The following is a 142,686-nucleotide window of genomic DNA, read 5'->3' as shown; positions in this document are numbered from 1 at the left end:
ATTGATTCAGGGAGGTTGCCACATGCTTGCCCCCACCTCCCAATTTGTTCCCAAAGGAGCAAGGTGGAAGCATTTTTATTATCCTAACATCTGGCTTTGGAGTTGCCCTTTGGAAGGAGTGACGGCTGGATGCCCCAGGGTGGAAGCAGGGTCCCAAGGGCCTGAGTGAAGACAGAATGTTCTGAGGCAACTGCAGAGCAGGGGAGGGTCAGGGCTGGGGCCTTGGGGATGCACACTACCAGTCTCACAGGAACAGGGAGCTGGGAGGCCTGGGGTGGGGGTTGGGACAGGAGTGCACAGTGCACAGCTAGTGCCTCAGGTTCAAGCCCCAGCCTGTCTGTACTATCCACTGTGTTGGGGATGTCGTGTGAGGGTTTGTGGAGCAGAGGGGCTGCAGTTCACATCCGGACATTTATAGGCAGCAGAGTCAAATCTGGGCTGACAGCAGAGGGGGCCCATGGAACATGAGCCCCAGGGCCTCGTGAATGCCTCAGGGTCAGTAACAGGCTTCCAGCGATCCCAGGCCATTTCTCCAGGTGTCTGGCATGGGCTCTGGGCGCCGCTGAGCAGGGTGAGTCCTCCCAGAACCATGTCCACAGGGCCTGTGCTCTGACATGGGGTTCTGGAGCCTGCAGAGGCTGGACCCCACTTCCTTTGGGCTCAAAATTGTTACCCTGGCTGCTGAGGCTCCACCCAGGAATCACACTCAACACCCCACACCCAAGCCTGTCCCCCAAAATTCCTAGGGTCTGTCCAGTTGATCTGCAAAGTGAGTCAATCTCCACCAGGCCTGGGATGGTACATGGACTGCTCCTCTGCCAGACCAGGGTCCCCGCCGCTGCCTACCATGGTTGCTCAGACACTCACAGGCTGACTTGCTCTGGCACCTGTTCTTCTCGCCAGAGCCTGGTTCTAGTGGGCAGGCCCCACTGGACCCCTTTATCCTCCTTTGGCCCCAGCACGTCTCTCGTCTCTGCAGTCTCCCTCTACCACCTTGGTGTCAGTGACTTTATCCCATTTTTTTTTTCAGACCAGCCAAAAACTACCAAATCAATGCCAGCAAGCCTGGAGGCCAGGCCATTTGTAGGCAGAATTCACTGTACATGAACTATCTGTTCATGAAATGGCCAGACCACACAAGCTGCTTTGGATACATGTGTATTCTCGCCCAACACGAATGCAAACTGCTTCTGATCCCCTTTTCTGCAAGGATGGAAAAGAGGATGTTCTCGGATGGATGCCTGGCGCCACACCCCAAACACTACTCTACCCCAGAGGCGGCATTCGACACAGCCCACTACTTGGTGAGGCTTGTAGAGCCTGCTCAGGCTGCCATGACAGAAGGGCGCTAGCTCGTTGACTTACATGACACACTTATTTTCTCACACTCTGAAGACAGGAGCCCGCCAAATCAAGGTGCTGTCGGAATTGGTTTCTGGTGAGATCTCTTTGGGTTGCACATGACTGTCTTCTTACTGTCCTCATGTGCACACAAGTGGAGACAGAGAAATCTCTGCCGTCTCTTCCTCTTCTGAGAAGGACACCAGTTTTATGGGACCAGAGTCCCACCCTCATGACCTCATTTGACCTCTATCTCTTTCCAAAACGGATGTCCAAATACAGTCAGCTTGAGAGTTAGGGCTTTGACCTCAGAAGTTGGGAGTGGGGAGAGCGGGGATGGAGGACACAATTCCATCCATACACCCACTATAATCTGTCATCATATTTCATTTTTGTAGGATCCAGACTTGTGAACTAAATAAGGATATGACAGAGACCACCGCTCCTGAATTACTGGGTTTTTTGACTGTGGCACTAATCTCTGCCATCCCTTTGGCGTGGAACTATTTTAATATAGCTTGGCTGGTTGGGTGGGGGCAATTTCAGAGGATTTCACTTAGCCCTCACCACGCTGGTAGTTCTTACCCCATAGGTTAAGGAACCATGTGGGGGTTCTGCTCACTGCCAAGAAGCTGCATCCCAATGATCCAATCTGGAAGTGGGGAAATGACCCAGTGGGCCACATGGCACCTGTCCTGAGAACTGGTCCTACCTATTTCTCCCCCACCGCCGTGGTGACTCCCTGGTCATCACTCATCAATAACAATTCAGACCCTGTGTTCAAGAATCCTGAAAAGTCCCGGTGACCCCCGTTCTCATACACATGATCGCCCAAGTGAAAGGCTAGGATTCTGCTGGGAGAAGCCAAGAGGAGTCCCTACTGCACACACCTGCCATGAAGTTCAAGACCTTCTGCACAGAACTGGCTTCTCTCTCGGTCTGGATTCTGGATCTGATAACTGACTCAGGGACAGAAAACAGCCAAGACACCATGATTTGGCTGTTGTCCGCCATCTGATCAATCATCATTAGTATTATTTATTGCACAGATTAAGCAGTACCTTACCATAGTATTGACCATCCAGCTTACCTCAAGAGATGCCATGTCCTAGAACCATCTCCTAGGCTATCTGTACAACAGGGCCCCCAGTTGCTGTTCCATCTTGCCACTTACTAAGAAATGCATCCACCTTGCTTCTAATGGTTAAGCCCTGCTATCTGTCCTCTATTCCTTTGTGACCCTGTTGTCCACATTGCTAACATAGCAACCCCCACTGTCAGCCCTGACCTGCAGAGGTCACCAGCACTGAGCTGCTCAGCAATGCCTCATGTCCCCTCAACAGCACTCTCTTTGTCATGTTGGTAAATGCGGGGGGGGGGGGGGGGGGTCCTTCCACCCCTCCTGGGTTTTCTGGCCTTATTCTGAGCCTTTGGTTCCATCCACACGGTTCTGGTATATGTCTGCACACACTGTGAGCCATCACATGTTAGCAGTGGTTCCTAGGTTTCCTTTTTTTTTTTTCATTTTTATTTATTTATGATAGTCACACACACACACACACACACAGAGAGAGAGAGAGAGAGAGAGAGAGAGAGGCAGAGACATAGGCAGAGGGAGAAGCAGGCTCCATGCACCGGGAGCCCGACGTGGGATTCGATCCCCGGTCTCCAGGATTGCGCCCTGGGGCGAAGGCAGGCACCAGACAGCTGCGCCACACCCAGGGATCCGGTTCCTAGGATTCTTGCCAGGGCGTGAAGTTCCATAATCTAGAGATTGATGGGCTCCCCCTCTTCCCATGTTCTGCCCTCCTTGCTCCTGCACCCTCAGAAACCAGTTCCAGGTACCTTCTATATAGGCCTGCCAGGTTCAGCCTGGGCCTGCAGCTCCTTTGGCATAAACCCCCTCCTCTCCCATTCTGATCCCTGCTACAATGTGGGTGAAGCCTGAGGGCATGATGCTCAGTGAAATAAACCAGACACAGAAGGGCAAATACAAATAGCCTGATCTCACTTACATGAGGCACTAGAGTAGTCGAATTTATAGAGTCAGAAAGTAGAATGAGGGTTGCCAGGGCCTGGGAAGAGGGGATAATGGGGAGTTAGCATTTAATGGGTGCAGAATTTCAGCTTTGCAAGCTGAAGAGTGTTCTGGAGGTGACGGGAGTGATGGTTGTACAACAATATGAATGTACTTATGCCACTGAACTCTGCACTTAAAAATGGTTAAGATGGTAGCTTTTATGTTTTGTGTGTTTTACCATAATAAAAACAAAACAAAACAAAACTCAATAAAAAAAATGCCTCTCCTTCACACCTCCCCAGTTGGGCTGTAGTGGGATTTAACCCTGCCAGTCAGGCTGCCCAGAGGGAGTGTGGAAGTGGATTCTGAAGGAGCAAGCACTGTCTTGTTGGACACCTACCAAGCTTGGGTCCATTGTGTGATCTCCCAGCAGATGGGAATGGGGGCGGGGCACTTCTGCAGGCTCACGTGTTCACAGGTATCTGAAGTTGCAAGTTCTCATCTGAACCTAACGCAGACCTCCCCACCCCAGGTCTCAGGATCCCGTGGCCATGACCTTGCAAAGGACACCCATCAAGGTCAAGGTTGAGAATTCCACCACTCCTACAAGAAACTTCTGAGCCTCATCTTCTGCACTGTCCATCCCCTCCTCTATCCCTTTGACAGAAGCTAAAGTCCCCCAGAATGCTCCAGGGAGGCCCTCTGGCTTTCACATTTGGGGTAGAATTGTCCTGTCATTGTCTCTTCTACAACCAGTGGTATTCAGAGCAGCCTGCCCCTCCCAGACCCATATTCCTATATCTTGTTTTTCTTTCTCTCTTTTTTAAAAAATATTTTCTTTGGGGGCACCTGGGTGGCTCAGTGGTTGAGCACCTGCCTTCGGCTCAGGGCGTGATCCCGCATCGGGCTCCCTGGATGGAGCCTGCTTCTCCCTCCGCCTGTGTCTCTGCCTCTCTCTCTGTGTCTCATGAATAAATAAATAAAATCTTTTAAAAATATTTTTTCTTTTGCATAGAATATAAATCCAAATTAGATTTTCAACTTCTTGAAGACATAGACTTGGAGAGAGATATACATCTATATACAAGTATATAATTTTAAATAATACATCAGCAGCAAAAATTGTTGGCAATTACTAAGTGCTTAGATACTCAAGTAATCTTCCATGTATGCATTCTCCCTCATGTTTACTGTCATAGCACAACCTGTTACTCCTGGGGGAAAATATTCATCATTTATCTATAAAATCACATTTTCAGTACTTTCTCATAGTTTTTCTATGTGTTAGAATAATTATTACTGAAGAAATAATTTATATTTATAAATCTATTGTTTCCATAAGATGATAATGTATTGACAACAGGTAGGTCACTGTTCCAAGATTAGTAAGGATGGACAATTTTTCATAATGTATAGTTATTAGTTTACCAGAGTAAAGTTTTTTTTAATTCAAGTATAATTAACATACAGTTATATCAGTTTCAAGTGTACAATATAGTGATTCAACATTTCCATACATCACTCATTACAACAGGTGCCCTCCTTAATCTCCATCACTTATTTTACCCATCTTCCCGCCCACTCCCCTCTGGTGACCATCAGTGCATTCCCTGTAGTTAAGAGTCTGTTTTTTTGTTTGTCTCTATTTTCTTTCTTCATTTTGTTTCTTAAATTCTACATATAAGTGAAATCAGATGATATTTGTGGTTCTCTGACTTTTTTTTTAAAGATTTTATTTATTTATTTATGAGACACACACACAGAGAGAGAGACAGAGAGACAGAGAGACAGAGAGAGACACAGAGAGAGGCAGAGACACAAGGCAGAGGGAGAAGCAGGCTCCATTCAGGGAGTCTGACATGGGGCTCGATCCCGGGTCTCCAGGATCACGCCCTAGGCGGAAGGCAGGCACTAAACTGCTGAGCCACCCAGGGATCCCCTCTCTGACTGATTTATTTCACTTAGTATTATACCTCTAGATTCATCCATGTTGTCACAAATGGCAATATTTCATTCTTTTTTATGACTAAGTAATATTTCATTGTATATCTATATCACATCTTCTTTATCCATTCATCTATTGATGGACACTTGGGTTGCTTCCATATCTTGGTTATTGCAAATAATGCTGCAATAAACATAGAGGTGCAAATATCTTTTCGAATTAGTGTTTTCATTTTCTTTGGGTAAATACCCAGCAGTAGAATTGCTGGATCATATGGGAATTCTATTTTTAATTTTTTTTAATATTTATTTATTTACTTATGATAGACAGAGAGAGAGAGAGAGGAGGAGGGAGAAGCAGGCTCCATGCCAGGAGCCCGACATGGGACTCGATCCTGGGGTTCCAGGATTGCGCCCTGGGCCAAAGGCAGGCGCCAAACTGCTAAGCCACCCAGGGATCCCCTATTTTTAATTTTTTGTGGTACTTCCATACTGGTTCCCACAGTGGTTGTACCAATTTGCATTCCCACCAACAGTGCAAAAGGGTTCCTTTTTCTCCACATCCTTGCCAACACCTCTTGTTTCTTGTGTTGTTGATTTTAGCCATTCTGACAGGTGTGATGTGATAGCTCACTGTGGTTCTGATTTGTATCTCCCTGATGATGAATGATGTTGAGCACCTTTTCATGTGTCTATTGACCATCTTTATGTCTTGCTTAGAAAAATGTCTGTTCCTGGCTTCATCCATTTTTTAATTGGATCATTTGGGTTTATTAGGGGGATTTTTGGTGTTGAAATATATAAGAACTTTATATATTTTGGATTATTAACTCCTGATCAGATACAGCATTTGCAAATATCTTCTCCCATTTAATAGATTGTCTTTTTGTTCTGTTGATTGTTTCCTTTGCTGTGCAAAAGCTTTTTATTTTGGTGTAGTCCCAATAGTTTAATTTTGCATTTGTTTCCCTCCCTCAGGAGACATACCTATAAATATGTTTCTATTGTGATATCAAAGAGATTACTATGTTTTCTTACCCTTAGCTCTCTTACACCAGCTGGCAGGTCCTATTCCTTAAAATGCCTCAGCTCCCCATCCCCATGAAAAGGCGAACCCCCCCTTGGCTACAACATGCTCTATCTACTACTTGTGATCCTTGGTGCCAGCTGTTGGCAAGTGATCCCATTTGGGATCTTCTTCCTCAGAGATATACCAGGTAAGTGTAAGGAAACAAGGAGAGCAGGACTGGGCAGAGGGGGAGAAGGACCCAGGATGCCATTGCGCCCAAGGCCTCAGCAGATCCTGCAGGAGTCCTGCAGCCTCCAGTGCTGTCCCCAATGGAGGACGGGGATTGACCTCTGTACCAGTGGCACAGGTAGTCATTGGCTCCTGAAGGCATCATCTTAGGTAAAGACAATGCCCATGGAAGGGCTTGGCTGTGAACCGTGAGTGGTCTTGTTCCCCCAGCTGGGAGTGGGCTTTGAAGAAGGGATCTGGTCTTCACAGAGCACCTCATCCTCCATTCTGGTTTTCAGTTCAACACTGCTTTCCTTCTGCCTCTCATTCTGATTCTTGGCACTGGTGTGGCAGCTTCAGGCTAGAGGGGTGAAGGCTTGACCCAGACCGTCCAGTTCTGTAATAGTACTGCAGGCAGAATCCCCAGCACTTTATTGGCCTTAGAAAGGTGGGAGAAAGGCCCTTGCAGGCTCAGCCAGTTCCAGGTGCAAGCCACAAGTACACAAGCCTGGTGCTCAGAAAGGGGGAATCATGCTTGAGGTTCAAGGTTCTGTGGTCACCACCCAAAATTCTTTTTTTTTTTTTTTTTTAAGATTTTACTTATTTATTTGAGAAAGAGAGAGAGAGAGAGAGCACGAGTGGAGGGAGGGGCAGAGGCAGAAGCAGACTACTCACTAAGCAGGGAGTTCGATGCAGAACTTAAACCCAGGACCCCGTGATCATGACCTGAGCCAAAGGCAGGCACTTAACCAACTGAGCCACCCAGGTCCCGCCACCACCTAAAATTCTTAACAGTTTTATTCTTGAATGTGTGTTTTGTAAGTAAAGTCAGTAGAACAGTGGAGCGTGTGTAGGAGTGGGGGGGTTTGCCTCCAGCTGCCTCTCCAAAAAGGGTTCTCAACCTCCCGCTCCCCTGCCCAGTGCTCAGTGACCTGAGCCACATGGTAGAGGACACAGGTCAGGTGCGAGGAAGGTCAGGCATATGCAGTGATGTGTAGGACAGAGCCCTGGGATTGTGTGCGGGTCTGTATTCCCCACACAAGTATCCTGGAGCCCAATGGAGCGCAGTATTAAATAGAAAATCTCATAAATTATGACAAGTTAAGAGACAGACTATGGAAGAAAGGAAAGCACTTTCCCCTGCTTTTTTTTAATTTTTTTTATTTTTTATGATAGGCACACAGTGAGAGAGAGAGAGAAAGAGAGAGGCCGAGACACAGGCAGAGGGAGAACCAGGCTCCATGCACCGGGAGCCCGACGTGGGATTCGATCCCGGGTCTCCAGGATCGCGCCCTGGGCCAAAGGCAGGCGCTAAACCGCTGAGCCACCCAGCGATCCCATTTTCCCCTGCTTTTTGAACAAAGGGCCTGCCTTGCACTTTTATTTAGGGCAGGGCCTGCAAATCCTGCTGCCTGCCCTCAGATCTGCCCTCCCAGTCTGCAGGCTTTTTCTCACTACCATAAACCTGAGCATGGTGGCCAGCATGTTCCCGACACTTGGCTAGCGTATCACACCTTATTAACTTCCACTAAATTATTTCATCAGGATAAAGTGCCCCAACCTACAAATGACTTCAGGACCTGGTCCTGTTCACTTGGGGAGGGTGGTGGGTTAACCTGAGCTAACCAAGGATGTCTGGGATTTTTCCAAGATACCAAGTATGAGTGATTTGGGAAACCTTGCAGGGAATTCAGCTGCATCTCAACCCCCAGCTCTGTTTCTGCAGTTCCAACCGTGACCAGATTGGCACCAATACCCCCGTGCAATTCCCACGGTGGTGGCCTAGACATGCTGTCATGGCCTTGGGTGTCAGCTCAGAAGAGGTCTAACTGTCATCTGTTCCCCGCTCACAGAACTGCATATTTGCAGTTCATCTGGTGTGCTTTTTCTCCCCCTCGGGGTGTGACAAATGAGTCCGAGGCCCTGAGCACCAGAAATCTACACAGGGTTGGGCAGTGTCTCCCTTGTGCCTGGAGCTCAGGGAGTCTCTAGGATGTCCCCTACTCCTTTCTCCATATACTCACTCACCACAGCACATGGAAGCCTGAAGGCCCCTGGGGACCACTGGCACTGTTTGTTTGGGTGAGAGCTTTATATTTATAGAGGCCTCGCACCAGCTCTCAGCAGAGAGAAGGTGGTGCCAAGTGGGTATCCAGCAACAGCTGGGCACTCTCTCCAGATCATGCATGCCAAGGTGGGGGCAGGGAGGCAGCCCTTCTCCGAATCTTGGGGGAGCTACCTCCCCTATAGTCCCTCCCTCGGCTCCCCTGGGGAGGGGTGGGAGAACACAGGGCGATTGTCACAGATCATGTGCTGGAGGTTGGGGGAAAGGGGGCGATGAAAACAGCCCTTTGTCCAGAGCCTCATTTGCTACACACTGGGCTTGTGTTTCTTGCTTTATGACAATTGGGTGAAACATTAGACTGCGGCATCAATTATTCAGATTTCACTGCGAGGTCAGAACACAGCAGCCCGTCCTGCCCCCACTCGGAGAACCCAGAAGGAGAGAACTGAGGTAGCCAGTTCCAGGAGGGAGGCCATGGAGATTGAGACAGATTCTGGGGCTGGGTGTCAGAGCCCCTGCACCTCCAGAACTCAGCTGCCCATCTCCCCTCAGGTCTCACCTCTCTCTCCCAGAGCCAGCAAACTGCTGTTCAGGATTCTCTGGGCATTTGGGTAGCAGTGAGCATCAGAAAGCATTATTCCATTTTCAGGCAGAAACTACAGTCGAGGGAATTGTACTGGAGGTGGAGGAGCTCAGGCCTCCAACCCCACTCTCCCATCAGGCACTGACTTACTTCTCTGACTCCCTTTGTTTGCTCAGGACCTGATGCCTGATCCCTTACTATGTCCCACTGCCTCCCTCAAATGTGGCCTCAGCGCGCCTCAAACACAGCTCTTACCTACCTTTCTCCTTCCCCTACAAGCACTTAAAGCAGTATATTTCCCCCCAAACTCTAACTGTATCCTGAGGTTTTTGATAGGGTTATGTTTTCACAGTCATGCCATTCGAAAGACTCTTTAACTCTCCTCATTATTTTTTCTTTGATCCATGGAATTTCTAGGAGGATTTTGTTTGACTTCCAAATACTTGGGAAATATCCAGACATCTTTAATTCCACCATGGTCTGAAGATATTCCTTGTAGTATGTCCAACCCTTTTAAATGTATTGAGATCTGTTTTATGATCTAGCATATGCTCCGCTTTGGTGAATGCCCCATGTAAAACTAATGCGCTGCTTGCAGTTGTGGGATTAAATGTCCATTAGGTCAAGTCGGTTGATAGTGTTGTTCAAGTTTTCCATATCCTTGCTGATTTCCTAGGTATTGTGTGATGAAATGTCCCACTCTAATAATGGGTTTGTCTACCTCTCTTTCCAGTTCTGTTTTTGCCTTGTTTATTTTGAAGCTTTCTTATTATGCACATGTGCATTTAAGATGGTGTCTTAGTCTGTTCTGGCTGCCCTAACAAATAACCATAGACTGGGTGGATTTAGCAATAGAAATTGATTATGAAGGCTAGAAAGTCCAAGATCAAGGTCCAACAGGGTTTGGTTTCTGGAGAAGCCTCTCTCCTTGACTTGATGGCTGCCTTCTGACTATGTTCTCCCATAGTCTTCCTCTGCACACAAGAAGAAAGAGAGTGGGAATGCTGCATGGTCTCTTCTTCTTCTTAGAAGATCCTATTGCATTAGGACCCCACCTTTATGGCCTCATTTAAACTTAATTGCCTTTTGAAGATCCTATCCAGATACGATCACCACTGGGTGGGGCCTAGGAGTTCAACATCTGAATTTTGGGGACACATAATTGAGTTCACGGCAGTTGGTGGTCTTTTTGATGAATGGATGCATTTGTTAATATTTAATGCTACTGTGCTTGCTTTGGCAGCATATATAACATGAAGTGCTTCTTCTTACCTCTAGTAAGATTCCTCTATCTGAAGTCTACTTTAGCTGTTATTGATGAATCAATTCATATTATCTATAATTAGTGTTTACATGTTACATATTTTTTCCATCCTTTCACTGTTTATCTTTCTGGGGTTTATATTAAAAGTGTACCTTTTATAAATAACATATTATTTGGATGTTTTTAAAATTCAGTACAATGTTGTCTGCTTTTCATTTAGTTCCTTACTTTTTTAAGATTATCAATAAGGCTGGCTTAAAATGTGCCATCTTGCTATTTATATTCTTTTTATCTATTTGTTCTTTTTTTTCCTTTCCTGCCTTTTTTAGGGTTGTATATTTTTAAATATTCCGTTTTTATCTTCTCTTTTAGTTTACAAGCTATTATCTGTTATCTTTACCCTTTTACTACTAGGTGCTTTAGATTCACAAATCCATAATTAACTCAACAAATAATTACTTGCTTACATAAATGTAAACCTTACAACTGCATATTTTTATTTTCTCCTCTATTCCTTTTTATCTTGTTATTTTTCCACTCTATTGTAATGAGATATATGACTTTCACATAAGTAGCAAATCCATGATACTGTTGTTATAAACAGCCAATTTTCTTCTGAGGAAATATTTTGAATGCCAAAATGTGAAAAGCTCCCTTTTTCCAGCACTTTAAGGACACCTTTTAGTTGTCTTCTGCCCTGCATTGTTTCCAATGGTCATTATTATCTTTGTTCTTCATATAGAATATGTCTTTTATTGCTTGCTGATTTTAAGATGTTCTCTTCAACACCAATTTTTAGTGATTTGAATAAAATGATCTTTGCTGTGATTGTCTTTGTGCTGATTCTTCTTAGGTCTCATTGCACTCTTCAGATTTATGTGTTTATGTTTTTCATGATATTTGAAATGCGTTTAGCCTTTCTTCATATATTTTATCTGCCTATGCCCTTTTTGAGGACTTCAGTTAGAGCTAAGTTTCACCCCTGAGATATTGTTCCACAGGTGAGGGAGGGCATGTATTCATTCTCTTCAGTCATTTTCCTCTCTGTGCCTTAGTCTGGATCCTTCGAGTACCTTCTGTTCATGTTAACTGCCTTTACTTCTGCTGTATCTCATCTTCTGTTAAGCCCATTCAGTATTTATTTTTCAGATTTATAGTGTTTTTTTAAATTAACACACACTAAAAAGGCCTTTTCTTTCTTTGGCGTACAGTCCTATGAGTTTTAAAATATGTGTAGGTTCACGTAACCACCACCTCAATCAGAATAAAGAACAGTGCCATCTTCCCCCTACCCCCGCCAAACTCCCTTATGCTGCTTTTTGTAGCAATACTCTCCCCCCACCTCAGCCCACCCCACCAACACCTAACTCTGGGAAATCCTTGATCTGTTCTCTTTATCCATAGTTTTGTCATTTCTAGAATGCCATACACATAGAATCACAATATGTAACATGTCACATTGGTTTCTTTTACCTAGCATAATGCTTTTGAGGTTCAATAATGTTGTTGCATGAATCAGTAATTCTACCTTTTTATTGTTGAGAAGTATTCCATTGTACAGATGCCTACCCATTCATGGACATTGGGTTGCTTCCAGTTTTGGGTAACTATAAAACATGCTACATACATTTGCATACAGGTGTAAATATAAGTGTTTCTTCTTTAGGGAAAATACCTACAAGTGGGATTGCTGGGTCATATGGTAAATGTAAAAGGCTTACATTTATATAAATATACTAGACTGTTTTTCACAGTGGTTGTCCAATTTTACATTCCCACTAGCAATAAATGAGAGCTTCTGTTGCTCTGCATCCTCTCCAATGCTTGGAATTGCCAATTTTTAAAAATTGGGATATTGGTTTCTTAATGTTGAGTTTTGAGTCTTCTTTATATATTCCGGATATATGTCAGATATATCAATTGCAATATCTTCTATCATTAGGTAGCTTGTCTTTTCGTTCTTTTAGTAATGCCTTCTAGTATTCCATTGCATGTCTTCTAAGACCTCCAAAGAAACTGGGACAACTCGAGACTTTCTGCATAGGCATAGCCTGGAGGTGGCAATTGGTTGGAAGTGGACACTGGGGAAATTGTCTTGAAGCTGGTTGAGAATATAAGAACTTATTTTTATTTAGGCTGTGTATTTATCTATGGTGGCTTGGGGAAGTCCTCTCAAGCCACTGTTTGGCTCAGCGACCGAGTGGAGTAGAAAAAAATGACACACAAGTTGGAGAACAAATTGTGAGCTTACAATAAAGTTCTAAATTGAATAGATTCAATGATTGGAATTCCTGATGCAGAAAGGACTGAGGATGGTTTAGAAAGGACAATTTTTTAAGTGCTTTATATAAAGTAAAATTTATAAATTTTGGTGAACTCCAATTTCTGGATTTTTTTAATGTATTATGTTTTAGTGTCAAGTCTTTCTTTCTGCTTAATTTCTTTCTGCTTAAATGACAGGTCATGCAGATATTCTCCTTTGTTTATACCTAAAATGTTTACAGTACTGTAGTTTACATTTAGATTCATGTTAAATATTCAATACATTTTGATTACATATAAGGATTAGGTTCAGGTTTATTTTTGTGTATATGAATGTCTAGTTGTTACATCACCATTTGTTGAAACAACTATCCTTTCCTCATTGAATTGCCTTTGCATACCTGTCAAAAAAATATTTGGAAGAAAATTTGATAAGATCACAAATATATGGAAACAAAACAAAATACTCCTAAGTATCCAAAGTGTCAGACATCAAAAAGAATATTAAAAAATGCCCAGAGATCAATCAAATGAAAGCAAATGATACCTAAACTTATAGATGCAATGAAACCAGAGTTGAGAGGGAAATTTATAGCTATAAATACTTATATTTAAGAAGAAAGATCTCGAGTTAGAAAACCCAAACTTCCACCTTATGAAAGTAGGAAAAGAAGAGAAAACTAAGGGCAGCCCCGGTGGCGCAGCGGTTTAGCGCCTCCTGCAGACCAGAGCCTGATCCTGGAGACCCGGGATCAAGTCCCACGGTCGGGCTCCCTGCATGGAGCCTGCTTCTCTCTCTGCCTGTGTCTCTGCCTCTCTCTCTCTCTCTCTGAATAAATAAATAAAAAATCTTAAAAAAAAAAAAAAAAAAAAAAAGAGAAGAGAAAACTAAACACAAATCAAGCAGAGGAAGGAAATAATGAACCCTCAGTTACTTGAGGGTCCAACTCTTGGTTTCTGCTCAGGTCATGATCTTATGGGTCCTGAGATGGAGCCCCACATCCGGTTTGTGTTCAGTGGGGAGTCTGCTTGAAGATTCTCTCCCTCTGTTCGTCCCCACCTCTCAAATAAATAAGTTTAAAAAAAAAAAAAAAACCCACAGCTAACATCACAGTTAATGATGAAAGACTGGATGCTTACTTCCTAATATAAGGAAGAAAACAAGGATATGTACTCTGATCCCTTGTCTCCAACATTATAATCTGGGTTCTAGCCAGGGAAATGAAGCAAGAAAAAGAAACAAAAGACAAGGCATCCAGATTAAAAATAAAGTTAAACTATCTCTATTTGCATATGATGTGATATAGAGAAAATCATAAGGAATTCACTTAAGAACTATTACAACTAATAATAAGCTCAGCAAGTTTGTAGGAGACAAGATCAATATACAAAATCAATTGCATTCTTGCACACTACCAAAAAGAAAGTTCATAAAATAATTCAACTTATAATCATATAAAAAATACTTAGGAAAAAAAAAATACTTAGGAATAATTTTAATGATAAAAGTGCAATATTTCTTCATTGAAAACTACAAAACTTCATTGAGAGAAATTAAAGGAGATCTAAATAAGTGGGAAGATATCACACATTCATTGGTTGGAAGACTTGACATTACTAAGATGACCATATTCTCCAGATTGACCTGCAGATTCATCAAAACCTTATCAAAATCCCAGCTAGTCTTTCTGCAAAAAATTGATAAGCTGGTCCTAAAATTCATAGGGAAATACAACAAACCCAAAATAAATAAAATAATCTTCATAAAGAAGAACAAAGTTGAGGGAATTTACAGTTTCCAATTCTAAAACTTACTATAAAGCCAGTAACCAACATTATGTAAGTCTGGAACAGTGATAGATACATAGATTAATGTAATAGAATTGATAGTCAAGAAATAAACCTACACACTTATGAGCAATTTATTTTAAACAAAGATTCCAAGACAACTTAGTGGGGAAATAATATTTTTTTCAATAAATGTACTGAGACAGTTGAATACTCATATGCACAAGAATGAATTTGTATCCCTATCTCATACCATTTACAAAGATTAACTAAAAACGTATCAAAGATCTAAATGTCATGGCTTAAATTATAAAGCTCTTGGAAGAAAACATAGTTGCATATCTCTATCACCTTGGATTAGACAATGGTTTCTTCTATACAAAACATGTAAAGCACAAGCAATGAAAGAAAATAGATAAATTAGACCTTATCAAAATTGAGAACTTTTGTGTTTCATATGACAATATCACAAAGTGAAAAGATAGCCCACAGAATTGGAGAAAGGTAAAAAAAAAAAAAAAAAAAAAGAATTGAAGAAAAGTTTGTACATCATATATTTGATAGATGTCAACTATCCAGAGTATGTATAGCATATACTCTTACAATGCAATGACAAAAAAAAAAAAAAAACAATTAATTAAACTATGGGCAAAGGATTTGAGCATTTTCTCAAATATACAAATATATGAAATAAATGCAAATGATCAATAAAACCAAGGAAAAAATACTCAACATTATTAGTCAGCAGGGACCTGTAAATCAAAACCACAATGAGTTACCACTTCAAGCCCACTAGGGTGGCCATAATCAAATATCCCAGACAAATAAGAACAAAAGATGGCAAGGATGTTGAGATATTAGAGCATTCATACACTGCTACTGGGAGTGATAAATGGCACAGATGCTTTAGAAAACTATTTGGCAGTTCCTCAAACAGTTAAATATATAGTCACCATATAATCCAGCAATTCCACTTATAAATATAGCCCCAAGAAAAATGAAAACATATGTGCACACAAAAACTTGTACACTGGGAAGCCCGGGTGGCTCAGTGGTTTAGCGCCGCCTTCAGTCCAGGGTATGATCCTGGAGACCCAGGATTGAGTCCCATGCAGGCTCCCTGCATGGAGCCTGCTTCTCCCTCTGCCTATGTCTGTGCCTGTGCCTCTCTCTCTCTCTGTGTCTCTCATGCATAAATAAATAAAATCTTAAAACAAAAAAACTCGTACACTAATGTTTATAGCTGAATTATTCAAATAGCCTAAGTAGAAACAACCCAAATGTCCACCAGCTGATGAATGAATACACAAAATGTGGTATATCTATACAATGGATTATTATTTGACCATAAAAAGGAATTAAGTACTGATACATGTGACAACATGAATTAATCTTTAAAAAAATTTAGCTAAGTGAAAGAAACCAGACTAAAAAAAGTCTAGTTTATGTATTATCTATTATGTTTTCCTTTATATGAAATGTCCAGCATAGGCAAATCCATAGAGACATAAAGGAAATTTGTGGTTTCCAGGGACTGGTGGATGGAGGAATGAGGAGTCACTGATAAGGGGTACAGGTTTTTTTAGGGATGATGAAAATATTCTGGAACAAGATAGTGATGATGTTTGCACAACCTTGTTAATACATTTTTAAAATTTTTAAATTTTAAATTAAAAAATTTTTTAAATGACACTTTAAAATGGTGGGTGGCTCAGTTGTTTAAGCATCTGACTCTTGATTTCAGCTTAGGTCATGATCTCAGGGTTGTGAAATTGAGCCCTGCATCTGGCTCTGCACTCAGCATGAAGTCTGCCTGTCTCTCTCCCTCTGCATCTCCTCCCTGCTCACTTGCTCTCTCTCAAATAAATAAATAAAATATTCTAAAAAAATAAAATGATAGATTTTATGGTATATGAATTAAATCTCAATTCAATTGGTCAAGTTTATGTAGGTTTATTTCTAGAGTCCCTAATCTATTCCATTGATCTGTATATCCCTTCACCAGTAACATGCTGTCTTGACTGCTATATCTATATAGGAAGTCTCAAAACCAAGTAGTGTGGATCCTTGAATTTTATTCTTATTTTTCAAAATTCTTTTGGGTATTCTAGCTTCTTTTACTTTACATATAAATTTTAGAATTGTCTTGTCTACATATACAAAAATAAAGACTTGCTGAGATTTTTATAGGAATAGTATTGAATCTAAAGGTCAATTCTGGGAAAATTGACATAGAGACTATATTATTGAGTATATCCTTATATATCTATATATAGATATGTTTTATTTCTTTCATCAATATTTTATAGTTATCAGCATATAAATATGAATATACATTGTTATATTTATAGCACATATTTCATTTTTGGAGCTACAATATATGGTTTTTTAAAAAATTGCTTGTTAATTGTTCATTACTACTATGTAAAAAATGCAATTGATTTTTACATGTTGGTCTCTTATCCTGAAACCCTGAAAAACTAATTTATTAATAATTTACTAAATCTAGGATCTTTTTTTGCATATTCCTTAGAATTATGTCTGTAGATAAACATGCTGCCAGTGAAAAGGACAGTTTTATATCTTCTTATAAAATCTGTAAGACTTCATTTCTTTTTCTTGCCTCATTGCACTGGCTACTACTTCCAATACAATGTTGAATAGAAGTGGTAAGAGCAGATATCTTGGTCCTGTTCCTGACGGTAGGGGGATACATTCAGTCTTTTATAATTAAATATGATGTTAACTGTAGTTTTTTTTTTAATAAGTGTCCTTTATCAAATTAGGGAAGTTCTTCCTAGTGCTACTTTGTGGAAAAATTTTTAATCATAAATGGCTGTTAGAAATTTTAAAATATTTTCTGCATAAATTGATATGGTCATATAGTGTTTCTTTTTTAATATGTTAGTATGGTAAATTATATGGATTGATTTTCGAGTATTGAACCAGCCTTGTACTCCTGGGACAAACACCTCTTAGGCATGAGGTAATTTAAAAAATATACTTCTGAATTCTATTTGTCAATATTTTCTTGAGATTATTTGCATCTATTTTTGTGAGGCATTGCAGTCTGTAGTTTGCTTTTCCTGTATTATTGTTTGGTTTTAGTATCAAGATAATACTGGCCTTATAAATTGGGTTGAGAAATTTCTCCTCCTATTTTATTCTTTTAGTATAAAGAATTAGAGTAAAGTATAAAGGGATTGTGTAACACTTGTTATTTCTTCTCTAAATGGTTAGTAGAAGCTATCAATGAAACTTTTTGGATCAGAAGATTTCTTTTCCAAAAAAAATTTTGTTTTAACTGAAAATTAAATTTCTCCAAAAGACTTAGAACTATTCAGGTTGTCTGTTTCTCCTTGGGTGTATTTGATAGTTCATAGCTTTCAAAGAGTTGGTTCATTTTGTTTAAACTATCATATTTATTTGCATAGAGCTATTCATAGAATTCCCTCATAATATCTGTGGAGAGTGTAGTGATACTGCCTTTTTAAGTATTGATATAAGTTATTTGTTCTCTCTCACTCTTTGTGTGTGTGTGTGTGTGTGTGTGTGTATGAGAGAGAAAGAGAAAGTTTGGCTATAAGCTAATGAATTTTATTGACCTTTTAAAAGGATCATCTTTCTGTTCATTGATTTTCTCTATTACTTTTCTGTTTTCAGTTTCACTGATTTCTCCTCTTTCTTTGCTTCTGCTTGCTTTTCATGTGTTTTCCTCTGCTTTGTCACTTTACTAAGGTAGAAACTTAGATTTTTGATGTGAATGTTTTTCTTTTCTAATAAAAGCATTAAGTGCTATAAGATTTCCTCTAACCAGTGCTTTAAGTGTATCTTCCAAATTTGAACATATTGTATTTTCAATTTCTTTAAAAAATATTTTTCTAATTTCCCTTGAGACATTTTCTTGTCACCTGGATTATTTAGAAGTGTTAATTTATAAGTGTTTGTTGATTTTCCAGTTATATTTTTGTTACTGATTTCCATTTTAATTCCATTTTTGTCAGAGAATATGCTTTGAATTATTTAAATTCTTCTAAATTTGTTAAGGTTATCTTATGACACAGGACATGCCCTATTTTGGTGAATGTTCCAAGTGCACATAAAAATAAGAATTTATGTTCTGATATTGCTGGAGTATTCTATAAATATCATTTAGATATCTTTGCTAAATAGTGGTGTTTAATTCTTCTAAATGCTTACTGATTTTCTGTTCTTCTTGTTCTATTGATTATTGAGAAAGGAGTGTTGAAATCTCAAATTATAATTGTGTATGGCCATTTCTTCAGTTTTATCAATTTTCACTTCATTTATTCAAAGTTCTCTTGTTAGATGCATACATAGTTAAGACTCATATTTTCTTGCTGTAATGACCTTTTATCATTGTTATGATGTCTACTTTTCTGATATTTGTATATCCACTCCAATTTTATTATTAGCATTTGCATGGTAGATCATTTTGCATCCATTTACTTTTATCTTACTATAGTATCATATTTAAAGAGGGTTTCTTATTGGCAGCATATGGTTCTTTTTTTTATTCCATTCTTATAATCTCTTAATTTATGCGTTTAGACCATTTACATTTAATGGAATTTTGATAAGCTTATATTTAGGCCTACTATTTCATTATTTATTTTATGTTGTTCCTTTTTTTGGTATTTCTCCTTTTCTACTTTCATTTGGATTATTTGAATGTATTTTAGTATTTAATATTTCATTTTAATTGAGTTTTTTACTCCATCTCTTTGAACTTTTATATAGTGGTTTGCACTATGTATTACAATGTGCATTCTTAAACTTTTCAACATATAAATAGAATTAATATTTTATCAATTGAGTGGAATTTTAAAATCTTACCATCATGTAGGTTCTTTACCTTTCTCCTTAATACTATAGTTACCATATGTATTACATCTACCTACTTAAAAACCTCATAAGACAGTGTTACATCCTATATGCTCAGTGGTTATGCATGTTTTAAAGAATTTAAAGACATCAAACTAGTCTTTTATATTTACTCAGATATTTGCTGCTTCTCTGTTTTTCCTTAATTCCCTATCCTTCAAGTGTTCCCCAGCATCATTCCCCAGTCCCATTTAAAAATTTTCCTTCAGAATTTTTTCTTTTTTAAAGGCAGGTCTATTGGTAACAAATGTTCTTAGTCTTCCTTTACTTTGCAATGTTTTTATTTCACTTTTGTTCTTGAAGGATATTTTCATTAGATATAGAATTCTGGGTGAACAGTTTTTTTTTTTCAGTACTGTACCACATCCTTCTATTCTCTGTGGTTTCTTTTTTTTTTAAGATTTTATTTACTTATTCATGAGAGAAAGAGAGAGGCAGAGACATAGGCAGAGGGAGAAACAGGCTCCACGTAGAGAGCCTGTAAGAGCTTTTTTAAAATTACTGACTGCTGGGAAGCCTGGATGGCTCAGTCAGTTAAGTATCTGCCTTCAGCTCAGGTCATGATCCCAGGGTCCTGAGATCAAGCCCCACATCAGGCTCCCTGTTCAGTGGAAAGCCTTTTTCTCCCTCTCTCTCTACTGTTCACCCTAGTTATGTACTTGTGCACTCTCTCTCTGTGTCAAATAAATAAATAAAATCTTAAAAAAAAACCTCTGACTGCTAATTCTATCATCTCTGTTATTTCTTAGTCTGTTACTATTGAATCATTTTTCTTTTGGTTACAGATTATATTTCCCCAAGTTTTTGCATGTCTAATAAATTTTATTTAATGGTAGACTTGAGATTATTATATTGTTTAATGTCTGGATTTTGTCATCTTCCTTTATATAGCATTGCATTTTGTTTTGATAAGCATTTAGTTCCTTTGTATACCAACTTGAATCTTTTAAGACTTGTTTTTAAACTTTGCTAAGCCTTTACCCAGGGTTATTTCTGCTGTATTCTTAAGATGTGGCCTTTCTGGGGTTTCTATTGAATAATTTGGTGTTCAGTTAAAGACTCCCCACTCTTAACTGGACAGAACTGAAGTGCCTCCCAACTCTGTGTGAGCTCTGGCAACTGTACCTGTACTTCCTCTCTGTTAGTCCTATTCACCTTTGCAGGTCATACTGGTGTTCATCCAAAAACTTTCCTGCTTGGATCCCTCCTACCAAGTTTTCTACCCCCACAAAGTCTAGCTTCCTCAGCCTCCAAAACCACAATTTTGTTTCCTCAGCTCAATGAGACTGCTATTCTCTGCTGGGGTTCCCTCTCTGCACTAGGGTCCAGTAAATGTCTGCAGGCAGGAAGCCAGGTAGATTACAGGGCTCATGTTATTTATTTAGCTTCTCTGTGAGATCACATTGCTACATTGCCTGTTGTCCAATATCTGCAAATAGTCATTTCATTTTTTTTCTCTGGTTTTCAGCATGTTTACAGCAGGAGGTCTCGGCTACTGCCTGTTGCTCTGTCATATCAGGAAGTGCAAGCCTGGTTATTTCCATTGGGATTATTGAATTATCTGACTGCTTTGACATCATGTAAACAAAGCTTTAGCCAGTTTTTAAAAATGGGACCCGATAAAGGAGACAGTCTCAGAAACTTGACTATAGTAATTTTTGTGTAGTTGGATTGCATTTTAAGATAGATTTCTGGCATATCCATGTGAAAGTGTTTTATGAAGGTACAGCAAAACTTTTGATTAGAAAAAAGCTACCATACGCTAAGAAACTGCTCTATGATAGTATTTGCAAAGGGGATTAAAAGTAAACTTGTAGGGATCCCTGGGTGGCGCAGCGGTTTGGCGCCTGCCTTTGGCCCAGGGTGCGATCCTGGAGACCCGGGATCGAATCCCACGTCGGGCTCCCGGTGCATGGAGCCTGCTTCTCCCTCTGCCTATGTCTCTGCCTCTCTCTCTCTCTCTGTATGACTATCATAAATAAATAATAAAAAAAAAATTTAAAAAAAAGTAAACTTGTATTTCTATTGTTATTACAAATGTAATACTCATCATGAAAATTTAGAATATAACGACAAGTAAAAAAAAGTCATCCATAATCCTCATCATTTAGCAATTGTCTTCATTATTATTGTAGTAAGTAAGCACATGTATTTTATTATGTATATATTTGTACAAATAATTTTATATGAAAATTGACTCCTAATGTATGACTTGTGCAAACATTACTTTTGAGTTTCCCTAGGAGGATGAATCTGATGGGAGTATTCAGAAGAAGCTTGTCAACAATGCAAATCTACAATGAGCTATCTGCTGCACTGATCTGAGGGGGCTGTCCTTGCATCTGGATGGTGGCTGGATGTATGTCAAGAGTGAATGGATTGACTGAGAAGCCACCAAGGATGGAGGTCATCGGGGATGGCAGGGAGGTGTCTGTTGTCTGCCCTGGGCATGTGGTGAGGCATAGAGAGAATCCATAATCATGTCAGCCCCATCCCCATCCATATCCCTCAGAGGCAGGAAGGCAGACAGGGACATTAGGGACCATCTGTCCCATTAGTCCACAGAATCCTCTGGATTCACTCATTTGCAATAAATTTATATTCATTTCACCTTAAAAATAATAAGGTGAAGCCAGCTAAAATAAAAGACACAAATTCAATAAAGCTATATTGCTCAGATAATTTTTTTAAAGACAAGTTATAAAAGGACAGAATAACTATACTAAGAAATTTTAGACAAAAACTAGTTGCTGTAAATAAGTTTAATTATTTCAATTTGACTTTCTTGGCAGCCAGGGCAAAAAAGGAAAATAAGGTATATTGCAAAGCTCTTGCTTTCTAACACAGTCCCATGATTCCTTATCAGAAGGCCTGAGGGGAGGATGTTTTCCTGAATTCAGAATATTTGAATTTTAGGCCATTAGTAATGTGTATATACTGTATATTAAGTAATATTCTAACAGGATTGGCGGCAGCAAACCACTACCAACCATATTCATTTTTCTGTGGTGAAATATATAAATATTCACTCTGAGATTTTAATTATTCTTATATCTGCCTGGGTCAGGTTTTTACCACCAAATGACTTTGTCACTAACTTACGGAAAAAGACTTGGTTTTCAGAAATATTTAGATTTCTGGAATCGTGCATAAGAGACTGTAAGCCTGTAATAGAAGCTGTTAATTAATCTCAAGAGGGAGAGAAATGTTTTCCTAGTTCAGAAATCTAATACCTCATGGACCTTAAGGATATTGCACAACAAAACAGGCAGGTTCACCCATGGATGTTTTATAAGAAATGCATTGTTTCAGCCAACTCTGTTGAACACTCTGGATATATCTGGTCTGCAGCCAGCACATGGGGGCAGGGGGCAGGGGGAGCATGGCACTGGGTAAGAGATAACCCTCACCCTCCAGGGATACATGGTCGGGTGCTGAGTGTAACATGGTAGACTGACCCTGGTAGGGCCTGGGGGAACTCTGCAGGGGGTGAGAGGTGCACTTGGCTGTGAGTGGCAAAGACCCAAGGCTCAAGCAGCACGGAGCAGCTGGAACAGAGCAGCTCATGACAGAAAGTACAGGGAGAAGCAAGGGTCACAGCAAGTGCCATATGCCCTGCACAGCCCTCCTCAGGTTGTGGCTTCACCCTCACCTGGTAAAAGATGTGACCTCCTGACGGCAAAGTTCAGCAAGAGCTGGTGCTAGAGCATTTCTTTCTGTGGGTCTATTTTATCAGGGAGGAAGTCTTACCCAGGGACTCCCAAGAGATTTTTGTTCACCTTTCATTAGCAAGACAGGTCACCAGCCCCTGGCAAGGGAGGTGAGGGTAGAATGGCTGGACTGATCCCTGAGTCCTTGGTGAGAGGAGGAGGAGGAGGACCTAAATCAAAATAGACATCAAACAGCAAGGAAAGAGCAAATGTCAAGGGGTGAGCAACCTATTCTGCTCTCCAGAGGTGGGGAGAAGGGAGAGGTGGGGACAAAGAGAGGAGGTCCCTTCTCAAACCTGGAGGAAGTGGGGGAGTGTAAGGGCACAAGGTGAGGACCACCAAGAGAAATTAATGTGCCTTGCAAATAAGGGGAACAACACAAGGAGGGTTCAGGAGATGGGAGCCAGTTCCTGAGGTTCCTCACTGGAGCTGATCTGTCACCAGGCACACAGAACCTCAGACAAGCAGCAGGGCCTGACCTCCACGTTAGCACAAGTAGAAGGAGGCAGGGAGACTCATGGCCCCCAGCTCAGGCAGTAATGCCAGTGGAGGGGACAGATCTGAAATCTATGGGGCTAGAGTACCCTTCAGGCCTGCAGAGTGGAGCATCAGGAAGCATTTACCCCTCTGCATCCTCATGGGGGAAAGTGATGAGTCAAGCTGGACACTTTGCTGATGAAACACTTCTATCTATTCACTGTGACTCCCTCACATCTTCAGTCACCCTGGACCCAGGCTCAGATGGAGCATCCTACACTCTCCTGTAAGCCCAAGGAAGTAACCCTGGCCCAGGCCCCGCCTGCTCCCTTCGCTCCCACTCCCCACCACAGAGAAGAGGTGTGCGGTGTGCAGAGGCCCAGGAAGGCACAGGAAGCAGGTGGGGGCATTTGGCAGGGAACTGTCCCATACCTAGTGCCACAAGGCCTAGAAGGGGCAGAGGCTCTGAATGAGTGTGTGAGTGTGTCCCCTGGACCTACAGACCACTAGCCAGTGGGGAGGGCCACAGGAGTTTGGGAAGGAGAGGAACACAATGACGGGCATACACACCAGGTCTGGGGCAGAGCCTCTGCTTTCTTGTTTGAATATTTTTTGTTGTTTTGTTTTTTTAGTTTGTGAGGGTCTTCTAGCAGGTCTGTGGGCTCCGGGAAGGAGTCCGTGGACATGGGTAGAGCCTTCTTGCTCTTTTCTGTTTTGTGTAAAAGCCGCACGCTTGATACTCACCTGTGGGTGGCTAAACTCAGGAGTTCAGGGGCTCCCCTTCCTCCTTGCAGCCAGGCAGGCCCAGGCTGGAAGCCGGATGTCAGAACCTTCTTGTGGACTGGGAAGGAAAGGGGAGTGTGTGGGGGCAGGCCCTGGTGGCTCTGTGGGTATCTCTAGCACCTTAGCTAGAGAGAGCCAAAGCTCCTCTCTGTGCCTTCAGGCCAAGGCTCTGTGAATGCTGGGCTCAGAGGCCATCTCGGGGAGAAGAGGCCAGTGACAGGGATAAAAGTTGGGGTCTAGGTGCCAGGCAGACCCCAGAAGGAGCCCAGTTCGAGCATGCTGGGTGGACAAGAGACCTTCGCTTGTTTTATAACTCTGTTTTCTTCTGTTTCCATGATCCCCCAAACCCTGGCTGGCCAGGCTCCAGCTGCATGGAGCCTGATGTGAGGATGCAGAGTCCCGATCAGAAGGAAGGCGTTGGGGCACACCCTCCGCTGTCACATGCTTGTCTGCCGGGCAGAGGTCCACAAGGCAGCTCTGTGCAGTAGCTGGCTCGGCACACCCGCGTGCATCTGGGGCAGGCCTGGCCAGCCAGCCATGCTGGCCATGGAGGCCAGAGATGCTTGAGACAGACGATGCACCCTGAACAGCCCCCAGAGCCCCAGAGCCAGGGGCTCTCCAAGAAACACCTAGGCTGGCCCGGCTGCTTCTGATGAAACCTGGGACTGGGAACAAGAGACTGGCAGCCAGACCCCCCTCACTAGTAGGGCCTGCAGGGTGCCCTGGCATCACTAGGCCTCTCTGCTGCCTGACCAACCCAGCCTGCCTCTGGGGCCCCTCACAGAGCCCCTGATGTCCATAAAATAAGAAGCCAAGGGCAGCCTGGTCAATTTTTATGAAGCTGAATGTATTCGTTTTTTTTAATATAAGGCTTTTTTTCAGACATAAAAACATCTCTCTCTTTTTTTTAAATGAAATGATGATAGTAGATAGAGGTTGTTTGGGGGCTACACCCTCAATTGACAAAATGAAATATGGGTGACCCTATTTTCATCCCTTTTCAAAATAAAGTTTGGTTTGTGGAGCCCCACATCCTGACATTACAGCACTGGCTGGGGCTGGCGGGGGCCTCGCCAAAGAGCAGGTGGTCAGCAGTCAGGCCCTTGTCATGTGAGATGCTCCAGAGTTTCCAGAAGCTGGCACTGGAGAAGGGGTTTGCCTTCACCCAGGGCCATCTTCCTTCTGGGCCAGGGAAGCATTGCCCGTGGCGGCTCCTTCCTATGACCGAATCACTGAGCAAGGTACAGATGAAATGTGTGCCCAGGAGGGAAGATGCATGTCCTACCTCTCACCCTTACCCCTGGCAGCCTCCAGAACACAGGCCTTCTGCACAGCCTGCTCCCCTTCAGCCCCTGTGAGGCAGAACATGGGGGTTGGGCCAGAGTTGGGAGCCAGGATTTGTTGCAACCCTGGGCAGGGCGACCCTCCTCAGTTCTTCCCTTGGAGGATGAGGTGCTGGGGGACACCTGTGATCACAGTTGCCTGAGCATCCTCTTCAAGTAGAGCACTGGGGGCGAAGGGAGATGCTTCTCCTCTGAGTAACTTGGCCTGATCAGCGAGAAGCAGAGGCCCCTCAGCCCGAAGGAACCGACCATCCCCTGCCTGGTGGGGGTCGCCACATTGCGTAGACAGGAGGGGACAGCCCATCTGCTGCCAGCGCCCAGCTGCACAATTCTTCTGGGACCTTGCAGCCGGAGACCCTGCACTCACATGGTCCGTAGGGACTTGACTGACCTCCAAACCCACCAGGAGATGCTATCAGGCCTTCAGCTGGTCCCTACCAGATGAGGCCATTTGGAGGGAACATCCAGAGCCTGGGGTTATCCATGAAAAGGCCTAGTAGGAGCATTGCTTTCATTCACTCAAGTATTCAAGAAACAAATCCTGAGGGATGTCTGTTTTGCTTCTTTTTGATTGACACAGCAATTTAATTAATTAATTTAGGGAAAAATACTCTCAGATAAGTTTGTTTTCTTTTTGAGTTGGATTTATATTAAACTGTTAAAGAAAAAAATGGCAAAAGGCCTTTTTAACCGGGCCTGATCCTCCCAAGACTTTTTTTTTTTTTTTTTTTTAAGATTTTACTTATTTATTCATGAGAGACACAGAGAGAGAGGCAGAGACATAGGCAGAGGGAGAAGCAGGCTCCCTGTGGGGAGCCCGATGTGGGACTCAATCCCAGGACCTTGGGATCATGACCTCAGCCAAAGGCAGCCGCTCAATCACTGAGCCACCCAGGTGCCCCTGAATCTCCCAAGATTTTAACCCGTTTCAGTTCTGTGGATGAGTGGGTGGGAATCATGGCTGAGGTGGACTTGCCTAGAGTGCTGCAGAAAGGCCTCCACCCAGCTCTGAGGGCTCCTGACACTCAGCCTCTTATCACAGCTCCACAGGAACTCTCGGGGCTACCTCCCTATTCTCAGGGAAAGGTAAGTGAGGAATAGCTTCTGGGCTTGGAAATCATCTCCCCACCCCTACCTCCTCCCCACTGCCTGGTCTGGGTCTTTCTATGGGCTTGATGGGAGGGTGGGGGGCACCGTGGGGCAGAGGCAGTGGGCAGACCCTCACCAGATGCTGTGAGCTCTCTGCTGGGTCTCTTGTGCCCAGTGTGGCTCCCAAGAAGTCCATAGCCTTAATAGGAAGCTGGTTGGGCAAATGAATAAAAACAGCTCTGCAGGACTGCACAGGTTGCTGGGAGACCAGGAAGGCCAAGCAAGCACCCAGGAAAGAAAAATGATGTCCAGGGGGTGTGTCATGGGCCCAGGCCAGGGAACAGGGTGTGTGAAGGCTGGGAGAAGTGGTACATCATGCCAAGTGCAACATGCAGTCTCACTGGAGGGTCACTCAATGATCCTGAACCCAGCCTTGAGTCCAGCTCACCAGGAATGAGTTCTGCAGAGCAGGACACCGTGACTCTTCCCCAGAGAAGGGAAGTTATGGTATCAAGTGAGGTCACTTGAGTACCTGGAGGCCGGAGGAAAGGTTGGAGTCAACAGCAGGGAAATGGCCAGGGGAGCCACCTGTCACCTCTCTGGGCCACTGTCCTTTCTCATCTGTCCAGCGGAGGCTGCTGGGGGAGAAAAGCAGGGTCATGCACAAAGCACTCAAGGTGCAGAGCTCCCTATGCCAGTGGAGTCACTGGCTCTTCTCTAGGAGTGTGAGGCAGCCTGGCCACCCACCAGGAGGAGGTGGTGGTGTGCTGGACACTGAGTGGGCAGGGGAGCAGTGGCAGGACAGGCTCTTGAGCAGCCTCAAAGTGGCCAGGCCATGCGTGCCAGGGTGGCCATAGCTTCCTCAGCCCAGTTCAGAGTTGGTATTCCTGCCTGGTCCCTGGCGCAGAGGTGAGATGGAGCACACTCATTTCTGGGCCCTGTTGCTGTGGGGTCCCAGGGATTTCTCTGTCAGATGCGAGTGGAGAAGCTTCTGGCACCTTGTTCCCTCTACAATGCCCACTGTCAAGGTAAAATCAGAAGGCCTAGAGCATCATTAGCCCTAGGACCCAGGTGAGAGACAGAACCTGGGGGTGGAGGAAAGACATCAAGAAATGGAGGAAATTCTCCAAGGCTAGTTGGGCATATGGAGCTGGAAGCATCTAGCTGAGCAGGGGTCTCAGCCTGTTCCCTTGGATCTCACACAAGGCCACCGAAACCTGGTTGCACATTTGTCCCAAAAGCTTCAAAGTGCCCGCAGGAGAACAGTGAGAGGGGACACTGAGGATGAAAGAAACATAATCCTTAAACAGGTTCAACCTAAAAATAGAATTGATATCTAAATGACAGAGGCTTAATTTCTCACAATATTTCTGTCATTAGGCCAGGCCAGATATTCTTGGTTTGCTCAAGACCACAGGGGATATATTTGGGATTACTATACAGCATAGAGAGGCCATACCCCTAACATACCCCTAACATAACATAATTTGGGATTACTATACAGCATAGAGAGGCCATACCCCTAACATGACTGTGGGCAGCCCCTAAGTCAGGTCCACAGGAATCACTGTGCCAAGGGCTGGCTTATGCCAGGGCCCCAGGGCCCAGCACCTTGCCCAGACCCATCTGGCTGGAAGAGGGGCTTTAGAGAATAAGTAGGGGACCTCAGGCTCCTCCAGAGCCTCCCCACTCAAAACTACTCTGCCCAACCCTGAAACCCCTTGGCAGAAGACAAAAGTATGTCTGCGGTGCCTGGGGATCATGTGCTAGCACAGGTGTTTGTGCTTGGGGATGCCAATTCACACTATGGGGTCCCGGGATCTCAGACTTTTCCCCAAACCCACCACCCTCCAAATACCTGAGAGCAAATAAGATCCAAGAGGGAATCCTGCCAACCCACCTGCATAAGGTTCATTTACCTAGAATGTCACATGGGTTTTCTATGCTATTCATCATCCTCTTGTACTTAACCGTTTTTTAAAGGTGCTTTAAAGTAGTGACTGCTGCATACTGAGTGCAGCTCACCCTCCCTGCCCTCCTGCTCCCAGTCTGAGAACTAAGCTGCTGACCACCGGAGCCAGCTTGTCCTAACTGCAGCCCCTAGCACTTGCAGGAGCGCAGCAAGGCGGAGAGAGTGGGGTCTTGAGGGGAAGTGGGGACAGGCCTGATGAGTAAGTTGAGGGGTGTTGGTGAGATTGTGGTAAGGAAGGGGGTGTCGGGGACCACCACCTGGAGTCAGCCTGGCCTGCCCCCTGCCAGACAGCAAATGAGGAGGAAGCATAGACAGAGGCCCTTCTGGGCTCCTCCCCTCCACAAAGCTCGCCACCATCCCTGCCTGCTCTTGCTCCCTGTATCCATTTGTAGGCCAGTCTCAACAGGGAAAAAGGAGCCTTGTGCATCCTAGACAGGGGACATGGGGAGGGATGGGGGGTGGAGGCCCGCTGGGCTGGGATTGCCACACATAGATGTCAGGGATCACTTGCTGCCCCTCCTGGCATGGTCAAGTCTGGATGGTGCTGAGCCCACCCAGCGCAGCCACAGATGGCCCTTGGGAGCTTGGTTTCACACCCTGAGGCAAGGCCAGTGGTCTGGGAGGTGCCTTCCTGGGGGAGACAGGGGTGGTAGGATGACTGCAGTTTCTGGAAGGGCTGGGGGAGGGGAGCAGGGGCAAGAAGCTTGGAAAGCAGGGGACTCGCACCTGTGTTCTTAAAGAGGACCCCCTGGGCCGCTTTCCTGCCCAAAGGAAACACAATCTGCCTTCTTCCTCTTCTGTAGTCATTATTTATTTATCTGGAAGATACTTTGGTGGTAGAAATTCAGAGCTGCACACAGCTGACTCTAACGAGGGCAATGGTGAACAGAGAGGGGACAGAGCTGTCTCTCTGGGCCTGCGTGAGAGGCTAACAGCCTTTGCATCAGTAGAGCCCACAGCCTTTGCATCAGTAGAGCCCTGGGCCCACACTAGAGTGTGCTGTGCTCCTACCCAGCCTTTTACTCTTTCTCTCCTCCCAGGCATAGAAGTGCAGGTGTGTCTTCATTTTACAGATGGGGAAACTGAGGCCCAGGACTCAAGGGATGGGGCCAAGGACACTCCCAGGGCTACAGAGCTCTGGCCCCAAGGCAGCCCTGCAGGGGGCCTGTAGTTTTTCCCTGGTGTGCTAGTGTGCTAGGTGCAGCCGCCTTCTGCAAATTACAACTGCTGCTTGTTGCTATGGTGACTGGTTGTGTTACTCCAGCACTGCTGAGCTGTGTAAACCACCTCCCTCTAAGCTGGGTTCGTTTTTTTTTTTTTTTTTGCAAGAGTGAATGTCTGCCTCCAGGTGTGTGTGTATGTGTGCATAACTGCCACCACCTGGGGCCCTGCACACCACTCTTCCTGGCACACCTGCCTCTTCCCTGGGCCCAGTGCAGCCGGGGCTCCTGCTCCACTCAACCCCACTCCTTTCCTAGGGTGCTGCTGTGCAGGTTGCCTGGTCCACCCCTCCCAGGCCCTGTGCAGTCCCCAGGGTCAGTACATGGGAGCACCCACATTTGTGTTTAAGCTGAAGAGGACTCTGTTATATGCATGGACCATACAACCAACCCTTGCAAATGGACAGTTGGGCTGTTTCTAACCTCTGGCTGCTACAAACAAATCTTTGAAGAATAAGCTTGAACATATGTCATTTTGCACACGGGAGAATATTTGTAGAATAAATCCCTAGAAATAGCATTATTGGGAAATGAGTGTGTGAGTTTATAAGCTTGGTAAATGTTGCCAAACTGCTGTCCATCATCATTACCCATTGCATGCCTATAATGTGCTGGCCCTGACCTGATATCGTGTCTGGATTATCTTGTTTGTCTCTCCACAACCCTGTGCGGGAGGTTATTACTCTCTTCCTTCTGATGAAGTTTTGGAATAAAGGTGAGGTTTGGTGGCGTGAGGTCCGGAGCTGAGCCGACGACCAAGAAAGAATTCTTGAGACACATTTGATGCAAAATCATGGTTTTATTAAAGCCCCGGGACAGGACCCATGGGTAGGAAAACCTGCTGCTCTGGGCCTGTGAGGGGTGGCTGATTATATACCTGGGAGTTGGGAGGGGTTTGGGGATAGCTTACTCTCTAAGTAATTTTGGAAGCAAGGTTTCCAGGACCTTGAGGGGGCTAGCTATTGTTGGGAAAAGGTCACTTATTACCGGCTAATAAAACCTGAGTCATGAGACCCTTCAGATGTATATCGGTGGGCCATGTGCTTGGGGGATGATTGCCAACATGGATCTTGGTGGGTAGAGATAAAGGAAATTTCTAAAGGAATTGTTATACATTAAAGTAGGCTTACAGGATCCTGGGGGTGGGGCTAAGATTGCCTTTTGCCCTCAGCAAAGTATTAACATCCAGGCAGTTGAGTCCATAGAGTAATGTTACTCTGCCTGTTTCAAGGACTTGTCAATGTGCTTTGTCCTCAGCTAGTCCTCTGTTCCCCCTTCACTTCTATGCATGAAGAAACTGAGGCTTGGAGAAATTTGGAAATCTGCCAAATCACTGTAGCATCTGTCTTTTGGGCAGGCAGGTGCAGCCCTGGAACCCCCTTCAAGCTCTGGGTGCCCGTGAACTCAGGGATGGGCCCTCCTCACACCAGCCAGCCTGCCCCTGGAACCAGGGGACCCACAGTCCCTCTGCCACCAAGTCTGTCCAGTCCAGACACTGTCCCCAGCTTGGCCAGCTCAGCCTGAGCGGCGCCTGCTCAGAGGGGCCTCTCCCAGCTGCCTGGTCTCATTCTTCCCGGCTGGTTGCACAAATTGAGGTAATGTCCTTCTGCCTCTGCTTCTTTTCTTTGGTCCTGTCACCTCCTGGCTGGACTGAGAGTCCCCATGAGAGCTGAGTCCAGGCCCACACAGCCCAGGCAGGCTCACCCAGCCTCACTGGGGAGGTTGGTGGGGAGGAGCAGGAAGAGTTCTGGGAGGGCGGGTGGGGGCCTGGAGACCTTACTTCATCTGCATCACAAACAGCAGAGTCGAGGTGGGGGGGGGCAGATTGCTGGGAACCTCCTCCTTTGTTTGCATAACAAAAGCAATTGCCCCGAGCCTCTCTGCAGCAGCTACCGGCTGCTTTGTTGAGCACTCTCAGCCGCGCTTGGCGAGTCCCAGGAATTGTCCCTAGCACCGATCCTTCCCGGGCTCCACTGCCACCCGGGCTGACAAAAGCCACATTGTGGGGCGAGCAGCAGCTGCCGGCATCTGCTCCCCGTGCCGCCGCCCAGGGGCCTTGAGGCTGCTCGGTGCAAATGCTGCCCTTGCTGGGGCCACAGCCAGAGTCACGGTCAGACTCGGATTCCCTGGGGTCTCATGCGGAGGAGAGGGCTGACCTTACCTGATGAAATGAGGTCTCCAGGTCACCTGGTGACTAACGGCGACCCCAGATTTGAAGGACGGAAGATAACTGCCATGGTATGCGCACCTGCCGCGTGGCAGATGCCATACCCACATGGAAATAGCACATTATCTGATGCTCCGCTCACAGCAGGTGTTTTTGCGCTGTTTAGATGGGGAAGCAGCCTCAGAGAGCATGAGATTGCCTAGCATCACACAGCAGAGCCTGGGCTTGAAGGATCCATCCCCTTAAGGTGTGTTTCTCTAGGCCATCCCTGAGGTTCCTCCCACCCCTCACTCCTTTTCCCCTTGCCCTTTCTGAGCATCTCAACCTTCTTTCTCCCTCCTGTGCCCCCTCTGCACCAGGGTCAGCACATCTAGCTGCCTGGGTCAGCACACCGACTCCCCTGGGAGCCCTCCACTCAGGCTCTTGCCTTTGCACCTGTGGCCAACGTAACAAAACTGTCTGCCCTTGCCCCACTTGGGACCCATGCCATCAGCAAGCATCAGGTGGGTCCTAGACCACCATCCTCCACCTGGGAGCACACCTTGCTGACCTTGGGCTGCCTCTCCTATCACACCTGAATTCCCTCTGTCCCCAAGGGGACCCACAAACTCCCACTAACCCTACAAACTCAGCCTTGGACACACCTCAGCTTCCCTGAATGCCCCTTCATGCTCTTCCAAATTTTGCTGTCTTCTGTCTGCACAGGGTTTGGCATTCCAGCCATGAGTTCCTTCTGCATTTTGGCCCCCTGGGTACTTAGCCCAGAAGCACAATCAACCAACCTCCATGCCTACAATCAACCAACACTCCTGGACCTAAATTAACTTTATGACTGTACTGCACAGGAGAACACTGCAGCTTCTCTGGCTTTCAGGAGAGATGTTCAACTCTGTATGTGTCTCCAGCTAACCTGAAGGGATCTGGGTTACACTGGTCACAAAGGCAAAGGTGCCCACATGCCCACAGGGAGTGGCTGGTGAGGCCTTGATGTGATATGAGCAGCGTAGGGAAGCCACAAGGTAAACCAACAGGACAGTAAAAGCACATGAGGAGCCGGGTGTGCGGGGCTGTGCCTTGAACCAGGAAATAACTATGTACAAAGAGCTTCCCTCCAAGTGATGGCCTGCTTTAGGGTGATCCTATGCAGGACCATTCATCTTAGTGGGATAAGCTAGAAGCATAGGGCATAGCTGGAGGGAGGACCAGAGGGTATTCTCCCTTAAGATCCAGGGGATCCCCTGTCTGCCCTGTAAGAAGGCTCTGTGGGGTTACAGCTGCCTCATCCAAGCTCATGGTAAACTTGACAATCCCGGGTCCCCAACAGCTCTCTTACGAATAAGCCAGCAACCCTCATCAAGAAAACCCTGGAAATAAGGGAGAAGAAATGGGTAGGAAATATCAGAAAGGGAGACAGAACATGAAGACTCCTAACTCTGGGAAACGAACTAGGGGTGGTGGAAGGAGAGGAGGGCGGGGAGTGGGGGTGAATGGGTGTCGGGCACTGAGGGGGGCACTTGACAGGATGAGCACTGGGTGTTATTCTGTATGTTGGCAAATTGAACACCAATAAAAAATAAATTTATTTAAAAAAAAAAAAAAAGAAAACCCTGGAAATCTGGAGGAGGGCAGAGGTGGGGATTTGGGAACATTTCATTCTCTACCCCTTCCCACTAGGAAAATAAGCACCCACATATCAGAGCATGCTCATTTGTTAGGTATCCAATTAAACCTCGCAGAGGATGGCAAATTTGAATGAGCTCCCCCGACTGTCCCAAGTTGGCAAACACTCTGAATCAGAAAACAGGATCTGTAACAAGAGGCTGGGGGTGGCTGACGCTGGGCATCCTGGGCCCCTGTCCCAGGCTGCCTCCTGCCACAAGAACAGGGAAGTCAGAGACTTGCTTCCTTAGTCTCCCCTATTGTTGACGCGGGCTGAGTAAAGTGAAGCGGAAGTCTTCTGGGAAAGTTGCTACACAGAGAAAACGAGTCCTGTGCTCCCAACACCCTCCCCGGGCTTCTAGCCCTAACTGCGGACCTGAAGCTGTAGCTATTGTCTCTACAGCAGAACACCAACGTTAAAGGAGGGCAGACGGTCAGGGAGAAGGAGCTGGGCCCTTGTCAGCACCCTTGAGCGGCTTCTCCCAGCCCTGGGAAAGCCAACCTTCTGGCATCTTGTTGTAGGAGACCTCTATTCTATGTGACTGTTGGCTGGGTTTTGTTACTTGCAGCCTAAGGCATTTCTAACTTTATAAACTGGTCTTGGAATCTGAACAGGGCTCTAACCTAGGCCCTGGATGTGGCCTTCGTGTGGCCGACTATACCTCTCAGAGATGCCTTCCCCCTGTGCGATGGGACAATGATTCCAGCATCACAGGGAATCTCAGGCAGCTCTGACTGCTTATAACCAAATACCATCAACTGGGTGGTTCAAACAACAGACCTTTATTTCTCACTGTTCTGGAAGCTGGAAGTCCGAGATCTAGGTGTTGGTGTCTCATGAGAATTCTCTTCCTGGCTTATAGATGGCCACCTTCTTGCTGTGGTAGTCAGAGTCAAAAAGAACTCTCTCTGATTTCTTCCTCTTCTTCTAAGAGCACTAACCCAACTATAGTCCTTCCCCAGGACTTGCCTCCCACCCCCACCCAGGCCTCCCAAGGGTTCTGCTTCCAAGGGTCCAGGAATCACACTGGAGTGAGTCTGTGTGTCCCAGAAAACTCAACTCAGACTGCTTCAGGAAGAGAAGAGCTCCAATTCCTCTCATAAAAGCAGCTCAGAAGTAAGTAGATATGGGGGCTCCTCAAGCCTTTAGCAGATTCTAAAGAAGGCGACAAGGGTTCACCTGTCCCTGTGTGGGGGTTTCTTGGCCATGGTAGTTCTCTCCATGGGTCCTAAGATCCCATTGGTCCCAATGGAGTCATGAGGCATGCCCAGCACCAGGGGAGGCTGGGAAAGTCAGAGATTTTAGGATTCTTCCCCCCACCTCTGCATCAGAGGCCCTTGGGGTACATTTCCAGGGGGAGCAAGACTCTGAGTGGGGGTCACTTTCAGCACCTCCCTCGGGAAGGGCCATGCAATCTTAGGAGCCAATTCTTCAACCACAGCAATCCCTCCCCTGATGGGCCCAGTTCCACACAGCCCATGTTCTGTAGGGGAAGCATATCTCACCTTGGCACTTGTAAAATTACAGCTTATCTTGAAAAAGAACAAAAATATCCCTTTTTCAAAAAGAACTTTGGTTTCCTGAAAGGAAGGAAGGGGATTGAGCCATGGCATTTCAGGCCTCTCCCATGTCCTGTGAACTGTGGTAGAATGAGATACCTTCCAATTTTAGCAGTGAAGGGCCTCAGGCACACATACTCTCTGTGGTGGGTTGTACTTCCTAAAGAATGCCATGGTAATGTCTCCCATTCCATGTGTTCTTCTAGAACCTTTCTACTTCCCCATCAATAAGTGGAGTCCATGTCTCCTCCTCTTGAATCTGAGTAGGCCTTCTGATTACCCCAATCCATGGACTCTGGTTGGGAAGTATTGCTGTCTGATTCTGGATGCCAGGTCATAAAAATGAAGGTGACTTGGTTTGTTGAATAAAGTGAGGGTCCTGTGGGGGCGGACCTGGACCTCTGACATGGTGGCAGATTCAGAGCTCCCCTGGTGCAGCCTCTCTCTCCCACAATGGAGCACAGCCACTTCCCATTCCCCGAAGCCCTCCTCCCTAGGCAGAAATCAGCACATTGTTACCTATTCCCAGAGGCCACAGGTGAGTAGATCAGGAGAGGGCCCAGACTTCAAACTTCCCCATCCTTAGGTGACCTATGGCTTAGTCTGACATGAGAGGCTGTGCCTAAATGGATTATTTTGATTATCTGAATCAATCAGTTCCTTCAGCAACTTAACTTACAGATACCAAGAAGGCCACCCAATTTGCAGAAGAACATGTAAGAGGAGGGCCCAGAAATACAATGATGAGTCCTATGCAAGCCAGGCTTGAAGAAAGAACAATAATGAATTTATTGGTTATGGTCTGTGTTCATCTGTTAGTAAACCTGGCATAAATATCCAGAACTGCTAGTTCCCCTCCCTATAAAATAAGTTCAGCATTAGACAATTTGAGTAAATTATGGGAGGTTCCATGATTGTCACTAGGGACTCAAGTTCCATTTAGTTTTCTCTTTGATTTGTAACATATGCCTTCCAGCGTTGGGGTTGGCTCATATTCATAAAATGGCTGCTAGAGCACAAACCATCACATTTACATCCCCAGCAGTCAGCAGGAGGAAGAGGCATAGGGCAAATGCCATCTGTTTCTTCCTATTCTTACGAAACTTTTGGCAAGTCTCACCCAACAACTTCTGCTTCCATCTAACTAATCTCCATTCGCTTCAGGGGAGGGTCAGAAATGCCCTCTTTTAGCCAGTTATCTTGCTGCTTAGCATAAAATTGCAGGATGTCCTCAAATTTTTGGACATTTCTCCCTTCAAAAGATAGAGCTTAATCTCCACCACCCCTACCCCTCTCCCTTTGACTCTGGGCCCAACATAGCAAGTCTCAGAAGAGCCAATGATCTGGAGGTGGCAGAAGGGACTTCAGACAAAGGCTAGCTGTCACTTGGCTCTCATTCTAGACCCCATGCTCCAGGTTGGGGAAGCTGGCTGCCATGTTGTCAGGACACTCTGGCAGCCCATGGAAAGGACCAAGTGGGAAGGAACAGACAACTGTTACCGACGTGCCAGCCATGTGGGCGAACCACTATGAGGCAGATTCTCCAGCCCCAGTCAGGTCTTCAGATGACCGCGGTCCCAACGTTGTGACTACAGTCTCATGAGAGAGACCCCCCGCCAGAACCTCCCAGCTTAGCCATTCCCAAATCCACAGAAACCATGAATCATAGCAAATGTTCATTGTTATACTGAGCCACCAAGTTTGGGGCTACCTTGTTTCACAGCAAGAGCTGATCAATGCAGTAAATAATTAGCAACAGCTGTCACAATAAGTAAATAGAGAAAACCTGTCTGTAGAGGCAAGCATTGGCAGAAGAGCAAAGAAATGGTTCTTTTCCTGGAGAGAATATCAATAATCAGCTTTTTGGTGTTTTTCAAATCAAATAATGTTATAAGAGGGAAGCTGTGGAAGCATGGAATTTTGGAAAATGTGTCAGAGAGGCCAGGCCTAGGAAGGTCATACTCCCAGTCATTCAGGAGGAGGCTGGACCTCAAGGATCCTAAATGACTCAAGTTCCAGATCGAAGGGTGGCATGGAAACAAGCATCCAGAACAATGGCCTGCACCCATTTTGTCAGGGGAGGCTCTGAGGAGGCAAAGAACTCACCGCTTGGGGTCCCTGAATGCACCCACTAGGCAGCTGTGAGCACCAGGCAAGTCTCAAGTGAGCCCCTCAAATGTGGAATAAGTCCCCTTTTACCATGGAAAACCCTTTACCCTTTACCCTTACCCATAGTCCAGACCTCAGACCTAAGGCTACCATCATTGGTTTCCTCTTTCCCAGGATTGAAAGAGATCATTTTTCTTTGGGCACTAGGTGAGTCATTTCTTAGGTTAAAGAAACCATGCTTGTTCCAGTTACTATTGCTGTGTGACAAACAACCCCCAACATAATGCTCTAAAGCAACAACCATTGCTTTTGTGGGTAAGAATTTTGATGGGTCCTGGAAGGGATGGTTTCTGCTTCACCAATGTTTGGGGTCTTGGCTGGAAGGTCTGGAAGGTTAGAGGACCTGGGGGTCAGCTGCCAAGATACTTCTTCACTGACATGTCTGGCACTGTGGTGGGAATCACCCACAGGTCAGGGCAGATGGATTTCTTCATGGAAGCTGAGGGCTCTAAGAGGGAACATAGGAAAGTCTTCTTCAAGAGAGCCAAGGTAGAAGCTGACTGGCTTTTATATCTGGCATCAGAAGACACAAAGCTTCCCTTCCACCCTATTCTATGCATTAAAGTAGTCAAAAGCTGGCCAGATCCAATGATAGGGGTGTCAAAAACTTTGAGGCCATTAAAAAAAAAAAAACCACAACTACACTCTTGTTGCAACAATATTTAAAACAGCTTTGCAATACTGCAACAATTTCTGCTTTCAAGTGTCAGCTGCCTTTAGCTTGGCTCTGTCCTGGAGGCTCAGGGCATCCCTGGTCCCTCCTGGCTGGCACTGTAGGCCTCTGCAAGAGCAGAGGCAGCTCTTGCACCACGTGGACCTTTGTGTCACCAGCATGCAGTACAGGTGCTGTGGGTAGAAGTGTGTGTGCATCTCTGGAATGGGTCTGCAAATGGGCTGCCTCTCCCACTCTTGGCCAGCCTGGGAGTATGGACTGCAGCGCTAGAGCCCAGATTTCTCAGTCCCACAGTTACTGCCTCCCAATGGCATTGAGGCAGATAAAGGTCATTAAGGGGGGACTTCAAGGCAACAACAGAACGTGGATGAGGAACCCCTGGGCACCTGTTTCCTGAAGGGCTGTACACCTGAGTACTGGGCATAGAGAGGAAGTAAAGTAGACTACTGTTCAGGGCCATTTTCCTCTGCTTGGAAGGGAGCCTTCAAGGGGCCTACCTCATGGTCACCCACCAAACCCAAGGCACGCTCCTCAAAAGGGCTTAGGCAGCAGATCTCAGTGGAAACTATTTCTGGATTTCCAGGAAGTGACTTCTGGTCAGAGATGGCAGCCTCTTGGCTGCTCTCAAGTTACCTTAATGAGATTAAAACAAATTCATCTTCAACTTCTCCTTTCCTTTTCTGCGGGGCGGGGGGCGGGGGGGGGGGCGCTGGGGGAAGAGCGGGGAGATACATTTCTTTCTTCCTGAAACAGCAATAGCCCTAGTTGCACAGCTATCTGTTTTACCTGTGAAAGAAGATACATACCAAATACCAAATTAGGAAGCTCAAAGAGGCTCACACAGAAAGAACCAACTCATGCTACAGTTGGAAGACATTTGAAATCAACTAATTTAATCTAAAACCAGGTATAAAAGCTACCGACCTTCTTGATATACTATCCTACCTAGGAAACCCAGAGCCTAGAAAAAAACCAGTAGAACATATGGCAGGTGTGGATGATGGATGGATATTCCCTGTCCCCTCAGAAGGTGACAACAGACCCATGTGTCCCAAGAGCTCACCTGTGAATCAGGTGGGCATGACCCAGCAGATTGTCTCCAGCCCCCTTTTCTGTGATTTTATGATGCCTAAGCAATATCTAGAGTACTAGCATAAAAGAATACTGCTTCATTTTGTATACTGTCAGCTAAACCTTACCACCCTTCTGTTCTTTACTAAGTCCTACATGCAAACAGCCAAGAATTAAAGAAAGCCTTATCCTATATTGTCTATTGCAAATCCTCCCAATCCCATTAACGAGAATACTCATTAGACAGGATTTCCATGAGAGCCTAGAATGGACCAGCCCTGCTCTAATTTAATTGATTTGATAAATCCCCACATTAATTAGCTAGCTTCCCATAGGCTGGGAGCACCAACTTGTGCTGACACTCTAGGCTGTGCATCTTGCTACACATGTCCTGGAGGATGTCTCTCAAGCTGACAGAGGCTCAGTTTTCTCCCCTGTGAAATAGGAAGGAATGACACTTTCCTTGTAGCATTTCCATGTGTGTCAATGTGTCAGGGGAGTTCTGAAGTGTTCCCAAAGTTTGGGGCTTCTTGTTACTGGCTGGGGCTCGGCAGAAACATCAGACTCATGCCCAAAGGATGAAATGAAGCATTTGACCCTGAACACCCACCCAGGGAGAGGATCACAGATTATGAACAGTAGACGACCAAGGGGCGAGACTGGGAGGGGACATACAGAATAGGCAATTATCATGGCAACAGAGATCTTCCCAGATTATCAGGAAGGAAAGTGGAATCCCATGTCGGTTGCCACGTTTACGAGTGGGAGCCATCTGTTCCAGCAAGCCTGGAAGGGACCATCCATCATTTTAACATGCTTTCCTCCTACATTTGTTGCAGACACTGTAAATATCTCTTCGGTCTTTCAATGGCTGGTCTCAGAAGCATTTCTGGTTTTAATCTTCTGCTGTGTAAGCATGCACCAGATGTGAAGCCAGCTTTCATCATTTAGGACCTGATGAATTATTTTGTACTCAAGGACCACTGGGAGATGGGACATGAAAACAGCTTTCTACCCCTCCCCCATGTCATACAACAGAGAATGGCTTGTTCTCCTTTTCATGCAACAAGCCATCAACGACTATGATGAGGTTTGGGTCAGAAGTTTCTCATCCATCCAACCATCTGATTCTGAAATGGTCAAACTTGAGTACTGCGATGGCTCAGGGTGAAAGTCTCTCTGGAGCAAGAATTCTTTATGATACTGTGGCTAAGTCAGGCGATAGGAGCAGGTGGGAGTCTACGAGTGACCCCTGGGCTGCATGAAGAGGATACTGCTTGCTTTCTATGGGTGGAGGGCCTTAGCATCAGGAAATCACGAGGCGATCCTGGATAAATCCCAGCCACCCTCAGCCCAGCTCTGGGCCATGGCTTGTGAGTAGATGCAGGACTTAGAGGCAGTGGCTGCCCTGGGAAGAAGTAGGGAAGATGATGGATGCCCAGACTTGGCAACCCACAGCCTGGCTGCCACCAAGAAACCAATCCTAGAGAATAACACTGCAGAACAAAGCACAGCCCTCGCTTTGCCTGGCATCAAACCCCTTCTTCCTATACCTTGTTTTATTGTTTTTGTTTCACTTCCCTCCTCTCACTTCCACTTTTATATTAGTTAGGGCAAGCTCAGCCCCAGTAATAGGTAGGCCCCAAACTGTGGCTCAAATTCAGTCACCATTCAGGAGAGCACTGCTGGTCAGGTTTCTAGGTCCCAATCTCTTCTCTTTGGTGGCTCCGTCATCCCCAAGGACTTTGTTGTCGTAATCACCCAGTTGGCAGAAGGGGAAAGAGAACATGCAGGACAGAACCCATCCTCTTAAAGGCCCCAGTGCAGAAGCAGCTCACTGCCCCTCCACTCCTATTCCCTCCCTCAGAACTTGGTCATGAGGTCACATGTAACTGCACAGGAGAGTGAGGAGTGTGGTCAGTCACTGCTGTAGAAATTGGGGATAGATTTTATGGGTGTTTTAGTCCATCTGAGCTGCTGTAACAGAATACCATAGACTTGGTGGTTTATAACAACAGATATTTATTTCTCAAAGTTTTGGAGGCTGGAAGTCCCAGATCAAAGTGCCAAGGATTTTGTGTCTTGTGATAACCCACTTCCGGGTTCATAGATACGAACCTCACATAGCACTGGGTCTTCACAACACAGAAGGGGCAAAGGAGCTCTCTGGGGTCTCTTCATGAGGGTACTAGGCCCATTTATGGGGAGGGGGGCTCCACCCTCATAACCCAATCACCTCCCCAAAGCCCCAACCCTTAATACCTTCACCTGAGGGGTTAGGTTTCAACCTATGAATTTGGTGCGGAGGGACACAAGCATTCAGTCTACAGAAACTGGTGGCTGAGTGCTCTCGTAGTCTAACACATCTTTTAATTGGGATTATTCCTTACATTAAAGTTATATATGCAGATACCTTATAGGCTCAAGGTTTGTTATGAAACAGTAACCCCTCAACTTCCCTTTCTTCCCCTTCCCCAGAAATAATCCCTCTTGCCTCTTTCCCCTATTTCTGTAACTCAAATAGGGCATGCATAAATTTTCTTTTGTGTAGCAGATTACCACAGGTTTAGCAGCTTGAATCATCCATTTATGATCTGGCAGTTCTGTAGGTCAAAAGTCCAGGAATGGGGCAGCTGGGTTTTCTGCTCAGCTTCTAATGAGGCCAAAATCAAAGTACCACCCAGGTCATGTTCTGTACTAGAGCCCAGGGCCCTCTTCCAATCCAATGACTGTGGTTGAAGTTTGTTCTCGGCAGTCATAAGGCTGAGGTCCCAGTTTCAATTGGGCGTCATCTGGAGGCCATTCTGAGACACCCATGTTTCCGGCCATGTTGTTTCTCCTCCATCTTCAAAGCCAGCAATGTAAAACTTCTCCCACTTCAAATCCCAATTGAATCCCAATTTGAATCCCATGCTTCCAATCTCTTTGATCTCCCATCTCTGACCCCTAGACCCAGATAAATTGGCTCATGTAATTGGGTCAGGCCTACTAGATAACCTCTCCATCTTAAGGTCAACTGATTTGGGCCTTAATCATATCTGTAAAATGCCTTTACAGAAACACCTGCATTAGCGTTTGATAATGGGGAGAAGTATATGTAGACTGGGGACTAGAATGTTGGGGCCATCTTAGAACTTTGTCTGCCACAGCATGATCATATTGCTACCTCTTGGGCTTTCAGTTTGGGGTGCTGTCAGTTATTGCCCCATATGTAGTTGTGGACTTAGTTTCCTTTCCTCTTGCTTCCTCTGCCCGTGTGCACTCCTCAAAAACTTCCATTAGAGGGACACCGGGTGGCTCAGTGGCTGAGTGTCTGCCTTTGGCTCAGGGAGTGATCCGGGATCAAGTCCCACACTGGGCTGCTTGCTTCTCCCTCTGTCTATTGTCTCTGCCTCTCTGTGTGTGTAAAAAAAAAAAAAAGGGGGCCCATTAAAGTGACATAGAACAGTTCATTAGAGCAATGCTCCATGTTTTTAAATCTCATGAAAATACCCTCTGTAACTGAGCCAAGTGGTCAACTACAATGGACTCCTTTTGTTTTCTTTGGAGCTCTTGATTGCTTTCTTTTTTGTTTCCATGTACTTACCATTAATTCAACCCCCAAACTCTTTTCCAGTTTTCTTAGTATCCTCAGAAGTCACATTTTGTGGAAGTCACAGGTTTTGTGGCAACTGTTAATGCTTCACTGAATAGCTCTCAGCTCCTTGTCTTCTGGGGACATCTTGGGTCTGCACCTGGCTCCCTGTGGGCCAGCAGTCCTTGTGACCATTATGAACACAAGTGACTGTCAGTATTCCAGGGCATGGCTGTCCCATTGATCTGAATGCTGGGGTGAGACTGATCATAACCCAGAGCAGTCCCCCAGATAACTCTTGATGTACTGAGAATTAAACGTTTGGTATTTGAAGCCACAGAGTTTTTGGAATCATTTGTTACTATACCATAACTTAGCTGCTCTAGACTGAGAGAATAGTAACCACGTGTGGGGTGTTGCTGCAAAGAAAATAAGATTTGTGGCATTGGCTTAAGTTTTAATGAGTAGGCAGTGAGACAGTGGAGGCTAGAAGGATGGCCATCATGTGTCCAGGGGTAGAATGTTTGGGAAATCATCACCTGGGAGAACTTGGAAGAATCAGAGAAAAGAGACTTAAGGGTATTACTTAATACCATCAAAGATCAAGAGGCTCAAAGAACTTGCAATTAAGTTTAGAGAGAATAGCATTTACCAAAATGCACCGGAAACTGGCTATTGACAATGTAGCTGACTGGAATCAAACAGATTAGGTAAGAAGTCAATTATATTTTAATTTAATCAGTTAATATTATTTAAAATGAGAATACTTTATCTTAAAAAAAAATCAATGAGTTTCAGCCTTTTGATGTGGGTCAGAATGGTATACCATCAGTGGCAAAGCCCCAGCAGTCAGGCCACTAAATGTACCCAAGTGTTGACCCGGGGTGTCTAAATAGCAGAGGAAAGCTACCAGAAGGATTGTCCAGAAGAGTCATGAGATACACCACAGAGAAGGAGGACACAGAAGGAAGAAATACAAATTAAAATATGCACAAGTTAGTGAACTGACATTTCCAGACCTGTGACTTTGTAAGTTGATATTGTCCCTCTGTATGTTTGGTGTTCTCAAGTTTGAAGGCATTAAAAAAACCTTTAAGTATATATCTAATGCTGTATAATTACACTATAGCTACTGTTTTACTGTCATTGCAGAATATTTTATAATTCTTCCTTGGTTATAATATTTTCACCAAAGGGTCATGTAGCAGTGAACATCGAAATGTGCATTTCATTGTGTTCTTATATGGTTGGAAATGGTTAAAACTTACTGTTTGCTCTAGAGCCTATGTCTCTTAAGGAATCATATTTAAAATGCCTCTCATATCTGTCCTGGTTTTAAATGAGAGGCATGGACTGTATTTATTGTCTTCCCTGTGTTTATATCAATGTTCTTTTTTTTTTTTTAAGATTTTATTTATTCATGAGAGACACATAAAGAGAGGCAGATATAGGCAGAGGGAGAAGCAGGCTCCCCATGGAGAGCCTGATGTGGGACTTGACCTGGAACCCCAGGATCACACCTTGAGCCCAAGGCAGATGCTCAACCACTGAGCCACCCAGGTGCCCCTGTGTGTATGTGTGTTTTAAGATTTTATTTGAAAGAGAGAGAGAGAGAGAGAGAGAGAGAGTGCACAAATGAGGAGAAGGAGACAGAGAAGATGAAGGTGAAGAACTCCTTAGGGTGAAGTGAGAGTCCAAAGAAAAATGCACTGGCCAGGCTTTCCTCGATTGCATGGATTCAAATGACTCCAGGAATACCCTCACTTCTGGGTGGGGGAAAATACCTGTCTGGCACAATTTTAGGTTTGCTATGGACACTGTTTACAGGGACTCTTCCACTCCTCCACTTTCTGAATCAGAGTGTTTGTTGTGTTTTTCTGTCCCTTTCTACCCCCTGTGCATTGGGATTGTGTATTGGGGCTAGGAGTGCTATGCGGGAGTGTGGAACGGACAATTTATCTTTAGGTCATAGGTTTCTAGATTAAAAAGAACTGTATGAGCCAGCCACACATGAACCACACACATGCAAGGACCACTGAGCTTCCTTCAGAGGTCCTGGACCTGGAACTGGACACTGCAGAATCCCCCCCGCCTCAAATCCCTGTCACCCTTCAGGCTCAGATTTCCATGTCACTGGCCTCTAGGTCCAGATTTAAAAGGCTCCTGAAAGTGGGTCAGGCCCACTTGGGGAGGGGGAAGGTAGATTTTATGTGAGTGACACCTCTGGGTCAGTGCTCTCACTGTCCCTCTGCCACGATGACCACCATGTTCTAGACAGTGGCTGCCCCATCAACCTCCCTGTCCCTGGGTGCCTCACTATGGACTCGTAGCGTGGCCAGAAATAAACCTTTGAGATTTGCAAGTTGTTTGTACTGCAGCATGGCCCAGCCTCTTCTGAGTTATATAGGGATTCTACCTATTTCACCTGGTGGAGAGGTGTCCCCAGGGCGTCTGACTTACCCCAGCTTGGTCTGTTCGCCCTCTGTGCTTCTCTCCCTCCTGTGTGGAAGGCTTCCTGGACCACATGCCTCCCTCTTTGTTAACTGAATTCTTCATTTTGGAAGCATTATCTCTGGTAGCTTCCTACCACGAGAAAGGATGTATGGAAGGCCTATTTATTATTATTTATTTATTATTTATTATTTATTTATTTATTTATTATTTATTTATTTATTATTTATTATTATTTATTTATTATTTATTATTTATTATTTATTTATTTATTTATTTATTTATTTATTTAGAAGGCGAATTTTCTGAGACCTCCCGCATCTAAAAATATTCGGTTTGTACTATCTGGGTAAACATGGAAAGCAATTTTACTTTAGATTTCCCAAGGCTTTGCCCCTTGCCTGGTCTACTTGTTGCTGTGGGAAAGCCCAGAACCATTCTGACTCCTGACAATCTCTATGTGACCTGCTTCTTTTGTCAGGACGCTTCTTGTCTCCATTATTCTGAACTTCATCAGCAATCTCCTTGAGGGTAGGACTATTTTTTCCCAATGAGCTGGGCTCCCTGAGGGCCCTTTCAACACACATTCTTCGGTAGTGGAGACTTTTCTTGGATTAATTCATTGATGACTCCACCCACCCCCTGTGTTTTCTCTGATCATTCATTCCGGGTTCCTGTTATTTCATCAGTGGACTTCCTGGATGCTCCTCTAATTTTTTCTCTATTTCCCATTTCTGGCATTCTTTTTTGTTCTACTTTCTTTGTTTTTTTTTTTTTTTTTAAGATTTTATCTATTTTAGAGAGAGAAAAAGAACACCAACAGGGGATGGGTAGAGAGAAAGGGACAAAAAGACTCCGTCCTGAGCATGGACCGAGATCACGACCTCAGCTGAAATCAGGAGCCAGGTGCTCAACTGACTGACCCACCCAGGCACCCCTTGTTCTACTTTCATAGGAATTTCCTCAACTTTATCTTGTTCCCCCTTCCTGAATCCTTTCTGCTATCTTATGTTAAATTTTGTTTGTTCTCTGAATGTTTCTTTATAGGTGTCCTGCCTTCATGGGTGGCAGTATCTTAATTTCTCTGATGACGTTATTAGTAGTTTATGTTGACATATACTTCTCTCTGTATAGTCTGTTTCTTCCAAGTTGCTTTTTAAAAAGCCATTGGGAAAAAAATAAAAATAAAAAAAAATAAAAAATAAAAAAATAAAAAGCCATTGGGGCTCTAGATTTCATGCTCCCCCCCTCCCCTGCCCCAGTTTCCTGAGATGCCAGGTCAGCTGTGGCTTCCTGTGAAAGACTGATTAGAAGCTCTGTACACATGTGTGGGGCTCATTATCAGTGGCCTCTCCTTGGGGTGATCTGACTTAGCTGGGCAACCACAGATGCCAGAAAATTGAAGTATTTCCCTTGGCCCGGTCTGATGCTCCAGAAAAGACCCTTTGTCTCCTGGCCCCTGCAATCTGAAATGCCAAGAGGGGTGCAGGGGCTAGTCTCAGTATCCAATATCTTTAAGTTCATTTAATCCCCCTGTTCAGCAGTGGTTATGGCACCACTGCTGTCAATTGTGCCTGGTGTCTCCCAACCCAAGATGCTTCCTTTTACTTTCTTTAGGCTCCAGAAGTTTCAGGAGGCTCCAGAAGTTCACCACCTTTACCAGAAACCCTAGCTACCTTTTCAGTCTTGAACCTCTTTACTCCCAGACACATCTCCATCTCCATCTACTTGTTCTCATCTGATCTTCCCTACTCTGTTTTTGTATATTCTGTTCCTCCCATCTGACACTTGATCCCCACCCACCCTCGTTTATACATAAGCTACCTCTGCCGGAATACCACATAAGAAGAAAAACACGGACTACTCACAGCTCTGGGGAGGAGAAATGCATCTCTCGATACTGGAACATACTTCTACATGGTAAAGGCTGCAGGGTCTGAGGCTTTCAGTGAACGATCATCAAATGCTTGAGAAACCAACCAGGGAACTGAGTTTTGCATCCAGAATGCCACAGGGCACAGCTGAAACCCTTAGGGAGACTGCACTCAGCACCCCAGAGGCCTAAGGACAGCTTTGGGCTGTGGATGGGGGTGGGGTGCGTGGCAGTGCAGAGGACCTCGACCCAGGCCAGCCTCCCCTCACCCAGAGCAGGTGTCTTGCCCATGGCTGTGGCCCAGTGCCTAGAATAGTGCATGCTTGTAGGAGGACAGCCAGTGTGTGTGTGCAGGCTGGGGTACTGCAGCAGGAGAGGAACAGGCAGGGGATGGATGCCGGTAAGTCCGGGAAGGGCCAGCTCCAACTTTAACCAAGTGACTGTGGCATGTGGCAGGACTACGGGAATATTCTGAATCATTCTTTGGTCAGAACACAAACCTCTTAAATGTCATCAACACAATCTGCCTGGCAGAACGACTCCTTCCTGTCAGGAGACCCTCCTGGAGGGATGTGACCCAGATGGCCCTTACGGAGCCCAGCCCAGGGAAGCACTCCTGCGGACTTCCCAGAGGGCACCGGCTCCATCAGGGAGAGGTAAGCGTAGGGTGTCGGTTACCAACACGGAGGGCGCTCGCTCTTCACCGTGACACAGAGAACCTCTCTCTCAGTTCCTTCTTCGTTACCTGGAAAAACGTTTTTTTCTCACCAGGCCTCATATTAATTCGGTGGGAAATGGCCGGTCCTAATTTTGCGCGCAGGATAACGCTGCCTACCCTCCACCCCACCCAGGTCCACGCGGTTCCAGCGTCTCGAGCGTCTCGGCTGCTGCCACCCAGCAGGTTCCCCGCGCGGTCCGTCGGCTGACACGTGCGATCCGTCCACTAAGGCAAACCGCCCAGGGGCTGCAGTCCCAGGCGCTGCCTTCCAGTCCAGGGGCTGCCGGCGAGGGTCCGGGAAGGAGCTTGCTGCGCTCATTCCGAGGCAGCGGGAAGCTGTACACTGGTTCCTCCCACGAGGGCTAGGCCTGTAGAAGGATGGTGGGGCCGAGGGGGTGAAGGCGGGGCGCCGGTGACGGTCGGGGCCAGTTGGAAGGGCCAGGGCCACGAGGACGCGGACTGGACGGCCCGGAGTATTCGCTCCGCCAGGCCCAGATGGCGCGTGGGTGGGGCGCGGTGGGCGGGGGCCTCGCAGCTGGTGGCGTTTGAAGCCTTCCCACCGCGGTGGGAGGAGGCGGCCGAGAGGAATTGGCAGCAGGCCTGGGGCGAGAAGGAAGGGGCCCCGCGTTCCCTGAACAGCGGCGCCGGTGCGCCCGCACGTAGTTCACTCCTGCAAGCACGAGAGGCGGTGGGCACGTCACCCACGCTGCCAGGTTATCCACCTGCCCGGGGCCAGTCGTCAGGCTCCGCCGGAGCCCGGCTCCCCACCAGCGCGATCCCCTCCGGGTGCCCGGCCGCCCGGGACCAGACCGGGACGCTGTCAGTCCTTCCCGCGGGAGCGGCCCCGCCCCAGCCGTGACCTCGCTCCCAGCCGGGCCGCCCCGAGGCCGGGAGCTCAGCAGAGGAAGAGCAAGGAGGGGGCGAGCGCCCGCGTCTCGAGGCGCTGCCACCTCGAAACCCTGCCGCGGCGGGGGGGCACGGAGTGGTTCCGCCCCCGGGCCAGGCCGGCAGCCCCGCGCCCAGCCGAGCGGACACGCCTCCTCGCCGCGCAAACGTCGCCGTGGTAGGAAAGAGAGAAGGGGAGGCGAGCCCCGCCGAGGCGCACCCATCCCTGGCGCCCCTCACAGGCGGGGATGGAGGGACAAAGGGGCGCCCTCCCGAGCGCTCGCTTCCACTCCCGGGCTCGAGGATGTCACCGTAGGGAAGCCCGGCAGGAAAACGTCCCGCGGTCTCCCGGCTGTTGGGGGCAGGGGGAGAGCGGTCCCTGCGCAGCCACGCCCCGGCCCGCCGCCCTCGGACGTCCTGCGTCAGCGTGCCCGGCTCCCGGCTCAAATTTCCGCTCCTCCTCCCGCGGGCCACGCGGGCGCGCCCATTGGCGCGCGCAGGCCCCGAGGCGGGCCGGCCCCTCTCGCCGCTGGGGTTGGTCCGGCCGCCCACCGACGAGCCAATGGCGTCCGCCCGTGCTGCCCTAGGCCACGCCCCCTCCCAGAGCGTGGGCGCGCGGGCGCTCGCTCCCGACGACGCGCGCTCTGGGGGTCCCGCCCCCTCCGCGCGCGCCGTTCCCCGCGGCCGCCGCCGCCTGTAACCTGCGCCGCCAGGATGTGGCTGGGGGCTGACGTCGGGTCCAGATGTGGCCCCGGCCCCGCCCACCCCCGGGGCCGGGCCGCCCACACCGAGCCGCGGCGCGCACGGCGGCCGTCCCGCCTGCCACAATGCGCGGCGAGGCTGCGGCCGCGACTCGGCGAGGGAGTCCCTGACGTCGCCGCTCGGCATCCTTAGGACCGGCCGCCCCTGACGCCGCGCGGGGATCCCACTGGCCCGCGCCCCCCATGCGCTCGCTCCTCGGTGCCCGGCCGGGCCGGCGCCTCGCGGACGCGGAGCCGCGCGGGTGACGGCAGAGGCGGCTGCGCGCCCAGCCCAGCCCGCGGAGAGGGCGCGCCGCGCCCCCGCCCCCGCACCCCGCCCGCCGCCCGCTCTCCGGAGGCCGTGGGTGCGGATGCGCCGCTGACGACTCGCCGCGACCAGCAGTGCCGCCGGGCCGCCGGCCGGATCCCGCAGCATGGCAGCCGCCGCCTATGTGGACCACTTCGCCGCCGAGTGCCTCGTGTCCATGTCGAGCCGCGCGGTCGTGCACGGGCCGCGGGAGGGGCCGCAGGCCGGACCCGAGGGCGCGGCCGCCGCTGTCGCCGCCTCGCTGCCCCGCGTCGAGGAGCGCCGCGACGGCAAGGACAGCGCCTCGCTCTTCGTGGTGGCGCGGATCCTGGCGGACCTCAACCAGCAAGCGCCGGCGCCCTCCCCGGCGGAGCGCAGAGAGGGCGCCGCGGCCCGGAAGGCGAGGACCCCCTGCCGCCTGCCGCCCGCGCCGCCGCCCGCCCGCGAGCCCGCCTCCCCCGGCGGCGGAGGTGCGGCGGCCGCGCCCCTCAGCCCCGCGTGGAGCGAGCCCGAGGCCGAGCTCGAGGCGGGGCTGGAGCCCGAGCGGGAGCCGGGGCCCGCGGGGAGCGGCGAACCCGGCCTCAGACAAAGAGGCCGGCGGGGCCGAAGCCGCGCCGACCTCGAGTCCCCGCAGAGAAAGCACAAGTGCCACTACGCGGGCTGCGAGAAAGTTTACGGCAAGTCCTCGCACCTCAAGGCGCACCTGAGAACTCACACAGGTCAGTAGGGCCGCCCGGGCGCCCCGAGCGCGCGGACGGGGACGGCGCCGGCCACCGGGCCACGCCCCCGGGCCGCCGGCGGGGCTCGAGGGACGGCGGGGCCGGGGCGGCCGGGGGGGCCGGGGGGGGCGGGGCGGCAGGGGCCTCGCCCCTTCTCCCGCCACGGGGTCCTGCCGGCTGCCCCGCGCGCCGGGCGAGGCGGCCCCGGGAGCCGGGAGCCGGGAGCCGGGAGCTGGGAGCCGGGAGCCGGGAGTCGGCGCCCGCCCGGCGACCGCGCCCCCGCCGGGCACGCCCCCTCCCCGGGCGCTCTCGGGCGGGGCCGCGGGGGCGGATGTCGTCATCCGGGCTGCGGGCGTGGACCCCGCGGGGGCTGGGGGACGGCGCGGGCAGGTGTGGGCGCGCTGAGCGGGGGCCGCACGTGCTGCTCCGGGGAGGCGGGCGGCGGGGGCGCCTGGGGGCCGCGCGGGCGGGGGTGCCTCGCCCCGGCCCCTCCCCCGCGGGCGGGCGCGCGCTGGGGAGGGCGGGGAGGGGAGGGAGGGGAGGGAGGGGAGGGAGGGGAGGGGCCCGCCCGGCCAGGCTCGGCTCGGCTCGGCTCGGCCCGGCCCGGGCGAGCGGCGGGCGAAGTTCACGCGGGGACAGGGCTCCCTCCAGCCACTCGGCACATTCTTCGCTCTCCTCTTCCTGTAATTTTTCCAGCGCTCTGAGGTTTAACTTGTCGAAGCCGGAGCCAGCAGTGGCCGACGCGGGGGGCGGTCCGGGTTCTCCGCCGGAGGCTCTTTGTGGGAGCCCCGCCCATCCGGCCGGCGGGGGCGCGCCCAACCCACGGGGGCTCCTCGGCCTCGGGGCGCTTTCCCCGGAAAGGAGCGCCCCTTGGTCCGCCCGGGCCTGCGCTCCGCCCTCTTCTCCGCCCTGCTCTCACCTGCCGGCGTCGGGTGCGCGCGGGCGGCCCCAGCGCGCCGTCGCCCGGCCTCCGACCCCGGGGCAGCCCTCCCCCTTCGCACGGGCCCGGAACCTCGTCTTTGGGGTTTCTCGTTGTTGTTGTTGTTGTTGTTTTAAGCACAAACGTGGGAGCTGTGCTTTAATGGATGGCATGCCTTTCTCTCCTAGTTTGGTTTGAAAGAAATGTGTCTTTCCTCAGGGCTCGCGCTGACTCTTGTTACACTTGATTTTTCCACATTTGGACCAGGTTAAAAACCCGAGTGCAGTTACTTTGTTACCAATGACTTAGGTTTTACATTTATAAAACAGTAAAGAAGTGGACTAAAAGCCTGACTCAAAAATCGCAGTCCTAAGACCCTGGAGCTGAAAGACCCCCTTCTTTTGGCGAGTTCGGAACGGAGCTGTCCCGAGGTCTGCAAGTGTCAAGCCGGCGGATTTCAGACCAGCCTTTACCTCGGAGGCTGCCGCCGCGGTTCTGGTCCTTGCCGTGGCCGCCCCGAATCGCGTGGCTGGCGGTGGTGGGGGCGTCGAGGGTGAATGGCGGGGCCTTTTCTGCCCTTTGTGAGTACGAATTAAGGGTGTGTGGACCGAGATAGGGGGTGGGGTTAGTGTAGGCATATTGGTTCTGCTTGGGAACTGTAGTGCAAGGGTGGGTGTGGCGGTGAAGGAGGGGCCAAGCTAGGCTAGGATCCCGGAGCTGCCAGATTACGGAGGCGGGGGCAGTGCGTGGGGCGTGGCTTGAGGGCCGCCCTGGGGGCCGAGGCCCGTATTGGACGGGTAATTGAGTGATCGGACGCTCCTCCAGCCCGTTTCCCAGTGGATCCTCCGCAGGGCTGCGGTGTTGGAGAACCACGGAGGGGCTGGCCGAGGGCGGGGCTCGCTGTCGGGGGCGGGGCAGGCTTGGACGGGGCCTGAGCTGGAGGGTAGCCTCTGGGTTGGCTCGCCCCCCTGGTTCAGGCTCTAGTGTTCCTGAGCAGGTCTAGGCCAGAGGATTGGGCAGAGGCAATGGGAACCCGGGCCTCCCCCAGTGGGGTGGAACCCAGTCTCTCTGGGGTGCTTTGAAACCTGAAGCAACAGGAGAGGATGGAAACCAACACCGACTGCAGTGTGCTGTCCTTGTGCTGTGAGCAAGGAGCCGGCCTCACCCTCCAGGTGTGCAGAAACTCAAGGCCCTACCTCCAGAGCAGATGTAGACCTCCGAGTCAGGAGTGTACAGGTTTCTTTGGGAGCCCTTGCAGATGTAGATTTCCAGTTCCAGATACTGACCATCCGCCCAACATACAGTTTAAATGGTGCCCCAGGTGAATCTGATTATGAACCATGAACCTGCCTCTGAGGGGTGTCTGGTTCAGCCTCTGCTGGAGGGCTCTTCTAGGGAGCCTGTGCCAGGTGTGCAGAACATAATTAGCTGGTGGTCATAGAGGATACTAGGGTAGCCCACAGGCCACAGTGGGGGACTGAGAGGCCAGGCTACCCTGGGAGAACCTGAGCAGCAGACTTTGGTTCTGAGGTAGCCCTGGTTTGGTTTGTGGGCTCCCAGCAGCTTTTTTTGGGGGGGGGGTGTCTCATGCGAGGCCTTCTACTCCACTGGGAACCTCCATCACCACCATCCCACCCACCCATACTGATCTCATGGCAGGGGGGGGGTGAATATCAAAACCACTTTAGTCAAAAAGGCAATTCACAGCCTTCTCTGTCTAGCCTTGTGGCCAAGGACGGGCCCCCAGACCTCCCTGCAGCTTGGTGATGTCTCCCCTGGCCACTTGGAAGATCTGTGGGAAACGAGGCTGTGAGTTTCAGAATGCTTTGGGAAGTACAAAACTCAACCTTGATTCTGGGGGAGACTTGGCCTTCCCTGACTCTGCTGCAATCTCCCACACCCACTCCCTGAATGCAAAAGAGTGCCAGTGACTTGGGGACTGATTACTCTGTCGCATATAGGTAATTGTTGATGTTATAGAAAACTCGATGAAACAAAGACTTAACATTTTTGCATTTCAACCCACTTTTTTTTTTTTAAGCCACTTATTATTTGGCTAATCAGAACTTCCCAACCCAGATCTGGAAATTTGAATTTATGACTCCTTGGGGAGTCATAAGACCAGGAACCTATTTCCTTGGTGGCTGAAGGGCTTTGATGTGGACATTCAGAACTTTCAGAAAGAAAGGCATAGGGCCTTCTGAGGGCAGATCATTCACCTAGAGATTCTTGCTTGTTGTCTGGTGTGGTGGGGCTTGGTGGGCCACCAGCAGAATGGCCCACTCAGTCTTTCTTGGCAGAGATGCCTTGAATACATTCCTACCTATTTGTTCTCACAAAGAATTGTTTTCAGAATGCCTCTGTGCTCTGTTTTCCCTGTAGCCCCTCGAGCTAAAACATCCAATTGTGTGCTTCCTGGGCTGGGCCCATTTTAGCAGCTCTGGGGGACCTGACTGGATAGGGAGCCACTGTGCTGTGCACGGCCCCTCCTTCCTGCAGGCCTCAAAAGAGACATATCCCTGGTCACCTAGCCCTCTTTGGGGTTGGGGTGGAAGTCGAGTAACATTGCATTCAGCCATTTCCTGTAATAATTCGGGTGGGGTTAGTGAAGTTTATCTTGAGCCACAGAACAAGGGATTTGATCATCAGTGAGATATTGGGGCCTGGTATTTAGGCTCCCTCCCCCAACACAGACTCTGATTGTAGAGCCTGGTTTCAACCACACTGCTTGCCACCTGGACCCCTCCCAGGTGCTCCCCAGTGCAGCTGCCTTGGACCAGCAGCCTATCGAGTGAAGAGTGAGCTGAGCGACTGGTATCTCCTTTACCCAGGGTAAAGCCAGGTTGGCAGGGAGCCAGCACTTTGTTCAGGATACATTCAGCCCTACTCCCTGCTCCCTCACAGCCCCAGGCTGCCAGTAGGGCCTAGTTGTGAAACTCCTCAAGCAGTGCACAAGTATGTAGACAGAATGTGCCAGCCTTCCCTTCCTCTGGCGAACCACTGTCACCTCAAGTTGGCACGTCTCTTCCCAGACCCTCTTAATAGACTTGCATGTATGCTTGCATGTGCATCTTCACAGACATGTGAAAAATACATATGTAGGATCATAGCAAATACATCCTACCACAGGCTTTTGTTCCAGGCAGGGGTTTAATTGAGGCACCTTCGTTCTTTCTCCTGGCTGTGTGGTACTCTAAGGTGTGGCTGTGTGGCTGTAGCATACACAACTTGTTGAGCCTCTGATCTGAGATGAGAGCTACATTGCCTCCCCCCACCTTTTTTTTTTTTTTTTTTTTTTTTAATGCCTGCAGCAGTGCACTCTGGTGTGTGTCTTGGTGCAGAGCAGCTGGCATTTCCATAAGCTCGAGACCTGGCAGTGTTACTGATGGTCCTGTAGACAGCGTTTAAATGCCCTGGGAAGTTACTGTATTGACTTAAAAGGCATGTTACGTTTTTAAAGGAAATAGATGAAGGCCTTGGTCTCCCCAGTACTGAGGTTCCTGCTGTGTTGCTGTTTGTTTGTTTGTTTGTTTGTTTGTTTGTTTAAACTTCTCCCAGTTCTCCTTTTATACATCATCATATTGGGAACATTTAAAACAACACTAAGAAAATCACCAGTACTCTCTCACACGTCATGCCCAGCTCTCCTGCTAGCCTTCCATGGCTTACCCTCTACCCTAGCCTGGGTGAGGGCTCAGCCCCTGCAACAGTTAGATGTGCCCACCCTGCCTGCCACCCTTGTGCCTAATGGCTGTTGGCACTGGGAGGGAAGCTGGTGTGATGCCATTTGAAACCCTCCCTCCCCTGGCTAAAAGAGGGCTGGAGCCCCCTCTGTGTGGACAGGCTGATAGGACCACACATCTCAGCCAGAGGCTCTGTGTGTAGGGGTTCAAATCTGAAACTCAGAGGAGGTGCTGTGAGAGTCCTCTCACTGAAACCAGCTCACGACAGCCCAGACACTGTGAGGGCCTGTCTGCCCTGACCTCACTCTGAATCAAGTTGGTCGTTGGGTTCCTAGATGTAGCAAATCGAAAGGGGAAGGGAGAGATGTGTTGATAGTGGCTTACAGGCAAGGAAGGAAAGAAACCAACAAGTTATTAATATTGTATGCATGTGTATATGCCTGTGTATTTAAATATATAACTCAAGAAACCCAACAAAACCAAACAGCACTGAAACAAATGTGGGACTGTTTGTGGATGGGTGTGTCGTCCCCCCCCCCAATAGTCCTTGAGGCCTGCATTCTGTAACTGCCCTTTATACCAGCGATCTTGAGGTATCACGGCACTGTTAAAGTATGTCTGGTTTATACTTTGAGAAAGCACTTAAACTGCTTTTCAAAGTGAAAACTTCTAGAATGATAAACTCAGCTCTCATTGTTGTATCTAATACTTGCAGACTGCTTGCTAGGGACAGGCATTGTTCTGTTTGCATTAATTTCCAGTAAGCTATTTAATCTTCACAGGACCCGATGAGATAGGCACTATTATTATTACTAGTCTTCAAAAAAGGATGCCAAGATTCAGATGGGTTAAGAAATATGCCTAAGGTCACACCGCACATGAGAGGGAAACTGAAATTTAGTGCCTGGGCAGCCCCACTTCTGAGTTCAGGTATACCCACTGCTGCTGGTCTGACTGCTACTCCTGTCTGGACCTGTGTTCTAGGGCATGACAGGTGAGCAGTGCCTCATGGTATTAGAAATATGTGTGTCCCAGCACACAAATTCTTATTAGCTCTTCCCCCCCGCCACACACACAGAGATTCTTATTCTGAAATACAGTGAATGCTCATACATTCTCCTAGACTCATCAGTTAAATATTCTGTCACTTTTTTCTATCCTTTTTTCCCTTCCTCCTTTTTTTTTTCAAGTATCGTATTTTCTCCCTTCCCTGTCTCTCCTCCTTTAAATAGTATGTATTATGTAAGTGTACAGTCCATAATCAATTTCCCTAATGATCCACAAAATGTCCCTTATAGGATCCAGGGTCCAGTTAATGACACATTGCAGTGGGTTGGCCTGTCCCTTTAGTTTCCTTTAGTCTGGAATATCTTGTGGCCTTTTGTTGCATTAGCATTTTAGAGATCCAGACCAGTTGTCTTGTAGAGCATCACACAATCTGGGATTTGTCTGGTTGCTTCCCCCTGATTAGGTCCAACTGAAACATTTTGGTGACACAGGGAATGTTGGTCATTTCCATACACGATAGTGGGAGCACCTGATGTCAGGTTGTCTGGTTGCTGGATCACGTATGTGGTTAAGGTGGTGTCTGCCAGGTTTCTTCACTATAAAGATAGGACATTCTCCTCTTGATAATAAGTAACCGATCCGGTGACACTTTGAGGCTGGGTTTTTGGAGGGCTAGGGTGCTCCTGGTCCTGTATGTATAGCCAGGTGCCTGGCTGGTGCAGGTGTGGTGTCTGTTCACCTTTATTCAACCCCCTTTGATCTGGTCCACCTGATATGTTTCCGTTTCATCTTCCATTGACTGGACAAGCACTGGGATTTCTGGGTCCTGCTTTAAAGTCCTTTTAAAGTCCAAGGATAGCTCAGCCAAGTCTTAGGTGCACCTTTCCCAAACAAACGACATACCCTAATTTTACTTTGAATTAAACTGTTTCCAGATAGTATTTATAGCCTGGTTTTGTTTGTTTTAGTTAGCCCAATGGCATCCACCCTGGGTGTATGGCCCCAGATGACCCATCCTCCAGACTTGGGTGGGGCCTGCAGCCAGTGATACCGTCAAGGACCTGGTGCATCTCTGCTTGCTTTCCAGAAAAAAAACAATACTGATCTAAGCGCACACACCTGAGCCTGTTTTACTTCCCTTTCATAGCCCCAAGTGGGATTATTTTCTTGATAAGTCAGCTTCCCATTAAAATGGAAAGAAACTTTGGAGTGCTCTCTCCAGCTTAGCAGTTTTGAAGAAGCTGCTGTGGTGGGTCTGGGATGGGAGGGTGTTGGGGGTTTGGCTGCCAAGGCCTGCAGGGTGGGACCCTGAGCTCAGGAGGCCCTCTCCCCTGCTCTAAGTCAATCTAATGGAGACCCAGATGCTAACTTTCTACTCTGTTGGCAGTGATTTGGTGCTAGGCACAGGATGTAACACAGAAATCCTCACGCAACCAGAAGCTCTGCCGTTTGGCTGCACATAAACACATGCATACATGCAAACGTGCTCTCCTGTTTGTTTTGTGTCTAAATCTGGAACATGTTTATGTGAGACCTGTGATTCTGGTTCATTTATTCAGTTTGATCTTAGAGTCCACCCTCAACCCCATCTTCCAGCATTTGTGGATCAGCTGGGTGCAAGTCAGGCTTCTTGGAGACATGTAGTCCCTCAGCTGTAGCTAGGCCACGGCAAAGAGACTGGTCATCTCCCTGGCCACCTGCCTTGCCCCTGTTAATGCCCTAGCCCACGTGCGCCTTCTACCCAGTTCCCGTTCCCCTCCTGACCCATGACCTGGGTGTTGGCACTGTTTGCTGTTGGGTGTTGTGTGCATGGTGGGAGCAAGCAGCCTTGACCAGTCCATGGTTTTGACTAACATTCTACACAAACAGAATGTTTGGTTTTTTTGGGGGGTTGTGGGGGAGGCTATGTTGGGGGGTTATCTGTTTATTGTTCTTCTTTTTTGAAGTTCATCACACAAAAACACTTGCTAACCAGGAACTTGGCCACACTCCATGGCGATTGGCCAGTCTGTCCCAAGGTGACCTGTTTGGAAGAGTGCTGAGGCCTGATGCCTCAGATTAAATGTCCCTGTGCTGCTGCCACAGGGGCGTGGCTTTCCCTGAATGGGTGAGTGACCCATGGTCTCTGAGCACAGGGTACAAACTCATCTCCTTGGAACTAGAGCCCAGGGTACATCATGAAAGAGCTTTGCAGGGAATGGGGCGGGGGGGGGGGGGCAAATTAAAAATCATTCACCAGGGAGCACGTGGCTCAGTGTCTGCCTTGGGCTTCTATCCCAGGAGCTTCTGAGAGTGGAGTTCTGGCACATGCCTGTCTCCTACAAACATGGGCCAATTGGAAGGAAGCTTGGGAATGGGGAGAGGAGGGAGTGGGCTCAGAGGAGCTCAGGAGGCTTCTTGCCCCCCACCCAGGACCACCGTAGAGGCATCATCAGCAAGGCGATGGCCAGGCAGCTTGGCTGGTGGTCAAGGACCCCTTTGTGGCCTCCTGACGCTTTTGCGTTAAGTCAACCTGAGGTCATTATCCTTAAGTATGTGTAGCCTATATTTGTGATATAGCCAGGAATTTCCACCCTTGTAAACTCCTCTGAGCTTTTACTGTCTTTTATGGTATAAATACCCACACACAAGGGATAAAGGGAACTTGGTTTGAGGCTAGAGATAGAAGTTAGTAAATGGCAGATCAAGAATAGAGGTTTCTGCAAGGAAGTGTTGGGAAAGAGGAAACAGAAGAGGCGTAAGTGAGTTTAGAGCTCCGCCCTTAGGGGAAAGGAGCAGGGCCCAGGTACCCCGGAGTATCCTTAGTACCCCGTGATATTCTGCTTGGGCCATCGCCTGGGCTGCTTGTTCAAAACCGTGTCTGGGATCAGGGGAAGGCTCTGGAAACAAGGCATTGGCACCATGGGTGCACCTTGAATATCTTATCAGTATCAAACTCCAGCATATTCTCCTTGGAAGAGAAATAATACATGTGAGCTAATTACATAGTTGCCATTGTAACAAGTGATGGGAAGTCCTGCTACTTCGCAGTCACTCTGTTGTCTTGGTTTACACTCTGCACTGCCTGTTGTCCTCGTTCCCCCGACCGACCGGCCACCTTTGGTCTGTCTGCTAGTCATTGGTTACCCCATGTCTCCATCTGTGGTCATCTTCTGGCAGGTGTGCCAACTGGCCTTGGTAGGGTAGGGCCCCAGAGATCTTGCCTGGTTCTCCTGAGGACCTCACTCCCTGGTGCTTGTTCGTCAGTTGCCATCTGAATGGTGTGGTGTGGTGTGGTGGGGGGAGACGGCCCCTCACAGCAGCGCAGGGACCTACCAGGGACTTCTGGCTCCTTGCAGCCCTGTGTGCTAAGTAAGGGCAGTTTCCTAAGGCTTCCTTGTCTTTTCCAGAGTGCTCCTTTTTGGCTGCTTGCATGGCATGTCCTGCTTTCTAAGATCACCTTGCTGCTTGGCCTTATGCATCAGGGGATTGATTATCAGGAGGGTCCGAGGGGCTTTGCAGGATGCTGTCTTTTATCATGATATGTATTCTTAGTATTTTATGCCATGCCTTCCTTGTGGGTGGTCAGTGGTCCAACTGACCAGCATCTGCTGTCACAGCTATTCTGTTGCCCTGTTGGTGAGCACAAAAGTGGTTGTGTTGAGTTACTGTCAGGCCTTTGGGTCTTGCAAGAAATTCAGCTTCCTCGGCTTCTTCTAGGTTCTGATTTGAAGCTGTCCTTCCCTATTGATTAGTGGGTGTTACGTGTTAGCATTTTGCTTTGGACAGGTTGTCTCATTTTAAAGTATGCTAACTTTAAACTTTGAAAAACTTCCACTTTCATTTCCCTTTCCCTGATCTCACTTGTCTCCCTGAATCTGAGCTGAGCATTTAAACTCCTTCCCATACTCAAGCCCTCCCGTCCTACATTCAGCACTGCATGTGGCCTCGGAAGACAGATACTTTTGTGTGTGTGTGTGTGTGTGTGTGTACACGCACGCATGAGCGTGTGCATTGTCAGCCATCTGCCAAAGCTCAAGAGATTGTTCCTTTGGAAGTAAGCCAGTCACAAGGCATCTGGCCAGGTGGCACAAAAGCCATCCCAGGTGTAGCAGGGATGGCTTTTTCTCCATGACCCACAGTGGGGCTGTTTCACATTGAGGCCAGTGTCTTGCAAGAGCATAGAAGAAAGGAGCAGTGGGTGCCGGGCAGGTCCGTCTTTTTTTTTTTTTTTTTTTTTTTTAATTTTTATTTATTTACGATAGTCACAGAGAGATAGAGAGAGAGGCAGAGACACAGGCAGAGGGAGAAGCAGGCTCCATGCACCGGGAGCCCGACGTGGGATTCGATCCCGGGTCTCCAGGATCGCGCCCTGGGCCAAAGGCAGGCGCCAAACCGCTGCGCCACCCAGGGATCCCCAGGTCCGTCTTTTAGGTAGAGTGGGGACTCTGGTGCCAGGCTGGAGGGTGTGCATTCCTGGTGGAGTCTTCCTTCTCAAGCCATTGTGCCCTTGACCTTTTGCACGGGGGCAGATAGCTTGGGATGGCCGCCTGGCTAAAGCCAGGGGAATGGAAGCCATTTAGCTAGCCAGCGAAGTGTGCAGCCTGGTGTGCCCTCACTTCTCATACTCTCCTCCTCCTCCCCTCTTCCTCCTCCCCCTCCTCCTCCCTCTCCCTGCTCCTCCTCCTCCTTTCCCTCTCCTTTCCCTTTCTCCCCTCCCTTCCTCCCCATTCTCTTGCCCCTCCCCCTTCCCTAGTCTTCCTCTCCCCATCCCCCTTCTGCTCTTTTCCCCTTCATTTTCTCCCTTCTCTTCTCCTCCTCCTCCTGTCCCTCCTTCCCCTTCTCCTGTCCTCCTCCCCCTCCCTTTCCCCTTCTCCTTTTCCCTACTTCTCTCCTTTCCCCCTCCTCCTGTCCCTCCTCCCCTTCTCTTGTCCTCCTCCCCCTCCCTTTCCCCTACTTCTCTCCTTTCCTCTCTGCTCCTCTCCTTCCTCCTCCTTTTTCTCCCCCCTCCTCTGTCTCTCCTTTCTTTCCCCTTCTACTTCCTCTCCCCTCCCCTCCCCCTGTTCCCCCTTCTCCTCTCCCTTCTGCATCCTAGGATCTAAGCATATCTTTCACCTGTCCTCAGGGGTTTCTAGCCCCCAGGACTAAGGCAGGAGGTGTGCTGGGGGTAGGGCCGCAGGGGCTAGAGAGCCGGTGAAGATACCTCTCCCTGGTGTTCTAGCCCTGGCTCAGCCTGGAGAGCCCGTGGGGTGGCCTTGGCTTCCTCCTCACACCCCTGGGGATGCCCTGGCAGCCTTTCACAGCAAGGTTGCCTGCTGGGCTGTTCTGCTCAGTCAGCCGCCTCCTACAGGATGGGAGGTAAACACTGGGTCACCTTGGCAACTGGCAGAGCTGGGGCAGTGCTTGTGGCAAGAAAAGTTCTCAAGGTCTCAAGTTTCTGGGATGCTGTTCTGTTTTGATTTTTTTCTTTAATTAGCTGGAGTGACTAAGATACCAAAATGCCTGACCCGGTTCCTATAATTTCTTAATAAACATTTATATTCCATTTACAGGAGGAATGTTTCTTCCAGTGTGATTCATTGACTTTTTCTTTTAAGCTGCAGAAAGGCAGGGCGGGGGTGGCACAGAGGGCCCCCACTGCAGACAGCTGGTCTGCCCTGGGGGACAGGGAGGGGAGCACTGGCACTGGTCCAGGAAGGGGAGCTCTTATGTAAATGCCACATGGGGATATCCTCTTGGCTTTGAGGTTGATTGAATTCCATGGAAAATTTGGTGGAGATGCTTGTCTTATCTCCGGGTGTTCAATCCCCATAACTGGATCTCTGGAAGTTATCTGACAGTCCTGTAAGTCTTTCTGAGCCCAAGCGCGGCTCTCTCTGCCCAGTGCCAGATTCTCCTGGGAGGCCAAGGTGTGAACTAGTTTTATGCCTTGGTACAAGGTAACACTTTGGTGTTTGCTGTTAAACAGTAACTGCCATGTAGGTTGGGCTGGATGTGCTAGGTCAGGGCCTCCTGCCACCCTGCTGGCTGTCTCCACGCATGCTGGCCAGGCGGGCCCCTGGGGGGTGGTATGTCCTTTAAGTCGCCCCACAGTTAGCACCCAGTCCTGTATCCAGGGTCCTTTTTTCATTGGGGGTGCATAGGGCCACTTGGTTCCCCTCTCTCTACATAGACAGGCTGAATTCTTGCTGGGTTGGGCAAGGCTGCCCTGCAGCCCCTCCCTCCTCTGGCTTCCAGGCTTCCATGTCAACACTTGTTGTGATCACCACGGGCGGGGGGTGGGGGGTGGGGGTCCCCGGGGGGAGTCCCCCCAACCCCAAACTGAAGGGAATATCTTTATTTGTTGCACTTATTTTGTGGTGAGCTACTTGTTCATGCACTGTGCCTCTCAGCTTTTCCAGATTCTCAGTGAGGTGCTGGAGAGCCTTCCTCCCTGGGCACCGAGAAGCCTTCTTGTCATCCTTTCCTCCTTTGTAAGGAACCATTTTCAAGGATGCAGAATTTGATTTTTGTGTGTGTGAAGAATTTACTTTTTTTTTATAATGTTGGAGAAAAGACACAAATTAAAGGTATTAAAATGCATCAAAATGCATCAAATGCAATGTTGGAAGTCCAGAGCCCTAATCTGGGAGTTCTGTCAAAAACCCAGTGCCTCTGTGCCCTCTGTAAGCTGTAACTAACAATTTGGGCTTTGGCCCCGGAGCCCCACCCCATGGTCCTTCTCTCCTCCCAGCCCTGTTGAAGTTTATGCTGTGTTCCAAGCAGCTCCTTCTGGGGCCTCTCAGTGTTTTTAGCAGACAAAGTCCTTTTTGCCTGATACGCTTTGTGTGTCATTCAGACAGAGAGACAAAATGGAATGTTGTTGAGGAGTGAGGGCTTTGGAGTGAGAACAGATTGAGCCAGTCACTGTTCTGCCTAGAGCAGGTTGGGGCGTGCTTGACCTTGGAGGAGAGGAGGCAAGTGAGTGCATGGGGTGGGGTAGGAGGTGCAGGAGTGGTGTGGTCTGTGCAGTGTGTGAATGTGTCCTGTGCTGTATACATCTGGGTTGTATGGGGGTGGGCTTTGTACGCGTATGCGCGCGTGCGTGTGTGTATGTATGTGTGTGTGTGTGGTGTGTGTCTGTGTGTTGAACCTACCGGAGCAGAGCTTCACCCACTGCGGTGATGCTCACGGGGACCTGAATGAACATTTTTGTTGCCTTCTCTTTTGGGGAAGAAAAAAAACCCAACAACAGATCATTTAGAGCTACTTTTTTTTTTTTTTAAGATTTTATTTATTTATTCATGCGAGACACAGAGAGGCAGAGATACAGATACAGGCAGAGGGAGAAGCAGGCTCCCTGCAGGGAGCCCAATGTGGGACTCGATCCCAGGACTCCGGGATCACACCCTGAGCCAAAGGCAAACGCTCAACTGCTGAGCTACCCAGGCATCCCTAGAACTACTTTTTTGAAGCAGGTGCCAGCTCATGCTCCCATGCTCTGATACCACATGTGGGGTGAGCCTCCCCAACAGCATGGCCCCAGCCGTGCCCCAGCCTCCACTCCCCCATCCCTAAACTGTCCATGTTGGGTTGTGGGAGGAAGAAGTGGAGCTGCAGAACTGGTCACTGCAGAAGGTGAGGTTCCTGGAGCATCTTGTTGCTATGGAGATCTGCAGCTTGGGATAGCTGTGCTCAGCCTGGGGAGTGGCGGCCCCATTGCAGGTGAGCCTCCTCTGTTGCCAGGTAACGGAGCCTTCCCTGGTCCCAGCCAGCTGTACCTAATGGTTTTTTTTAAAGTGCAGAAGCAGCTGAACTAGAACCTTGAGGTGAAAGACCTTATCCCTGGGCACCAAAGCAGGTCTGGATGGCACAGGGCTAGCAGCTTCTCCCCTCCGCAGTGTCAGACAGTATCACGGTGACCAGGGCTATGCCAGTCCTGCCGCGTGACTCCACCTCAAGGGAAGGACTTTCTGAGTGCAGGTGTGTGCTCTCGGTGAGACTTCCAGAAGCCTGAAGTCTTTGGGGAGGCCCTAGTGCCATGATGTGAAGGAGTTGGGTAGCTGACAGCCCGGGTGTACAGCCTGAAGACAGCAGAAATCCTGCTTGCAAGGAGACTATCCTCACCCCATGTTCCTGGCAGCTCCTTCGAGTAGAGGGTGCTGGGCTCTGGTGTCACAGTGGCTTAGGTGCACACAGCCTGGGAATCCCACTCAGGACTCATATTTGCTATTTTTGTAACTTTCCTGGGCTTCTCTGGTTTCAGCATTCTTCTTCTTGTTTGCGGGAGTAATTGCTTTCATGAGCTTCGGGCAATCTGTGGATTTTTTTCCCCCTTTCTTTTTCTTTTTTTCTGGGGGGGAGGCAGCAATCCTATGTTTGCAGATATTAGAATTGTTTCCTAGAGGAAAGCATGAAAGCATTCTTGAGGCTGGCTTTTCGGCTTGTGTGAGTTTCATACCCCTTTCCTGCTTGCTTTTCATCTTGTGTGAGTGTGTTTGGCATCAAGATGCTTCCTGTGTGGTCTGAGGTGAATATTTTGAATGAATATAAGGGCCGAGGGCATCTATTCTGAGATAACACTTGGACACCAGCGTGGCCTTCCTTACTCTCTTCTGGCATCTCCTTGTTCCAGAGAGTATTTGTGAATGGTGTGGGGGGCGGGGAGGCTCCTGGGTCTCCCATGGACCAGGGCTTCTGCTCAGACAGGAGAGGCCACTGGGGGCTCTTCCTGTGCTGTTTCTGTGCTCTGCTCATGTGGTGGGCTGTGGTGAGACCCCTCACAGGACCTGCTGGCTCAGGTGTATCAGGTGTAGCTGCTATAGGTGTCCACTCGATGTCACCCTGAGAAACAGTGCCAGGTCTGTGGTGGCCACGTTCAGATGTCCTTCAAAGTGCAGAGACAGGCTGGCGCCCTGCCCTTCTCACAGGGATGGAGGGGAAAAAGCCAGGGCTGTCTGTGCAGAAAGTCTGGACAGGCTCTGCCTCTAGAAGAGATTCCTGCAGACCTGGTGTTGGTAACCTGTGCTATCCCAAACAGCATCCTGAATGGGAGGGTGGGGGGGTGCCTGTAGGCTGCTCCCTAGTGTGGAAAGGCATCCAGCCTTCTTTGGGGTCCAGAATGGGGAGGCACTTGAACCACTGGGTGACCTGAGCACCCATGAACTCTCGCAGGGCCGCTTGCCCACCTGTGCTAGCTGCATCCTGGACCACAGTAGGATGAACGGGGTTTCATGTGTTAAGGAAATTTCCAACCACAAGGAAATGACCTGGGTAACTTTCCTGCTTACACTGCCCCTGATGGAGAGTGGCCAGCCCTGGGTGCCAAGTGTGCGCTCTGGGTTTTAGATGTTCTGACTCTTGACTGAAGTGACTCCATGGAAGACAGAGCCTTGCAAAGGACTGACAAAAAAACCCAAGGACACCTTGGGCTCCCAAGCACAGAATTGGTGTCTTCTGGTTCCTGAATCAGCTTGGGAAGGGCCTTAGGATCTGCCTTCTCAGTTTTTCTGTATGGCAGAGTCGCCCTTGGGGGCCCTGGGCCCTCCGGGGTGCTCCGGGCAGTTATCCTGCCTTAATGTCTCTTCGTTGGGGAGATACCTTGCACTATACTCTCTGCACCTCCTTTTCTTGCTGCATTTTTGTGTAATAATGTCTCCCTCCTCTTAGTGAAACAGGTCACACTAGGCAGACCAATTGGCTCATTCCTGGTTCAGTAACTTGTGGCACAAATGACTGGCTCTCAGGGATGACATTGACCATTGGAGATTCTCCCTGCTATTGTTTGAATGTTTGTGTCTTCCAGGATTCTCAGGTTGAAACTCTAATGCCCTATGTGTTGATATTTGGAGGTGGGTCTTTGGGGAGGTGATTAGGTCATAAGCCCTCATGACTTTATAAGTGCCCTTATAAAAGAGGCCCTGGAGAGCTCCCTTGTCCCTTACTCCTTGTAAGGACACAGTGAGAAGGCACCAGCTAGGAACCAAGGAGAGGGCCTTCCCAGAACCTGACCATGCTGGAGTCTTGATCTTGGACTTCCTGTCCTAGAACTGTGAGAAATACATTTCTGCTCTTTGTAAGATACCCTGCTGGTGTTATTTGGTGACAGAATGAACAAAGACACTCCCCAAGCCTTTTGGGCAAATACCCAGCAACACTTCCCTGACTACCTCAGGTTACCTTGCCGTCCCGAGCCCTCCCTTTGGCTCCAAGGCAGGACTTACCCTCCTAGCCCTGCTCATGCAGATGGGAGCACCTCCAAATTGGTCCTGCTGGCAGCCTATACCTGGTGGCCAACTGGCACCTGGTCTCACCCCTCAGTTAAGGGCTGGGGTGTCAGCAGAGTGGTCTCCTGAGTGTCTTTATCATTGCCTTCACCTGAATTCTCAGGCCATTGCCACCTGAGATGGGCCATGGCTCAGAATTTTCCATGCATCCAGTCCATGGAGGGGGTTGGGGATGTTGGGAACAAGCAGGCCAGGAAATAGCAGCCGCCCAGGTACTCATCAGACGTGGTTCCTTAGTGCCCTAGCTGGTGACCTTTGCCTCTTAGGGTAGGATGCTCTCGCCCCACCATCATGAGCTGGACCCATGGTAGGGTGATGAGGTTGCCCCCTTCTCAGGAGCCTGGTCTGAGGGGTCTGTTGCCACTAGTGAGAAGGGAAAGTCTTGGAGGACTGGGCTTTCATTCCACATTCTTCCCCAGGGCCAAACTTGGTGGTCACAGGATTTGTCCTAAGAATGTGGGGAATGAGTCCTGGTCCTTGAGTTTACAGGGTTTTTTTGTTTGTTTGTTTTTTGTTTTTTCCCTGAAAGCAGTAGAATCTTTCCTTCATCCTAATCCCATGGATTCCAGTGCAGAACAGAGCTGGGGAGGATTGCTGGTAGGGGTTGGAGGGGTTTGAGCTATGGCACCTTTTATCACTGAGCCCTCCTGGGTACAGTCCACACACCCTGAAGACAGTCCCCAGTGAGATTGGCTGTGTTGTCCCCATCCCCGCACAGGCTGGCATAGGTCCTGCCTCTGTACTTCAGTGACTTGGAGGGGGAAGGAAGCATCATGAATGGGGTTAAGCCCCCAAGGCAGAGGCTGGGTTCAGGTTAACCTTTGGGGCTGGGCCAGGGAGTTGGGGCCTCTGGGGTCTGTAGTCAGAGTCCTTTTGCCTTTCAGAGGGTTGCCACCCTACCTGCCCAGGCTTTAATCGAGGGTGATTGGGTGAGGGCTCCATGAGTCCAGCAAGCAGAGGTAGTAATGAGACCCTGGCCAGAGCAAGGGGCAGAGTGGGGGGCAGATAACAGGCACATCAGGTCACAAGACAGTGGGCACCAGGGTCTTAACCCACCCTTCAGACTGGCTGAGAAGCACTGGGCTATCAAGAGGGGAGAGAGAAGGTGGCCAGGGGTCAAAGCGATGGGTTGGCAGGTATGGGAGTTGGGTTGGCCCAGCCAGTGGCACACACTGGACTGGTGTGTAAAGCTGTATTTGTGGGGTGTCAGGGGATAGTGTTGGGGTGGAGGATGTGGGGCGTGGGGTTTTGTCACTCATTCCCTGAGTGCCACATGAGTCCTGCTCTGGCTGGTCCTTCTGCCCCTTGAAGGGAAGACTTGGGAATCTGTAAGGCCAGTGCCACGTGGCCCCATCCCCATATGCTTCTCTTGGCCTGGGTTGGGGAGATCTGCTTTCCTCACTCCAACCTCCTCTTCACCTTTGGTCCACCCACTCCACTCGACCAGGTCTTTCCCTCCTTCAGACACCTTCTCAAAGTACTCGGGGTGGGGGCAGATCCAGGCCCAGGTGACCACTGTGTGCCTAGCAGTGTGTGACGAGGGGGCACACAGGAAGTGAAAGGAAACACTTTAGTGAGTGTGAGGAGAGTCAGAGAGGTGAGCTGCTTCTGTGGCTGCCTTTCACCAGTGACTGGCTGTACCCCGATGTCCCCAGATGGGCAGCATCCCATTTGGCTGGTGTGTTGGGCCACCCACAGCCCGAGGCAGCTGTGCTCAGATGTGCCAGCACCCTATCTCTGTGACTGGGGGTGGGTGGGAATGTCTCTGTCATAGGACTGACCACAGCAGTACTGGACCAGAGCCCAGTTCCACCCCAGGATGTCTGCTCAGCCAACCTGGTGGAAGGTCTTCAAATGTTTTTAGCCACATGAAATTCTACTCACACCACCCATTTATAATGGGCCAGCTTCCTTGGGGTCTCCAGCTCTCCCCACCCTGCTCCCACCAGCTCATCACTTGGGCTGCCCTATGGGTAAAGTTTTCCTCCGCTGACAGTAATAACACTGATAAACATGCTCTGATCCCAGTTCTAAAGGGAATAACAGAGGGCAGACATTTCTCATGACATCCCCAGAGCTCAGATGGAGCTTGTGTGCAGAGAGGATATGACACCAGAGTGCCCGTGTGTGCCCAGCATGAGCCCCAACCCTGACCCATGTCCCCACTGCCCAGTGCCCCTCATGGGTCTCCAGTCTGTCCCCATGGGAATCCAGACCTGTTCTGCACAGAACAGCGAGTCGATGATCTTGACTGTTGTTTCTGGGAAGATCACCCATCTGTGGTTCTGGTAAGCTCCCTGTTCCTTTTTCTGACTCTTGGACCTTTCTCTCCCCACCCCAAGTTAAGAGCCGAGCTGTCCTCCCTCCCTTAGGGGGCCTGGCCTCTCTCTTGAGGCTGTGGGAGACCTGCACACCTGGCCCTGCTCTGGCCTTCCCCAAGTCAGTGTGGCTCTGTGTGGTGTCCCCCAGGCGCTGTGCTGGGTGTTCCCATACCTCTGTCCTGTTGCTGCTGATGCCACAGCTACCTTTCCTTTCTCTTCTTTTTCCTCATGTCCTACGTGGTCCCCTGGCCTCTCAGGGTCTTGGCGGCTTCCAGGATGGGGGCTCAAAGCCTCCCATGGCCTCCCCCACAACCACAGCCTCTGCTCTGGGATAGGCCTCCCATGAGGCAGTGGCCTGCTCTGTCACAGTGGTTTACTTCCATACCTCCTTTTCTCTTTCAAAGACATCATCTTCAACTGGAAGAAGAAATGAAAACACCACCTGCACCTCAAAACCATTCAGTTTCTAGACAGGGACATGCCAAGCGCTCGGTAGTTGGGCCTGGCTCACCTTTGCCCCCTGCTCTGCACCCCGGCCCCATGCAGTCAGAGTTGGGAGTCAGCAGCCAGGTCAGGGAGGTGCAGATTGGATTGGTGGTCTGGGTGGGTGACCTGGGGTGGGGGGCAAGCAAAGGAGGGGCTCTGGGTAGGAATCTCATGTCCCCTGCCATTGGCCTTTAGCTGGGGCTGTGGTGGGGTCAGGTCTGTGTCAGGTTGCCAGGCTCAGTAGGTAGGAGTATTTGTGGGCATAAGAAACTAGGTTAGTTAGGCAAGGAGGTGGGGCTTGAATACCCTTCTGGGTATCAGCAGGTGTCCCTGGGGGGCAGAGCTATGCTGTGCTGGCAGCACAAAGGCTTCCAAGGAGAAGGCTTTGCAGCTGAGTCTGGGAACCACCTGGGAGTCCAGGGCCACCAGGGAACTGGTTTCTATGACACCAGGCTAGACTGACTGGTGGTCTGGGAAGTGTCCCTGCTGCTTATGGGTGGGTGGGGGGGGGTCGTTTCAAGGCTCTGAGCAAGGCTTGTGTAGTGGAGGGGCTAGTGTGGAGGGGGACCATGGGTGGTGTGGGAGCAGGGAAGATCTGCCCCATCATTAGGGTAGGGGTGGGGAGCAAAGGTGGAGTCTGAGGGAGGGCTGGGGGCCTTGTCACAAGGAAGGGGAGTGGCCTTGGCAAGGAGAGCCTTGGAATCTGGATTAGGGTGGGGAGCACCAGAAAAGGAGAGGGAGGGAGAGGGGGAGGCCATGTGATTGGGAAATGAAGGGGAGAAGAAAAATTGGTGTCATGGTGGCTGGCACCTCCTGCTCTCTATGTCCCCTAGCCTCTGGGGTGCTGTGGTTGCTGCATGTCCCCTCACAGGTGGCTTTGGTGGAACATGCAGGCATTTAGTTGGCTTCTCCCAGATGGTACATTCCTGGGGCCGGCACCTGCCTGCCTTCTCTGAGGGTGATGCTGGTCCTCATGCGTTTCCATGTATGGTGCCTCCTGCTTGGTTATTCCCACCCCTGGAGGATCTGGCTCGACTTTGGCAGCTTCTGCTCATCCTGGGCGCCTGTCGTCTATTGATGAAAGCAGGACCCAGCCCAGGTTTTCCTGCTTGTGGAAGAAAGTGGAAGATGTACAGGACTGGCATGTGGGACATGTGGCTTAGCCCTTGTTGAGATGACCACAGAAGCGGTCAAGTGTAAGAAGAGAAAGCCCGCAGCAGAAGCAAACAAGTGACAGGCAGCCCCTCCTACTCCCTTTTATCTTGCTCTTGTGTTGAAATGACAGTGGGACTCAAGGGTCTGGATGTGTCAGCCTAACCTGAGTGCTTTCTGGGAAGAAAAATGTCACGTGTGGCACATGCATGCACATTTTTACTGAAAGTGATACGTTAACTGCAAACAATTCAGAAAATATAGAGAAGCTCAAAGAAAAGATTAAGTGGTATTCGTGGTTTTTACCTCCCAGAGAGTACTGTTGCTGTGGCCCTGTTCTCACCTCCAGTGAACCACTGACACTCAGCCCCAGGAAGCCCCTCCTGGCGTCCATGATATGGCAGACCATGAAGGCAGCACACGGTCTGCCTCCCCGGGGCCCTGACAGCTTTGTTCTTGGGAGCTGGAGGCTGAAGCCACATGCCAGGTTCTGTGCCTGGGGCTCTGGGGTGCAGCCTAAGCTACTGATGTTGGTGCTAGCATCATCCAGGGCTGTTTGTGGAGGGCTAATGCTGTCTTGGGAAGCGGTGAGTGCAGATGTGGGTGGGGTGGGATGCTGTATTCCCTGTGGGCCCACTGTCCCTGCTTGCTGGGGCTTTCTGATGCCTGAGTTTGGAGAGTCATTGTCCGTGACTGTAATTCTTTCTGGGGGATGCCTGGGACCCGTGGAGATGCTGCCCAATGCTTTCCTTACTTGCGCAGGTCCTGTCTTTGACACTGTTTTCCCAGAGCTGGGATGGGCTGACAGCAACTGGGCTGCCCACTGGTGTGGCCCATGTGGAAAGCATGTGCCTTGCTGGGCTGTAGTGGGAGTAGCAGGCTCTCTTGTGGGTTGACTGGTGAACGGTGGGGGGGCCAGGGATCAAAAGTACACTTGACTCATCCCGGGCCTGAGTCTCCAGGCCCCTGACCTGGTGCCAGCAGTGCCCAGCCTCTGCTCAGCTGCATCATATCTGATACTTCCACAGGCTTCTTGCTATGTGAGTGTACAAGGGGTGCCTACTTTGTGGGGCCTAGCAATTGGTGAGGAGGAACTGGGTGCTTGCCAGGCCCCTGAGGGGTGGGGGTGGGCTGGGCCTGTACAACTGTCTCTGAACCAGGAGGATGAGAGTCAGGAGCAGGGGTCCTCAGGTGCTTGAGGTAGCCTCAGGTCTCTCTCTCCTGGGGTGCTGGAGGACTCCAGGGGCGGCGGGGGGGGGTGGTGTCACAGCTTCCAGCACCCCTCCTTCCAGTGCAAAGTTGGGGTGAATTAACAAAAAGCAGGTGAGTTCAGATGGCCCTGGAATTCCACATGAAGCTAGACAGTAGAACAAGTGATCCACCATGTGTCCTTGGCTGAACCAGAAGCACTTGGAGAGTTGCTGAAACTGCCAAATTCTCTGCGGACCTCTTGCAGAACTTGTGAACATTTCTGTGGATGATGTGGCTCTTTTCCACCAAGCAAAGCCCCTACAGAGAATTCCCCTGACCTCCTAGAACTTGAAGGGTGGTGTGGTATGTGGTCTTTGTTTTTAAGCCATTATGCAAATTATAAGCTAGGAAGGGAAAGAGTCTGCCCAAGTCACAGTGGGGAAGTAGGCATACTAGTCGGGAGATCCTGATTCCGGGGATCCTGGCTCAGGGAGGGGAGAGCAGGGCTAGAACCAGGTCCCTGGACAGCCCACCCCCTCCCATCTCATCCCACAAGTCACATGGGCCCACTGTTCAGAACCTGTCCTGGGCGCCTCCATCTGGGTCACAGGGAACTGACCCTGGGAACTTCATCTCATTAAAGATCCCTGTGTGAAGTGTGTGAGGTTCTGGGTACGGATGCTCCTCTTAGGTTCTGTTTTTGTCAGATGCTTAAACTTGAGGTGTCGGGAACTGTGTCCCCCAGGAAGTGGGGTAAAAGAAATGAGGCCTAGGGCTTGGTGCTTTGCACCTGTTTCACCCACACAGTGTTTAGAGAATGCGGTTTGGTGTGTCAGCCCCCCCCCCCCCCTGACATCAAAGGATCCACAGAGTGACTTTGGTCTGGCAGCCCCCTCAACAGGCTTCAGAGGAGGCCCTGTGGCCAGGCCAGAACCCTGGCTGACACCCAGGGCCCACGGTACTTTGGGGCTATAGCAGTTCTGAATAGATGAGCCTAGCTTTTCCTGGCCTTTCTGTGAGAACATGGTAGTGACGGTGAGAATCAGGATGCTGACCAGGGACATTGGTGGCCATCCAAGTGGAGAATCCCACAGCATTTCCAGGGATGACTTGGCTTTCCAGATGACCCAAATCTGCCATCCCTGGACTGGTGGCAGCTTCTGAATTGGGCCTAAGTCAACAGTCAGAAAATGTGTACTCCACCAGTAGTGTGGCCTGGGTTCAGGTGCTTGGGGACGGGGTAGATGTGTGTTTCTGTTTCTCACCAGAAGTTGGCTTGCCCAAGGACTGATTTGGGTGTACCACATTCATTTTCATTTCTGATTATAAAAGCTGAGCATGTTCATAAAGAGGATTTGGGAAACAAGTATTAAGAGAAAGAGTAAAAAGAAGGAATAGCATTAACTTTCATCTCACCCACCCACAAATACCACGGTTATCATTTTTGTCTCTGTGTTTTAGTATAAACTCAGGATTGCCTCATGGAAGTCATTTTATGTCCTTTATTTTTCCCACTGTAACATTCTGTCACAATCATATCCGTGAGTTGCTGACTGGCTTTTTGACCTGGCCTTTCCCGGTGGTCTCTGGTGTCCTAAATAGGCCCTGGGGTTGGTGGCTGTCCTAGCTCCAGTGACTTGCTCTTCTGGAATATCCCAGGACTGGTGGCCATCTGCAGTGGACTCATCTTTATTACTATCATAGCATGAACTCCTGGGAACAAGTAGAGGCACGTGCAGTTAAGGTCACATTGCCTTCTAGAAAGGGAGAATGAACCCAACATCCACAGCCACTCCTGAGCGCAGCGAGTCTGGCACCCTGGCAGGGACTGGGTTAGGAGATCCCAAAAGGGTTTCATCATGAACCGAGGTAGCTGGTTGTATAGAGTAGACATAACCCAAGCACCAGACCCGCTCATTACCCCGGGACCCTCAAACTGTCCTTTTTTTTTTTTTTTTTTTTTAAACCCTCAGACTGTCCTGAGCCTCCGGGCTCTCAGGGCTGTAGGGTGTGTGATGTGGCCTTAGACAGCAAGGGTCTTGAGATCTTCAGGTCAGGGAAAGGTGAGTTTTTCTGTAGCAGCACCTGGCCTGGAAAGGCAGCTGTGGGAGCTCTTCTCATCTTTAGGGCTCCAGCTGGGCCCAGGGGTTCCCATCCCTCTTGTCAGTCCCCGAGTCCACCTGGGGCCCTCCACCTGCCCTAAGGGCCAAGGACAAGAAAAGACGGCCCTGGACTTCACGGTGCTGCCCCCTAAATTCCTATGCTTCCCATCCTCAGTCCCGCTCAGTGCATAGACCTGATGGCCAGGGTGGTGGCCAGCTGGGCTCTGGCCTGAGCTAGCTGGAGATAAAAATGCATCCAAGGCCAGTCCCCACAGTAGAGTGTCATTCTGAACCTGATAATGAGGAGAGCCTGGTCAGGCTCATGCTGTGTGAATCCTGCTTGCCCTAGGTGTGGCTTAGGGACAGGTCTTGTAGCAGCTTTGGTGACTGTTGAGATTAGCGCATATGTGCAGGTTGGTGTCACTTACTGTGGCTCCAGTCCCTGGTCCTTGGCCAGCCCCGTGGAAAAGCCTCTGGGTACCTGCTGTGTCCGGAGACAGGAGTCCCATCCTTAGGGCTTGGTCTCTGGCTCCCCAGGCTCTCTGGGCTCCTGTGTGCTTGAGTAAAAGGCTGTGTTAAGTCCTGTGTATCACAAGGCCAAGCTGAACACTCTTAAGAATAGAGGGAGGACGTTGTTTCCAGGTCCCAAGCTATGAGCATCAAGACAGAATCCCAAGACCACTGGGCAGTGGGACCTCCTGAGTGGCTGCTTGGAGTTCTTGGGGGCAGGTGGCCCCCAGACCATGGAGTGGTGTTGGGGCAGGGCCATCCTCCCCTGCTGTATCTGCAGCTGGCCCACCTCCGGGCAGGAAGGAGTCACAACTGCTGTCTCCGTCTGACCTGGGGCCCAGGGCCCTACCTTCGTAGCCACACCCTGCTGTCGTGTAGTGTCTCCTCGGGAGTGTGTAGCCTCCCTGGAAGGGATTGTGGGCCTTCCAGAGGAGGAAGGATTGTAGATGGAGGGGCTGGATTGGCTAGCTTGTCGTGTCACTTGGGGGGTTTTCCTGGGTTATGTTAAAAGGCAAGAGCTTGCAGAACCAGAGCAGAGTCTTGTAGCCCTGGTTATATGGCACAGTTTCTGGGGTTTTCATGACTGCTAATGCTGGCCCTCCCAGGAGTGGAATTCAAAACCAGACTAGTGCCTGGGGAACCCTTTGGAGCCTTCTGTAGCTCCCAGTTGTAGATGTTCTCCTGGCTGGGGAAGGTGAGCTCAAAGGGCAACAGCCGGAAGTCCTGTGGGGGGAGGGGAGCCCTGGAAGGGTCTCTTGGCTGAGCAAAGTCCCTGCCATCTGGCCTGGTCTACCCCCGCTGACCCAGTGTCTGCCTTGGTCCCAGCAGGGGTTGGGCTGCTTCCAGATTTGTTTTCATTTTCAATTCCCTTTATTGCTCAAACAACCTCAGGGCCACAAAAAAACAAACCGTTATCCTCAGCTGACCTCAGATTCCTGGCCTCAATTGTTTGCCATTTGCTAATTTTAGCTTCTGATCATTTCCACCCTTATCCTCCCCCCAAAGGGAGACACAGACCAAGAATAGCTGCCAGGAAGGGGGGCTGCGGTGTTTGTGGCCAGAGTTCCCACAGTGATCTGGCAGGAGGTGCGGGTAGCTCAAGTCCTGCCCCGCCCCAGGTGGGGGACCTAGGAGGGGCCCTTGGCCAGCAGCAGACCCCCTTTCCTCCTCCCCTTTCTTGCCAAGGGCCCAGCACCCACAGGGTGCTAACATGCAGCAGAGAAGAAGGACTCTTCTCTGAAGCTCTTTCTCCTTTCAAACAGAAACCAGGCTGTTTCTTAGAGGAAACACCCTAGCAGCCTTGCCTAGTTCACAGCCCCCTGGGAGCCAGGAACTCCCCAGAGCTCCCGGACTTCAGGATCAAGTGGACATGCACAGTCTGGGATCAGACGTGGTGCTTGGCCACAGGGAGGCCCAGGAGACAGAGTCAGACTGGAAGGCCCTGGCCAGGCCCAATCCCTGCCCTGTGCACTCTGCTCCCCAAGCTGTGGGAGCGAGCACAGGGCCCGTGTGGACAAGTTACAGTGGGGAGTCCAGGGCCCTGGCCAGGCCTGCAGGGTGTCAGCCTGCCCATGGGAGGGCAGGCAGAGAGTAGCCTGTGGTATGTTGAGCTGGCTTTGGGAGAGCCAAAGGAGGGATGAGATCCAGTGAGCAGAGGAGCCCTCAGGCTGGGCTACAGCATATGGTGGCACCCCACATCTGTACAGTCAGAAGAGCGTCGGGCTGACACCCCACTTGAGCAGAGCATGTAATAGATGCCCACATCTCCAACATCCCCTACATCCCCCTCAATGTTTTCAGGGAAATCCCAGACACCATAACATTTTATCCATTAATATTTCAGTACCACACATTTTAAAATGAAAGTCCAGTGTGTCTAATGGCAGAATAACACTAATTAAGTATGGAATAAAGAAAGCCAGCCTCAAGTCACCCCAGAGGACTAGTTAGACTTGGGAAGTGGTGTGGGCCACCCCCCACCCCCCAGCCCCCGTGGCAGCACTTCATTGCGGTGAAAGAAGGTACCCAGTGCCTGACTATTCTGGACACAAGTTCTTATCAGAATCAAAAGCAGCAGTAACAAAGACAGTCCCAACTGGTACTGGGGCAACAGGAGGCAAGGGAGGAGGCCCAGCTGCCCAGTAAGGGCATTCCTCTGGTCCACGGGACCAGGGAGGAGCAAAGCGGGTGCTACACCCACACCCCTTGGATGCTGGCAGGGCCCACACCCTCACACAGCTCTAAAGGGGCAGTGGGCATAGCAAAGTGGGTCTGCATGGAAGGGCTTGGCTACCACAAATGTTGTCTGTCCCATTTTGCAGATTGTTTTTGAAAATGTATTAGACATTTAATGTACCACATTATGTAATGCACCACATAGCACACGTAGCCTAAGGACCAAAGCCTCATGTACATTTTGTGATAAACAGGTGCCTGGCTGTGCCTCTTCCATCCTGTGCCCTCTGCCAGAGGCAGCTGCTGTTGGCTTTACCCACCTCTTTTGGGATTTACCATCCTAGCTCTCAACTGCATGCTCCTGGGGGCTCTGCTCTGCATTTCAGCTTTGAACATCCTGTGTTGACTTCCCATGGTGGCAGATGAGAAGTGAGCTCCCTGTCACCCCCGCCGCACTAGGATGGTGGGGTATTTTGCATTAGGTCAGCGTTCAATGTTGACAGATGGCCAGGACTAACTGGATGCTAGTTGGTGGTGACCCTGGTGTCCCATTTTTATTTTCCGTTGAATTAATAGTTGTTCCTTTTGCCTGGTTTTCTCAGTGCTGTTGTCCTTCACTTGTCACCATGTGGCTCTCACTGGTGTGGAGGACTGTGCTCCAGACCCCTGGTAGCTTCCTCGACTGCCCATTCCTACTGTCCTGAGACCCCCCCTGTCCCCACCTTCAGGCCCCGTGTCCTGGAATGCATGCCTCTGCTTTCTGGTGAAGGTGTGGAGGCTGTATCTTGGAGACATAGGTGTCTGGAAGTGTCTTGCTCCTCATCTGATTAGTTGGGGTGGAAGTGCAGGACCCAAGGCTCTGTTTCCTGCAGTGTGCCCTTTGGTGTGGCCACTGGTACCCTTGGCGTCTGGGACTCATTCTTGCACATCCTCTGGTTCATGGCCCACTTTCTGTGTTCTGAGTGCTCTCTGGGTTCCTTTTATTTATTTATTTTTTATTTATTTTTTATTTATTCATGAGAGACGTGGGGAGGGGGGCGGAGCGGGCAGAGACACAGGCAGAGGGAGAAGCAGGCTCCATGCAGGGAGCCTGACATGGGACTCGATCCAGGGTCTCCAGGATCATGCCCTGGGCCGAAGGCAGGGCGCTAAACCGCTGAGCCACCCAGGGATTCCCCACCCCCATCCCTGGTTCCTTTTATATGGACTTGGAATTCTTGGCTGATCCTTCCATTATCTTACCTTCTCCTTCCCATCATTCACTTACTTGTCTTTTGCTCAGTTTTCTGTGAGACTTTCTCCATTTTCTCTTACACTCCCGAAATGGAGATTTTAACCTCTGCCATATCCCCCACTGTGTCTTTACTTTCAGACTCAGGTTTCTGAATTGCTGGTTTTTTTTTTTTTTTTTAAGGTATTATGTATTTGAGAGAGAGAAAGTGGGAAAGATAATCTGAAGCAAACCCCACGCTGAGCACAGAGCCTGATGTGGGGCTCAGTCCCACTACCACAGGATCGTGATCTGAGCTGAAACCAAGGGTCAGACTCTTAACCAACTGAGCCTCTCAGGAGCCCCCGAATTGCGGTTTTTCAAGGAGCAGTCTTTGGTTCGTGGGTGCCATGTCTTACCTCTGGGGATGACAGATAGCTCTGGAAGTTTTCTTCTCCTGACATCGGATGGCCTCTGCAACCTCTGGATCGCCTTTTTCTGCTTGCTGGTTTGGATCTCTCACCCCACAGCCCTGGTCAGAGGCTGTCCTCTGTCTGATTGTCCCTGGTTTCTGGGGATATCGCCCAAAGGCCAGGACTGGTGCACAGACAGGCTCCGTGACTATGGGGTGTAGTTCTGGCTGCAGCACTCGGATGGCCAGGTGGGGAGAGGTGGGGAGAGGGCTGGGAGTGGCAGCATGGAGTGGGCAAGCTGGTCCTTGGGCTGCCATCTAAGAGGCTGCCCTGCCTGCCATGAGCCATATCTGGGGTCTCCAGCCCAGAGCCTCCACCGCTCTGACCCACCCAACAGTAAGTTATTCTTTGGCAGGTATGGAAAAGGCAGGCAGCTGTCTGTGCAGTATACAGAAGGCTGTGGTATGTCTGTTGCTTCTTTAGTTTGGGTGCTCCCTCTCCTGGCCCCACTGGACCCTCATGAGCCTTTTGGGAGGTCACATCCTCCATAGTAACATGCTTCTTTGTTTTCTCTGCCATCCCTCTAATTTCCAGCTTCCAAATTACTATTGTTCTCTCTTTTCCCTTTCACTTAGTCCTTTAAAATCCCTTTCCTTTCATTTTAGAGGGATCTGGGGATGGGAAGGTAGTGATCTGCTGTTTATCCAGAGTTTCTGTTTGGCATGTGGGCCAGTGCAGGGAGGTTCAGGGAGAGACGAGAGGGTAAGATGAGTATGTCCCTCCTCAGCAGGAGATTCCCTTCCCATGTAGGCTCCTACCTCTGCACGGACTCAATTGTCCAGCCCCCAGGCTTCCAGCAGCCTCCTTTGGTTTTTGTCCAATGATGTTACCCAGGAATTGGCACTGTAGCCAGTGTTACAGTGAGCAATAATCTGGAAGCAACTGAAACCATGGGAAGGAAGAAGGTCTAAACCTAAGGTTGGTAGGTTTAGGTTTCTTACTCTGGTCACGGGTCCCAAAGTAGATATCCAGGGCTGGTGTAGCAGCTCCAGGATGCCACCAGAAAGGCTCATCATCTCTTTCTCTTTAGTTATTGTAGACATGTGAATTATACTATGCTTTCCACCCAGGATCACATGACAGCTGCTGCTTCTACAACCTGGGAGCACTCTCCAGGCAGGAAGAAGGGCACCAGGCACATGGTCCTCTTTATCATAACAAGGTTTATCCCTTGACATATCCAGAACCCATTGGACATAGTCAGTTCACAAAGCCAATCCTAGCTGCAAGGGAGTCAGAAAGGAACCATCTTTACCTGGCGCATTGCCACTGCAAACTTAAGTCATGTTGTCTGGGGAAAGAGGACATGAAGAATGGGTGCTGGACCAGTTGACACTCTGTTGTCACTGTCATGGTTGCTGAGTGACTCCTGTGCATTTGTCCTGCATTGATCAGAGAAGGGTCCAGCTGGCAGAGGTGACCACCACATAAGCCAGTGCTCCCAAAGCATTTGAGGAACCTCAGAAATCATGTGCTTTCTCCATCATTTACTTTTTTCCCTAACAAGTGAGGCTGCATCAGCCATTTGTACTAGCTAAGCAGTAACTGACTTACTACTTAGAAATGAGCTGCATGATCCCAGCTGTACTGATCACAAAATGTGAATGAAATGGGTTTTCTGTAATTTATTACCTGAACTATAGTTGTCATGTCTTCTCAGGCTCCTGTGGTTATGAGAGTTTCTTAATATTTCCATGACCTTGATGGTTTTGAAGTGTAGTGGCTAGATATTTTGTAGACTGTCCCTTAGTTTGCATTTGTCTGATGTTTTTCGCATGATGACACTAGGTTTATGGTTTTTGGGGAGAAATAGCACAGAGGTGAAATGCCCTTCTCATGTCATATCAGTGGGAGGACGTTATCCACGTGATTGCCAATGATACTTCATTTTGCTGCTCAGTTGTTCTAGCACTGGCCAGGAATCCTGGCAGGTTGGCTCCCATGTGCCTTTGACACATCTCAGTCAGATTGGTTTTTTGTGCACTTCCTTGCTTTGTTACATTAAGAAGTCAGGTTTATCTTGCATTTTTTCCTGCTCTGGTCCTAGCATCATCCATTTCTCTAAGGAACTCTGATTTCCTTTTGCTTGAGAATGATATCTAGAAACCATGATCTGGGTGCTGGGTGTTCTCCCTGCTCTTGGGATGTTGCTACTTCTGGCCCCTCATGGTGGATGGACCCAAGAGACCTGTGTCCCAGCCCGTTTACACACACATAACTTTAATACTTTCTCTCTTGGGCCCTCTGTGTGGAGCTATACACGCATTCATTCATTAAGCAAAGCATGCATTTACACAGATGTCTCAGGTTCTGGAGCAGCCCCTGAAGAAGGACTCATTTCCGCTCCCCACTGATCTATAACCTCCCCTCTCCAGCAGTGAGATGCCGGCTCCCACCATCCACTATGTGGCCACCTGTTCGTTCAGTCCCAGCAAACACGTGAAGCAGTTTCATAGCTATTTATATCTCATGAGAAACTAGAGCAGTGTTTAAGTACAGTTACTTATGTCTGTAGTCTTCCAGTTTCCAATCAAAACATTTTCCCAAGTTACTTAGGTCAGCTGCTTTTGCCCACCCCCTTCCCAGAGGCCACATCATACATTTGTGATGTGGTCAGAGTGTGTGGTCACGGTCTGCATTCCATGCTGGGATCCCCCAACCTCCTTCACATGCTCAAAGTTTGCATACTGTATAGTGCAGTCTGTGATGTACAGTTCTATGGGTTTTGACCAATGCAGAGTCTTGTATTCACCAACCCAGTACCAGGCAGACAGTTCCATAGCCCTAAAAAGTTCTCTTTTGAGGTCAGCCACTTCTGTCCTTACAGTTTTGCCTTTGACAGAATGTCACATGAGTGGAGTCACACAATATATAGACTTTTTTGTTTTAGCTTCTTTTTTTTTGCAAAATGCACTTAAGATTCAACCATTTTGGTGTCTGTGAATTAGTGGCTGGCTCCTTCTTCATCATCATTGAATAGTATTCCATTGTATGGGTATACTGCAATTTGCTTATCCATTTACCTGTAGAAAGAGCTTACTTCTAATTTTCTCTGAGTATGAATAAATCTGCTATAAACATTTGTGGATGGCTCTTCCATTTGGTAGATGCCTAGGGCTGGGGTTGCTGGGTTGTGTTTTTAACTTTGTAAGAAACTGCTGAACTGTCTTACCAAATGACTGCACCACATTCTCAGCAGCAGCGAACAAGAGTTCCAGTGGCTCCACCAGCTTTTAGTACTGTTGGTTTTTTGGGAATTTACCTATTCTCCTAAATGTATGGTGCCACCTCATTGCTTTATTTTGCATTTCCTTAATGATGATATTGAGCACCTTTTCATGTAGTTGTTTGCCCTCTGTATATCTTGTTTGGTTGAGTGCACATCTTTTGCTTGTTTTTAAAATCAGATGTTTGCTTACTCTTGAGATTTAAGAGTTCTTTATATATTCTGAATATGAGCGTCCTTTACTTGTGATCAGTCTCAAATGAAGAACATTTTTATCAAGTAAATAAACCTGAATCCTTAATTATAGGTTCCAAACTCATGTCCTTGTCCTTGTTTGAGGAAACTTCAGAAAAAAAACAACTGAAATGTCATTCTTTGGTTGTCAGCAGTTGTCACGGCTGTGTGTGCAGTAGATCACATACTCCCAGAACAGAGCAGGTGACAGCATTCTGGCTCCCAAAGCAGGGGTATGCTCCCTTTGAGATGGCAAAGGAAAGGGAGGGCGGGGATCAGGGAGCTTGACAGGAGTCACTGTTCAGTCCATGGAAAGTCCCCTTTGGAGATACTGGTGTGACCATCAGAATAGATGAGAAACCTTTGAGGCACCTCACTTGAGTCCACTCGTCACATTTGGTCACCTAGGACTGTTGAGGTACAGGATCTGGAAGTGGGAGTGGGAGCTCATATACCTCTCTATCCATGTCCCTTCGGGGTGTGTGTGTGTGTGTGTGTGTGTGTGTGTGTGTGTGTGAAGGGGGTGGGGGACCTCTAGAGCCTTTGTGTGGGGTGGCTTCTGGCTGCCTGCTGGCAGAAATTACTAGTATTTTATTATTGCTGTTTTAAATGGGACCTTGGGAACGGAAATTTTCAAATGTGTTTTTAACCCTAAGCAAAAGGGGGGAAAACACCTTTGTGAAATTTCTGGCATGTGCTCTTTTGACCTTTCTAGGCACATGCACTCATGCATGTCAGTTAGTGCTACTCCCTCACCAGAGGCCAGAGGTGCTGAGTCCTATGGAAGCATGTCCAGTTCCTGAGCTGGACCGTGGGTGAGCTGTTACTATTTTGTGACAAAGGTTTATAATATGTCTACTTAAATACACCTGTATAGAGAGACATGTATACATCCCATTTCATGAGATAACATGAAATGCAGCTCAGTTGGAAAGTACAGGAATGCAGAAAGGACTATCACACATGAATCCCATCTTGTCATGATAATGGATGTGTTTCCTTCCTGCCGTTCTGGCTATGTAGCATGTGCATTTCCTGCAGGCATTGGGAACAGTGGGGCTCAGTGGCTCGGCAGTTTGTTTTCTTGGTTGGTCTGTGCTAATAGGACTACTTATATGTGGACCCCTGTCTGTGGCTTCTGAGACTTCATAAAGAGACAGCTAGGCAGCCTCCATGCTGACCCATTCTTTGTCTCCTTACCTTTTGACGCTTGAAGCCTGGTTCCGGTGACCTTAGGGGTGACAGCAAGGAGCACCAAGCCACTGACATCCCACCTCAGGATCTCCCTACTCTGGGCAGCTTGTTCCAGCTCTTGCTGGCCCTCCCTTGGCATCAGGCTAACCCAGGGTAGCCCTGGGTCATAGAGTCCCCTACAGAGCTGTCACTTGAAGAAGAGGACACTCTGGGAGCCAGTAGGGATTAGAGTACAGAGTGGCATCTGCTTCCCTTCCTGGACGGTACACTCCAGGTCAGCTCCCTTAGTGACCTGTTCAAGGTTAGGCAGAGGAACAGGGTTGAGCATGAGACAGGACGGGTGGAGGAAGGGATCGGCTCAGAGAAGCAATGGGCAGGCCGTGGGATGGGGAAGGGGCTGGACTCTGTGCCCTGAACCTGAAACAGACCTGGGGATGTTCTTCTTTCTACACAACAGTGTGGGTTCCTGCAGGTGGGGAGAGGGCTGGCTGGTGAGGATGGCAAGTGGTCACCTCCTTTCTGGCAACATTACTCAGATTTACTGAGGAGCAAGGCCTCTCTGGCTTACTGTTGTAGTATCCCGTTCTCTGCAGGTGGTTTTTTGAACAAAACAGTTTTCCTAGAACATACCAGGTATAAATCACTCCAAGTGGCTGAAGCTGTAGTGGGTCTAGTGACCTGGGCTACTGATGGAGAGGCCCCAGGAGCTTTCTGGGCTCCTCCCTGAGTGTCTGAAGCAGTTACTTGGCATTTTCAGCTGTTCTAGAAAAGGTAGGTCAGTGACTGGCTTTTTTTTCCTTTTTTTTTTTTTTTTGCCTCAGCTCCCTCAAAAACCAAAAGCATTTTAGGACTAGAGAAAAATGGCTTGTTTTTATTCTGATTTATATGCTTTATGAAACCAGCTCTGACAAATACCTTGTTTTGCTATGTTCTCTTTGAAACCTTGTGACTTACTTTTTTTCTTTTCCCCCTGAGGGAAACTGGCTGCTGCTTTGGGTACCAGGAGCAGGCCAAGTGTAGGTGCTGGTTTAGGGGAAGAGCCTCTGCTCCCCAGGGCCACTTCTTAGCTCCATTATTTTGAGTCTGCTGCCTCACAGTGCTCAGTCCTTCTCAGGCAGGTAGGCAGGTAAGCAGGGCCTCTTGTAGAAGAGCTACCCGGTTCATCCACATGTTAGGTGTGGCCACATGCCACAGAAGGCTGGTGACTACCTGTCAAGGCCCCCAGCAGGTAGAATGGCCCAGTGCTACTTGACTGGGTGGGGGATGATGCTGGGGAACTCCCTTCCCTGGGAAGCTGGGAGCCTCAGGGTACCAAGGGTGGCACTTCATTCACACCATTGTGTGCTGGGCATCAGGGCCTCCATCTGTGAGATGGGCCCTTGGCCTTAATGCTCCCTCTTCTGCTCCTCCCCACCCCCACCAAGGACCCAAGGACGCTAATGGCTGGGGTCAACCTGAGCAGCTTGCCGTAGCAGTTCCTGCTCCACAGCAGGGAGAGGCTGTGGTAATGTCTTCCTTCTAAGTGAAATTTAGACACAGAGGGCCCAGCCATTCTGGGTGTGTGGCCTTGGTGAAGTTATTTTGACATTCCACCCTTAGCCCCCATCTCAGAGACAGGTTTCATCTTGACGCCCTTCTGTCCTTCAGGATAGAGTTACATGAGCTTGCATCTGTCCAAAGTCAAAACTGCGTACCTGTGAAGCTCTGTGCTTGCAGATGCCTGTGCTGTGCATTTTCCTCGCCTCTGGGGCAGCTGTGGCCAGGCTGTGTCCCTGTGGGCCAGGCCCACCCAGAAGGCAGCGGGGAGAGGCAGAGGGTGAGGAAATGAAGGCTGGGGCAAGGGTGTTGGGGAGACACAGGAAGAGGAAGTGGAACAGAATGGTTGCCCAAGGCTCTCCAGAGAAGGGCCCCTCCCTTGGTTGCCTAGAGTCCTGGGTGTGGGCATGGGGCCTTGGGGTGGTGAGTAGGGCAGCAGTTCTCTCTGCTCCGCACCCTCCCCTGGGGCCCTGGCTGACCTTGATGAGTTTCCTTTCTTTGGGGAGGGGGTGGTGTGCGTGGCCTCAGGTTGGATTATCTGTATCTAGGAGCACCTTGGCTTCTCCACGAGTCCCTGCAGACCCCCCTGGTGCCACCCCAGACGTCACAGCTCCACACAGCCTGCCTGAGGCTTTTTTGCCCCGGCCCCCCACACACACCCAGCCCCCGGTCTTTCCTTCTTCCCTTCCCTTCCCTTCAGTCCAAGAGCAAACCCTTTCCTAGAAGCCCACACCGTCCCCTAGTTCCCACTTCCTTACCAGCCCCTGGCAGAGGGGACCAGTGCACTGGTTCTCCTGCCTTGAATGTATGGCCTGTATCCTGACAGTGGCTAACTCACCTAGCACACCTGGCACATCCTTGGAGGCTGGTTCTCTGCCGTCCAGTCGTAGGAGGGTGGCCCCAGGCACGTGGTATCTAGGAGGCTGGAGGGGCCTCTCACACCTACAGTTACAGATCTGATGAGTCTGCTGCTGCTCACCTTCTTCCCCCTTGTCTTCTAAGTCACACCAGGTCTGTGAAACTATCAGGGAGCACCCTCCAACAAAACAACTGGCAATAAAACCCATGGACTTGAGCCCTGGAAGTCCTGCCTCAGAAACACCTTCCAGCAAGGTAGATTGGGCCTCCTCACCAGTTTTGAGTTTCCCCTCTGTCAGGGAGCTCCCTTGCCCCCTCCCCCCATTCCCAGGAGGATCTATTTTAAGGGGAGCTCTCAGGATTGCATTTGGAATATGCTGTGATGTGAGTGTGCCTGGCCAGGAAGGCATAGAATATTGGCCCATGTGATGTGAGTGTGCCTGGCCAGGAAGGCATAGAATATTGTTTCTTCAACTCCTGTTTGAAAATTTGCATTATTTGTGTCTAGTGTTTCCTAATTTGCTGTGGATTCTTGTTTTTGATTTTTTGAATAGGTAATAAATACGTTAGCGTGTTTTGAAATCCAAGAAATTGAAGCCGTTTTCAAGATTTCCTCCAGCCTCCCAGCCCTCTGTCACCAGGTCATCTCCATTCTGACTTTCTTACATATGTTTCTGCACAAATGCGCAGACACTTAGGTGTACACACACCGTTTATTCTCCTATTTTACACATTCTGCTCTAAACCTCACTTTCTTCCCTCAGCAGTACCACTTTAGAGATCTTCCCCTGTCAGTTCAGAAGGAATCCATTCCACTTGTTCAGAGTATTCCATTATATGGGCGTTCCAGAATTGACTTATTAACAGGCCTCCGTGGAAGGAAGGACGTGAGTTGTTTAGAGGCTTTTGCTGCCTTGAATAATTAGGCACATATTCCATTTTGTAGCTGTGCAGAGATGTGTATAGAATAGGTTCCCAAAAGTTGTTTTGTGGCGTCAAAGGTGGCACACATTTGTAACTATGAGTAGTGTCGCCAAGTTGTCCTCCGTAGAAGTTGGGGCAATGTGTACTTCCATTGGTGAGTGTGAGAGTAGTTCGTGTTCCTGCAGCTTCGCTGCCTAATAGGTAAAAAAATAGGGTTTCAGTGGAGTTTAGTTTGCATTGGCATTCTGATGGGGGAGGCTGAGCATCTCTGCAGATGCTGGGAGTCCTTTGTGTTCTTTTTACCAACTACCTAACAGCCTTTGCCCATATTTCTGTTAGGTGTTGGTTTTTCCTCTTCTGCACCCTCTTTATGTATCAGAAGGTAGGCCTTCCTGGTGTGAGCTGCAAATATTTTTTCCTTGGATTATCATTTATCTTCTACCTTTGCTTCTGGTGGCTTTGTCCTTGGAGAAGTATTTTATACTTTTGTAGTCAAATTTATCAGTCTTTTCATTTATGGCTACTGGAGTGATTGATAGAAAGAACTTCTACCTAGCATGGTCCTTACTTTCTTTCCAGATGCTACTTAGCTGTCCTTAAACATTTTTTTAGACCCTCTCCCCTCCACCCATATGAGATGTTCATTTACACTAAATGTTTCCCACTGTTTTAGGGTTTAGTTCTGGCATTTCTGCTCCTGTCCACTGGTCAGTTATCACCTCATGTGGCAGTATGTTGAATATCTAATGGTCCACATCATTCTTTATTAGTTTTCCTCGCTATTTCTATTTGTTTGTTTCTCTGTAGGAATTTTAGGATCAAATTACCCTACTCCAAAACAAAGCAAGGCAACACCAAAAACGCCTACTTTAAAAATACACTTGTATCAATTGTAGAAAGGTAGATTTTGTTTTAACTGTGTCCCCAAGGCTATATGTCGTAGTCTTCAACCTCTCCTTATATCCTGCCAGCTCTGGCTCCTGCAAGAGTGAGTGTAAGGCAGCATGTGATTAGCAACACTCCTATACCCCATAACAGCAGCAGGAGACCAGGGTGCCCTGGGGCAGGGGCAAGGCCAGGGCGGGGAGGGGGGGGGGCAGTTCCAGCAAAGATGAATACTCACTGGTGTGGGGCTTCAGTGTGTAACCAGTGGTTCCCACCATGGTCATTTGCCAGTGGCTTGCTCATGAGAGCCCCTCTCAGGGGGCTCAGGGGCCCAGGAGCAACCCCCCCTTCCAACCAGTGATAACAGTGTCTCTCATATGGGCAAGTATGTGCTCCCACTTAAACCTTAGAGTAACTGTAAGAAGGAACAGACAGGATGACAGCCCCTGAAGCCATCAATAAATGAGCAGGGATGGGGGGTAGGGCAGGGGCTGACCACTTTAGCAGTGGCTTCCATTCAGAAAGCACCTCTCCTGCTACAGGCAGAGTCCCAGGGAAAGAGGGGTCCCCACTGAGTGGCACCTCTCCCTCCTGCTGGGCCTCACCTCTCTCCTGCTGTACCACCGTGGGTAAGGGCTTCCAGCTGGGGCTTCCTAGGAGGTAAAGCATCTTCATGACAGCTCCATGGGGGTCTGTAAGCCACGGACATTTTCAGTAATGAGTGGAGTAGCCAGTGGCCTCTGGATGAAAGGAAAATCTGCTTTCTGCCACAGGGGACAAGCCTTTCTGCTGACCTGGAGTCTGCCTGTGGACCTGGGTTTCCTTGGTGGCTGGCAGCTGATTGGCTCCAGTGGCTGGCCGCCTGCCAAGCTGCCCCAGAGTGGGAGGGTGAGCAGGAGGGATTCCCTGAAGTGAGAAACATGGCAGTGTTGAAGTGGGGAGCTGGAGGTGGCCACATGCCAGTGGCCGCAGATCAGAGCTATCTGTTGATGAATGACAGCCCATTTGCTGGCAGTGAATAGCCAAGACCTGGGTGCTGGGGCCTGGGAGCCTGGGAAAAGCTGTATCTCTGTGGAAACCTCTCTTTGTGCCTCCCTCTGACTCTCTGACCAGCCCTGCCCTTCAGAACCTTCAACTCCCCACACACATACCCATGTGGATTCCTTGTGCTCACTGAGGTCTGTTCATGTGATTTCAGTCGATGGATCCATCTGCCCTTCTCTCTGGGGGCCTTCGGTTCAGAGCTGCATCCCCTCCCTTCTTTCTCCCACAGAGGGGAGCTCAGCAAGCCTTCCTAGAGCCCTGGCTGGTATAGCCAGCCTGAGCTGAGAAGAGCCAGCAGGAGGCCTGGGGGCCAACTGGGCAAGGCACTTAACTGCCCACAGGCAGAAAAGGCTTTAGTCTACAGACTTTATTCTGGCCCTGGCTCCTTGTGAAGCACTGGGAGGCAATGCAAAAGGACCCCCCAGACTGCCCACAAGAGGCCCCCCAGATAGAAAAGAACTGCCATGTGCAGGTGCTGTTGGAGCCAAGAGGGACCCACTCACCTGTAGGAGTTGGCAGTTTGGCCAGAACTGGTTGAAGCAATTGAGATAATTGGGAGCATGCCCTTTGGACAGGAGTCAGAGCTGGATGGAGTCTCACTGTGGCAGGAGCCTGAGCTAGAACATGCACACTTCCCAAGCAGTACCTGCAGGCTGCCTGGAAGGGGGCGGGGCAGGGCCCAGGGCTGGGTGCCCAGTCAGGGGCTCAGGCGGTAGGAAAGCCCCTGTGCTCCCAGTCTGGCCTCTTGTAGCTTCTGGGAGGAACAAGCTGTCCCAGCCCAGGCCTGTGGCTTGGGCAAGAGGAGCATGTGGGACGCAGTGTTCCCTGATAAGATGAGGCAATCACTCTCACAGCCTCACTGCAGCGCCAGAGAACATTTATGTAACCCCTGCCCTGCGCCCCATGAGCCCTTGGCCTTGGCGCCCCTGCCGCCCAGCTGCCCCTCTCTTACTACGCACCAACAGCACCATGCCCTGTATAGGCCAGTTATCCCGAGGCCCAGCGTCCTGGCCCTCACAGCCTGGCACCTGCAGGCCCCTCCCCCAGCTCCCCCCCCCTTGACCCCGGCCTTCCCCTAGCTTCTCTGCTTCCCTACCTCCCTGTGTACCCAGTACCCTTCATCTCACTCTGCCTTCCCCTCCCAAGGCCCTCTCACCGTTCAGCCCCACAGCCCTAATCCTGGTCCCGTGCAGCCCTCCCTTCATTGGAAAGAGAGGGCCAGGGGACTAGAGGGGGCCCATGCCAGGCTTAGGCTTCAGGCAGGAGGCTGCAGGGGGCTGAGCTCTTATCAGGGTTCTGGAATCCTCCATCAGGTCACTTCTGAGCTAGACTGAGCACTCCCCTTATGATGACCCTGTGGTACTATTGCTGCCTATCTATCACATGCCCAAGAGGAAGCAGATGCAGAATTTAAGCCCAGCAGAAGGGATGCTAGGGTTCATTGAGTCTGGGCCAACTTCTCATAGGGCCTGGACCTGCTCCAGCCTGGGTGCGCTCCCTGTGTACTAACTCAGCCCAGTCACACCAAACTTGAGGTCCTTAGAAGAATGAGGCCCAGGGACACCTGTAGGTACCTGAGACCCCTCTAGGAAGCCATAAGGTCAAAACTATTTTCAAAATAATAACATTATTCTTTTTTCTCTAAAAGAATACAGTGGAATATTCCAAAAGCTACATGATGTGTGATGACATCATCCCTCTGACAGCTACTGGAATAGCTGTAGTTTTTAGTTTAAATTGTTTTGTTTAATTTCTAGTATGATAAATATCAATGGATATAGTCCACATAAATAGTCTTTGGATCCCTCTCTACAAATACGAGAAACACCGTCATGGATGACTGTTTGCCTGTCTGGCTTGCTTTCCCCCACCTGTTCTCAATTCTCCTGGCTGTTCCTCATTAGCCTCCTGGGTGCTGCTTGCATGTCACCATGTAGAGGCCAGCCCAGCCAGACCCTGGTGCTGCTCCTTGCCAGCATGAATCATAAGTGTTTTCTCCATCTGTTTGTAGACCAGTTTATTGCCATCTGCCCTCCTGGAATGGGCTGACAGAGGTATAAAGGATGAAACAGGGAGGACCCTGTCTGCATAATGACCCAGTCCCCAAGGCCAGTCATTGGATCCATGTTCAGTAAAAGTGCCAAGCTGCTGATGCCCAGACAGACCAAGAGCCGTGAGTGGCCTAGGGGTGATCCCGAGCTTTCCCTACCTTCTGCTGCTCTAGGCTCCTTGGTACCAGCATCCCATCCTACTGGATGCTGTAGTTGTTTACGGCCTGACATCATTGTAACTAATCTATAATTACACCCTATAATGCCTCCCAGAGCTGCAAGCATAAGGACCCTAAAAAGGATAAGCCCCCCTGTGAGGGCCCAGGGCTTATTAGAAAGCAAAGGTGACTTTGAATTTGGGTTCATCCTCCCCTACTCCCACCTCAGGCCTAAATTTAAGAAGACACAGATGACAAAAAGAATGGATAAGAACAAACATAATAACTTAAACATTTCAAGGGTAAGCATTTGGCATGTGCCAGGCACAGTGCCACGATCTGGTTGCATGTGACCCCATGGTACAATCACCATGTGTACCCCACTTTGGGGATGGGGTAGTATATTCATTTCCTATGGCTGCCATAACACATTACCATAAACTAGGTGACTTTAAACAACAGGAATGCACTTTCTCACTGTTTTAGAGGGCAGAAGTCTAAGATCAAGGTGTTGGCAGCTCACTCCTCTGCTGACCTCTGTTCTTTCTGACAGCTCTCCTGGCAGGGGGGTGCGGGTGGAATCCATTTCATGCCTCTCTCCTAGTTTCTGGGGCTGTCTACAATGCTTGGTGTTCCTTGGCTTTTGATGTATCACTCCAATCTCTTCTGTCATTGCTTGGCCTTCTCTTCTATGTCCTTTCCCCTTCTTTTCTAAGGACAATTGTGATCTCATTAAAGATCCTTACCTTAATTATATCTACAAAGACCCCTTTTCCAAATAAGAAAAAGGATTTGAGGATTCCTTGGTTCAAAGCAGTAGGACTTGGATGTCTTTTTAGGGGGGGCACTCTTTACCCTACCACAGAGGTACTTACCTGAGGCTGGATCATTAATACACTGTGAAGATAGTTCTATGCCTCATCCGTCAGACTTGGCACACCAAACTCTTCAACTCAGCACCCAGTCACATAGAAATGAAACCACTGTATTTAATGCTGGACTTTTCAAACATTTAGTGACCATTGTGTATTGTGAAATTCCTAGAGTGGACTTAGCATGCATCATTTCTCAAAACTTTTTTGTTGACAAGAGTTTTTCCTCTGAGAACAGATTAACAATGTATTTAATTCGCTTTTAAAACAACAAAAATCCTGTTCCCAGTGTAGCCTCACTCCACAGCACTGCTCTGATTTTAGTTGTCTTGGTGATTACTGACATAAATAACCTATACGATTTTTTTTACTGTTTCTTGATGTATCACATTTAGATTTGATCTGTTATCTCCCTGCCATGAAATTTAAGGATTTACCTCATTCCTACCCCTCCCCTCCTCTCCTCCTGAATTGATGGATGTATTATTCAAATTTTTTTTATTATCCTTATAACTTTAACCTCATTTAGACATTTCCTTTGTTCATATGTGTGTTCCTACCATTTTCTTAAATCTACATTCTCTACCGGGGCCATGAGTCAGTTGTATGGGTTTTGTCCTTAACAGTGATTCTAAACACTGACAACTAACTAGTGTGCTAGGGTTCACATGACCATGACTGTGAAAGGATTGCTTCCATATGCCAGGGCCTGTGCAGGGATTTCATTCCCTCCTGCTGCCTCATGGGGTTGTTGTGAAAGATAAATAACATAACATACAAAAAGCCCCTTAATCAGTGTTTGGCTCAGAGCTCTTCCCTGATTGCTCATAGTCTTGTAGCATTTTAGTTTGCTTCAAATTTAGACCCCAGTTTTTTGCATGTCTTCTGTTTTTCCTGGAGTTTCTAATTGCCTCTTTTTTTCCTTTTAACCAAAGAATTGTATGTGCCTTTACTGTGTCCTGAAGTTTATTCAGCCTCTTAATCATACCTCTGATGCATGGAACTCACTTTCTTAGAACTATCCCCCTGTGAATCCTGCCTCGGTGGTCCCCAGGTCTCTGCTTCACTCTCCTGAATGCTCTTCATTTTTCACTCACTTCTCTGACTTCTTGTTGTTGTTGTTGTTGTTGTTTTTCTCATTTTTGCTGCAGTTTGAGAGCTAAACTTAGAAGACTCTATTTCTTTGTCATCTAGAATCCTGTGTGATTTATGAGAAGTCTAGTGTTCCCTTACAGGAACCTTATTCCCTTACAGGTAACTTGGTGTTTGTTTCTCACCTCTTTAAGAAGTTTTGTGGTATCTTTTTACCCAGTGTTCTGACATTGCAGAATTTCTCACAGCAGGAGCCTTTACTCACTACCCTGCCCACCTCTGTGCTAGCCCATTCCATGTTAGTCTCCTGTGTTTTTTTATTCTGACATATACCATTTTCTTGTTTCTTTGGTAATTTGTTCTCTTCCCTCTTTTTCTGTTGTTTTGTTTTTTAAACGAACTGAAATTAGTTAAATATTGTATCGCCGGGATTGGTTCCCTGTAACTCTGAACTATCATTTGTAACTTGTAGATAGGTTTGGGAAATGATGGTTTCCTCTCCTACTTGATTTTGAATCTCCCCCCTCCAACAAACGCCCTTTCTTCCTCCCCCCAAAAAAAACCAGAAACAAAAACAGAAACCGGTAAAATGAATGAGAACATATACAATCACATATATAGCTCTTAGTTTCAGCATTACTAGGAGACAGAGAACACAGCAACATTCATGTTTTAGAGCTCTTTTGATGTTCCATTTTTCTGGGATATTTACTTGAGTATATTTCTAGCTTTTCTGTGGAATTTTTGTTTGGGTAATAATACTCTCCATTTCTAAATACTATTTTTTGTTCTCTCCACTTCCTTTTGATGGTGTCATGTTTGCTTTATGCATGAATTTTGTCTGAAATTTCTCAGAATACTAATTAGAATTTTTAGGTTGACATCCTCTTCTGTCTCCTGACTTCACTCTTTTTCCTCTGGAGTAAGCTTGTTTTGTTGCTCATGGACTTTTCCCTTTCATGCTGTTGGTTTTCATTGGCCATCTGGCCATCCTTGGGTGTTTATTTATATTTAAGGTTGATGTGCTCATTTAGGGTGGGTGGTATGGATTTCCTCTTCCAGGTAAAGGTGGGCCAGCTTCAAGGACTGGCTGTCGGCTTTAGGGCCAGAGTTGGGGAGGGAGTGGAAGGTAAAGAGTTGAAAGGGTGTCTGTGTGGCCACCCTCAGTGCCATAAGGGCTGCATTCTGGGATGCCAGGAGCCTCTGCTGGTTCTCTCTGATCAGCTGATGTTTTTTTGGAGGTTTTCTGTGTGTGTGTGTGTGTGTGTGTGTGTGTGTGTGGTTTAGGGTTTGCCAAGGTAAATGCTGGCCCTGTTCCTTGCTCTGAGCAAGGGATGGGATAGAGGTAGGGAGGTGCTGATTGCAGCCTACTTTTGTTACCTCCCTCTCATGGAGTGTTCTAAGTAGCCATCCTTGTCTGTCTCCAAGCTTGGGTCTGCAAGAGCCTGTTGTAGTCTCCTGCTCTGCTGTTGCCTGTTGGCCGCATTGGAACTGCTGTAAGAGAAGAAAATTACCTGGTCTTGGCGCGTCCTGTTATAAATGAGGAAACTGAGGAGGAGTGAGAATGGTGGCAGACCATTTGGGTTTGGGAATTGTCTCTTGGCCCTCGAGGGTGTGGGGCTCTGGAGTGTGGTTCCTGTAGGGCTAGTGTGGGTCCTCTCCCGCGCTTCTACGGTTTAGTCCTGGTTCCCAGTCTTTGATTCTGAAGATGGGCCTGAGCTCCCTACAGGCCAGAGCCAGGGGATCTGCACAGGCTGTTGGGTGGCATGCTCCCTGGCTGGCACCACCACCACCAGAGGCCTTGGGCCCTGCCACCACATTACCCGAGATGCTGCCATTTCATCCGCTGCCTTCCTTGGGTGCTGGCTGGAGGGCACTGGCAGGGCATTCCTTTGCCCCATGGGTTTGTTGCAGAGGGAGGGGAGGCAATTGGGGTGGGCATGGGGGAGCGGGCTTGCAGGAGGGCAAGGCCAGGCGGGTACTGACGCTCGGCCCCTGTCGCCCGCAGGTGAGAGGCCCTTCGCCTGCAGCTGGCAGGACTGCAACAAGAAGTTCGCGCGATCAGACGAGCTGGCCCGGCACTACCGCACACACACCGGCGAGAAGAAGTTCAGCTGTCCCATCTGCGAGAAGCGCTTCATGCGCAGCGACCACCTGACGAAGCACGCGCGCCGCCACGCCAACTTCCACCCGGGCATGCTGCAGCGGCGCAGCGGGAGCTCGAGGACCGGCTCCCTCAGCGACTACAGCCGCTCGGACGCCAGCAGCCCCACCATCAGCCCGGCCAGCTCTCCATGAGCCGGGCCACCGCCCCGCCCCCCGGCAGCAGCACAGCCCCGCCCAGGGCCCCGCCCCCTCCCTGGGGCTGGCCGAGGACCCTCCACCCCCACTACAGCCATGAGCAGATGCTCGCCCTTCTATTCCTGATGCCGTGTCTTTCCCTTTTGTAAGAAGAAAGAAGAGAGAACTTTATGAAGTCAATAACAATAACACAACAATTTCTTCACCTCAGGTGTCAAATTTGTAAAAAAAAAAACAAAAAATTTTCAAAAAACACCATTCATAAATTGCACAATAGACATACCCACAAAGGTGAGATTCAGTGGTGTTGAACCCCCCCCCCCTTTCTCAGGGATGGACATGTTCCACAAGGTCAGTGAGGACACCCCCTTCCTGCCGCCTTATTCTGTACATAGATTTGCACTCTGGAGTTTTCTGTTAGGTTCAGGGACACACTGGGGACAGAGACAAGCAGTGCAGGTGCAGCTCAGCATCCAGCCTGTGGGTGAATTGGTCGGTCCGTCCTGCATGGATGTGGTCACTGACACTTGCTTTCAGGCCATATTCCTAAGCTGAGGGCCTCCCCACCAGCCTCTGCCCCAGCAGCCCGGCCGGGCTCAGGACATAGATGTTCAGAGGGATGCCTTAAGCTGTACCGGGCAGAAGAAGCACTCCACCTGGGGAGCCCATTTCCCTCTCCCTGCCTCCAGGAGCTGCCTTCTGGGCCTCTCAGAGCCCTGGAAGCAGAGATGCAAGCCCTGATTCATCAGCCTGCTGCACCACCTAAAGTCCGTCGTGAGGGGACCTTGGGGCCATGTTCGCCCTGCCCTTGGCCTGCTTGAGGTATGTGCTCCACGGAGGGACACCTCCTATCCTGTGTCCTGCAGAAGACACATGGGGACCTCTCGCTATTTCACATTCTCTGACTGGAAAGTAGAGCCTGGGAATCCCGGTCTTCTTCAGAGATGTCTGCAAGTGTCTCCAGTCCCTGTGTTCTCCTGGACCGGCCCTGCTACCAAGACACCTTTGTTTGGAATAGCAGGGAAGGTTGTTGGGCCCCCTGGCCAGAGGCCCAGTGTGTGTGGCCGTGCATGTGGCAGTGCTTGGTGCTTCACAGAGACTGTTCTGTAGCAAGAGACCGGAACATTGTGACTTGGAACTTTTCGGGAGTGGTAAAGCAGATGTAGTGGGAAATGCTGTTGGAGAATGTGCATTGTTTCCTCCCCAGGGAACACCAGACAGAAAGTTGTGGGAAATACTTTGCTCACACCCACTATGTTCCCAGCTCAGAATTAGCAAACCTCCAGCTTCTCCATGAGCTTTGCATGCCCTGGACTTCTCCTGTTGCCTCCCATAATTCTCCTGCCTGGGCGGCCCCAGCCCATACCTGTCTGTGGCACCTCAGGGCTGTGGGTGCTCCATCACCAGGTTCTGCCGGGGAGAGGAGGAGCAAAGAGCTAAGCACTTTGTCTTGGAGCCCCAGCTTGAGCCCAGCTGGGGTCTGAGCCCTGGCAAAGCAATCAGGCTGGGCTCCAGCGTGCTGCTCCTCTGCAGACATTTGGAGGTTCCTCCTCAGTGCTGCTGTCCAGGCACTGCCCTTCCCTTCCTCCTCAGAGTTCGGGCCTGTAAATACAAGCCCCCAGGACAGTGTGTGTGTGTGTGTGTGTGTGCGCGCGCGCGCGCGCGCGCGCGCGCGCGTGGGGGAGGGAGGGGGAGGGGGGTTTGGGGTGGACTCGGGGTATTTTGCAGAGACCTCTGCTCTTTTTGGTGAGGAGGAATGACCCTTGGGACCTCAGAGGGCTGTAGATGGGCTTCCTGGGCCCAGAGTGCCTTGGTTGTGGCCATCCTGCTTGCACCCTGACCTACAGGGCATGGGGTGCAGCACAGAGAAGCCCAAGGGACCCCGGCCTGGCTGGTGCTAATCGCCCTTGGCTGCAGCTTTAGGCCAGCACCCTCTGTCCATAGTGACCACAAGGATGGCAATCTGCTGTCTGTAACACTTGGATGCCCCTTTCTAACTCTACTGTGTGTCACCTAGGATTAGCCAGTGGCATGGTGGTGGCTTCTGAGTAGCATGTTAGGTACCAAGTTGGGCAGTAGCATTGTTACTGCTGTGGGTGGAAGCCCACAGGGATGGGGGTCAGATGCAGGGCTGACTGCCCTGGCTGCTGTGTCCCATTTGGGCTGCATGACAGCCCTGCTTGCGTTTGATCTGGGAGAGAAGGTAGAATATCCTATAGAGACCTGGACAGAAGAGCACCCTGAGTGCTTGGGGTGAAAGATCTTCATGCCCAGTTCCAAAGTGAGGCCTGGAAGGCCCTCGGAGGCCCCTCCCAAAGTTGTTTCTGTGTGAGGCATAGAAAGCCACACTGAATACATTTCACGTCTCAGGAACTCACATTCCAGGTTCAGGAATTTTATTCCAAAGTCCTTTGGTGTGCTCACCGTCCATGGGTCCCCGAAGGCAGGGAGAGGGAGCTGTGTGTCTCTGGGAGGCCACACAGTGCTATCCCCTGGAGGAGCCAGGTTTCTCCTTGTGATCTGCCCACTGGCATCTCAGAAGGAGGGTTTCTAACCCCACATCTGTCTGCACATAGGAAGGGGAGTAAGGACTCTAAACCCAGTCATCTTGGAATAAAAGAAGAGCTGGTTTGTTTTAGCGGCGGGGTGGGGGGTGGGGGAGGGAACACGGGTGTTTGCTGTTTCCAAAGAGAGCACTTAATTTAATTTTTCCTCTGAATGACCCAGGGCTGTTCCGTCTGATAGATGGAAAGGTAACATTGCCTTAAAACAGAAATATGCAGGCATTGGCTATTTTTGGCAAATGAGTGTGTCTTCATTCCCAAAGTGGTTCTGATCTAATAGCAGGGTGCACTCCTTCCACTCTGGGCCTGGCTTGGGAGGTGGGGCACCTGGAGGGAATTCCCTTCTGGCATCCCTGGGCACTTGGCCTGGAGCTTCCATCAGACCATCCTGACTCATCTGGGGCTGATATTCATCTCACTTGAAGGGTGGGAAAAATCCATGAGCCTCCAGCGAAGTTTACATGGGCTCTCACTGGCATCTGATCATCATGAAATGAGTGCTCGTGGAGGGGGGTGGTGGGCCGCGGAAAGCCACCTCCCTTGGGCCCTCACTGAAAGCAGTTATGTGGGGCAGACCTTCCTGAAACAGCCTGCATTTTCTTCTAAGATGTAGAATGTTTTCCCAGCCTGGGTCTATTTCAGGGTCTTTCATTTTTCTGGTTAATGGCCATGCTTGCTGGCTTCAATGTGATTGAAGAACCCATAGGACTCCTAGACAGAATAGAGAAAACTCAAACCTTTATTTTGTAGCAGACTTGTTCTCACAGGCCAAGGGGGCAGAAATCTCAAAATGAAGGTTGCCTGAACAAAGGGAAAGTTTCCTCCAAAAAGTCCTAAAACCATCCCTGGACTCAAGCATCAGGGGCTGCAGTTTAACTCACGTCCCAAAAAAGAAAGCCCCTTTTTGCGTCAGCCACATTTGGGGACCAGTTGTCGGCTCCCCCACAGGCCCACTGAATCCTACAGCCATCCAGAAAGAAACCTGAACACAGATGTCTCCACGAAGGACCCCGGGGTCCTCTTCTGTAGGGTGCTATGTAGGACCAGGCAGTGATGCCCTTGATGGGAATGTAGTCCTGGAGGTACCTTACCTGCCTCCCACCACACCCCCACAAATGGCACTGGAGGTGCAGGACACCACCCACCCTTTATTCTGAGGTCATGCAACATGGTAGGTGCAGCCACCAGGTGCAAACGTCAGTGGGACTGGGTCCCCAGATCTCACCTATGCCCTGGGTCACATCTTAGACCAGTGGAGAGTGACTTGGAGGTAGGGACAGGCAGGCCACAGGTGGCCCCCAGCCCACTTGTTGGGACATGAAGAGAGGGTTGGTGGCTTTCTGTGGTCCCAAGTGAAGTGTGGCAGAACTGGGGTCTCCAGTCAAGCTTTCTGCCATCCAGCCCAGAATCTACAGAAGACCCAGCCTCCTTTCTTGCCAGAAGCAGGTGCTAAGATGGACTGCACAGGGTCATAGCACACTCCCTAGGGACTTCATCCGTAGTCTCAGTGAGCAGGAGTGCCACCTAACAAGAAAGTGTGATCTGAGCAATAGCCTCCCCTTGTTATTTTGACTCCTGGTTTGGGCTGTTTACAAGGATCCTTGATTATTTTGACTTCTGGCAGGTATCACTGATTTTTTGTTGTTTTTAAACCCTTTTGCAAAAACTCAGTCAAAAACAGTGCTGGACGATATAAAGGGTCTGATGTAGCGGTCACATCGAAGACAGAGATGCTTCGTTGGTCACCCACATCTTCCGCTGCCCAAAGATTCTATATGTGAGTCTAGTGACCATATTTTCCAAACCTAAAATCAAGGATGTGGGTTGATGCTTTCTGAATGCAGGATTGCTCTGGGAGGAGCCAGCTCCTCCAGCTGACATTCCCAGTTCTGAGGCTTGGTTTCAAAGGTTTGTCCAAGACACATTCCAGAGAATTTTGTACCAGAATTTGGATGCACAGTCCAGCTTACTACTACTGATAAATGCCTGAACGTCATTTAGGGCAATGCCCTTTCCCCACACACTGTCATGTCCCTTGTTGGTTTGAAGATTGGATTTGGTGGGAACTGTGAGCCCCGGATCCGTGAGGGCAGAGGCGTGTACCTGTATGGCCTGCACTGACCCCCTGGAGCAATGTTGGCCTTGAGGTGTGGCCAGCTGGCCCTGCCAACCTCTCCACTTCTTATGCAGCTTTAAAACCTTACTACTTTTATTTAAAGATGAACAAGAGGAGAGTGGACCACATGTACAGCTTGCTCCAGGGGTGCGGGGGCATTTTCCTAGTGACGTTGACAGGATGCTGTACATGCTCATTTAGAAACCCAAGGATGTGAGCTGAATGCCTGCAGGACAACCACAGGTCTGGCAGGAGATCATCCCTCCCACTCAGAGCACAAGACCTGGGTGTACTAGCTGGATTTGTCCCCAGCCCGCCCTGTGTGGGAGGTGATGGGGCCACTTCCCAGTGTGGGGAGCGGTGTGGCAGCTGTACCCACTCAGGCTGCTGGTGTGCAGGCAGGCGGCTTCGCTCCCTAGCCTCACCCTGGAGAGTCATTGTGCCTAGTGCTGAGGATCTCAAGGGCTCAATGGTATCAGTGTGAGCTATGCATTGTGGGGTGTGGGGCTTGCTGTGTTTCCACATGATGGGGAATAGCTTGTGGGGGTGTGCCAGGTGCATGAGTCAGATACTCTCAAACCCACACAAATGACCCCTTCCTCATCCAAAGCCACTGATGGAGCTTCTCTGGAATCGTTTGCCAAAATCCCAAGGCAGACTCCAAGGGTCCAAGACCATTTCCATGGAGCATACGTTTTCCTTTTCTGTAGGAACTTTTTTTTTCTTTTTAACCAGCACCACACCATGCTTCCAAAGGCCACGTTTCATCTTTCCTGGATCACTACAGTGAAGTATTACAGTTGTACAGTTCCCAATCTGGCCTTGGCTTGCTCGGATAAAACTTTGTATGTATTTTGTATGGCATAGATTCTATATTGTAATGATGTCCTATGCAAAAAAAAAAAATAATAACTAAATTGTAAATTTTATTGTTTTAACGTGTATGCATGTTTAGTGACGTTTACATTTTGAAATAAAATTTATGATTCATTATTTTATTTGCCAGAGTTGGTTCCTTAGAGAGGCCCAGGGTGGGGGAGGGGAGTGACCAAAATGGACCACATCAAGCACCTATATATGTATTTGGCTGAGGGGGCAGAAACCAGCCTGGAACTCTGCAGGTCTTCTACAGAAGAGGCTTTGCAGAGAGTGGCTATCCCCTCCCACCTACTCGGCCTATTTCGGCTTGTCACAGTCCCATTCCTCAACTCTACTCCCTCCCCTCACCCTAAGAAAGCTCAACCTGACAGTTGTATCCCCAAGAGCATCAAGGAGAAAGGTAGACCCTCAGGGAGGCAGTGATGGTGAGTTTCTGAGCAGGGCATAGTGACTGTCCTTGGAAGTCCCAATAAACACCTGAGCTTCTCTCCCCAGGCAGTAGCCCCATTTGTCAGCCCCAGTCACCCTAGGAAGTTCTGAAAGTCTGTCAGGTGCCTACCAGAGGTTGGCCTGCTCCCCTTACCCCTCTGCACAAAGTCCAAAGAATGACCTGTATGCAGCCATTGCAGTCCCTGAGGGTGGCTCTGGGAACTGACCCCAAAGCACGCTGCCACAAATGCCAGCCCAGAGCTGTGGGGACAGGTCTGGGGGCCCCAGGGACTGGCATGGTGTGTGTTGGTGCCAGAGCTTGTTTACATCTCCTGTGATCATTAACCATCCCTGGCTGCTCCCCCCAAAGGGCATTTCTGCAGCAGGCAGTGTAAAGCCTGCAGCTAGTGGGAAGAGATGGGAGATGGGGTCCGAGCATGGAGAGAAGGTACAGGTGCTGCCTGGCCCTCGCAGCCCCAGCCAGGTGCAGATGAGGGCTCCATCCGGGGATAGTGCAGATTCTTACATTGTCACCTGTCGTTTAGAGAGCACATGAAACACGGAGAACTGTAAAATAGTAGTAAGAGATTGGCATTGGAGTTGATCAAAGGTGATTTTTCCTAGAGCTACATCTACCCTGGCAGGCATTTCCTGATAAAATCTCTTCTGTATCATAGACTAGGAGGAGGGGATGCAAAGTGAATGCACTGAAGCACAGTGGAACTGTCAGGAAACTGTCAGGAAAACAAGAACAGTTTTCAAACAGGAGTCTTTTGGTGCTTACACATTCAGAGCCCAGTCTCGGTTGGAGCAATTTTCCCAGGACAGCCGTCATTCCGCCTTCTCAGAGACCATTTCTTTCTGCTCAGGACCTCCCTGATCGCACGCAGCAAGCCGGATGGATCCACTTCCATAAATAGTTGTGTGTTGAGAGGAACCCAAATACTTTAGAAATCCTGATGGGACGGGGGAAATGCAGCCATCACTTGTGACATCGCTACTGAGGTTTGCGAGAAGTTTTGGGTTCCTGCTGGGGTTCCTTTCCAGAAGATGGGGGCCTGGTATTCAAGGAGCCTCCATCTCAGGGCCCAGGAGCCTCCTGAGACCTTGAGAGGCCCTCAGTAGTGTAGAAAGAAGAAAATGGTCAAGCAGTAGGTTTTCCTGTGTTTAAAAAACACATGTATTAGTTTGTGTGGCATAAACATAGCACATCAGCAGTGGGGCGGGGGAGGGTCTGTGCTAATAGGATCTCAGAATTGAGCAGGGACTGGGTGTTGCAGAGTGGGCAGCCAGTCCCCAGACACTCCTTGCCGAACACTCTGCATTTTTATCAGAACCTCGCCTTACAGAGTCAGACTTGGGGCAGTTGTGTGAAGTATGCAGTGTGGGGAGGGTTTGCACAGTGACGGGAATGTAGCAGTTAATGTACTGGAGAACAAAGGATTCAACATGGCATCAAAGGCCAGTAGGATGACAGCAAGCCCCTGACCATAGCCAACGAGATGAAGTTTGCTTGCCCCAGATGAGACGGGCCCATCTTACCACCAATCTGGAAGACACCCAGCCTCTGGCTGGCTGGTGCTGACCTGCAGCAGGTCCTGGAGGGCTCAGGGCCTGGGAGCACCCTGGGAGTGCTGTCTTTGAGCAGGTGGCAGGAGGGGTGGCACCTGGTTGAGAGACTGTCCAAGGGCAGAGGCTGGCCAAAGCTAACAAACTACAGCAACTTACCATCATTTGGCACCAGCCCTGTAAGCAATGACCACCGCACTGCTGGAGGTATTCAAGCAGAGGCTGAAATGCTACCTGTCACACACGCCACCAGTCAATTCTGGATGGGAGCCCAGATAGTATGCAGAACTGAGGCCACAGCATCTTCTGGGGAGACCCAATGGGGCATAATCCTCTAAAGCTATCTCTTTGTGGCCTTGTCAGCCATCTTGGGGGTATGGCTGGTGTGTGGTGGGTTGGGCTGTAGAGGGCCTTGAATGATGGGTTAGGCTGTGTAATTCATTCTGAGGACTTGGGTGGCTCAGTTCCCCCTAATCAAACCTCATGCAGCCCATGATAAAATTCCTGCCATTAGCACCACTCCCAAGGCCTGAGTGCAAAGTGGGTTGGCCCAGTGATAGCACCTGGCTTCTACTGGCAGCACTGCCACCTCCACGCTGACTTTCCACCACCATGGATCAGAGATGCCGCAGCAGCGTCCACAGGAGAGGCTGGTTTGGATGGAGCTGATGTTGGGAGCATAGGGCCCATAGTAGTTTCTGATTCCTGCTGTAACAAACCACTGCCAACAGAGCAGCTTAAGGCAGGACATATTTATTCTTCAATAGCTCTGGATGCCAGAAATCTGAAATGAGTCTGATAGGGCTAAATCCAAGCTGTCAGCAGGACTAGTTCCCTGTGGAGCATCTGTTTCTTGCCCTTTCCAGCCTGTAGAAATCACCTACATTCCTTGACTCCTAGCCTCTTCCTCTATCTTCAGAGCAACTTCTCTTTGACTGCCCACCTGCCTCTTGCAAGGAAGGGCCTTTGTGATTCCATTTAGGCCCACCTGGCAAGTCCAAGATCACCTCTCCACCTACCCCAGCCCTGGTGGCCTTCCTGAACCCATTCTGAGCCCTGGGAGAGCATGGTGGCAGCACAGGTGACAGTGGAGAGACGCAGGGCTTGACCGACCCCTATGTGGTAGGAGCACCCTGCAGTTACACGGGAAATCAAATTGCACAGATCTCCTGTCACCTGCATGACCTGGTAGTCCTTCACAGAACTTTCCTTCAGTGGTCAGCTCTGAAACCTAGAAATGACAACCATGCAAATGTTAGTCACCGCACTGTAGTTATTTTTAAAGAAGTGATGGGTCCTCTAAGAACTGCAGCCCAGCTGACCTGTGGCACCTGGGGGGGCCTCAGAGGCATCTCTGAGCCTTCACCCCAGGGAGGTCCCTCCCTGAGCCCTGCCTGCCTTGGGGAAGCAGGCTTGGCGGGGTTCCAGTCACACTCGTGAAGTTTGCATGGAGTCACCAGATGTCAGGTGCCAATTCAGTGGGAATTGTGTGTGCCCAGACACCCGGCTCCCTCGGTCTGGCCTCCGCTCCCACTCGCAGCCTCCAAGGTGGCAAAGCAGTGAGGAGGCTCAGTCCTCCTGCAGATCCCTTTCCCGACCGCCCGCTCCACACCCTGGATGCAGCTGGCAGAGCAACATTACCCTCATTCGCCAGCAAAGCAGCACTCAGGGACTTAGTGTGCAGCTCTACCCCTGTCCCCGTCACAGTGTCTTGCACTCCCAGCCTCACAACAGGGCAGTTAGTCATTTATTAACTCCCCCCGGAGCCCTGGGTGAGTATCAACAATAAATAGCAGTATGATTTGCATAATCAATAGGCTTCCTCCGGGGAGTCAGCAGCACCCAGAGCCCCCCAACGAGGTATGCTTATGGATCCATTACTGCTTTTGGGAAAGGGTTACTGACAGCTGGCTCTGATGAACACCAGCTGCACCCTGTCTTCTGTCTGTCTCCCGGCCTTCCTAGCAACAAGCACAGTCTGGAGGTTTCATGGACACCGATCCAGATCCTAGGCTGGTCAGGGCAGGGCGCCCAGAGCAGGCATGGTGGCTCCATCCAGGCCTCTGCAGCTCTTTCCCGGCCCTGGTCCAGGGAATTTCTTACATGAACATTTCACCTTGGGAGGGAAGGTCAGCTGCTAGGGCTTGAGCCTTGACTGTAATGGAAGCACAAACCCCACATCTAGGAGAGTGGATGTCTCTAGTACAGAGGTCCCAGGCTGGGTGAGGCCCACAAGACCAATGAGAGCAGTGATCAGCTCTGCCTGGGTGGGGGTGGGGAGATCAGAACTCACCGTTCCAGGGGCACCTGGGTGGCCTGGTCAGTTGAGCATCCAACTCTTGATTTTGACTCCAGATGTGATCTCCAGGTTGTAGGATCGAGCCCCATAAAGGGCTCCTCACTGGGCATGGAGCTTGCTTAGGATTCTCTCTCTCTGCTCCTCCCTCCTCTGTGCTCTCTCTCCATCTCTTAAAAACAAACAAACAAAAAATACCTCACCCCTCCATTACATATATTCTTGTGAATGCAGCGAATATTAAGTAATGAAACACTTAGGAGTAAAGTGGGTAAAGTGTCTGCCTTTGGCTCAGGGTCATGATCCCAGGGTCCTGGGATCGAACGCCACCTCAGGCTCCCTGCTTAGTGAATAACCTGCTTCTCCCTCTCCCTCTGCTCCTTCCTACCACCCCCACCCAGCTTGTAGTTTCTCTCTAATAGAAATTTTTTAAAAAATACTTAAAAGAAAATAATTTGTTGAAAACACCAAAATGTTTAACATGGTGTAAACAGGGATAGGGGATTGGCTAAGTGAACTATGTAACATTCACTATTTCTAGTACCCAATATATTATTAAGTAAAAAAGGGCAGGTAATAAAACAGTTTGCAAAGTATAATCACATGGTATTTAAATTTTTTCTCTATAGTTATATAATTGTGTGTATGTATATATGCACAGAAACATTCCTGGTAAAAGACAAGACTCAAGCAGTTTTATCTTTAAGCAGTAGAAATTACAATATATTTTTACTTACTTCTCTTGTATATTTTTGTTTTCTTTTTTTTTAATTTTTATTTATTTATTCATGAAAGACACACACAGAGAGAGAGAGAGAGAGAGAGAGAGAGAGGCAGAGACATAGGCAGAGGGAGAAGCAGGCTCCATGCATGGAACCCGACGTGGGTCTCGATCCCGGGACTCCAGGATCACACCCTAGGCCAAAAGCAGGCGCTAAACCACTGAGCCACCCAGGGATCCCATATTTTTTAAGTTTTCAAAACTACTCAAGTATAACTTTTGTAATTAAAAACCACAATAGCACTTTTGTGAGGCGAGGGTCCATGACTGCCCGAGGGAGAGCAAAACCCAGACACACCTCCAAAGGCTTCTAAACACCCAACCACGTGAGGAGGGACATGCCCAATAGCTGCTTGCCCATCCATGCAAAGGTGCAATGCAGAAATGAGTGCATCAACTTTAGTCCTGAAACAGTGCTGCATAAAGAAGGCGAGCTGCAAACAGGAAGCACTGCCATAGAGCAATGTGCTTGTGAATGCTGGAAAACACAGGGCAATGCCATGTGTTTCTGGCGCATGCATCCCCATAGGCCAAATGCACAGAACCGTGTAAGGGAAGTAAGGGCAGGTAGCTCTGAGGTCTTCACCTGTACCTGCTAGGTGGTGGAAGCTGTGGGTTGTTTTTTCTTTCTCCATATTTGCTCTAGGTGTGAAATGTTCCACAATTTTACGTGGCCCAAGGATTCAGTTCTTGCATCCGGGCTCATCCTGGCAGGCCTGCAGCTATCCTCAGACTGCACAGCCTAAAGTGTGCTGTGATGGCTTCGGGCTGCCCTCCACTCTAGGAAAAGCATGGCACCAGGAGCATGGCTGCTGGCTGGGACATAAGCAATGCTTCACAAGAAATAAAAATAAAACTGCTCCAGTCAGAGGGAAGTGCCTGGGGGCAGGGCGGGGGTGGAGCAGGCGAGCTCCTTGCTGGGGAGCCTCAAAAGGAAAGGAGAGGAGTGTCCATTGATCTGAGAGGATGGAGGCCAGGAGGGGTCCCAGTTACCTGCTCTGGTACCTGGAAATGCCATCTGGGGGTGGAGGTGGGGGACTCATTTTTCCTCACCCCAGCTGGCACTGTACCCTTAGGTAAATGTTTGAATTTTTTTTTCTTCTTGTATGCAGATACAGCAAGGAAAGCATGCTCTGTATACATTTGGTGATGGTTGTAAAACTAATTGAGAAGGTGCCAGTGAAATACTTTACAGAGTAAAGCAGCAAAATATGTTGACTTTGCTTTATGGAGTGTTGAGTCATGGTGTTCAAGGACTTTGGGAGTAATCCGATCATTGGTTTCATTTTTAACATTTGCAAATTTTAATCAAAGTAATACATGTGAACAAGGTTAAAAAAACAAATAGCAGAAAACCTAGTGATAAAATAATCTCTTTCCTCCTGCTCCCCACCCCGACCAAAGTTCCACCACTCCTGGGATAACCCTTTTCTTTTTCTCATTTCTCTTTTTAAATATCTTGTTAGTTATTCCCTTAAGCCTCAGTGAAATGCTTGTCTGCCCTCCTGTTTTGCGACTTAAAAGCATTTGACAAAATATACTGGCTTCCTGATGTGAAACAGGATTGAGTAATTCCACCTATCCGCCCTGTAGTTACATGACGAGGAATGCTTGAACTTTACACGACGAGGAATGCTTGAACTCTGTAGGTTCCCTCTGAAGCTTTACGAACTGCTGTTCCTCTCTCATGGATGCTACCTCACCTTTGGCCCGTGTCTTTATTTCCCTTTCTGGAAAGTGAGGATCCCATGGCCCTCACCATCCACCCTTCTGCCCCCCGCCACCACCACCACCACCACGGCTCCTCAGTCATGTACTCTTGCAAATTCTGTACAGTAAAGGTGGATTCAGGTGGTACAGTAGCAAGGGTCTCTATCTGCCGGGGCTATGAGCATTTTGGTGACATACCTGTTACTCACTGCACAGCCAGGCCCTAGGCTGGGGGACATTTCCTTCTCTGTGAGCCTACAGAAAGATATTCTTAGCATCCAGGGCAAACTGGGTGAACACATTTATTCCACCACTAGCTTAAAGTCATATCTCATTTTAGTTTGCTTTATATTTGGAACTTAATTTTGTTATATACATTTTTTCCTCCGTAGCTTTGAATCACCTTTCTTCCTTCTTATTAATAAAACAATAAGGTTCCTCTGCCATAGTCTCAATTTTACTACTGTTTTATTCCCAAGACTTCCTCCTCAACACTGTTCCTGCTCCTGCCCCTCTCTGGCTGCTTGCTCCTTGGCTCTTGCACAGCTGTTACCCTGGGAGGGTCACTCCTTAGCTCCAAAGCCTATCTCTTAGTTTTCTATCTCTTAGTCTTCTATCTCTTAGTTTTCTTTCTCACTTTGCTGCATATATCCTGTCCAAGAAAGGATATGTGTGAAGTGTATGTGTATTTTGGCATCCCTGAAGGTGTGAAGATATCTTTATTCTGTCTCATACTTTGAGTGATAATTTGACCAAGTATAGAAAACTAGGTTCAAAATTACCTCCCAAGTGTCTTATGTCCATTGCTACGAATGGGAAGTCTGAGCCACTGTGATTCTCACTTTGTTGCAGCAAACATTTTACTTTCACCATTTTTGAAATCTTTCCAGCATTTCTTACTCCGTTGTTTCCAGACTTTTAAGCGGGTATTTCTAAGGGCAGGTCATTTTTCCTTCCTCCCCCATCCCACGGATCTCTTGAGAACTGGAAATGTTTTCTTTGATGTTTCATTGCTAATTTTTCTCCCTTCATGGTCTCTCCTTTTTTGTTTCCCAGTAGCGGAAGTTAGACTTACAGAGTCAGCCTTCTGTATCTCTTATCTCCACTTTCACTTTTTCAGTCCTGGATTATCCTCCTATTTACTTTCCTTCTTATCTCCTGGCCAGCTCTCTGAGCTGGATGGAACAGGCTTCTTGACTCAAATCTTATACATCCTCTAAGACCCAGGCCACACCCCTGTCCTTTCCAGCTGGCCCTGGCATCCTTGTCCCCAGGCAGTGCCCATGCCCCCTCAGCTGGAAGCATCTTGTCCTGACCTTTACTGGCTGCCCAAGCAGGAGAGATGTCAGAGTCTTGACTTGACTGCATGAGCCTTCTCTACCAGCTGGAGAGTTGTGGGGGCTTGGGGTGGGGGGACTGTGGGCTGGGTCTGTAGGAGGAGCTGGGGGGGGGGACTGTGGACTGGGCCTGTAGGGGCAATTGTGAGGGGCTGTGGGGTGGGGCTGTGGATGGGCCTCTGTGGGGGCTGTGGACTAGGTCTGTAGGGGGAGTTGTGGGACTGTGGGGTGGGGTTATAGATAGAGCTGTGGGGGACAGTGGGATGGGTCCTAGGGGGACCGTGAGATGGGGCTCTGGGTGGGACTGTGATGGACCGCAGGGTGGTGTTATAGGTGGAGCTGCGGGCGGGGCTGTTGGCAGAGCTGAGGGTAGGGCTGTGCACCGGGCTGTGGGTGAGGCCCTGGGGTGATGCTATGGGGCACTGCACTGTCCAGACCTTCGGAGGCTCCTAGAAACGTTCAGGGAGAGGGAATAAGAGAAGGAGTAGGAAGGAGGGAGAGAAGGCGGGGCCAGACTGGGGAGCCCTCCTTGCTTCCCAAGGCTCCAGTAAATTCCTGAAATTCAAGAACTGCTTCCAGTGAGAGGGTCTTCTACACGGTGGGACGGCTGGGCTCCCGTGGGGGCTGACAGGTGTGAGTCAGCACGTGGAACAGCGGGGCTGGAGGCAGGGGGCTCCTCACCAAGGAGGCGGGGGCTCAAACCCAGCCTCTGCCTCCTCACCACCGGCGGCCCCGTGCACCCCTCCCAGGGCTCTGCGCCCGTCACGCCTCCCCTCGGCTCCAGCGGAGCCGCCCTTCTGGCTTCGGTCCCAGGCCCCAGGCCCCAGGCCCCAGGCCCCGCCAGCCCGTGGGCGCTCCCACACCACGCGTCGGTGCGGGCACCCCCAGCGTCTACACCTGGCCGGGGTCCTCGGCCGCAGCCCGTGTCCTGGGGCGGGGCGGGGGGGGGGGGGCAGCCCGCAGCCCTCTGCGCCCCCGAGGCCCCAGGGCACCGAGGCGCTGCCCTCCCCGGCCGGGCGCAGCCTGTACTCCTAAGCCCCACGGTGGGTCAGGCCTCGGTCCGTTCAGCCCGCTCCGGGACCGCGCCGGGACCGCGCCGGGACCCGCTGGCACACGCACTGCTTATGTGATAGAAAAGCGACGCCTAGTCTCAAGGAATAATGACGGTAATCATTACTTGCCTTCTTCTTTGCAATTTGTAATTTTAGGGTCCTTCTTACTCTCATAAGCTCATTTAATGCTGCTGCTGATCCCCAGAGAGAGAGAGAGAGCGAGCGAGAGAGAGGAGACTCCATCCTTCTCTACCGAAGGCCCAGGGAGGCTCTGGCCACAGCGAGTGAGGGGCTGAGCCTGGCGCCCTCTCCGGGTCTTGCCATGCTGCATCTATGAGGCCAGAGGCTCCAGCCTTTTCCCCTGCCCCCCATTCTGTAACCAGAATCCCTAGGTTTCTCTGATCCACAACCACATGTCCTTTGTCCTCTACCTACTGGAGAGGTTCCTAGGGGTGTCTCAGTGGCTCTGTCTCTTCTGCCCCCTCATGCCTGTCCTTTGGTGCCACTACAGCTCTGCTTCATCCCATGGGGCTCCTTCCTCCATGTTCTGGAGCTCTTGGGGCCAGAGTGTCCATAGGACCCCCAAGGATATATTTGGGAGGACCCATATAAGGGCCAGAAGGCAGAGTGGCTTGGGCAGGCGTCATCTGGGAAATTCAGTGAAAAGTCTGCTTATGCCATTTTTTTAAAAATTTTATTTATTGGGATCCCTGGGTGGTGCAGCAGTTTGGTGCCTGCCTTTGGCCCAGGGCGCGATCCTGGAGACCCGGGATCGAGTCCCACATCGGGCTCCCGGTGCATGGAGCCTGCTTCTCCTTCTGCCTGTGTCTCTGCCTCTCTCTCTCTCTCTGTGTGTGTGACTATCATGAATAAATAAATAAATAAATTTAAAAAAAATTTTATTTATTTATGATAGGCACACAGTGAGAGAGAGAGGCAGCTAAACCGCTGCGCCACCCAGGGATCCCCTGCTCATGTCATTTTAATAGTGTGGGCTTTCCAAGGACCCCACACATGGAATCAAGTGGGAACTGGGGCCAAAAGCCCCATCTGGGGACCCGCACGCCACACCGCCCCCCCCATCCCAAGCTTCTGGAAGGTCTCTGCAGCAGACATAGACTTAATAGACATAACAACTCTAGACACATGCCCAGGGTCCATCCAGGCCCTGCTGCCTATAAAGATGGATAGATGCAGATTCTGTTGGCCCCATCAACAAAGTAAATCCTTCTCTGAAGGTTTTGCAGCACCTCCATGGCTTCAGCTCTGGCTCCAGACCCCATCCTCTCTTGCCTGGACTGATAGCAGCCACCCCTGACAGGCCACATACAACTTCTGTCTCAGCCCAGACTTTGTGGGAGCCTTAAAATCTAGAGGCAGAGGGATGGATCCTTTTCTTATCAGACCCCGAAGATGGCTTCCCTTCCCACTCACATGTAGCCAGACCCTTCTTGACTTAGCACCTGCCTCTCCCAGAACTCTGCCTCGCCTCTACCTTCCTGCCAGCCCCCACCCTGCTGGAATCACATGGGCTTCTCTGCAGAGTCTGGCATGCAGCAAGTGAGCCCTGACCAAGGACTTTGAAATTTCAGATCCAAATATCAAGGTTTGTTCCTCACTCTGTGCAGGTCTCTACTCAAATGCTCCTCATGAGAGGAGCACACCTGCCCCGTCACTCTCAGCCCCTCCCAGAATCACTCCAACAGTGGGATGCACCTCCAGGGCTGTCACCACAGTCCCTTCCTTGCACCCTCTGTTCCTCGATCTGAAGGTCCTGTCTCGTGTCCTTACTCGTCTCCCCCCTTGACTGTACTCAACCTCGCTGTGCTCTGGGATGAGGCTGTAGCTGCTTCTGCTCTCAAAGAGGAAAGAAGAGGCACCGGGCCAGGTGGCAGGCAGAGCTTCCCAGCCAGACGCTGGTTTGCTTGGCCTTGAAGGTGAGGGTAATCATCATAAGAGTTCCCACTTAAAGCAGCATAATCATTAAGTCCCAGACACTGTTTTACGTCTTTGACCAGTACCAACTTGCTTGACTCCCACAACAGCCAGTTTACAGGTGAGAAGCCAGAGGCACTAAGGACCAGCTCCACAGCCTGAGGGTGAACACAGCAGCCCCTGCCTGGGAGGAGAGTCCACAACACCCACCAGCAAGTGCTCACGTGCACTTGGATCCAGGCACCTCTTCCGGTGAATCACCAGGACAGAGATGGAGTAACGAGGAGTTGGCATGGATGCTTCCCCAACCAGGAAGTACAAGTGCACCCACTGAGAAGAAGTAGAGACCTGGAAATAGCATAAGTTTAAAAAAAGGTAAGGTATCAAATTGTACATATAAGACACCACTACTTTTCCAAGAAAGTAGGGGATATTTAAAGACACACACACACACACACACACACACACACACATCTGTACAGGTATATATATATATATATATATATATATATATATATATATACACACACACACACACACACACACATACACATGCCTATACAGGTATGTATACACTTCACTTCCTTTTGCAAAAAGAAGACTGTGGATATAGGCAGAGAGGATAGGAGAACAAGATTTCTCCAGGCACACATTTTTTGCTGTAACAGCTTTATTGAGATATGGTTCATATATCATATAACTCACCCATTTCACAGATACAATTCAATGAATTTTGGTATATTTGGAGAAGCAACCATCCCCGCAGTCAACTTTAGAACATTTTCATCACCTTAAAACATACTCTATACTTTCACCCCACTATTCCCCTTTCCGCCACCCACCACCCCTCCCAGCTCTAAGCAACCACGAATCTCCTTTCTATCTCTGTAGATTTGCTTACTCTGAATATTTCAGGTAAATGGAACCATAGAGTATATGGCCTTTTGTGTCTGGCTTCTTTCACTTACCATATTTTTAAGATTCATCTATATTATAGGGTATATCAGTACTTAGTTCCGTTTTATGGCTGAATAATAATCCACTGAATGGATATAATGCTTTTTTAGCCCATTCATCAGTTGATGGACATTTGGGTTCTTTCTATTTTATGGCTACCACGAATGATATTTCTTTGAATATTCACATACATGTTTTATGCGGACACATGTCCATTTCCTTAAGGTCTGTGTGGAGGAGTTAGAGTTGCTGGGTCACTTAGTAACTCTATGTTTTTGGGTTTTTTTTTGCAATTTGGTAACTCTATGTTTAACCATTTGAGGAACTGCCATTCTGTTTTCCATCTGTACCACTTTATACTTCCATTATTCCACATCCTCACCAACCCTTGTTATTTCTATGTATGAAGACAGTGGGGTGGGTGGGTGGGGTTGTGGCAGAGAGGCTGGTTCTGGGGGGGGTGCCCATGGCTGGGGCTTGCTCCCCTCACAGATTAGTACTCCAGATCCATAGAGGGGACTGGGACACCCCTGTCTGTGCTGCTGTCCATGCTGCTGGACATCTGTCTGGGATGGGCTGGGGCCACCAAACAACACAGTCTACTTGAGGCCAATACGGTCTGGTTAGGAAAAGATGGCCAGGGCATAGAGGACATAACTGAGCAGTAGTAGTCAATAAGGGATTGGCAGTGCAACCATGTATCAGACACAGCCTGCCAGGCAGGTGGGCACCGGGCAGGGCCTCTCCTGACAGTGGCCACTCTGCCAGCCAAGAAAACAACCTGATATTCCTTGGAGAGGTAACTCTGGTATCATTTTGGGTGACAAAACCATAGAATTGTCTATCCAAATGTCTATGAGAAGGAAACCCACAATTTTAACATTGTTTATACATATGCTTTTGGTCTTTTCAGCATTTGTCATGTTTAAGATAATCTTGTCTGTGAGAGTCATAGACCAGCTTTCTAATTAGAATTTAAAGCCATAATTAACCTCGGCATGAGATTTTTAACTAGAAATCTAAGTTCTTATACTGTATTAGAATACTCAGATAATGTGAGTCACTATATTTCAATGTATTAGATCTCTAAAACAGTACTTAAGTACTTGGGAAGGTTTGTTTTTCATTGATACTATTGAATTACTGAAAATCAAATTAAAATTAAATGCACAAATGTATTTTAATACATTTAAAGGGGTGTAATTAACAAAATATGTGGATGGGCCAAACATAAATTAAAGCTCTTCCTCCACAAAGTGATGGTTAAAGTTTGCTTGGCTTCTGTATAAAATAAGTTCAGTAAGAGAATGTAAAAGTTTATGAAAGAACTAGTCCTTTGTATCTGGGTCTTTGATAAATTGAATATTAGTCTTTAAATGTTTAAATGAAATAAGGTCAGAATTTTATTTATAAAATGTACCCTCTGAAGATTTCAAACAAATCTCCAGTTGCATTGGAGTGAGGTGAAGGGCTCTGGGGTTTTAGAGAATCCCTTTCACTGCTTTGGCACATGGGAGCCCAGAAGGCTCTGCAGGGTGAGCAGAGCTGCCCTGCCCACAGCATTGGCCCAAAGTGGTCTTGTCTACAGTGGTCAGTCCTAAATCTATCTCTACCACAGCCAGAGGGACCATCTAAAAGTGTGACCCCTGCTTAATCCCACAAATGCATTCCTATCATCCTCAGAAAAGACCTTAGCTCTGCATGCTGGTCCGGCTGCCCTCTCTGGCCATTTGTCACCTGCTTTCACTCCCCAACCATCCAGCCTCTCTGGCCTCCCATTTGTCCCTGGAATCACTGAGGGGCTGCCATCCAGAGACTGTGCAAGCTGCTCTGTCTGCTGGACGCTCCCTCCTCCTGCACCCACCAGCTCCTTCTCAGCTTTCTTCTTCTGGGCAGGCGCACCCCTGACGACCAGGTCTGAGGGAGGCCCTCGTAGCTTCTTTTCCTTTTCCTACTGTCCAGCAGTTCTTGCCTCTTTTCTCTTTTGTTCATTGTCTCCTCAATCAGAATGTGGAGGATATACCTCTTGGGTGCCCGAGGCAGTGTCTGATACATTACCAGGTGCCAAATACATATTCAGCCAGTGCCCAAACGAGTAAGAAACGTGTTGGGAGGCTCCATTTTACAGGTGAGAAAACTGAGGCTCACAGGCTCACTTGGCCAGTTTCACTCAGATCATGAGGAGCGGAACTGGGATTGGAATGGGGTCTCTCTGGCTCATGCATTCCCCATGTGCCTGGACCGGGGGCAGGGCTGGGAGGACATACAGATGAGTTCAAATTTTTTTTTTTTTTGATGAGTTCAAATTTGATGGAGGAACAGATCTGCCCTTAAGGGACAGAGAGCTTTGTCAGGAAGATGATGGGGACACCAGGTGCTACTCCAAATGTCAAGACAGGAGATGTGTGAACTCGGCCCTGGAGAAGAGGAAGGACTCTGGTGCAGTCTCATGGCAGGGCCCTTCCAATGGCTGGTTTGGCCTGGCACAGGGATTCAGAGAGGACGGGTAAGGTGGTAGGGCTGAGGAAAGGAGGTGCAGAGTCCCAGTCCTGAGATTTGTAGAGTCAGGTGGGGCAGCCCGACTCAGCCCTCACTTGTGGCCTGGGATGAGCAAACTTCCCTCCATTGGGCTATGAAAGGGCATCCCATTAGCATGTGCTCTGGTTGCTGGGGCAGTAGAGGAACAGTGAGGGTGACCTGGAAGGCTCTGGTGGCTTCTTGGGGTACAGGTCCCGGTGCCTTTCTGTGAAAGACCCCCCTGCCCCTGTGCTTCCTTTGTGTTCTTTATCTCTCAGGCAGGCTGGGCTTGCACAATGTTCTATTCTTTCCTTGCTCAGATGCTTGTCACTGCCTTTGAAGAAAGGAGGCCAGACACTGAGATGGGTCTGTAACCCCTGGCCTCATTGGCAGGTGACCTCCATGGGACAAGGGCTTCCAGCCTGTAACTGAGGAGGGGATCTGACCTCTAAGCCTCCCACATGCCCCAGTTCCACTACTGGTGAGAGGAACGTTCAAACAGATTAGGAGTTCCAGCAGGGGTGTGGTTTTTAGACAGAAAGAACTGGGAGGAGCCCGGTAGAGGTATTTCTCTAGAGAACCCTTTGGGGCTGGTGGGGTCCTAGTCAGGAAGTACCAATGGAGGGAATCGATGGGGGTGGTCATGTCCGAGGGTGGAAGAGGGAAGTAAGCCAGGAGGGCTCACACTGTAGCTGGCCAGGCCCCTCTGTGTGTGTGGGGGTGGGGGGGTGGGGTGGGGAAGGGACGTATTAAAAACACAATGCTGGCCTCACCCTCAGAATTTCTGGTTCAGGAAGTCTGGGGAGGGCTGGGGTGTTTGCCAAGCCTGCTGCTGCTGTAGTCCCGCCTGTGTTCTCAGGACCATCCTTACAAAGCAAGGCCGTGCCCCTTTGCTCTTTTTACTGAATGAAAAGAGAAGGAATGAAAGGAGATGGTAAGGCCAGGTTCTCCCCTTAGGTCCAATTGAGAACATGATGTGCCTTGGCCTTTTCTCAAAAGACCCCAGGCCTGTGGGGGGGGGGGGGGGGGAGGCGGGCTGCAGCTGAGGGGGTTACCTGGGGGAAGCACTTATAGTTTCCTAGTGTCTCCTGGTGGCCCTTTGTCTTGCGTGCTTGGCTCTGTCTTAGCCTGCTTGGGCCCTGCTGTGGGTGTGGATGAGACCCCTCCCTGTCCTCCAAGCTTAAAGCCCTTGGGGTGTGTGTGCGTAGGCATTGAGGGATGGGTTGGGCTCTGGAGGTTCTGAGCCAGCCAGACCTGTGAGTGTGGCATCCGGTGCTGTGACTGGATGTGGCAGGCCTCATGTGTAGAGGGACGGGCAGCATTTTGGTGGGTCATGGAAACCTTGGGGGACAAGGTGGTGCTGGGGCCCCACCTGGCTCCCAAGGGCCTGGTGGGCACCCTCCTTCTTCATGTCCTTATTTTTCCTTTAACTCTGCCCCAGGGGCCAGTGCCAGGGGTCATTTCCCAAGCCCCTTGAATTTGGCAAATTGGCAGGTGTGGGAAAGGGTGTTAGAGGGAGGTTGGGGCTGGCATGTCCAGGTAGGACAGGGGCATGCTGGGTGCTGATGTCAGGGATCACCTGACCTGGAGCTGCTAGCAGCCAGCCCATCTGCTGCCCACCTAGCATCTGACATGCTGGGGCCTGGGCCTGGCATCCTCCCTCCCAGGGACTTGCCTGCTGGCTGCCAGCTGAGAGGTGAGGAGCTGCCTGGGAGCATGCGGGGGACTGGCCTCAGGGAGGGGCGCTGGTCTCCCCAGCATGCCACTTCCTACAGGCTTGTCTATTCCAGGAAGTTCCTGGGCCTGCTTACCCTTCTGGGCTGGGGCTGCTTCTTGGTTCCCCGCTCAGCAGTTGGTAGAAGCTGCCTAACATCTCTGGGCCTCGGTTTCCCCATCTGTGAAAAGAGGATGGCTTTACTCTGAGGATTAAATGAGCTAATCTGTGTACAGTGCGAAGCCAATTTTATTAGTAACATCATTATCAACCAAGCCCAATGGCCAGGAATTCCTGGCACATCATGTATGTGGAGGGATGAACTTTGACAGATAAGGAAGTTGGTGGTGGTGGTGGTAGGGGGGCTGTTAGGCAGAGTTCATAGGCCAACTCCAGACCCCTTGGCTCTTTCTGGGGTCCTCCACCACATCACTCCTTCCATCTTTCTTCCCTGGGCCTCAGCCAGAGGACTTTGGCAAGCATTCCACCCAAGGAAAATACCACCTTGGAGAGTGGTGCTTTAGGCCAGCCCTGAGTTTATTTTCCATCTTACACAGTATCGGTGGGCCAAGGAGCCAGTCCATAATTAGTCTAATAAGGTGCCTGCTGCACACACGTCTGTGCTTAGGCTCCATTTTGATGGCTACCCGGTAATTTTCCAGATCTCTCAGATAAGGCCTTGCCTGGACAGGTTCCCATCACAAAGTACACGGTGCTCAGGGTGGGGCCTAATTGTGTTTTCCATGCTGCCCCCCTGCTCCCTGAAGCTGTGGGGGCCTGATCCCTGCAGGCAAGACCATTTCCCCAGGCAACACGTGCCAGGGCACAGGGGCTGCAAGGGGCCCCAGCAGGCCACAAATGTGAGCTTCACTAACAGATGTTACGAGAGGGAGAAACCTTCAAAGCAAAGACAGTTCTCGGTATTTTAGTCGAGAGGCCAGTGGGAGTCACAACAGCAGGTATAGCCCTGTGGTGGGTGCAGCCTTGCGGGCACACACACCCCCGCCCCAGTGCTCAAGGTTGGTGCCTGTTCCAGGGACTTGCTCAGTGCTCTTGTCCCCCCTCCTCGATGCAAAGACCAGCTCGCCATCCAGGAACACCCTGGAGCAAGGTCTGCCTGGGCTCCTGGGCCCCATCCCGCTGAGAGGAGCCACCCCAAATCCTCAGGGCTCAGCACCAGGTCCCTTGAGCTGCCTTCACCTGGGGCCACAGTCACTGGAGCAGGACCCCAGGCCCCGGAGCTGTGGAGCAAGAGGGCAGAGCTTCCCACAGTGCCCAGTGGGCAGACACGGGCCAGCCAGGCCAGGAAGCCAGGGGCCAGCCCTACTGCCCATGGACTGGCCCACACAGGACTCTTTGATCTGCCCTCTGGGTGGGGCTGCATCCTCAGGGAGGTTTGCCCTGGAGACTGTGCCTGGAGAGGCCCGGCCTCCTCCTGGCCTGAGCGCCCTGTGTCTGTCGCCAGCAGAGTCTAAGATCCCCCTCACTGCCTCTCTGGAGAGGATGATGCAGGCCATCCTGGAGGAGGTGCTTACTGGCCAGAGGTGGAGCCAGATGCCCTAGGCCATGCTTATGCCAGATCCCTCTGTGGGGAACTGGGATCCCTGGGGAAATGGAGAGGGCCTTTCCACCTGGCAGCTTCGCAGGAGCCAAACCACCAGATAATCCCCTTGGCTTCCAGGAGCCATCAGGCCCACGCAGGAGCTAAGCTAGCCTCCAGGGGTTCCTTGACACCCACTGCTCTAGATCCAGGCTCAGGCCTGCTCCTGTGTTCCCAGGTGGGTTTGGGAGCATTGAAAAGCACCCAGCCACCATCTATGGGCTGGGTGCAGGACAGTGGGTATAGGCTGAGTCAGAGCCAGCTCATCCTGGATGGGTGTGCTAGGGTGGGGTTGCTGCAGGGCACAGGGCACCAGCCACTGCCAGGGAGGGTTGTGTGGTCCAGGAGCTCTTTGTGCACATGTGGGCCTCAGGTCTGTCCTGTCTCATACATGTCTTGCCCTTGGTCTGCCAGCGGGGAGATGAGAGCCTGGCTCTGGGTTCTAGACCTTCTGCTGCACTGGGTCTCATACCTCATTGCCTTGTCAGCTCTAAGGCCCTTTGCTGGATGACCCTCACGGCTTTAGTGGCCACCTTTGAACTCTGCTTCTGACCCTCAGTCAGGAGTTTCCCACTGCACTGCTCGTGGGGAGGGTGCCTCTGACCCCCAGGCTTCCCTCAGTGCCACTTGAACTCACAGAAGCTGCAGCAAGTGGTTCTTAACTGCCTGCCTGGACTGGGTCACACTCCCTCCTGTCCCATCTGTCAATGGGAAAGGGGCATTCCCACGTGAATTTACTCCCAGGAATCGCTGGAGGGAGGGCAGCAGAGCGGACGAAGACGAAGTCTTGCCTTCACTTCTGTGCTTATATTTGAATTAGGTGAGGGGCAGTCAACACCTGAGCATGTGTGGCAGGTGGTGGTAGTGGTGAATAGATAACAATAATGAAAGGAAGAGGACCCCAAGTGGAGCCAAACCACCAGATAATCCCCTTGGCGTGGTCTGCAGTTTTATTTATTTATTATTATTTTTAAAGATTTATTTATTTATTTATGATAGACATAGAGAGAGAGAGAGGCAGAGACACAGGAGGAGGGAGAAGCAGGCTCCATGCAGGGAGCCTGATGTGGGACTCAGTCCCGGACTCCAGGATTGCGCCCTGGGCCAAAGGCAGGCGCCAAACCGCTGAGCCACCCAGGGATCCCCTGGTCTGCAGTTTTAAATGGGTTATCCTGGAAAGCCTTCTTGAGTAGGTGACATTTAAATAAACATCTGCAAAAGGTGAGTTAACAGGACTTACAGATATCTGAGGGAAGAATTTCCAGGCAGAGAGAAGGGCAAATGCAAGGATGGAGGCGTGGGCAGGACAGCTTCTAGGTCAAGGGACAGAGGAGAGCAGAGGAGGAACTGGCCTTGTGTTGTATGAAACGTATTTGATCTTGTCCCTGGCTCCTACCACAGAACTCCTAAAACCCTTGGAATTTCCTGAGTGATAGGAGTGTCTTTTGTTACTTGAACACACCTGAGCTTATGCTAATGAGTGGCTGGGGGTGAGGCCCCTGCATCTTGCAGAATGGGGCTGGTTCACTAGAAAGACCAAAGGATTAGAGAGTTGGAATTTTCAGCTCCTCCCACTGACCTCTGGGAAGGAGAACGATGGGGGTGCTGCAGATTAAGCTCCGTAAAACCTCTGGAACAATGAGATAGCATGAGCTTCCAGGTCAGTGAATACCTGCACATGTGGGGAGGATGGCACACCCCAGTTCCTCAAAGACAGAAGCCCCTGCAATCGGGACCCTTCCAGATCTTGCCCTATATACCTCCTTATCCCAGCTTTCCATCTGTATCCTTTGTAATGAACTGGGATTTGTAAGTAAATGTTCTCAGAGTTCTGTGAGCTGCTCTAGCAAATTAACTGAACCCAAGAAGGAGGTCGTGGGAACTCTGATTTATAGCCAGTTGGTCAGAAGCACAGGTAACAACCTGGATTTGTAACTGACATCGGAAGTGGGGGATTGTCTTGTGAGCCTGAACTGCTAGCCCTTGGGATCTGAAGCCATCTCTAGATAGGTGGTATCTGAATTGAGTTAAATTTGTAAGATATCCATCTAGTCGATGTCTGCTGAGAATTGGAGAGTTGCTTGGTAGTTTAGGGAAACATGCCAAAGGACCCAACTTGGGTTTTAAATAGATCACTGTGCTGTGTGGAAAAAGGAGGGGTGGGGGAGCAGGGAGCAGGAGACCAGTCAGGAGGTGGATCCTGAGAGAGGTGGAGGTGTCCTGAGGCAAGGTGCATGGTGGTCTGTGTGTGTGTGTATGTGACGGTGGTTGGATGCTGACCATGTTGCAAAGGGACCAATGCCTGGATTGGTGGATATGACTATGAAAGAAAGAAGGAGGATGAGTTGCCTCCAAGATTTTGGCCTGAGCACCTGGCAGCATAGAGTTTCGATGGTCCTACTGATGCCTCCAGGTGACCTTTTGAGGGAAGTGTTGTAATAAGTCCCAAGCCTGACCTTGGACGATGAAAGACATGTCTTTTGGCCTACAAAGTTATGCTCTCTTCACTAAATCACTCATCTGCCAATCATTTCAGATAGGAAGAGTTATTTGAGTGTGTTGCCCACCTGCATAGGAAGGTCCCTTGGGGTGAGGGTGAGGCCCTTCCAAGCGGGCCTGAGTGAGACAGGGCATGGGTCTGGGGAGGTGAGGGAGGTAATGGGCTGCCTGCTGGGACCTTCACCTCTCCTTTTGGATGTAATGGTGTGTGCCATGTGTAAGAGCACATGATCAGGAACAGTGGCGGGCATTGAATGGTACTACTGTGCTGTTGGCCCGGGCAGAGACCCTCCCGTGGGCATTTGATCCCCTTAATGATAACCCTGCAAGGGGAAGACATTATGCTATGGTCTGAATGTTTGTGTCCTCCCCTAAATTCATATGTCAAAATCCTAAGCCCCAGTGTGAAGGTATTAGAAAGTGGGGCCTTTAGGAGGTGAGTAGGTCATGAAGGTGGAAGCCTGGTATGTGGGGATTAGTTCCCCTAGAAAGGAAACCCCAGAGAGCTCCCTCATCCCTCCCACTGTGTGAGGGCACAGTGAAGACACCTGACTATGAACCAAGAAAAGAGCTCTCATTAGACACTGAATCTGCTGGTGTCTTCATCTTGGACTTTGGGTATCCAGAACCGTGAGAAATAAATACAGAAGGGGCCTGACTCAACTTAATGATTTTTTTGACTTTATAGTGGGGCTAAAGCAACACATATTTGGTAGAAACCATGGTTTGAATTTTGAATCTTGAACTTTTTCTGAGTTAGCGATCCACAGTATGTTGCTCTCTTGTGATGCTGGGCGGTGGCAGTGGCAGCTGACAATTGGAAGGATAAGCAGCTGACACCCTCACAACCATTCTGTTCTTCACTGTCAGTGAAGAATCAATAAATGATTGAGGCAGCCAACACTTTATCATATGTAATTAATAAATTATATGAGACAGTCCACACTTGATTATCGATAAGCGCTGTGTAAGATGATTTTACCCAACTGTAGGCTAATGTAAATGTACCAAGCATTTTTAGGGTGGGCTCAGCTATAATGTTCTAAACCCAGATAGCCTTGATGCTTAAGGCCACTGCCCCCAGGGGCTGGCCCAGAACTGGGGCGAGCCCATCTTGCCCTAGATCTGGTCAGCAGCATAGTCTCCTGGCACTGAGAGCTTCTGGAAAAGTAAAACCGAGTAAGCCCTGAATTGAGAGCAGCTTCTCTGAGTTTGCTGGGAAGGCCATGAGATAGGACAGGGAGAGGACAAGGACCCTGGAGTCTACAGTGTTCAGTCCATGAGCAAAAACCTCCTCTGAGCCATGCACCGCACCTGGAACAGTGTGTGTGTGTGTGTGCATCAGTCAGGATACAATATGCTGTAGTGACAAACATCTCCCAAATTTCAGTGGTTGAAAACAGAAGGCTGTTTTTTGCTCCTGTCACATGTCCAACATGACCTGCAGAGACAGCATTTCCACATCTTCCAGAAGTACTGGCAAATAATGGAACCCAGCAATGAGACCCTGTCACATATTGTTTGTCCTCGGATTGTGTTGCTGACAGCAAGTCGCATGGCCATGTGTGATTTCGAGGAGGCAGGAAGGATGATGTTTCTGTAGAGAAAGGATGCGGTTTCTGTTGCTGATAATGAGTTACCCTAAACAGCAGCTTAGATCATTCTATTCTGCTCCTGAATATGTCAGGATTTGGGCAAGAACACAGCAAGGGAAGCTGGAATCTGTTCATGGCATCAGAAGCCTCACTGAGAGGACTCCAAGGCTGAGAGGACCACTGGACTTGGGGCTGAAGGTGACCCTGTGTCACCTGGTCACATGCTGGCTTGGACTGTCTTGAATAACTGCCATGTGGCCTCCCTATATCCACGGTGGCTGTATTTCAGGGCCAGGCTGAAACTGTCTCATCATTTGTGAGCTGGCTTCATAAGTCAAGGTATGTCACTTACCCCAGAGTGGCACATCGGCCCTATACCTCTGTACAGGAGGATAGTCAGAGCTGGTCATGCAAAGATCAGAAGGTCAGTCGGTCAGAGATTCCGTTTGTTGCTAACTTTGGAAAATGCAATACACCCTAGAGGAGAGAAGGGAGACAGATGACCAGCACTATGTCTCCTGTGGGAATGTGTAGTATGTCCAGACGTAGACTCTAATCTTACAGCATGCGGTGGTTTCCTTCAAGATAATGCTTCAAGCTGGCAGGGGGGACAGAAAAAGGCCAAGATGGCCACACTGTGAGCTAGGGTATGGGTTTTACTCTGCTGTTGAGTACTCTGTGGGTACTAAGTCCCCTTGCAGGAGGGCCTTTGGGGCCCAAAGACATGCCTCTGCCTCCTCTGAGAGGAGGTTTAAGTGAGGAGGGGAGACTGGCTGGGACCTGGCCCACAGAGGCGTTGCTAAAAGGGGGTGTGTGGAGGAGGGGAACCAGTGCCTTGGGACACTTCATTGGCTACGGAGATGAGGCTGGGCCCAGACTTTTGGACAAGGTCCCCTAGTCAGCCCCAGATGACAAAGGCCCGGGAAAGACAGTGTAGACAGAGAATGGGTAACAGAGATGATGCAGGAGAAGATGGGACTGAGCCTGAACATCCCCATCCAGAGCAGAACCCAGTGATCACCTTGTGCCTGAGTCTGAGCAGGTACTAGACCCAGGGCTGTCACATGTTCCCGACTGCCAGCGTGGGTAAGGAGCCGTTTCCCTGGCAGCAGCAGCCACAGGAAGCCCAGGGTGGAGCTTGGGAAGGCAGGCTCAGTGTCCTCTGCACGCACCTCACCAAACATTTATTTCTTCAGCTTGTTAGTCTGGAAGGCCCTCCCCTGGGATGTGGAGACCATTTTGGCTCCCCCAACAGCAGTAAATGGGGCCTTATCCAAACAAGAGATGCAAAAAATGTGGAAAAAATACTTTGGAAAATGTTTGCATTGGAGGGACGGGCGAGCGCACTCGTGAATTGTTTTCTTCTTTCAAAGCGGCCCTGACCATAACGGGCTCCAGCAGAACTGACTGATGCGCAGGGCGCAGGTCCCTCGGGATGTGGCAGGAAGAGCGGAGCAGAGGAAGGGCGGGCTACTCAAAGGCCCCGGGAAACGAGCTGTTTGTTGACTTTCGCTCCACAGCCCTGTCGCCAATTCAAACCAACAGTCTCCCTTGACCCCCAAATGGTTTGAGGACAGATATGTCCTGGATTCTTTTAGTGTCTTTGTGACTGAACCAGTGTGGGGCAAGAGCTTTCACTCTAGGTTGGGCAGCGCTGAGTGATGTATTTAAAATCAAGGACCACACCAAAACTGGGTGTCTGGCAAGTAATTAATAGAACATTAACTCTGGCCCCAGAATTCCTGTCTCCGGACAGAGAAAATGTTGCACAGGTCTTAAAGGCTCAGCAAGGGTGTCTAATGTGTGTCCCAGCTGCTAGAACAAATGAGCGCAGACTGGGTGCTTATGAACAATAGAAACCTATTTCTCACACTCCTGGAGACTGGAAGTCAGATCAGGAAGTCCGCATAGTTGGGTAAGGGTCCTTTTCTGAGATGTGGACATCTCATTGTAGGTGGGGCCTCTTGCATAAGAGCACAAATCCCATTCAGGAGGGCTCCACCTTCATGACCTAATCCTCTTCCAAAGGCACCACCTCTTAAGACCATCCCATTGGCGTATGGTTTCCAACATGTGTATTCTGGGCGGGCACAAACATACGGGGCCACAGCAGAGCAGGTGAGGAGGGAGCAGACCACTCTGAGCCATGGACAGTCCAGCTGGCTGACTTCCTGAGTGCCCATCCATGATGTGCAGGCCCATGAGGAGAGTAAAATCATGTAAGGGACATGGTGCTTGCCCCCAGCAGGCCCCACCATATGTCTTTCTTCCTTTATAATGGAACTCTCAGGTTCAAGTTTGGCACACAGCTATCTGGACCAATTCTGGCCAGTAGGATGTGAGTGGCAGCATGATGAACAACTTCCGTTCTGGGAAGTAGCATTAAAAGGAGCAGATGAGCCCTTCCTCCCTTTTTCTTCTGGAGAGTGGACCCCTGGAAGCTTTCACTAGAGGGTGCCAGAGGTCCTCACCCCACATAAAGACCCAACTAATTAGCATTTTACTCAGGTAGGTACTAAGCCTCCTCCCAAGGTCATTTCTAGGTGCAAACACAGCACTGCTAGCCTCGTAGTAGACATGATGACTGGAGCTGCAGCTGTCCTCTTGGACCATGTGGCGATCTAGGGAGTGAAGCCACACACAGCCAACCATGGGAAAGATAGAGCCTAAACCTCGACATGCATCCTCCCCAGAAGAACCACAGATAAGAGTAAGCTCTTATCTTTTAAAGTCACAGTGTTTTAGAGTATCTTTCACCCACAGCCAAAGATAGTCCTCATCCATATGCCACTTGCAGAGTGTTTATAGTCACTTGTGTTTCTCATGCCAAAAGTTAGCCAGTGGTTATAAGTAACCTCATTAGGCTAGAACACTGTAGCTAAGCTAAGGCAATTCAGCAGTGGGATGGCCCTGGTTTTGTAGGGAAGAGGCTCCTACACAGACATGTTACCACAAGTATGGTGACATTGCATGTGTCTAGTGCCTACAGACCTACCAGAGATCTCTGCTAGCTTAGGTGTCCCAAGGGCAGACTGAGCATCTTTTCACTCCCTTCCCTTCTCCAAACCCCCTGGAAATGGCAACATGACATAATCCCAAGCAGACTCGAGAAGAGGATGAAGGCATAGGTGAGTATCAGTGAACCTGTGACTTGCGTAGATTTTTAAAACATAGAGATCAGGCATGATCATACTGATTAAAAACCATGTCCAAGGAGACTGTAGCCCACTAGGTATGCAAGAAGCAGCCTGGGTAGAGGTGTTAGCCTCCCTGAGCACCTGGAAAAGCTGTGAGCTCAAAGTCTGAAGTTTGAGAACAGGAGTTGGCCAGGGGTTTTACTGCAGGGGAAAGGAGGGTTGGTGCAGGGATTGTCCATAGAACAGTGGGGAGAGCACTCTGCTAGCCTCTAACCCCAGACTCCACGAAAAGGCTAGCACTGTGTGTTTGCATTTAGAAATGACCTTGGGAGGAGGCTTAGTACCCACGTGAGTAAAACCCTCATTAGTTGGGTCTTTTTTGTGGGGTGAGGAGCCCCAGCACCCTCTAGTGAAGGCTGCCAATTACTATGTGTCACCCTGCATGCAGAACTCAAGTCAGCCTTCTCAGGAAGGGGTGAGGCCTGCTAAGTAAACAGTCCCGGGAGCCACAGACGGAAGCCTTGCCAGCTGTCTATATGCCTTAGTCTTGTCTTTCATTTTTACATGTAAACAGGCAACCAAGGAAAACAGTCACCACAAGAGAGAAAGACCCCTATGAACAAAAGTAACAGCTGTTCCAGGAAGATACAGATAACAAAGGCAATGAATAAATCCAAAAATCATGATTTATACCTCTGAGACACATTAGGAGGTACTGCATTCACAAAACAGGAAAAGGAAGTTAGAGAGAGGAAAAATCAGGGAACTAGAAAAAGTTCATAGAAATTAAAAATATGACTATAACAAACTCAGGAGAAGAATTTGAAAATGCAGTCAAAGAAACTTACCAGACACATAGGGCAAAAAGACAAAAGGACAAAGAACATTCAAAGAAAGTTAAGAGATGTGCAGCATCAGTCCTGGGAGTCTGAAATGTGTCAGTAGGAATGTAGGAACAAGGAACGGGACAAAAAGTGGAAGGTAAATGTACTGGTTCCTTTGTTGCTTTGACAAATTTAATGACTTAACACAGATATATTACTTTATGGTTACAGAGGTCTGAAGTCCTAAACTCAAGGTGTCAGCAGAGCTGCATTCCTTCTAGAGGCTTTGGGAGTGAATTCATTTCTCTGTCTGCCTTTTCCAGCTTCTGGAAATTGCCTGCATTCCTTAGCTCATGTCCTCTTCCTCCATCTTTAAGACCAGCTATGGAGCATTCTCAAGACTCTGACTGGGACCCCTGACCCCATCACTCCATTGCACTTTCTCCTTCTCCTTCTGCTGCCATATTGTCTTCTCCAACTCTAACCCTGTGTCCTGCCTCTTATGAGAACAATTGTGATGACATTGGGCTCATCCAGCTAATCCCAGAAAATCTCCCCTTCTCCAGATCCTTAATTTAATCACATCTATAAAAATCACATCTATTTTCCATGTAAGAAAACATTCACAAGTTCCAGGGATTAGGATATGGACATCTTTGGAGAGACCATTATTCTGTTGACCATGGTGAGAAAGAAATGATGGGAGAAAACTTCCCAGAGCTAAAAAATGGGGAAAAGCTTTAAGATTAAAAACTTTTCTGAGTTACTTAATAGAATGATTGAGATAAGATCAACACCTGGGAACTCTATCACGCATATTTAAAAAAATAAGGAGAAAAAAAAATAAGGAGAAAATCCTAAAGCCTGCCTGAAGAGGGAAGGGGTACATGCCAGCCACTGGCAGAAGAAGATCGGCACCGTGGTGTGCTAATGAGAAATAGAAGACATCCTTCAAGGCTTAAGGGGAAATTATCTTGTCGCTACAATGAAGACATGTATGTATATATATTTCATGCAAGAAAAGACTCTGGTAGTTGACCTCCCATGGACTTATTCTGAGACCATATACCTTGGGGCATACTCTGGCCACAAGAAAAGAAAATCAAGAAAAAGAAAAATTAGAACTTCCCCAAACTGTAGAACTACATCAGTACTACAGTGAGAAGGAATTCCATACCAGCTACACAAAGATGATTCAGTAGTAGGAAATCTACCATTAAAGTTGATCACTTTTATAAGCTGAAGGAGAAAAATAATTATATGATTATCTCCACACATGCCAAGAAAGCCTTTGAAAAAATTCAGCACACATTTGTACTTAAAGTCTTGCAAAAAATGAATGGGTTCTTCCTTAATTAACAGGATGAAATATATACACCTTACTCCTAAAGCTGGTGATTTACTGAATGAGAAAACACTAGAAACATTCCTATTAAGGTCAGGAACAAGGCAAGAATACTGCCACTATTATTTAACATAATTGCTTAGGCAATCAGGTAAGAGAAAACAATTGGAGGGATAAACATTGAAAAAGGAGAACTAACTCCATTTGCAGATGACAAGACAGTATACCTAGACAGAAAACCTAGAGAACTGTTGGTAAAACCACCTCAAAGAATAAAAGAATTCTACAAGAAAGCAGGTTGTAAAATTAGCACATAGAAGTTAATAGAGTCCTATGTTACATATAACATATAATTCCTACAAATAAAGTTAAAAATTGAAATGAATCCTATCAGATACTCACAGTGAAGGCTGTGGAGACCCTGAAAAGGCTTCCTAGTAGTGCTAGCTGCTTCTCTTCTATCGTCTCCACCCTCCCCTCCCCCTTACCTCTACCCCAATGGGAAAAGAGTCTTAAACTACAAGAATGGAGAAGGGCAGCAAACAGTGTCCCTTACGGTAATGAAGAAAACTGATCACAGCTGGGGAAGGGAATAGAAACAAACCCTCTGCCCCTTGGGAAAGGACAGGTAACATATGGCCCAGGACTACAGCTGGAGAAGGCACATCCCTAAGACACAGGGACCCAGGGCCTGCCTGGTACTGAGGCTTAATAAGAATGTTGGAAAAGTCCCCCTCCCAGCTAAGAGATACCAAGTGAAAATAGCAGTGGAATAAAGCTGGGAAAGCTGCCCCAAGAGGCAGAGGTCTCTTCAGTGCAGGACTAAAAACTCACTGCTGAGGGTGGAGCAGACAGTGAAGTCAAACCCCAGCAAAACAGCCCCCACCCTAAACACAAGGTCTCACTAGGGAAATTTAAAACCTGTTATGCCGTGAAAGCAATGATGGCAACAGTAAAGCCTAAATCCAGCCTGGCTCCTGACTACATTAATGGAACCCTTAGCAGAAGGACCTAGCAGAAGAAGGAAAGATGTGCTCATTTCCAAACATAAAATGTATTTATCTCAGCCTCTACCATCTAATGTCTGTGTTTTAACAAAAAATTATGAGTCATATGATAAAGCAAGAAAAAAATATACAACCCCAAGAGATAAAGCAACTCACAGACCATACAGATACGCTGCAGATGTTAGAACTATCTCATGGGGAATTTAAAAGAACAATGATTAAGATGTTAAAGGCTCTTAAGGAAAAATTAGCTACACTCAAGAGCAGGTGGATAATTTTAGCAGAGAAATGAAAAGTATATGAAAGACTGGATGGAAATACAGACATGAAAAACACAATAATAAGGATGAAGAATGCCTCCAACTGGCTCATCAGTAAAGATTCAGCCAAGTAAGAATCAAGGTGAAGTTGAAAGTAAGTCAATGAAAACATAAAGAGAAAACAAGAGGAACAAAATAAAACAAAACAGTGCATCAAGAGCTGTGGGACAATACCAAATGGAATCCTAAAAGAAAGAAAAGAGAATAGGAGAGAAGAAATATTTGAAAAACAGTGGCTGAGGGACGCCTGGGTGGCTCAAGTGGTTGAGTATCTGCCTTCGGCTCAGGGCTTGATCCCAGAGTCCCAGTATCAAGTCCTGTATCTGGCTTCTTGAATGGAGCCTGCTTCTCCTGTCTCTGCCTCTCTCTCTGCCTCTCTCTGTGTCTCTTATGAATAAACAAAATCTTAAAAAGAAAAATAGTGGCTGATATTTTTCCAAAATTAATGACAGGCACCCAACTGTAGATCCAAGAAGCTTAGAGAATGCCCAATAGGATAAATGAAAGAAAGGAAAAAGGCAAGAGGGATGAGAAGAGAGAGGAAATGAGAGATGGGGTGGAGGAGGAAGGAAAGAAGAAAAGGAGGAAGGAAAAGAAAAGACACCACTCTTATGCATATCATATTCAAATTGCTGAAAACAGAAAAACAAAAAAGACCTTCCAATGAAGAAAACGTTATGCTCAGATGTGCTTGCTGATGAATTCCACTAAATATTTAAGTAAGAAATAATAATACAGATTCTACACAATCTCTTCCAAAAAGCAAAAGTGAAGGCAACATTTCCCAATTCGTTTTATGTGCCCAGTATTACACTGACACCACACTACAGAGGAAGTACAAGAAGAGGAAACTATATGTTGATATCCATGATTATAGAGACAACAATCATCAGTAAAACGTTAACAAATTGTATCCAGCAACATAAAAAGACAATAGTACACCACAACCTAGAGGAGTTTATCCCAAGAATGCAAAGGTGGATCAACATTTGAGGTTTAATCAATACGATTCACCTTATTAAGAAGCTTTTTTTAAAAAAAGAACCCCCCCAAAAAAATTTAAGAAGAAAAAGAAAGAAAGAAAGAAAGAAAGAAAGAGAAAGAAAGAGAAGAAAGAAGGAAAAGAAAGAAAGAAAGAAAGAAAGAAAGAAAGAAAGAAAGAAAGAAAGAAAGAAAGAAGGAAAAGAAAGAAAGAAAGAAAGAAAGAAAGAAAGAAAGAAAGAAAGAAGAAAAAGAAGACAAAAGAAAACTGTATGGTCCACTCAAAAGTATATGAACCGCTTCCTGATATTCAGCTTCTGTTTATGATGATAAATTCCCAGTAAACAAGGAATAAATCGAAACTTACTTAACATGAAAAGTGCATGTACAAAACAAACAAACAAGGGCACCTGGGTGGCTCAGTGGCTGAGTGTCTGCCTTTAGCTCACTCAGGTCAGGATCCTGGGTCAAGTCCCGCATCAGGCTCCCTGTGGGGAGCCTGCTTCTGCCTTTGTCTCTGCCTCTCCCTCCCTGTCTCTCATGACTAAATAAATAAAATCTTTAAAAACAAACAAACTAAACCACCCAAGCTAGCACATATTTAACTGTGAATAATTGAATGCATCTACCCTAGGATCAAAAACAAAGCAATGATATGTTCCCTTACTACGAGTACTATTCAATATTGTACTGGAAATTCTGGCCACTGTAATATGACAATAACAACAACAACAAAAAGTAAAGAAAAGAAAGAAAAGACAGGTTTGAAAGGAAGAATTGCCTTTATTTGTAGATGACACACTGAATATGTAGAAAAATCCAAAGAATCTACAAAACCAACAACAGAAAACCAAAAACCATCTAAAATTAATACAGGAGTTTAGAGTATAAGATACAAACTCAATATACAGAAATCAGTGTATTTCTGTATTGTACTCAATTATGTTTCAATTGTATTATATACTAGCACTGTACAATTGGAACTAAATTTTTTTCAAGTTACCATTTCAAAAAGCACACACACAAAAAATGAAGTACTTAGGCCTAAGAGTGCCTAAATACATGCAGGATTTGAATACTGAAAACTACAGAATATTGATGAAATAAATCAATGAAGACCTAAATGGACAGTTTTATCATGTTTATGGTTTGGAAGATGCAATAATGTTAAGCTTGCAATTCTCAACAAATTTGTATATACATTTGGTGAGATCCCAATTAAATTCTCAACAGGCTTTATTATAGATATTGGGAAACGGATTCTAAAATTGAATGTAAAGGAACTAGATTAGGCAACATGGCTTTGTAAAATAAGCGCAGGATTAATGAAATTATATTACATGAATCCAAGACTTATTTTAGTGACATAGTAATTAAAACAGTATAGTATTGGAATAAAGATGAATAAAAAAATAAAGTAGAACAATGTAATAGAATAGACAGTCCAAAAATAAAACCATATATATTGGGCTCAAATTTAGTAACAGATGGAAAGAATTCTATACCAACACCAACTAAGGCTTATCTCAGGGATGCAAGGTTGGTTTAATGTCTGAAAATTAATAAATATAGTGCATCATATTAATAGACTAAAAAATAAAATCACATGAACATCTCCAAAATCATATGGCAAAATTCGACACCCTTTCATGAAAAATCACTCAAAAAACTAAAAACAGAAGGGAACTTCCTCAATCTGATTAATTCATCTATGACACACTGACAGCTAGCATCATATTTAATAGTGAAAGACTGCATGCTTTTCCCCCAGGATCAGGAACAAAACAAGGAAATCTGCTGTAGGCACTTCTATTCAATATTGTACTGGAGGTTCTAGCCAGGAAAATTGGGTAAGGAAAAGAAATAAAAGGCATCTAATTTGGAAAGGAAGAAGTAAAATTATCTCTGTTTGCAGATGGCATGATCTTCTATGTAAAGAGTCGTAAAGATTCCAAACACACATACATAAAACCCCTTTAGAACTAATGAATTCAGCAAAGTGGCAGGATACGAAATCAACACACAGCAATCAGCCGCATTTCTAAACACCAAGAGTGAACAATCCCAAAAGGAAATGAACAAAACAATCCCATCTACATTAGCCTCAAAAATAATAAAATATTTAGGAATAAATTTAACCAAGGAGGTAAAAGACTTGTATACTGAAAACTACAAAATATTGTTTAAAGAAATTAAAGAAGACAAAATTAATGGAAAGACATCTTACATTCATGGACTAGAAGACTTAATATTGTTAAAATATCCACACTACCCAAAGCAATCTACATAGTGATTACAATTACTATCAAAATCCCGATGCAATTGCTATCAAAATCCTATTTTGGAAATAGAAAAAAATTTCTAAAATTCATATGGAATCTCTAAGGACCCTTGAATAACAAAAACACTATCAAGTAAGAAAAATAAAGCTGGAGGTTTCATACTTCCTGATTTCAAAACATATAACAAAGTCACTGTAATCAAAAGAGTACAGTACAGACATATAGGCGAATGGAACAGAATAGAGAGCCTCCGAACAAAACCTCCCATACATGGTCAAATGATTTTCAATAACAGTGCTGAAGTTACACACAGTGGGGAGAGGATAATTTCTTCAACAAAGTGTGTTGGGAAAACTGGACATCCACATGCAAAACAATGAAGCAAGACTCTTACTTTACACCACATACAAAAATTAACTAGAAATGGATTAAAGACCAAAATATCAGACAGAAAATTATGCAATTCCAGTAAACAAAGCATAGAGGGAAAGATTCATGACATTGGACTTGGCAATGATTTATTAGATATGATGCCAAAAGCATAGGCAACAAAAGCAAAAGTAGACAAATGGGATTGCATCAAACTTAGAAACTTCTGCACAGCTAAAGAAAAAGTCAATGGAATGAAAAGAGAACCTAGGGAATGGCAGAAGATATTTGCAAATCATTTATCTGATGAGGGCTTAACATCCAAAATACATAAATAACTTCTACAACTCAACAACAACAACAACAACAACAACAACAACAACAAAATAACCTGGCTAAAAATGGGCAAAGGATTTTTTTTAAAGTTTTATTTGAGTAATCTCTACACCCAATGTGGGGCTTGAACTCATGATTCTGAGATCAAGAGTTCTATGCTCTTCTGACTGAGCCAACCACATACCCCAGGCAAAGGATTTGAATGGACATTTCTCCAAAGAGCATATACAAATCGCCGATGAGCATATGAAAAAATGCTCAACATCACTAATCATCAGGGAAATTCAAATAAAAACCATGAGATACCATCTCACACCTGTTAGGATGGGCACTACCAAAAACACCCAAAAACCAAAAAACAAAAAACCCAGAAAATAACAAATGTTGGAAAGGATGTGGAGAAATTAGAACCCTTGTGCCCTTTTGATGGGAATGTAAAATGGTGTAGCCACTGCTGGAAATGGTATGGTGTTTCCTCCAAAAATTAAAAAAAGGATTACCGTACAATCCAGTAACCTCAGACAGCCCCAGTGGCGCAGCGGTTTAACGCCACCTGCAGCCCAGGGCATGATCCTGGAGGCCCTGGATCGAGTCCCACGTCAGGCTCCCTGTATGATGCCTGCTTCTCCCTCTGCCTGTGTCTCTGCCTCTCTCTCTCTGTTTCTATGAATAAATAAATAAAATCTTTAAAAAAAATTAAAAAAAATCCAGTAACCTCACTTCTGGATATATATTAAAAAGAATTGAAAATAGGATCTCAAAGAGGTATTTGCACATCCACATTTACTGCAGTATATTATTCACAACGGCCAAGACTTGGAAGCAACCCAAGTGTCCACTGACTGATACGTGGATAAAGAAAATATGATATAAATACACAGGGAATATTGTCTCAATGAAAAAAAGCAAATCCTATCATATGCTACAACTTGGATGAAACTTGAAGACACTGTGCTAAGTGAAATAAGCCAGTTGCCAAAAGACAAATACTGTATTATTTCATCTACATGAGGCATCTAAAGGAATCAAACTGTTAGAAAGTAGAATGCTGGGGCTCCTGGGTGGCTCCGTTGGTTAAGGGTCTGCTTTCAGCTCAGGTAATGATCCTGAGGTCCTGGGATTGAGCCCCACGTGGGGAGTCTGCTTCTTCTTCTTCCTCTGCCACTTTCCTTGCTTGTGCTCTTGCTCTCTCTCTGCCAAATAAAATAAAAAATAAAATAGAATCTTAAAAAAAAAAAAAAAGAAAGTAGAATGCTGGTTTCTAGGGACTGGGAAGAGGAGGGAAAGGGGAGATGTTCAATGGGTATAGAATTTCCATTTTGCCAGGTGAAAAAGCTCAAGTGATCTATTGTGCAAGAATATGCACATAGTTAACACCATTGTACTGTATGCTTAAAAATGGTTAAGATGGTGGGCACCTGGGTGGCTTGGTCAGTTAAGCATCCGCCTTCAGCTCAGGTTATGATCTCAGGATCCTGGGATTGAGCTCCACGTTGGGCTCCCCACTTAGTGGGGAGTCTGCTTGTCCCTCTGCCTACCCCCCTCTCTCCTTCTCTCTCAAATAAATAAATAAATAAATAAATAAAATCTTTAAGAAAAATGGCTAAGATGGTAAATTTTCTGTTATGTGTTTTTTACTACAGTAAAAAATCAAGTCCCTTGGATACTTGTACAGTGTATAGGGATGAGTGTAAATTTAAAAAAAAAACAAAACTGTTAAGAGCAATCCCCCTGAGTCCCCTCCCTCTTTAGGAGCTTTGTACTATTACTCAATAAACTTTGCTTTACTATCACTCAAAAACAAAATGTTAAGAGAGCTAATTATGTGGAGGAATTAACCAAGTTTGTGGATAGGAAGACTGAGTATTTCAAAGACTAAATCTCCATAAATTGATCTACTGATTTAATGTAATCTTAATCAGAATCCTAAAATTTTTGTTGTTGTTGGAACTTGAGAAGCTCGTTCTAAATTTATGTAGAAATGACACGAACCAAAAATAGCCAAAATATCCTTGAAGAAGTATTAGAAGAAAGTGGGAAGATTGAATCTACAGACTTCAAACTTATTATAAAACTCTAATAATTCTGATAATATGTTATTGGCAAGACTGGCTATATAATTTGCAGGACCCATTGCAAAATAAATATGCAGGATCTCTTGTTAAAAAATTATTAAGAATTTCAAGACAGCAAATAGGAGAATTTAAAATCAAGTGCAGACCGCTTCTGAACATGGGCCCCAGTGTAGCTGCATAGGTTGCAAACCCACAAATTTAGCCCTGGTTATTGCCTCAAAAATATAAAAGAAACCAATAGATTAGAACAGGGAGCCCAGAAACAGGCCCAGGCATATAAACTCATTTGACTTATGACCAAAGGTGGCACTGCAGAGCAGTGTAGACAGTTATCCAAGTGGAAAAAAGTGTAAACTTAAAAAAGATGAAAAATCCTTTAGAAGAGAGGAACCTGACACCTGCTATAACATGAATGAACCTGGAGAACATTACGCTGAGTAAAATAAGCCAGTCACAAAAAGACAGATATTGTATGGTTCCACTTACATGAGTCACCTAGAATAGTCAAACTCATAGAGATGGGAGGTAGAATGGGAGTTACCAGGGAGCTGGAGGTGGAGGGAGGATGGGAGTGGGGGGAATGGGGAATTAGTTATTATTATTCAATGGGTAAAGAGTTCCATTTGGGAAGATGAAAAAGCTCTGGAAGTGGATAAACATGTAGGTTGTTGAACAATGTGAATGAACCTAATGCCACTGAATTGTACATTTAAAAATGACATTAATGCTAAATTTTATGATATGTATATCTTAACACAAGTTTTAAAAAGGTGAAAAGCAAACAATATAGCACAGAAGAAAGTACAGAAGAATAGCTTCATTATCTTGGCTTAGAGAAAGTTCTCTTAAACAAGATCCAAAAAGCACTAACAGTAACAGAAATGTTGGATTATTTTGATTTATTAGAATTAAGAAGCTTTTCTTCATCAAATGATATCATCAAGAGAGTAAAACATTAAGTCAGAGAGTGAAAGAAGATATTTGCAACATTCGTAACTGGCAAAAGTCTCATGCCCAGAATATATAAAGTACACCTAAAAATCAGTAAGAAAAGAGAGAACAGTGAGTGAAATGAAAAATGGGCAAAATGTTTGAACAGGCACTTCAAAAGCAAGGATATCCAAATAGTAAACATATAAATGTTCCTTCACCATGCAAATTAAAATCACAGTGAGCTAGCTCCATATACCAGTAAGACTGATCATACCATGTATTGGTAAGTATGTGAAGTCCCAGCAACTCATAACACTGCTGAAGGTATAATCACTTTGGAGAAATGGTGTGTCAGAGTCTCTGAAAGTTGAAGATTTGCACACCCATGAGCCTGGAATTCCACTAGAGGCTACATACCTACAAGTATGTGTGTATGTTGCAGCCAAATGCATATACAAATATGTTGCTAGCAATATTTGATCATAGTGCCTGCTATGGGCTCACTGTTTTTGTCTCCCAAATCCTTATGTTAAAACCCTAATCCCCAATGTGATGGTATTTGTAGATAAGGCTTTTGGGAGGTGATTAGGTCATGAGGGTGGAGCCTACATGTGGGATTAGTGCTCTTACACAAAATGACAGGAGAGCTTGCTTTTCCTCCCTCTCCTCCCTCTGCCAGGTGAGATCACAGGGTAAAAGACAGACACTCATCTACAAATCAGGATGACGGCTCTCACCAGAACCCCACTGCAGGCACTCTGGTCCCAGACATCCCACCTCCAAAACTGTCCAAATAAACATTTGTTTTTTGAGCCACCTCGTCTATAGTTTGTTTTTTAAATTTTATTTTATTTATTCATGAGAGACACACACAGAGAGGCAGAGACATAGGCAGAGGGAGAAGTAGGCTCCCTGCAGGGAGCCCAATGAGGGACTAGATCTCAGGACCCTGGGGATCATGCCCTGAGCTGAAGGCAGAGGCTCAACCACTAAGCCACCCATGCGTCCCTATAGTTTTTTTGTTATAGCAGCCTGAACTGAGATAGTCCCCAAATGGGAACAATGGAAATGTCTACCCATAGTGTAATGGGCTAAAAAAAAGTGTATACTCACACAACAGATTTTATACAGCAGAAACAAAATGAACTACAGATGCATGCAGCAACATGGTTAGATCTTTAAAAGCATGTGATATTGAGAAAAATAAGTTAGCTCTAACATATATACCCTGCATGAGTCCACCGATACACATTTCACAGACATGAAAATCTCACGCTTATAAGAGTTCCTGCATTTGCAGCAAACTATGATGAAGGTTCAGGTATAAATCTTCCTGGGAATGCCAGGTAGTAGAGATCCTAGGAAGAGACCTAGGAAGGATTGGGATGTATTAGATCTGAGTGGTAGCTACAAAGGGATTTGCTTTGCGATAACTTGCTAAGTTGAATATTTATACTCTAAACATTTTCTGGATTGTATTTCACAATCAGTAGGAAAAATAAAAAAGAGGAGAGATTAGGACAAGCATGAAAGCCTTTTCATGTACTTTTGCTGAAAAAGGAATTTTCCTGGAGGAGGAAGTGGAATGGGACTGTTTCCCCCCTGGTTCTTTTGTGTATTTAATAACCCCTTGCCTTGTCCCCACCCTTTGTCCTCATGCTCTTCCAAGGAGCTCCTGCTCTGACCAGGAGGACCCTCTTGACCACTGCTCATGGTTGCTTCCCAGGCAGCAGTGCCCTCTGATCTACACAAAAGGCCTGGATCAGACTTGGTTCTTTTCTTTAGGGGATGTGTTTTCCTGCTTCTTTGTATGCAAGGTCATTTTAAAGATTTTATTTATTTATTTGAGGGATGGGTGGAGGAGCGCGCGTGCGCGCGCACACACACGAGTGGTGCGGGGTACAGAGGGAGAGGGACAGGCAGGCTCTCTGCTGAGCAGGGAGCTCGATACGGGGCTCAACCCCAGGACCCTGAGATCATGACCCAAGCAGAAGGCAGATGCTTAACCACCTGAGTCCCCAGGTGCCACTGTATGCAGGGTCAGTTTAATTGGCTGCCAGGTATTGTGACTTTTACCGTGTCGATGCTTGATATTTTTTTTTATTCTTGCAAATATTCTAAGCTCATTTTTGTGATGCAATTAGGTTACTTGGAAGTCCTTTGGCCTTTTTACGTCTTGCTTTTATGATGTGTCAGGTGGGTTTGGAGCTGTGCTCAGTCTAGGCAAATCTCTTGAGTGTTCTAGCCAGTGTCTGGTGGATCCTGGGTCCGCTCTGGCTGGTGGGGGCCCAGGGTGGGCAGCAGGCACAGCTGCCTTCCCTCCTTAGGGTGGGCTTCCTAGGCTGAACTCTGGAGCGGATCTCCTGCAGATTGCCAGGGCTCTGTCTCGGCAGTAGTCTCTTCTCTGGTCCTCTGCCCTTGGTCTCCCTGGACTTCCAGTCCCATCTCCTGAATGAAGGGAGTCCTCTCTATTCTGCTCTGCACCCCTAATGCTCTCAGGCAGTGAGTGGCCTATGGTCGGGCTGACCTCCTCTGTTTTCCACCTCCCGAGACCACCGTCCTTCCTCGCCGGAAGGTGTCACTCATCTGGCTTGTCTGGTCGTGTTATAACTTTAAGAAGAAGGGTAAATCTGGCCTCGCTACCCCACCCTGGGTGGGAGAGGAAGGCCCAGAGGGTTGCTTTAAAAATGGGAGTAATGACAACATGTCCCCAGATGGGGTGATGTGGTAGAAACAAAGAGCTGAGGATGCAGAGGAGGGAGAGTCAGGGAGGAGGTCCCTGGGTGGAGAGTGGGGGGAATGGGTGCCCTAGTGGAGCTAGGCTGAACCCTGTGGTGGGACCTCCCACTCTTGGGACAGGAGAGAAGGCTCTGGGCACAGGGCAGGCAGATGGAGCTCTCAGGGAGGAGGAGGCCGGAAGAGAGAGGAGATGGCCAGGGCAGAGGAGAGCTGGTTGGACCAGGGGATCCTATGTTGATGCCCAGCAGCACAGAGGCCCAGAGGCCCATGTGATAGGGAGCATAGTTCTAGCGCCACTCTGGGATTCAGGCCCCAGGCTGCCGCATGTGGCCCATGGCAGGGGACAGGTCCTGCACACATGATCACCAGGGAATTACAGTTCCCTGGCCTCACCCTATTGAGATTCACCTTCAGAACACTTCTGTCAAAAGCACCAGTTTTCTCAGGGCCGATGCTGGGCGAATGTGTCTGGGGCCTGCCCTGCTGGTGTGCTTGGACCTGGTACCCCCAGAGCCTCCCTGTTTAACTGGCCTGAGAACAGCCCATTTGTTTGGGAAAAGCCAGAAAACCTCAGCCAGTATCTGTGTCCTGAAATTCTCACAAACAGTGTGTCCAGACTGAGGGACAGGAGCCTCTGCTGGGAGAGTCGAAGTGACCTCAGCAACCATGCTGTCAGCATCCACAGACCATTCATGGAAACAGTTTGAACAGAGCCACTTCTCTCTCCTTTTCTTGGCCCTTCATTAGAAGGCTGTCTTGCAGAAGCCAGAGGATAGGCCCCCCAGGGCATCCGGCCTCCCTGCTGCTGGTAGCTTGGCTTCTGGTGACTGGATGCTTCCATGACCTGGGGAAGGGCCCAGCCTGTGTCCCAGCCTTTCCTCCCCTGGAACCCATGTGTCCAGGCCACCTCTCTCTCTAGACCACAAAGGGGCCCACTCACCCCTCATCTGGCCAGGCCGACCCCAGGTCCTCTCAAGATTTCCCTTGGCCTGAGCACAGCACGGGGCTGTGGAATGCCCACCTTTTCTTCTCCTCCCCTGGTGCAGCCTGCGAGCTCCAAAGGCAGGGCCTCTGAAAGCCCCGGTGAATGTCAGCTCAGGCACACCCGCACTGGGCGCTCAGCCTGTAAGTTCTTCCTGAGCCCTTGGTCTGGTGGCACCCCTGTCCCTGCGGGGTTGGAGGAGGGCCAAATCCCTCTGACACCCGGGTTCCGAGCAGCAGACCCTGGCCAGTCCCGGCAGCCTTGCCATGGCCACCCCTGTGCTCTTTGTCCCTTGCACAGGGCTGCTTTCTGCCACGCTCTGGCTCTGAGGTGATGTCCACCACGCAGGGTCCCCTGACCCCAGATCACCCAGAGACATAGCACATTTCTTTTTTGAGCACCTGCTGTATACTGGAAAGGTTCTGTAGGACAACTGACTAGTCCTACTCTGGAGAGATTACTATCTGCGGGGTGTGAGAAGCATGTTACCATCACGACGGTTGGTACACACAGCGTCCAGGATGCTGACAGGGCCAGTGGTACTGTGTGCCAGGCTCACACTTCATAGCCATGATCTCGACTCAGCTGGCAACTCTGATTATCCCCATTCTCCAGATGGGGGAAGGAGGCACAGAGATTTAGTGACTTGCTCAGGCTCACATGGCTGGACCTGTAGCTGCTGACATAGTACAATGCCAGATCAGGACGCCTGGGTGGCTCAGTGGTGGAGCACCTTCCTTCAGGGCGTGATCCTGGGGTCCTGGAATCGAGTCTTGCATCAGGCTCTTCACAGAGAGCCTGCTTCTCCCTCTGCCTGTGTCGCTGTGTCTCTCATGAATAAATAAATAAAATCTTTAAAAATGAAATAAAATGCCAGATTAGTGACAGCAACAGAAAGGTTGAGAAGGCGCATAGAGGAGGTGGTGTTGAGCTGGGGATGAGCAGGACTTGCAAGGAGGACAGGAAGGCAGGAGAGACAACAAAATGCACAGACCAAGGGACCTACAGATCGGAGAACTCACCGCTCTGAGCCTGGACCTGGGGCTGGAGGGCTGGAGAGCAGCGGATGCCGCTGGCTGGGGAAGGATTGGGTCCTGTGGGTAGGCCATCAAGGGTCACAACAGCATGGAAGGGACTTCTGAATCAGGGAGTGACATGCCCAGAGCTACCCTGGTTCCACAGGGCTGGCTCTGTGGGGGCCTGAAGCTGGTTCTAACCAGAAATCAAAACCAGGCTTGCTGGTGAGTCAGTAGCCGGGAACACACACAGCAGCAGGCTGCTCCCCCAGCCCTGCAGACTGGGCAGCCGCCCACGCCTCCCTGAGCAGGGACCACAGCCCGGGGACCAGGGTAGCAGCCTCACTCACTGGGCTGCCCGCTTCCAACCCAAATGCCATCAAGCAGCAGTGGGCGGGGTGGCTTCCTGCGGGGTCCACTCTCCCTGCTGTGTCTCCACAGTAGATGCTCTGGTCCCGTGGGGGGTCAGGGAGGGGGCACTGGCCAAAGCTACGTCTGAACTCTTGTTCAAAACCACAGTCAGGGCGGGCTTGTCGGAAAATATGCCTTTTCTTGAGACAGCGAGGCCCTGCCTCTTTGAATCAGCCTGGCCACTTCCTTCCTGTGTGTATCTTACGCACCCGAGGGCCAGGGTGGGTTCAGGGTGTGTGTTGTCACTTCTTTCAAGTTTTAAGTTCACATTTTGTTCCTTTGTGAGTCGTAGGCTGGAGGGTGGGGTTGGCCTTAAGAGGCCTTTGTCACTGGAAAGGACACTGGGGACGCCTTGGGCTTTCTCTGAAAGTTGAAACCCTCTGGCTGTGATGTGACAAGGAAGAAAAGGCTCCTTGGGGCACCGCCCCCTTCACTGTGGTAGTGAGCTTAGTATCAAAAGGGCCTCAAGAGGCACAGAGGACCTCAGAGGTTAGGGGGTGAGGGACCAGGGGAGCTGAGGTACTTGCCAAGGTTTCCCGCCTTCCAAGTCCAAGCTCTCCCCTGGACATCACAGGCAGTGGTCAGCCGCCTGATGCCTGTGGCAGGTGGGGGCACGGTCTCCAGCCCCTGACCTTCAGAGCCCGCCCTAAATACATCTCTCGTGCATTTCCTGAGAAGTCAGGGGAACTTGGGCTTGCTAGGTTTTCTTTCTTTTTTAGGTAGACAGAATGCAGGACTTGCTCAGACTTCTTTGGCTGTGACTCACAGCCGACGGTACAACTGACATGGCAACTCCATACGCACATGTAGATGCATGTTTACACATGTATGTATATATGCAAGTACATGTATGTGCACATGTGTATCTATGGATACAATTTTCATAATGGATACAATTTTCATAAAAATACTGATCCTATGTATGACACACTCACCTCACATATGCTACCCTCACAGTTTCGTATGTGTGCATACATGTATAGATGCAACTTTTACAACTCTCATTCTACGCCAAGCGTGGCACACTCTGCATGGAACATGCTCTCATTTTCAACTGATCGCCCCCCCCTCCCCCCGCCACTAAGCTTATGTCCACACATTAATGGGTCTGATGTTTGGCAGACACTGGAAATAAAGGAGTTGTGTGTCAGGGTTGGGGGCACCCATAGTCCTGGCACTCGGTCGGAGCTCAGCTGATTGTGTTTATCAGACACCTTTTGCAGTAGGCAGCACAGAGCTTGGAGGTGCTTGTATCTAATTCTCTTGGGAACTTCAGGCCTGGGGGGACCCTCCCAGCCCCCTGGCCAGGCCATTGTGGGGTTGCAGCGGGGTGAGACAGTGTCAGTTCACCCAGGCACCTGCCAGGCTCTGGAGGTTCCTTTCAGGGAGACCTGGTAGAGGGCTGCTGCCACTCCCTATGGCTATGCGGCCCCTCTATTTGACTTCAGGTGACAGTGTTACTGGTCTGGGAAAGAACCGGAGGAGTCCCTTTTAATAGCCACTACCCTGCAGGCACTTTGGGCAGGGATGGAGCTGAATATCTGGCCTCCACCCTCCCTGAGCTTAGCCTGCCCAGGTGATGGGGACCTTAGCTTCAAGTCTGCCATATGCCAGGGCTTCTGATGGGTTATGTAACCATGTGGGGGGGGGGCACATAGTGCAGGCTGCTGGCCCAGTTAGGCCAGCTCTGTGGGTCACCAGCCCTGGTTCCCAGGGTCATCTGTGGTATACTGGTTTTCCCCTAAGCCTTTTCATGGATTGTGGGCAAGGCAAGAGGAGGTGAATGTTTGTCATCTTTCCATGGAAAGACAGTCACAGGACCAGGTTAGAGACACACCCCAGCAGTTTAATACCACCAGGGCTGCTGTGAGGTTCCACACATCATTGCCCAGGGTGAATGCCTGGCAGGGGAATGAATCTTGGAGTGCTGGTCCAAGGGGCCTGGAGGGTGACCAGGGTGG

At 48.7% G+C, this 142,686-nt stretch overlaps 2 protein-coding genes and 3 long non-coding RNA genes across 5 annotated transcripts; 1 reads left to right on the top strand and 4 right to left on the bottom strand.

Moving 5' to 3' along the window:
- Positions 1–41,304: 41,304 nt before the first annotated feature.
- On the bottom strand, positions 41,305–49,979 carry LOC140595455 (uncharacterized). The gene is made up of 2 exons (XM_072737049.1): positions 47,196–49,979; positions 41,305–45,459 (listed from the first exon to the last, which is right to left on the bottom strand). Exon 1 carries the CDS (start codon positions 49,977–49,979, stop codon positions 48,633–48,635), a length of 1,347 nt encoding a protein of 448 aa, XP_072593150.1. The 3' UTR covers positions 41,305–45,459; positions 47,196–48,632.
- KLF13 (KLF transcription factor 13) lies at positions 49,978–100,091 on the top strand. Its single transcript, XM_025986408.2, has 2 exons — positions 49,978–50,569; positions 94,126–100,091. The coding sequence occupies exons 1-2, from the start codon at positions 49,978–49,980 to the stop codon at positions 94,413–94,415; spliced, it is 882 nt and encodes a 293-aa protein (XP_025842193.2). The 3' UTR covers positions 94,416–100,091.
- LOC140595456 (uncharacterized) lies at positions 85,117–88,652 on the bottom strand. The gene is made up of 3 exons (XR_011997071.1): positions 88,448–88,652; positions 87,506–87,806; positions 85,117–86,209 (listed from the first exon to the last, which is right to left on the bottom strand). It is a non-coding gene; the product is annotated as an uncharacterized lncRNA (long non-coding RNA).
- Positions 99,018–104,443, bottom strand: LOC140595457 (uncharacterized). Its single transcript, XR_011997072.1, has 2 exons — positions 101,191–104,443; positions 99,018–100,940 (listed from the first exon to the last, which is right to left on the bottom strand). It is a non-coding gene; the product is annotated as an uncharacterized lncRNA (long non-coding RNA).
- Positions 104,444–130,345: 25,902 nt separating this feature from the next.
- On the bottom strand, positions 130,346–140,840 carry LOC140595454 (uncharacterized). Its single transcript, XR_011997070.1, has 2 exons — positions 140,321–140,840; positions 130,346–133,762 (listed from the first exon to the last, which is right to left on the bottom strand). It is a non-coding gene; the product is annotated as an uncharacterized lncRNA (long non-coding RNA).
- Positions 140,841–142,686: the final 1,846 nt, after the last annotated feature.

The sequence above is a fragment of the Vulpes vulpes genome, chromosome 14 (assembly GCF_048418805.1).
Source record: "Vulpes vulpes isolate BD-2025 chromosome 14, VulVul3, whole genome shotgun sequence".
NCBI classification, from domain to species: domain Eukaryota; kingdom Metazoa; phylum Chordata; class Mammalia; order Carnivora; family Canidae; genus Vulpes; species Vulpes vulpes.
Note: the sequence above shows the minus strand (reverse complement) of the source record. Positions and strands in the feature narration are given on the sequence as shown.

Coding starts and splice junctions, on each gene's coding strand:
- KLF13 (XM_025986408.2), top strand. CDS start 49,978: ATGGCAGCCGCCGCCTATGTGGACCACTTCGCCGCCGAGTGCCTCGTG. Junction 50,570..94,125: donor GCACCTGAGAACTCACACAG/GTCAGTAGGGCC, acceptor TGTCGCCCGCAG/GTGAGAGGCCCTTCGCCTGC.
- LOC140595455 (XM_072737049.1), bottom strand. CDS start 49,979: ATGCTGCGGGATCCGGCCGGCGGCCCGGCGGCACTGCTGGTCGCGGCG.